This window comes from Quercus suber, unplaced genomic scaffold, assembly GCF_002906115.3.
Source record: "Quercus suber isolate HL8 unplaced genomic scaffold, Cork oak 2.0 scaffold_60, whole genome shotgun sequence".
NCBI classification, from domain to species: domain Eukaryota; kingdom Viridiplantae; phylum Streptophyta; class Magnoliopsida; order Fagales; family Fagaceae; genus Quercus; species Quercus suber.
Genome location: NW_027069525.1, coordinates 1,683,738 through 1,810,946, shown reverse-complemented (window position 1 = coordinate 1,810,946; position 127,209 = coordinate 1,683,738). Strand labels below are relative to the sequence as shown.

At 35.4% G+C, this 127,209-nt stretch overlaps 5 protein-coding genes, 1 long non-coding RNA gene and 1 pseudogene across 14 annotated transcripts; 1 reads left to right on the top strand and 6 right to left on the bottom strand.

Annotated features, from left to right (window-relative positions):
- Nucleotides 1-8,314: 8,314 nt before the first annotated feature.
- LOC112032183 (G-type lectin S-receptor-like serine/threonine-protein kinase RLK1) lies at nt 8,315-8,971 on the bottom strand. The gene has a single exon (XM_024064943.1). The coding sequence runs from the start codon at nt 8,969-8,971 to the stop codon at nt 8,315-8,317; it is 657 nt and encodes a 218-aa protein (XP_023920711.1).
- Nucleotides 8,972-38,483: 29,512 nt separating this feature from the next.
- On the top strand, nt 38,484-45,246 carry LOC111985170 (cyclic nucleotide-gated ion channel 1). Of its 3 annotated transcripts, none has more exons than XM_024016815.2 (9): nt 38,484-38,651; nt 39,505-39,573; nt 40,274-40,868; nt 41,614-41,826; nt 41,907-42,205; nt 42,642-42,753; nt 43,685-43,921; nt 44,013-44,401; nt 44,773-45,246. In XM_024016815.2, the coding sequence occupies exons 2-9, from the start codon at nt 39,545-39,547 to the stop codon at nt 45,011-45,013; spliced, it is 2,115 nt and encodes a 704-aa protein (XP_023872583.1). In that variant the 5' UTR covers nt 38,484-38,651; nt 39,505-39,544; the 3' UTR covers nt 45,014-45,246. The 3 variants fall into 3 exon arrangements, with proteins under 3 accessions (XP_023872583.1, XP_023872581.1, XP_023872582.1); XM_024016813.2 differs by having other exon boundaries at nt 39,488-39,573; XM_024016814.2 differs by having other exon boundaries at nt 39,455-39,573.
- A 4,493-nt stretch (nt 45,247-49,739) lies between these two features.
- LOC111985168 (uncharacterized) lies at nt 49,740-50,159 on the bottom strand. The gene has a single exon (XM_024016811.1). The coding sequence runs from the start codon at nt 50,157-50,159 to the stop codon at nt 49,740-49,742; it is 420 nt and encodes a 139-aa protein (XP_023872579.1).
- Nucleotides 50,160-61,707: 11,548 nt separating this feature from the next.
- LOC136067158 (uncharacterized) lies at nt 61,708-62,519 on the bottom strand. Its single transcript, XR_010628679.1, has 3 exons — nt 62,263-62,519; nt 61,933-62,037; nt 61,708-61,812 (listed from the first exon to the last, which is right to left on the bottom strand). It is a non-coding gene; the product is annotated as an uncharacterized LOC136067158 (long non-coding RNA).
- Nucleotides 62,520-63,922: 1,403 nt separating this feature from the next.
- Nucleotides 63,923-74,063, bottom strand: LOC112002036 (TMV resistance protein N). Of its 7 annotated transcripts, XM_065772554.1 has the most exons (11): nt 73,794-74,063; nt 73,326-73,407; nt 70,866-70,914; nt 70,481-70,676; nt 69,825-70,360; nt 68,261-69,359; nt 67,865-68,140; nt 66,573-67,763; nt 65,957-66,481; nt 65,449-65,578; nt 63,923-64,271 (listed from the first exon to the last, which is right to left on the bottom strand). In XM_065772554.1, the coding sequence occupies exons 5-10, from the start codon at nt 70,301-70,303 to the stop codon at nt 65,567-65,569; spliced, it is 3,582 nt and encodes a 1,193-aa protein (XP_065628626.1). In that variant the 5' UTR covers nt 70,304-70,360; nt 70,481-70,676; nt 70,866-70,914; nt 73,326-73,407; nt 73,794-74,063; the 3' UTR covers nt 63,923-64,271; nt 65,449-65,566. The 7 variants fall into 7 exon arrangements, with proteins under 7 accessions (XP_065628626.1, XP_065628625.1, XP_065628627.1 ...); XM_065772553.1 differs by lacking the exon at nt 70,866-70,914; XM_065772555.1 differs by lacking the exon at nt 70,866-70,914 and having other exon boundaries at nt 69,825-70,317.
- A 2,447-nt stretch (nt 74,064-76,510) lies between these two features.
- LOC136067144 (putative F-box protein PP2-B2) lies at nt 76,511-80,450 on the bottom strand (annotated as a pseudogene).
- Nucleotides 80,451-89,303: 8,853 nt separating this feature from the next.
- LOC112006383 (peroxisome biogenesis factor 10) lies at nt 89,304-94,888 on the bottom strand. The gene is made up of 12 exons (XM_024038664.2): nt 94,685-94,888; nt 94,239-94,487; nt 94,114-94,145; nt 93,874-93,963; nt 93,525-93,619; nt 93,195-93,402; nt 92,787-92,856; nt 92,631-92,709; nt 91,709-91,842; nt 90,679-90,773; nt 89,750-89,841; nt 89,304-89,627 (listed from the first exon to the last, which is right to left on the bottom strand). The coding sequence occupies exons 2-12, from the start codon at nt 94,426-94,428 to the stop codon at nt 89,525-89,527; spliced, it is 1,188 nt and encodes a 395-aa protein (XP_023894432.1). The 5' UTR covers nt 94,429-94,487; nt 94,685-94,888; the 3' UTR covers nt 89,304-89,524.
- Between the last annotated feature and the right edge of the window lie 32,321 nt (nt 94,889-127,209).

Sequence of the window (127,209 nt, the reverse complement as noted above, 5' to 3'; positions counted from 1 at the left end):
TAACTTGTAAAAGGTTTCCGTATATATCAAACATATGCAAATTTGCTGATCCAATATGCATGTGAGTAGAGAGCTGAAATTTAGCTTAAATAAAATGAGTTAATTTAACTTGAATCTGCCATGCACCATTCCACCAACTAGGGAATTAATCCTTTTATGGCTTTAATAAGAAGGATTAGCATTGTGTCTTATTATGTACGGAGAAATCAAAATCATGAAAAGGTTAGAAATTCTCTATCTTTCAAAAGACAAGAAGAATGGTTCGCTTTATCATTCACTTAATTGTCATATATGTAAAAAATGCTTTTCGGCCTAAGATAAGTAACATCGAAAAATTGAAACTATTACTCTAAATGAAACCTATATTAACCTATGAAAGTCCACCGTATCTTTATTTATTATTATTTTTGGAATTAATTTGGAACTAAGACTTATTTGTTGTTATTTAATTCTAACAAGTGATACGATTCTGAATGTGTTTTATTCAATTTTCAACACCCATCCCACCTTGATAATCCCAATTTATATAAGCTAGATTATTCATCCTTTAGATGTACAATTATTTTATTTTAATTATTTTATTACGTATATAACACTCAAAAGGTAAAAAAATATAGATACATATTACGCATAAACAATTGAGAGTCAGTCAACTCAATTGAAGTGAAATAGAAATAGAAAGACATTAATTGAAGTGATGAAAATCAGAAAAGGTTATAAAATACTGAATCCAAACAAAACAAGCAAGAAAGTTAACCTTAACTCCACAATCCACACACCAAATGCACCAATTGAGTTCGCCATAGTGGCCGATTCTTTTCCTTCTTTTTTTTAATAAATTTATTTTCTAAACTGAGAATAAGCTATCAATTATATATATAGTTTCATTCACTTTCTAATCAAACTTCAAATTCATCAGTAATCTATGATTCCCCACTCTCTGAACCCTAAAATATACATTCACATACATACACACATAAGAAATCTATGTATACAACCATTACCAAAACTAAACGACACATATTCAGGTTAACAAGTCTACTATTGATACTAAACAATCATAATGATAATGATTAACACAATAAACAACAAGATCTACAATTACTTAAAATTTCATAAGTAAGAAAACAAAACGAAAATATATAACATATATACCTTCCAAGGGGATTCGGTGGTTGAAAGCTGAAGAAAAAGAACCGGTGAAGCTGTGAAGTTGTGAAGGAGAACAGAGAGCAGAGAGGGCAGCCACGGTTTTGAGGGGAAGAGATATTAGAGGGGTTGGCTAGGGATTTGAGGGGAAAAGAGAGTAGAGGGTTGAGAGACATGATGCGGCTAAGGACCTAAGGTTTTGATTTTATAGTGTAGTTTGTAGAATCTGTATCTGTAGGAGAGGCTGGAGTTTTGAGGAGAAGAAGAAGAGTCGGAGGAGATAGAGTAATGACGTTGATGAAAATGAAGAGACACAAGGTTCAGCAGAGAGGCGTTAGGTCTGGTTTTGAGGAGAATAAATCATAGCTAAGCTTATATACCTAGGTTTTAAGGGTAAAATTTTAAAATTACCTTTATAAGCTAATCGGGTCAAACGGGTTCAATAGGTTGAACACAAATACGACCCGTTTAATAAACAGGTTAGTCGTGTCAACCCGAATTTGACCCGAACCCGTTTAGCCTCAACCCATGACCTGTTTATAAACGGGTTAGTCATGTCGGGTTCGCGGGTCATGTCGAATTTTGCCACCCCTAACATCAACAGACTCACCTAATGGATCAATTGTTAATTTTGCATTTGCAGCCATCGGTGTTCTAGCATGAGCAGCCTTGTCCAGTCCAAATCTTTTCACTAGATTTCTTGCATATTTAGCTTGATTGATGTAGATTCTTGACTTCGTTTGCTTTATCTGCAATCCCAAAAAGTAAGTCAGTTCACCAACCATACTCATTTCAAACATTGCCTTCATTTCATCTGCAAAAGAATGAGCAAAAGAATCATTAGTAGCACCAAAAACAATGTCATCAACATAAATTTGAGCTACAACAAAATCAGTCTTATCCTTTCTTATGAAGAGAGTTGTATCTGCAGATCCCATTTTGAATCCATGCTCAGTGAGATATGCAGTCAATCTGTCATACCAACCCCTAGGAACTTGTTTCAACCCATAGAGGGCTCTCTTCAATTTATAGACATCATCCGGTTTGTGAGGATCAATAAAGCCTTTAGGTTGTTCAACATATACTTCTTCTTGTAGCATCCCATTCAAGAAAGCACTCTTGACATTCATTTGATACAACTTGAAGTTTAGATGACTTGCTATGGCCAATAGTATTTGGATAGATTCTAACCTTGCTACTGGTGCAAAAGTCTCATCAAAATCAATTCCTTCCACTTGTGTGTATCCTTGGGCAAAAAGTCTTTATTTGTTTCTAATCACAGTGCCATGTTCATCTGACTTGTTCTTAAAGATCCATTTGGTTCCAATCACATTTACACTCTTTGGTCTAGGAACCAATTTCCACACATCATTCCGAATGAATTGATGAAGTTCTTCATGCATGGAATTTACCCAATCAGCATCTTGAAGTGCTTCATCTACCTTCTTCGGTTCAAATTGGGACCGATAGCATGAGTGAGTGATTACATTCAAGGCTTTTGATCTCAATCTCATGTTATCATTCAAACTACCCAATATATTTGTGGAAGGATTCAATCCCACTCTAGAGGATGGACCTTTAACTAGAGATGTTTGTTCAGATGGAGGACTGAGCTCACTTTGTACCTGTTGGGTGTCACGAACCGAAGTGGATGGTCCTGAACTTGATGGTACTGAAATTGTATCATTTAACAACAACAGCTCTTCCTCACTATGTTTCACCACATACTCAGCAGGAAGTGAATCATCAACTTCTAGAGACTTATCTTGAGCAGAAGCAGTGCTTTCTGAAAGTGTTTCTGAACACACTTCATCATTTATCACAACATTTGAAGATTCCATGACTGTTTTGGTTCTTAGATTGTACACTCTATAAGCTCTATTAGTGAAAGAATATCCTAGAAAATATCCTTTATCACTTTTTGTATCAAACTTTTCTAGGTTCTCTCTATCACGTAGAATGTAACAGTCATTGCCAAATATCCTGAAATATTTGATAACAGGCTTCTTCCCTCTCCAGAGTTCATAGGGAGTTTTCTTGGAGTCAGGTTTGAAATACATTCGGGTTGAGTGTATGGCAAGCAGTGTTGACAGCTTCTCCCCAGAAGGATTTGACAACTTTTTGTTATGTAGCATAACCCGTGCCATTTCCTGAACAACCCTGTTTTTCCTTTCCACAATCCCATTCTGTTGAGGTGTCTTGGGCGAAGAGAACTCTTGATGAGTGTCTTAATCATTGCAGAAAGTAGCCAGCTTGGTATTCTCAAATTCTCTTCCATGATCACTTCTGATTCTGGCTATCACAGTATCTTTCTCAATCTGCAATTTCTTGCACAGATGTATCATCTTCTCAGGAGCCTCAGCTTTATCTTTCAAAAGCATAACCCAAGTATATCTAGTAAAGTCATCCACAACAACTAGAATATACTTCTTTCCACCTAAACTCTGAACTCTAGCAGGACCCATGAGTTCAATGTGCAATAGCTCTAAAGGTCTTGAAGTTTGAACACTAGTCACAGACGGATGCTTGGATTTCACTTGTTTACCTATCTGACATGGTCCACAAATGCACTTATCTATCTTCTCAAACTTAGGTAAACCGATAATTGTCTCACATTTGGAAATCTTCTCTAACTGCTTATGACTGACATGTCCCAACCGTTGATGCCACAAATCAACTTGATCAATCTTTGTACTAAAGCACTTGTTGTTTACACTTGGTGTTATGTCATAACTGTTATCAGCTGTCCCTACACCAACACACATACAGTCACCTCCTCCATCAAGTATCTCACATTCATACTTGGTAAAAAGAACATTTAATCCATTGTCACAAATCTGACTTATGCTGAGTAAATTGGCCTTCAATCCATCAACATACCAAACATCTTCAAAAAATGGTAATCCTGGAATGTCTACAGCTCCAATGCCTCTGATCACAGATTTGCTTCCATCTCCAAAAGTGACTATCCCAATCTTTCCTTCAAATAGTGTTTTGAATAAACCTTTGTTTTCTGTCATATGCCTAGAACAACCACTATCCAAATACCAAAGGCAATAATCACGTGTCTTTAAGGCAGTTAAAGCACATACATAATTCTTATCACATATGATTATACCAAGATACTCAAGGAAGGATTTAACAAAAACAACAAGAGGCAAAGACAACAAGTAGACAAATTGATATATAAGCAAAAAGATTTTCCAAGAATCCATGACAACAGGAGTCAAGGATCAGCTCAAAGATCAAATGATCTACAACAAGAGAGCTACCTGCTCTGATACCACTTGAACGGTTTTTAGACCCCTTAACCCAACCAGATTAACCTAGTTAATTAGCCAAGTGATTAACTTAGTCAAATTATTCAAATTTAGGTTATCACAAACAAACAATCATATCAAGATATAAAGCAGCGGAAAAATAAATAACACAAGATATGATGACCCAGGAAACCACACGGTAAAAATCTGGAGAGGATTTAACCTAGCTATCCTCATGGTAAACTGAATCCACTATACAAAAGAATAGAAGTTCATACAAAAAGACTTACAAGCTCCCCGCTTGACTTCCTAATGCTACCTACCAGTAGAACTAACTGACACGACCATGTGCAAGCTCCGAATCCACGGACTCCTTCTTTCTTGGATTCTCCAATCAGCTACAAGCACCCACGCTTGTTACTCTTTAAGCTCCAATGACAGCAACTGAGTTGATCATCAAGATATTGAAATAATCTCTACTTTGAAAACCCTAAGTTTATGTGAAGGAAAACTCCTCAATGATCTCACAAGAGATTCACACAAACAGCAAAGTATGAACAACAATACACTCAGAACAACTCATAAAAATGTGGCTAGGGTTTTGCCTTATATACTTAGGGCAAAAACATAAAACCCTAAACGTTTAATGAGGTGGGGCTGAGTTAGAAAAATCTGCAGAAAAAATTTTTGCCCAATATTCGATCGATCAAGTCTTTCTTTTGATCGATCGAGCCAGGCCGAAATGCACCAATGCATCTGCAACCTCTCGATTCCAACTTTACATGAAAAACACAACTTTGAGCAAGCCTAAACAAGACTAAACAACCTGTTTTGATCATGGTTTGCCAACAATACAAATTAGAGTTCTAAATACATAAATTCCTAAATCTTTAAAACTTAACAGAATCATTTCAGGCATACTTCAAAGACAGGCAAGGGGTGGATACAAGGGTATATGACAGTGAAAACTAGCAATTTTTACATCAGCCCAAGTCATTTTAAAAAAGTGGAACAACTTGAAAGTATGTAATAGAAAACAAATAAGAAGACGATGTGGTTGAGTTCAAAACCTGAATTTTACTTTTACAGTTCAACTTTCGGTTGCTAAGAATTTTTTTTTCTCCCTTAAGTCACCATGCTTTGTACCTAACTATGTATATCATCTATTTACTTTCTTCATTTTTTCTCAATGTGAGATTCAATACTAAGATGTGCACTCAACAAATCTCCCCAAAACCCAATTGTTTTGTATTACTTTACCTGCAGAAGCACTTTGTGCTTCTAAAGTCCTCTGACATGTGCTGTCAAATTCTAAGTTTTACCCCAACAAATTTGGACCAGTTCTGAAGTATAAGGCAAGTTTCCTCAAATAACCAGCCTAAAGTTCAGTGAGGTTACTAAAAATGTGAATATGCCTATTTATTCAGACATTCCTTCTCTTTTCTTGCATTAGCTTAATTTTCTTATGAGTCTAAAAATGCACCAATAACTTACACCAATTTCTAATAAATCCATTTATTGGCAAATATTAGTGCAAGGCTACAGCTGATTATCCTTCAACAATTCACCTAGTCTCCATCACCTTTCAGTAGCAGGCTTAACAGTTTTTTTGAGAATGAGCAATACAGTTCAAAGGATATCAATTTATGAACAATATAAAAATTGTGGAAAAAACCTACCTTCTGTAGATTCTGAAATATATCTGGTAGCACGATATTTCTGGAAAAAGGAAGAAAGGACTTTGATTCAAAAATATTGGAAATGATAACTAATATACAAGAAACATCCATAGCTGGAAATGAACAATAAAACCTGCAAGTGACTTTTAACTTGCAAAATGGTTAATCCACTAGCATCCATGATCTTTAGGATTTCCTCTGGAGTTGCCTCTGGAATCATCCAACAAATAACTGATCAGTCAGTAATAATCATCTCTTTACCTTAAATATGTTATGTGAAACTTACTGTCTGCACCACCAAGACAATTTACACATTCAACAAATTAATTGTGAAGATCCTGAGTCCATCTAATGCGTGTTTTACTTGAGGCTGCAACTCTTGATAATACAGAACTACTATTTGTCATGGAGATTGGTTTTGGTAGTTGAGAACGGCGATGATTACAACCAACCTGTTACAAGAAAAGATATCTCCAATCAAATTTAACCCCTGCATAAAGCAAACTGTAATTCTCAACTGAATACAAAAGACAAAGGTATGCAAAAGATGAATGAACTCACTTTGTTGCACTGGTTTCCCTCAAAACTTATACAGTTTGGCCTCCATTTCAGGCTGCTATCTAGTTTGGCTGACTTCTGTGGAAGTTCAAAGAGATCACTTTTGAGAGTTTGATTGTTCTGGATGGGAACTTTCATAAATGATTCCAGATAATCTGATGATTGTAGATTCAGATTGTCCTGATCTTGTGACCAATTGTTAGAATATGGTTGACTTGATTGGACAACTAAATTATGGTTCTTCAGAAATTGAGAGCATGGAGATGAGCTATCGCTGTGACTGTGTGTTTGTGGTAAACACGTGCATTGTTCAGTTGTACTGAAGGCAGAAGTTGATCCTGTATAGCTAGATGTGATGCGTACTAGCAGTTTAAGATTAAGCTTGATTGAGACTCCCTCTAAGCCCTGCAAGTAGTAAAGTCCCATGTCTGAAGGTGGTTGTGAAGAAAGAGTTTCAAGAATACCTTTAGGTATGTTGAAAGAATCATCATTCAACAATTCATTGCTCCATTCTTGGACCTTGTTCTTCTTCATTTTAACTGAAGTGCAGATATTTAATATAAAACCTACGAGAAGAACTTCTATACCACCAGCTCAGAATTCAATTTGTTTGACAGTAAGGATTGCACTAACTAAATTGTGTTTCTATCATCTAGAACATAAGCAACAAGACTGTGGAAATGGCAACAAACTACAGTCTTTGTAGTCATTTACTTATAGAAAGGGGATTCTTTTTCTTTAGTTTCAACATAACTTTATCATTAACATTTGATTTCCTATACATTAAATGGGTTTCTGCATTTTTCCCTATGTAACTTGAAAACATTCACATGAAATGATTTAGAATTGCTTGAGAAGGTCAAAATCCCAAATTTGCTATGAAATTTGTCTTTTAAATGAAAACCATGGCACCTCCTCATACAACATGTAGGAATTTCATTTAGGATGTGCATTTTAATCTCTTTACATTTTCACGCATTTTCATGCATTTCAATATTACGTATGTATCTTAGGATAGGTTGCATTACTTCATTGTTTTTCATTTTCCTTTTATGTATTATTGACTAACAGTACTCTTTGTTGTAAATATTGAATGCATTGGATGTTATTTTACTGAATTTTCTAGGTTTGTGTGATGGAAAGATAGATTGTTTATATCTGGTCATTGTACCTCTAACACCTTTTCACTTCGGAACTTAGCTCTCGAGTTTGTCTAAGGAATGTAAATTAGGTTTTATTCAATGTAATTTCCTGCTTTCGATTTTTTTCATTAGATTGCAACAAGGACATGAAATTTGTATTTTCCTTTATATTGGATTGTATTTAGAACTAGAATCATGTATCGTTTCTTCTTTGTATTCCAAATCAACCAAACACAAGAAATCTTTAATCTGACAACAATCACGCAAAAAATATTATATAAACCAATAAAACAAAATCATTTTGAACAAGGAATCCAAGCTTACAAGTTATAACTAAGAAGGTGAATACATCAAAGGATAATATACATGAGACAAGAGAGCCTTATAGAAAAAATAAAACACAACGCAAGAGACAGGAAACCAACCACTATTGGCCATATTCTGATACCATAATACAAATAAGAAAAGGTATTTCACCAAACGTTGCAAATGGTCACAACTATGAGCAATGAAAACTCAAGATGACCTATTTTTTGAATGAAGGCGGAGAAGAAGTAAACAATGAAGGGCTTGGGGGCACGGAAACTTCAATCACTACCTCAAGCACTTGTGTGACCTTTTTCATTGAGGGCCTCAGTGAAGGATCTTCTTGAATACACCAAATCGCTACAATCACAAGCCTTTCTAGCCTCTTCATATCATTTCTTGCCTCTTCATCATTTTCTATCAACTTATCTAATTTTTTATCTTTGTAGCATTCATAAGCCCAATCTATCATTGCCTCCTCTTCTCCCAGTGCAAATGCAACACTAGACTTGCAACAAATAATCTCTAGTAACATCACACCAAAACTGTACACATCAACCTTAACCGAAATAGATGCTTTCCTAAACCATTCAGGTGCAAAGTACCCAATTGTCCCTCTTATTCCTGTCTGAGCTGCTCGAGTTTGCTCGGCCAACAAAAGCTTTGCTAATCCAAAATCAGCAATTCTTGGTGTAAAGTACTCGTCCAAGAGTATGTTTTGAGGCTTTATGTCGCAGTGGACAATCTGAGTACTGCACTCTTCATGTATCATTAGTAATGCTTTGCACTTCAATCCAGGATGAAGAAGAACAGCTCTCAAGTCCATCACTTGTGGGGTTCTCCTTTTTGGGGTGACTGTATAATTTGAATCCTCCATCAGCATCAATTCTAGCCATGTGGTAGAAAGATTCTTTGGAGCCTGGATCTTTCACAGTAAGGTTGTGGATGTTGGTCGGGATGTTTTTGTCTAGGATGTACAGGCGTCCATCCTCAGTAAAGTTCAACACTGATATCCATTGCATTGTCCCAGTGGCAAAATAAGGTCCTTTAATTTTTTCAGACAATAAATAATAAAGCACGAAATTGCCATCCCACTGTAACGCAACCTCAAAGCGCCCATCAGAATAATTTTTCTCAGATTAGTGAGACCTGAGTGTGGTATTCATGGGCAGTATTTGGCCAGGCAAAATTGTATCAGTAGGCTCCTTGAAGCTTTCCCATATAGAATTATACTGTTCATCTAAAATCACCAAGTTCCCATTATCCAGCATAACAAAGCAACTGGATTTGGAAGAACCATTCCTTTGAGGCTTCCATAACTCACTGTCTTGATCAGGGTCATTGAGAACAAACTCTTTGTTGCTAGACAGCTTCAGTACTGAACCTTGTGGTGCTGGTTTACTGCCATTTGCAGACCAAACTATAGTTGGATCTTTTGTTTTATTAAACCAAACTGCAAGCAAAAATTGATTCTCTTTCTCTCTACTTTCAAAAGGATGGAATCCAAAGGCAAATTCACCTAAATGGGACTGGATAAATGGACCAATTCCTGGCTGTGCAACAAAAGGTGATATCGGCATTTTATCACAGTCATCTTTGGTATAGGCACTGAAAACAGTGGGAAGGAGAGGAAGAAGTAGAAGTAGAAGCAAGAGACAACAACAATGAGGAAGTGTTGAAGTAGCCATTGCAATGGTTATGTATGGCTTATGGGTTAATGAGTTAGAAAGAACCCATGACAGCGTTTATATAGAAGAAAATGTCTAAGTAGTAGTTCCAAGTCTCACTATCAATTTTCATGGTCTGTCTTTTTCAGATGTGTAGCATGAATATTTCAACAATTCAACTGGTGGAAATATCCGTATTAATGTGAGTACGATTAGACATGTATCCAACTTTTGAATTCCTTTAATTAATAGCTTATTAAGAATTTAATAAAAAAAAGAATCTAGAATCTTAGAAACGTGACATTCTAAATTTATAATATTTGTTCCCTTTCAAAAGATAAAATTATAAGGAAAAGGTTTTGCTGCAATTAGTTGGGCTCTTGGACATATGTTGCTTTTTTTTTTTGGCTGCCACATAACTCATTGTGCAGCAATTATTGCATACTAGTATGCAGTAAAACCTTTCTCAAACTATAATATTTGTTCTAAACCAAGAAATTGATATTTGAAGAGGAAAGAATTACTAGTCTTTTAGTTTTTGTTTTGAATTGAAAATTATTATATGTACTTAAAACATTAATTTATTTTAAAGTAAGAGTAGTTAAAGTATTCCTATTAGAATAATGTTAGAAATATAAACTATTTTATAAAAAATTTTACAAACTGCTGATGTGGGTGAGTGATTATTGGTAAATGAAAAAGTGATATTAATTGTGGGTCTATATGAAAACTAATAAAATGTTGGCTACATCAACATTTTGTAAAAATGTTGTAAAATAGTATGTAGCTTTATAATTACTCATTATATTATATCAAATCTTAGATTTTCAAAATGGCAATTGCACACGGTTTACTAATTTTTTTTTTTTAATGCATTTATGGCACGTCACTTTTATTTCTTTGTCTTGGGAAATTATTGTGTACTTCCAAAGTACCATAAATACGTACTTTCTCCTCTCACATGAATGGTGAGTCCCACTAATTAAATTCATGATGAGACCCACCATTTATGTGAGAGGGGAGTACGTATTTATGGTACTTCGAGAGTACCTAATAATTTCCCTTTGTCTTAACAATGAGTAATTCTTAGATACTTCCGGAGTACAAAAAATGATGTTCCCACCTCTTACATTCATGAGAAAAAACAATATTTATTCATGTTTCGAGAGTACCAAGAATTTTCCCTTACGAATTACCACCATTTTTGTAATTTCAGTGTCCTTAAATGCATTTCCAACAGAAAAAGAAAAGATTAGTTTTAGGGTCCGTTTGGTTGGAGGAGTGGAAAAGTTGAAGGATAGAAAATTAATAGGAGGATGGAAAAGTGGGAGGATATAAAAAATTTAGTTTTTCCTCACGTGCGTTTGGTTGGAGGGGTGGAAAAGTGGGAGGGTGGAGAACTTTTTTGTTTGGTTGAAAAGAAAAGTGGGAGGATAGAAAATGTAGTTTATATAAATTGACTATTTTACTCTTGTTACATAATATGTAAGAAATAGATTTATTTATACTTATTAAATAATATAAAATTTACCATATTATACATATAAATTTTTATTATTAANTATTAAATAATATAAAATTTACCACATCATACATATAAATTTTTATTATTATAATGTAAAAATTACAATAGTGTACATATAAATTTAATTGGGCAAAAGATTTTATAACCAGGGTTATTCCAATATTCACTATTCAACCAGTGAATATAACGTGGGCAACAAATAAACTAAACAATTTAACTAGGCAAAACTTATAAATCAAAACTTGCACTAATAATTTAATTGGGCAACTAGGCAAATCAACTTGCACTAAAACTTGTATAAATCAAAACTTGCACTAATAATTTAACTGGGCAATTGGGCAACAAAAACGTGGGCAGCAAAAACGTGGTTAGCAAATTCACACTCATTAAATAAGATGAATAAAGTGAAGGGTATATGAGATGAATAAGCTAAGCAATTTAAGTGGGCAAAACTTATAGACCAAAACTTGTGCTAATAATTTAATTGGGCAACTGACCAAATCAACTTACACTAAAACTTGCACTGATTTGTATAAATCAAAACTCGTACTAATAATTTGACTAGGCAATTGGGTAACAAAAACGTGGGCAGCAAAAACGTGGTTAACAAATTTACACTCATTAAATAAGAAAAATAAAGTGAGGGGTAGGTGAGATGAATAAAGTGAGGGAATTTGTGTAAAGTATATCATTCAGTACTTTTTCCTCTCTATTTTCCTCTCAAATTGGGAGGATAAAAAAATGTGGGCTCCCGTCGGAAAAATTTTCCTCCCCATTTTTTGTCTTTTTTGTTTTCTCTCCTGAACTAAATAATGAAAAATGCCATTTTCCACAATATTTTTCTCTCCTTATTTTTCATCTTTCATGTTTTCATCCCAACCAAACATACCCTAACTGTCATATACATAAGATACAGTATTACATTTATTTTTTAAAAAAAAAAAAAAGACAAAAAAGAAGAATGATTCAAATATTTATTTATTTATATATAAGATATAATTCTACTTTAGCTTAATAGATTGGTTGAAATATTGTCAATTGAAATAAAGGCACTTAGGAGATAGGCCAAGCGTTAGATTCAAATAAAGGCTCACTATCAATTTCATTCTTCCCCCAAAAATCTAATATATATATATATATATATAGATATATATATATATATAAAGGCACTGTGTCCATGAGGTGGTTCACAGGCTCACATCATGTTATCTTTTCTACTCGAGCTCGCTAAACCGGATCTTTGATCTTGCTTCTTATCTAAATGTCACATTCTATTCTTGTGAATGGTGCTTTAGAATATTCAAGAATATTTAACAAAGTCAGGGACATCCTTCAAACAGTAAACACAAAATTTTTAAGTTCCCTTTTTCGCACAATTTTTTTTTTTTTTTGGTTAGGTTTGATAGATGGTTTTGCAAATTTTATTATTATCTGTTTATTTGAATACTGATTATTGTTGAAAACTGAAAATATTGTAATAAAATAATTTTTAAATATGTGAATAATGCAGTGAAATCCACTTTTAAAGTTAATTTTGTCAAATTTCATACTTGTGGGTCTCATGAACTGTGCACGAAACCCACAAAAATGAAAGAGGGACCCAAAACTAAAGGCTTAAAGCAATCCAAACATACACTATATATGTAAAAACTATGTCCTATAAGAGAACATTAGGCTCAATGCACTTTTAGTTGGTCAAGTCAAATTTATCCCAAAAATCCATTTTTTATGATTTTATCTAAAAGACAAAGTTTAGTTACAAAATTAGTTATAACTTAAAACTACAAACTTACTTAATAAAATAAATATTACTACATATTTTGAAAATTTAACAGTTAAATTACATATTCTTTACGCTCTTAATACACATGTCAAATTTTGTGCCAATCGGATATTATTTACTATATGATCAATAAGTTTGTATTATATGCATAATTTTAAATTACAAAAACTTGCAATTTAAAAAATTTATTGATGACATAGCTGTGGGGCCCGTGGGCCTGATAGCCTCAGCCCATCGGGTAGTAGGCTCAAGGCCCACGCCGAGGAAGACTGATCATTCAAGGCTAAATTAGGGAAAGCCTCTTTTTCGGATCCACGCCGAGGACCTCCTCATCCTCGGCATGCCAAGGATAATTTTGGGAAAGGCCAGGCCCAGAGCAAGCTGTCACTCTCACACTTAATGCATCCACCTAACCCCTCTGGCCGCATTAATGGGGATATAACCCCTTAGCAGGACAACGTTGATCAGAGTGAACCACTTGAGTACTGATAAGGCCTCTGATGGGATGGACGGCTAGAAGAAAGGCAAATGGATGATTAACAGATGGAAGAACGAGATAGGACAATGGAGACTATATAAGAAAAGCGAGTAAAGTAAGATAAGGGGGGGGGGGGGAAAGGGGAGAAGAAAAAGGGCTCCTCGGCCCGTGGCCGAGGAGCATCCCCCCAGTTGTAAACAAGTTCTAAGTATTTTTTAATAAAAGAAGAGAGTTCATGCTTGGTGAATGACGGCCAGCGCCTAAACCTTCAATCCACTCTCTACAAATTTATTGTTTGGGCTTGTTGGGCTAAAAACTCATTCATACTCTGGGTCAAATCCAAATTGAGTCCCTACAATTGGCGCCGTCTGTGGGGAGGATTAGTGCTCTGGCCGGCGCACCGGGCGATTGTTCTAAGTGGTCGTTTTACAGTAGGTTGGCGAAGTAAAAAAAAAAAAAAAAAATAGAAGATTTGACAGCAAAAAAAAAAAAAAAAAAAAATTTGATATTATTTCATAAATAGAAAAAGTACAAATTACAATCAGAGGCTCAGACAGGCGTGTTTTACAAACAAATTTACAAGCTAATCCTACCAGCTAGTTCTACAATCAGAGGCCTAGGTGGACTCGCCCTAAAAAACTAGCCAGAGGGAAGTGTCAAGCCATGCTTTTATTGGCATCAAGAGAATGGGAGAGCTTGACACTAAAAGCAGGGAAGGGGGAGGGCCAGCTTGTTTCAAGGCCACCAACAACTCCTTTCTAGGAGCGGCGGAGCTTGAATAGAGAGAGGAGCAGATGCAGGGGCTCCGGGACACCCTCCCCCGTGATGTTCCCTTGATTCTCTCCAATCTTCACGAGTGTTGGCCGTTGGAGACGGCAACACTCGAGCACCGCCCATGACATGAATTCGCACGCCTTCTTCGTCGGGGGTGCGCTCCGAGGAGAGACGTTAGGTACTTCAACGACATCCCTCCGGGCCACCTTGTATGGCGCCATCGGGGTTACGCCTAGTTTCTGCCGCGCTGGAAGCCCAGTGGGGGCTGCGGCCATAATGGCTCTTGGCACGGATGTCCTCACACCCGCCCAAAGCCGCCTCATATTTGCCAGCTCCAATCACAATTCCGGCGGGGTTGTTAAAGGGACTTGGGGAGTTGAAAGGGTATGTTCTTTCTGTTTGTGTTGGGAGGTTCATGAATTATGGAGAAACCTTCCCCCCACCTTATATAGGGGATGAGGGTTGGTGAGAATTAATTCATGCAGAATTCAAAAAGAGAGTTATCAGCAGGTCTAATAATGAAGTTACCAAATTCCAAGGAGGCCGTAGACCGTTGGACTCGTGTTAATTCACGAGGACATTAATGAAGGCGCGTTTCGCGCACCGAAGCGTCAAGCGCGGAACACGAACGGACAAAGGATGCTTCATAAATTAAAAAGATGGGGGCTCGAGCTGGAGGCGAGATCAACGCCACGTGTAAAGATCATAATCCGACCCAAGGAGGAATCATTTCCAGTAAAGCGGTCCGAGGACAAACCCCTATTTACAGAAAAGTAGAAATACTAGACAGAACCAAGGTATTGCATGGTCCTCGGACTCAAACCTATGGGGAAACTAGATACTTACAGAAAAATAGAAATACTAGACAGAACCAAGGTATTGCATGGTCCTCGGACTCAAACCTATGGGGAAACTAGATACTTACAGAAAAATAGAAGTGGTAGACAGAACCAAGGCATTACATGGTTCTCGGACCCAAGCCTATGGTAAAACTATTCACACCATTATACCTGGGTACTAGACAGAACCAAGGTATTGCATGGTCCTCGGACTCAAACCTATGGAGAAACTAGATACTTATAGAAAAATAGAAGTGGTAGACAAAACTAAGGCATTGCATGGTCCTCGGACCCAAGCCTATGGTAAAACTATTCACACCATTATACCTGGGTACTAGACAGAACCAAGGTATTGCATGGTCCTCGGACTCAAACCTATGGGGAAACTAGATACTTATAGAAAAATAGAAATACTAGACAGAACCAAGGTATTGCATGGTCCTCGGACTCAAACCTATGGGGAAACTAGATACTTACAGAAAAATAGAAATACTAGACAGAACTAAGGTATTGCATGGTCCTCGGACTCAAACCTATGGGGAAACTAGATACTTACAGAAAAATAGAAGTGGTAGACAGAACCAAGGCATTGCATGGTCCTAGGACCCAAGCCTATGGTAAAACTATTCACACCATTATACCTGGGTACTAGACAGAACTAAAGTATTGCATGGTCCTCGGACTCAAACCTATGGGGAAACTAGATACTTACAGAAAAATAGAAGTGGTAGACAGAACCAAGGCATTGCATGGTCCTCGGACCCAAGCCTATGGTAAAACTATTCATACCATTATACCTGGGTACTAGACAGAACCAAAGTATTGCATGGTCCTCGAACTCAAACCTATGGGGAAACTAGATACTTACAGAAAAATAGAAATACTAGACAGAACCAATGTATTGCATAGTCCTCGGACTCAAACCTATGGGAAAACTAGATACTTACAGAAAAATAGAAATACTAGACAGAACCAAGGTATTGCATGGTCTTCGGACTCAAACCTATGGGGAAACTAGATACTTATAGAAAAATAGAAATACTAGACAGAACCAAGGTATTGCATGGTCCTCGGACTCAAACCTATGGGGAAACTAGATACTTACAGAAAAATAGAAATACTAGACAGAACCAAGGTATTGCACGGTCCTCGGACTCAAACCTATGGGGAAACTAGATACTTACAGAAAAATAGAAGTACTAGACAGAACCAAGGTATTGCACGGTCCTCGGACTCAAACCTATGGGGAAACTAGATACTTACAGAAAAATAGAAGTACTAGACAAAACTAAGGTATTGCACGGTCCTCGGACTCGAACCTATGGAGAAAATAACTATCTGGAGAAAAACCAAAGCGTTACCTAGAATCAAGCTATAATACGGTCTTTAGATTTATATTTGAAGGATAACAGATGATCTCATGAAACTAACGCCAGAATAGAATACGAATATTGAGCAGAATATTAGAGTAAAGCAAGTAAAAGAAAATATCTGTAGTTGGAAGCAAAGTATTAAGCATTCAGTTCAAACAGAAAGTATACAATTTCCTTACAACGCCACCGAGGTAAGAAACAAAATGAAATAAAAGAGGAAATAAACAGAATTATCCTATGTCGTATACCAGTCTCCCCAACTCAGTATGCAAATTAATTCGATAAGCAAATCAAAAGGCTTTAGCCAAGGCCTAAGGACTTTGTCTCGAAGGATCCGTAGGAGGCCTCGCCATATCTTGTGGTATTTCCTGACCCTCGGTTCTAACTCCCCCTAACGTTCTCTGGGGTTCAACCTCCTTGGGGGGTTGGTCAACTGAAGATATATCCTCGGCTGTCTTATTGTGGCTCTCAGTCGCTGGTAATGCGGACCCCTCCTCGGGAGCAGCAGGGGCAGTCTCGCGAATTGCAATAGGGTAATATACCCTGTCCTCCCTCCTAAGGTCAGATGAGGCATCAACCCCTGCTTGGTTGAGGGCTTCATGCCAGGTCTGAGAACAGTAATGCCTGCACACTGCAGGAACTTGAGCCTGAAGGGTGGCTTCAGTCTTAGCCACCCCATCTGCAAAAGCCTCCTCCTCCGCCTGTTCCACAGAGCGCTCAGCGTCTATTTTTGCAAATACCACCTCATCTTTGGCTCTCAAAGTCTCGTCCCTGGCATACTCGGCAATACCTTTCTCATGGATTGCCTCGGTCAACTTTTTCCTCAGGTAGGAAATGTCCCCTTTGGCAGTCTGTAGTTGGCCCTCAACGTCTTGCAAGCGATTGGTTTGATCCTCAGCTTGCTTCCTAGCCACGGCTAGGTCGGAAGCAGCAGTGTCCTTGGCCTTTGTCATCTCCTCCAGATCTTCGGTCGCCTTTTTTAGGTCGGCCTCAGATCTCTTGAGGGTACTAGCAGCTTTCAAGAACTTGTCACGCTCTTGCGCTAAGGCACTGCTCTGGCCATCGACCTCCTCATCTAACCTGAAAAGAGCCTGAATAGCCTACCAATAAAAACAAGTAACTTTGTAAAGAGAAATGAGAGTACTAAGCGACAAAATTCGAATAAAGTAAATCGGTACCAAAGGACCCACCATGCCTAGATATTTCTTAAGGTCAAGGACAACCTCTGACCCACTCATATTTCTTAGCTCGGCCATGTCAGTGGGAAGAAGAAGAGATCTCTCCAGGGCATCGGCTACGAGAGCCCCCTCAGCTCCTTGAGAGTCCCGTATTGATTCGTTATCCATCAGGGGCTGATCACGGAGCATGGCAGCAGGCAGCCAGGCTTGAGCCTCGGACTGCTGATGGTCTTCCTACCTTTCCGTTGACCACCGAGCTTCAGTTGCTTTGGAGGCCTGCGAAGTCCACCCTCCTCAGGCGGGGAATGGGATTTGCTCCCATCCGTTGGCTCCTTACTCTTGGAAAGTCTCTTCCTTTTTGGATTATGAGAATTGGTCTGAGGGTTTGATACTGTGGGGACAGAGGATGACCTGGTTTGCACAATTAAAATCTGGGGCGCAGGTGTTGTGGGCTGGGGCTGCGACTCTTCCGGTGCACCCTTCTTGGAGCCGCCTTCAAGCAGGTCAAGAAGATTGGTTTGGGGTTGTCTTTTTAAACCCATCTCAGCCTGAGTACCAACTCTTAGGGACCGGAGATCGGCTTCGGACAGATGAGGGTCTCCTAGGTCATCAGAGGGATCCTCGGACTAATCAGCTAAGTTGAACACACTATACTCGTCCTCAGAAGAGCTCAGTTCAACTACCTCTCTTGCCTTCTTAGATAGTTCTTCCTCGGCCATCGTTATTTGTTGGGATGAGGAGGGACCTGCTAGCGGAATGCCTTCAGGTATGTGAGACCCCTCGGAAAATGCAAAATCGTCCTCCACCACGGTAATCTGCGTAAGCCGAGGGTCACGAGCTCTAATTACGTGCTTTGAGACTGGGAATGATTTCTGAGCTGGATCACATCCGAGAATTTTGTGAGCAGCTCTAACCTGGTTATCAGTTTCGTTCAGGAAAAGTTCTGACCTAAGAACGGTTTCTAAATCCGCTTTGTTAACCAGGTGGAAATGACGTGCAAAGGCGTGCGGATCTGCGAAAAGAAAAGTGAAACTCCTGTGGTTAATCAATCAAATCGAATATACAGTTATAAAAGTAAAAATACTGAAACCTAGATTGTCTCTTACTTCAGATACCCTACCTGGCTCCCCCTCTACTGTTGGGCAATGAAAACCGTCGTGCCACTCCCCCGACACTATGAGGAAATCTTGGGTCAACCCCTTATTGGAATCAGGAAGACACTGGATGAGACGAACCCTATCGTCCCTTGTCTTCATATAGTACGTCTTACCCCTCAGGTGATGAAGGTTGTAGCACCAGTTCACATCGTGGTGAGTCAGTCTCAGCCCCATTTTCTTATTCAAGGTATCTACACACCCTAATATCCTAAATACATTCATGGCACACTGGGTAGGAGCCAGGCGGAAATGCCTAAGGTAATTGAGAGTCACTGGTCTCATAGGGATTCTCATCCCTCCCTCTACGAAAGCGACTATCGGGATCACGACTTCACCCTCTCTCCTCTTAATGTACCACTCCCCTTCTTCACAGTACTTCAAACTCACATTATTGGGTATCCCATAGTCAACAATGAATTTGTTCATCATCTCGTCGGACTCAACCAACTTCTTAAACTTACCCATCCCCTAAGGACGACTAAAGATTCCAGAAGAAGAAAAGAAGGGATAGAATCAAGGAAAATTTGGGATCACTAGAAGAAGAAGACTTACAGAAATATGACGATTCTCTTCAGGTAGTGTGCAAGTTGAACCAGATTCAAATCATACGCATCAATGGTTGTAAGCGCAAAAATGAGGAAACCAGGCGGTTCAAACAGGTACTTATACTCCCCCTTAGGTTCCCCAAATGTAACCGCCTACCCATAAAAGCAGGAGATCTCCACCGAACAATTACCATCACACCGTTGAAAGTGAAAAATGTGGTGCCGCCAAAATTTAACGTGGGCACACATTAAGTCTTGAAACGCCAAAAACGCACATAGGACAGTCGAAAAGTCACCAGCATTAGCACGAACCGAAGCGGGGCAATTCGTCTAGAGGGCCCGCAGGTATCAAAACCCTCCTCCCTGTCCGAGGGAACGTGCAACAGGGTTTTGAGGGGCTATTGTGGGGCCCGTGGACCTGATTGCCTCAGCCCATCGTGTAGTAAGCCCAAGGCCCACGCCGAGGAAGACTGATCATTCAAGGCTAAATTAGGGAAAGCCTCTTTTTCGGATCCACGCCGAGGACCTCCTCATCCTCGACATGCCAAGGATAATTTTGGGAAAGGCCAGGCCCAGAGCAAGCTGTCACCCTTACACTTAATGCATCCACCTAACCCCTCTGGCCGCATTAATGAGGATATAACCCCTTAGTAGGGCAACGTTGATCAGAGTGAACCACTTGAGTACTGATAAGGCCTCTGATGGGATGGACAGCCAGAAGAAAGGCAAATGGATGATTAACAGATGGAAGAACGAGATAGGACAATGGAGACTATATAAGAAAAGCGAGTAAAGTAAGATAAGGGGGGGGGGAAAGGGGAGAAGAAAAAGGGCTCCTCGGCCACGGGCTGAGGAGCATCCCCCCAGTTGTAAACAAGTTCTAAGTATTTTTTAATAAAAGAAGAGAGTTCATGCTTGGTGAATGACGGCCAGCGCCTAAACCTTCAATCCACTCTCTACAAATTTATTGTTTGGGCTTGTTGGGCTAAAAACTCATTCATACTCTCGGTCAAATCCAAATTGAGTCCCTACAATAGCTATTGATCTTTAATTTCTTTGAAATTTTGTAAGCATAAAAGATATAAAAAGAATATGTAATCTAATGATAGATTTGTCAAAATTTACCTCTAATAAAAAGATATTGAGTAAGATTGTAGCCTACGATTACAACTAATTTTGTAATTAAATTATGGACAAAATTTAGATAAAAAATTGGTTGTAACCTTAAGCTACAAACTCACTCAATATCTTTTTATTGGAGGTGAATTTTGACAAATCTACCATTGAATTGCATCTTTTTTTTTTTATATCCTCCATGTTTGCAAAATTTCAAGAAAATGAAAGATCAATAAGTATGTTATTAATAAAATTTTAAATTGTAAGTTTTTGTAATTTAAAATTATGCATAAAATATAAATTTATAAATTATATAGTAAATAATATCCGATTGATACAAAATTTGACATGTGTATTAAGAGCGTAAATAACATACAATTCAACGGTTAGCTTTTCAAAATATGCATAAATATTTTTTTTACTAAGTGAGTTTATGGTCTAAGGTTACAATAAATTTTATAGTTAAATTTTGTTTAGGATTTAGTTTATTATGGTGCAAAGAAGAGATAACACATATTGTAAAAATATTTTGTTAGGGTGGATTAACTTAAAACTTTTTAAAAAGCGACACATGAGAACAAAATTAGGGTGGATTAACTTAAAACTTTCTTGAGCTTCTTTCTTTTATTATGTATAAATAACTTCTTCTTTTTTTTCCTTTTTTTTTTTTTTATTTTTTTTTTATGCATGCTGAAGAGAATTTATTTCAGTGAGGAATTATATAACATCCTTGACATGACTCTCACAAAAATTTTATTACTATTAAAAAAATCACATGATATAAGTATAGAATTATAGAATTTTAGAAGTGCATTGATAATTCCATAATTTTGTCTTAGATGTGATCATACATCTGAATGGACTATTTAATATTAATCCCCAAGGGTTTAATTATGGATCAATTGACATTTCTGTGACCTTCTAAATAAAGTGGAGAAGGTTCAAGTTCAACCTTATGTAAAAATTTGGAGATTGTTGTCTATGCTGTTAGAGATATATTAGCTCATTAGCATAAGCTCAAGTCTAATTCTACTTTGTGTGCAAGCCAATTCTTCTACTTTACTAGAAGCCTATTAGTCTAGGATTTAGTTTATTATATATAACTATGTTAGAGTTCATTATAACACATATTTTGTACTACACTTGTCTATATATATTTAAAAGTAGAAGCGTAACATTTATTATTACTATACTCCTGTTGAGCCACATCAGCGGTTACATCGTTTACCTATTTTTCATTTCTTTTCACTACTTCCAACCAAAGCTTCTCTTTTTACTACTCTTAACCTTAATGTCACTCTTGATCTAACTCTTCTTCTTCCTTTTATTTTGACTCTTCTTATCCCTATTCTACTACTATAAATTTGACATTCTCTATCTCATTCTATACATATTCTCTCACATGAAAAGTGTTATTACTCTTTTTCTCTCTCATGTTTTATTTTTGTGTGAATTTTTTTTTATTTTTTGTATCTCTACTTTAGATTGATGTATTTATGCGCTCTTTATAATTTTACTTTGGGTTGCAATTTGGTTTTGGGTTTTTAAGTTATTATCGTTTTTTCTTTTCTATAATCGTTAAATGTTATTTTATTGCATATAAATATAGTTTACAAGAATATTGTAGGGACACGATTTATAGTTCAAGCCCAAAAGATGTGGGATGTGAGCCCAATGAGCCCAATACAATGAATTTGTAGAGAGTGGGTGAAAAAACTGGGCTATTTGCGAATTGAACAACGGCTAATAAGAATTTAAAAGATGAATAAGCACAAAAATACACTTAAAATTCGATTAGATTGGTATCCGAGGAGATGAACCATGAATTGAACTATTGTTCCTAAAAGCTAATACAATCCTTAGTCCTCTAGTAATCCTTCTTCTCTCCTCTTTTTCTATATTTTCCGATCCCCCTCTTATAAGAGGTCTTTTACATTATATAGTTTCCTTTCAGACCATATTGATCGTCTACTTGTTAATCATCAAAACTTTCACTTAATTAAGTACATGTCCCATCGAACATCTTCTTTGGTTCTTTATGAATGGTGGTAGCTAAGACTGTACTGTTCAGGGTTCTTCTTCACATAAATGCAGTCAGAAAAGTTGCTGCAGTGCATTTAATACGGTAGTAGCAGCATTTGCTTATAGATATTTTTGTATTCTTATCACATTTGTATGTGCCTGAAGTTTATTCTTATTGTTGGAACCTCCTGGAAGGTCACCTAAATTGCCCAAGTACTTGCTTGACCGATATTCATCGTATCCAAGAAGGATACACTCCTCGGACTATATTCCTTCATCCTTTCCTTATGTGATTCTCCACTCTGGGGCCTCTCCCAACCATTTACTCCTCCTCGGACATACCCACATTCTCAAATAGGGCCCAAGGCCCAATATGCAAACTTGGGCTTTTATCCCCACAAATATAATATTACTTTATTATATACCATGGCTTGGATAATTTGGTGTTTGACTCATGACTATATTTTTTATTTGATACTTCTTTTTCTCATTTTATTTTGTATTTCTCTCCTGGAAAAGGTGATCTCTCTCTCTCTCTCTCTCTCTCTCTCTCTCTATATATATATATATATATATTCTTTTTTGCAACTTTATTAATAAACAGTAATACTTATTAAAATACACATAAAAAATTTAACAAATAAAATATTATAAGTACTTTTAATTAATATTTACAATTTTTTTATACCTAAAAATTCTAGTGTTACAAAATATTTCACAATTTTTTTGCCAAAAGCAAAGTTTAAATTGTCTTTTTTCTAAATAAATAAAAAAAAGTTTGAATAGTCAAAACTCAACAACTCTGTTAGTGTTGGCCATCTTGTGCACTGTGCAGTAATATCTACAGTGTACCATACCTGCTGAATGAGTACCAAAAGCTGATGGCATTTCGGATTTAATTTTTTATATTGGTGCCCTTTTCTTAGCTACATTGTTGTGGCTGTAGTCTATGGCCGGAGTTATCTTTTTATACAGGTGGCCTTTTTCCTTAGCTACATGTGTTGTAGCTTCAGTCTATGGCCAGCTTTTTGTAGCTGGCCTTGGAACTTTATAAGTTTTCTGACCGTTTTATCCAAAAAAAAAAAGGCATAAACTCTCTATTCATTGTACCATTACTGGGAAAAATACAAATGACTAGTGCCACTTCACGGGCTAAAATATCTAACATCTGAAACATTTAGTCATTTTTAATTCAAAAATTAAAAGTTTTCCTCTTTTCCAATGCAAGTCACGTGAAGGGGTTTGGAAATATAAAAAAGAATTCAAAACAAACAAAAACGAAGAGAAGGGTGAGAAACTCAGAAACCACAGCAGTGGAGACGGAAAGAAGAAAGGGAAGAAGGAGAAAAAGAAGAAAGAAGAAGAAATAGAAGCAGAAGACGAAAATGAAGGCCGGGACTGGCTATCTATGCTGGGTTGCTAGCTTACTACTTCAACTTCGCACAGCCTCTACTCTGTCATCTTCTTCTTCTCCGTTTGTTTTTTTTCCCTCACAAATCTTTTGGTTCCAGATCTGAAAAATGTCCAAAGTATGCCGGCCAAATCTTTAATTTCAGCTGGTATTTGCTGAAAAAAAAAGGGAACCGTGAGAACCGCGAGGACCGTTTACGGTTCTCAGAATCGTGAGGTCCGACCGCGGTTTGCACGGGTCCTTGCTTTTTCCTCAAAAGGCGGTTTTTGAAGCTAAAAGAACCGCAAAACTGAGCGGTTCGAGGTTTTTCCGGTCGGACCGTACGGTCCGGTCCGGATTTCAAAACCATGGTGATCATACATCTGAATGGACTATTTAATATTAATCCCCAAGGGTTTAATTATGGATCAATTGACATTTCTGTGTCCTTCTAAATAAAGTGGAGAAGGTTCAAGTTCAACCTTATGTAAAAATTTGGAGATTGTAGTCTATGCTGTTAGAGATATATCAGCTCATTAGCATAAGCTCAAGTCTAATTCTACTTTGTGTGCAAGCCAAGTCTTCTACTTTACTAGAAGCCTATTAGTCTAGGATTTAGTTTATTATATATACCTATGTTAGAGTTCATTATAACACATATTTTGTACTACACTTATCTATATATATTTAAAAGTAGAAGCGTAACATTTATTATTACTATACTCCTGTTGAGCCACATCAGCGGTTACATCATCTACCTATTTTTCATTTCTTTTCACTACTTCCAACCAAAGCTTCTCTTTTACCTTTTCATCTATTTACTACTCTTAACCTTAATGTCACTCTTGATCTAACTCTTCTTCTTCCTTTTATTTTGACTCTTCTTATCCCTATTCTACTACTATAAATATGACATTCTCTATCCCATTCTATACATATTCTCTCACATGAAAAGTGTTATTACTCTTTTTCTCTCTCATGTTTTATTTTTGTGTGAATTTTTTTATTTTTGTATCTCTACTTTAGATTGATGTATTTATGCGCTCTTTATAATTTTACTTTGGGTTGCAATTTGGTTTTGGGTTTTTAAGTTATTATCGTTTTTTCTTTTCTATAATCATTAAATGTTATTTTATTGCATATAAATATAGTTTACAAGAATATTGTAGGGACACGATTTATAGCTCAAGCCCAAAAGATGTGGGATGTGAGCCTAATGAGCCCAATACAATGAATTTGTAGAGAGTGGGTGAAAAAGCTGGGCTATTTGTGAATTGAACAACGGCTAATAAGAATTTAAAAGATGAATAAGCATAAAAATACACTTAAAATTCGATTAGATTGGTATCCGAGGAGATGAACCATGAATTGAACTATTGTTCCTAAAAGCTAATACAATCCTTAGTCCTCCAGTAATCCTTCTTCTCTCCTCTTTTTCTATATTTTTCGATCCCCCTCTTATAAGAGGTCTTTTACATTATATAGTTTCCTTTCAAACCATATTGATCGTCCACTTGTTAATCATCAAAACTTTCACTTAAGTACATGTCCCATCGAACATCTTCTTTGGTTCTCTATGAATGGTGGTAGCTAAGACTGCACTGTTCAGGGTTTTTTTTTTCACATAAATGCAGCCAGAAAAGTTGCTGTAGTGCATTTAATGCGGTGGTAGCAGCTTTTGCTTATAGATATTTATGTATTCTTATCACATTTGTATGTGCCTGAAGTTTATTCTTATTGTTGGAACCTCTTGGAAGGTCACCTAAATTGCCCAAGTACTTGCTTGACCGATATTCATCGTATCCGAGAAGGATACACTCCTCGGACTATATTCCTTCATCCTTTCCTTATGTGATTCTCCACTGAAAGTTCAAAATGAGTATGAAATACCCTTGAACGTTTAGACCCCAAATTACAAAAATACCAATTCAAGTTTTATATCAAATAATTAATGTGCGGAACATGATAACAAGCTTATAACAGAATTGATAAACAATCTAGGCCAAATATAAACACATCCACAGCAATAAATATAAGGCAAAGATAAAGGGAAGGAAGATGCAAACACACGGACAGCACACGATGTGTTATCGAAGAGGAAACTGAAGTCCTCGGCGTAAAACTTCTCCGCCGCCCTCCAAGCGGACAATAATCCACTAGAAAATATAGTTGGGATACATGAACAGCAATAAACCCTCCAAGCCTAATCTACCCAGGTACCTAAGCCCTCCAAGCTTCTTGCTTCAACGAGGTTACGCCGAACCTTTTTCTTCTCTAGCTTACCGGATTCCGCTATAGCCCATAGCATCAACCAATATGAATTGGTCCCTTCCTAACTGATTCCCAAAGCACCAAATAAACCTTCTCACAGATATGGGTATGGTGAGAAAGGGATTTGGTCAATAGCCTCTCAAGGATTTATCAATGGAGAGGAAGAGAGTAGAGGAATTTGTAGAGACTCTAAGGTAAAGATTTGGGATGAGGCAATTTTATTTTTCTCTAGGGTTTCTCTCACAAAAATTCTCTCTGGAAGCTCTCTTTAAATGATGGGTATAAGGATGTATATATAGTAGGGTGAGAAGGGAATGCAAAACGTCAGTTTTTGCCAAACAGGGCAAGTTGGCGACTTGGTTTCGTGGCTTGTCCAAGTCGCGAGTTCAAGTCGCGACGTAATAACCTGGCCAGTCTGGAACTTTTGTTCTGTAGCGTGACAGCTGGTGCGACCCTTCAGCTTCCCAATGTGCCTCTCACATGCCAGCTTTTGGCGGCTTGCCAGTCGCGATCCACCCGCGAGCCCTAGCCGCGAACCTCTGTTTTTCTTGCACACTCTTGAGCTTTTCTTCACAACTTCTCACACACTACCCTTACAATTTTTTCACCTAAATACAGGGTTGCTAAGTGCTAAATTACAAGCAAATTGGTCACAGAATAAAGCCAATTAAATGGTTGATTAAGTTCAACCTTACAATCTCCCCCTTTAGCTATTCCATGACAAAACCCTACAACAGACTCTAGACTTAAACGTGAGTTGGGAACAGTTGGAAAACTCACTCACACCTAACTCTAGATTCTGTAAAGCTCTTGAACATATGAATAAGTAACTCCTGAAACACAATAACATAGCAATATCATTGTATGCAGAAAACTTAATATGCATATGGAGCAAAATAAGCATGATCAAGCAAAAATGAACATAAGCATAAAAGCAATAATTCATGGCAAGATCAACACCAGTAGTCACTTAAGCAAAAGTGATTACTATGTTCATTCACATAAGGAATGAACATCCAGACATGCAAAAATGATAAACTCAATTGAAGAGTATCATTTGCAAGTCCAACACTCAACCAATGCATAGAAACATATATGCATCTAGGAACAATCCTACACGGGCACAAGAGTGTTGTACTTAAGATAATGCAAGGCATTAACAAGTACCAAAGCACAAAGCACAAAGGCTGCATATGCAAAGTTTTGCAAATACATGGCACAAACCATAAAAACCTACAAATGTGCATAAAAACAAGAAACAACCCTCAAAGCTTACAACAGCAACAATGGGTACAAACCGAACCATACAAAATATAAATTACTTCCCTTATCATATCACTTCCCCTATTATGAATCATAGGAGCTGTGATGAACTTGGAACATATATACTTGTAACCTGAAATACTTGCACAAAACACATTAGACCCTCAGGGTAAAGCAAGTAATAAATGGACAAGTATAATGTAACAAATAAATTGCGATCAAGTAAACATGATGTGAAACATGTGAGCAACTTGACCAAACACCAAATACCAAAACAAAGTTTTCTTATTAGCTCAATGTCTTTTCCCCCTTGGTATATGCATCTCCCTTATGGAATATCTCTCCCTCTACGAATGTGCACAAGAAATGGAATTTCTCCCCCTAAGAATGTGCACAAGAGTCATATAGAAATGAAAAAACTTTCCGGTATACTACTCTAGAGTATACTCTCCCCCTTTTTGACACGAATAGACAAAGGGGTCAAGGAGAAAAGAGGGCAAGAGATGAAGGTATGAATAATGATAATTATGCATGAGGTGTGCAATGATGCATGTGGGGTGCAATAATGCATGAGGAAATGAAACTCAAACCTAAGATGAAACAAAATGCTACAAAGCATACAGTAAACATGACATGCTAGGATGAAGAAACATGGTATAAACCAATGCATGACAAGGGTAACAAGGTGTGTGCAAGAGGTGGCAAAGTGCAATGCATGACTAATGCATGGAGAATGCATATGTGGGGTAAGGTGTGTTAAAAACACAACCAATGAACCAAACATGTTCCTAATGAGAAAACATGAGAAACCCCAAAGTCTGATACTCATTAGAGTCCAAACAAGTGAGAAAATGTCTAAGAGACATTTTATCAAATACCTAGCATGCACACTGTGAATAACAATGTGAAACAATGTATGAACATCATGAAATCTATCCTTAATACATGCTGTTTTTGCCACAAGGGGTCAACAACCAAAGAAAATCAACAAAAGAAACCAATCCCATCTAAAAATTTGACAAACATAAAGTTTTCCCAACCCCTATGATGAAAATCCCAACCAAGAGCACAAAAACTCTCCAAAACATAGTCTAAGGATCAAAATTAATGAAAATAGTTCATAATTACCTTAGAGATGTTAATGGAATGAAATACCATTCAAATTAATTGGGTTTTGATGTAGAAATATTGAAAGAGTGGTTTAAAAGAGGATGGGAGAGGTTAAAAACAAGTTTCAGACGAAAAGCCCTTTAAAAAGCTGTTTCTGGGCATTTCGCAACTGGGCGAGTTGCGAAGTGAGTTGCGAGTGAGTCGCCAAAACTTCTGGATGAACTCGCGACTGGGCTCGCGACTGGGCAAGTCGCCAAAACGAGTCGCCAAAACTCGTGATTGTAACTCGCGACTGGTCAAGTCGCCAAAATGAGTCGCCAAAACTCGCGACTGGTCAAATCGCCAAAACGAGTCGCCAAAAATTCTGACACTTGTTTTTCAACACAAAACATGCTTAAACACTGTAAAACAATGTAAGCATTAAACAAGAACACAAATAGTGATAAAAATTACTTCCAAATACATATAAAATGATCAAAAATCTTTTTGGATTGATCCATATAAAGTTGAGCTCACACACTTCACATTTAAACAAGTACAATCGAACAAATGAATAAGGCATTCATTGAACATTAGGCATGTGTGTTGTGTGTGTGTATCAAGTGTGGAATAGTCCTTAGTCTAGAATGAAACTTCAATGATCAATTCAATCAAGTCATACACAACTAGTACTATGACAAGTGGTCTATCTCAATTATAGAAACATGCATATATAACATCCCACAAGAACTGATGTAGAACAGACAGCACATGCCTTCCTTGAACAGCAGGGGCGCAGGAAGTCACAACGCAAGATCAAAGGGGGGTGCCAGTAGGGGGCATCGGGGTAACAGTGTCGGAATTGCATGAAATTTGGCAGGTTGAAGGGAAACGACGTTCTGATCCAGATTCATGAAATGCCATGAACGTCGCCAAAATTTAGGCGAATTCCTTCATTAAGGCCCCGATAACAGCGTTTTTGCTATTTATAGTAATATTTGTTTTTCCTTAATAACTTTTAGTTTAAAAGTCAGAATAAGGTCCCGTCTGTTTTGGGACGACCCTTAAGGTCAGTAGTTTATGATTCTGCAGTTAACTCAATTTTGCCATTTTTGGTAAAATTCGGTAATTTTGTCCCCTAATCGCTTAATTAGCGCGAATTAGGGTTTTAAAACGTTTTTCCCTAGTATTTATATGTTTTGTAGCCGTCAGAGGCAAAATAGACTATTATCAATAAACACAGACAATTTGTCAATTTTCTCTTCTGGTGGATTCCAGTTTTATCTTCTTGTGGATTCAGGGAAACCCCTCGTGGATTCGAGGTTTACTACCAGGAACTAACAGTTTAGTTTCTGTTCCATCAAGAGAGCATCGTGTGTGCTCTTCTTCAAGCTTCCGCAACATCAAGAACTTGATAATAATTCTTTGAAACTTTTCATTTGGCTCCATATTCAACATATCATTTGCCATTTTTGAGCAAAGAAAATCTCATTGTGAGATAGATGCTTGAAATTTTTGATATTTCAATTTGATGAACAAGCCTTTGGCTTTTTGAGCATCATACAATTTCATAAAAAGTCGCTTTCCCTTTTTCCTAGTCAAATACTAGTATATGCGACGGCTTTTGCAGCTCATTATCTCTTTTCATTTTGAGATTTACATTTGTTGAGCTCTTTAAGCAAAAAAAATAAAGAGTGGGAAGATATATAGGCACAAGTCTATGCATGTATCAAAACCAACATGACTATTGACTAATCATTCATGACAAGCTTGAAAATCGATTTACAACAATCACACAAAGATGTCAAGATTTTTCCCACAAAGATATAATTGCATAAAGAACAAGCTAAGTTCGTAAATGCATAAGGCTATTTGTACGAAGGTACAAGGCAAAACTTACATGTGATATGTGCTCAAATATATACGATCAAACTTTTTGAATTTTTTTTCACTTTTTATGTGGTTTTGAATTTTTACTCACACAAAACAAAAACATAAAAGTAAGATAAAAAAAAAAACAATGCATATGAATAAATGCAAGATGCACAAAATGCATGAAGATATAACATGCAATGCATGAGGGGTCCCACAAAGATCAAAAGAATTAGATTAAGGACCAAAAGAGCAAAAGCTCAACCATAAGAACCCTTCCTCATCCAAACAGAACGATTGTTTGGAATGAGTGTCTCAAGAGAAGTGAGACGAGGGTTGGAAGAATGAGAACCGGAGATGCACATAGTCAAGGAGTTAAGAGCATTAAACATTTTCTTAATCAATATGCTCTTTTCACTCAAAACCGGTTTACCCTTTTTAGAATAACTTCCAAGAAGTTCAAGTTTCTCTTTTCTTTTGAGAGCATGAAACTTAGAGCAATGAGGTCTTAGATGACCAAAGGCACCACAATGGTGACAAACACTGTGTTTAGGTCTACTAGGCTTTTTGGGAAGGGATCTAGCAATATGGTTTTGTTCTCTCTTCAACTTATAACATTGAGGTCTTATATGACTAATCACACCACAATGGTGGCAAGTTGGAACAAACTTAGATCCATCTAAAATCTTAGATTGAGACCTAAATGGAGGCTTTGACTTAACAACCTTTCTCTCCACCTTTTGATTTCTTTTATGTGGAGGAATGTACACCGATTTGTCCTTTGGGGTAGAACACACAATAGGCACAAAATCGGGTATCACAACATGATTGCAACAAATAATTTCATCCCTTTTAACAATAGGTTCAACAATCAAACACTTGGCATGCATCTTAAGAGATTCATTTTCACATTTTAGCTCATCAACAAGTTTGTTAGACAAAATAAGTTTAGCATCCAAGTCCATATTCAAACATTCAAACTCTTTTAGCTTTTCAACAGAATTTTCAGCAAGTTTCTTATATTTTTCAACCAATTTATTGGATTCATTGAGCTTAGCAATCAAATCATCCTTTTCACAAAATAACTTGTTCAAATCCTTATTAAACTTTTTAGCCTTCTTCTTCAAGAGTTTGATGTTAGGAATATCAACAACATCCAAAAATTAATGTAACATAGCATCACAATTATGAGGATTATCACTCATGGAGGCATTTTCACAAACACGTGACATGCTACATTTATCATCAACCAAAATATACAAAGAGGCATACAGTGCAACATCCATGGTAAATAACACAAGGGGTCAAGGATCACACTTAGGTATTTAAACCACAACAAGTGCACCCGCTCTGATACCAATTGAAAGTTCAAAATGGGTATGAAATACCCTTAAACGTTTAGACCCCAAATTACAAAAATACCAATTCAAGCTTTATATCAAACAATTAATGTGCGGAACATGATAACAAGCTTATAACAGAATTGATAAACAATCTAGGCCAAATATAAACACACCCACAACAGTAAATATAAGGTAAAGATAAAAGGAAGGAAGATGCAAACACACGAATAACACACGATGTGTTATTGAAGAGGAAACCGAAGTCCTCGGCGTAAAACCTCTCCGCCGCCCTCCAAGCGGTCAATAATTCACTAGAAAATATAGTTGGGATACATGAACAGCAATAGACCCTCCAAGCCTAATCTACCCAGGTACCTAAGCCCTCCAAGTTTCTTACTCCAACGAGGTTGCGCCGAACCTTTTTCTTCTCTAACTTACCGGATTCCGCTATAGCCCATAGCATCAACCAATATGAATTGGTCCCTTCCTAACTGCTTCCCAAAGCACCAAATAAACCTTCTCACAGATATGGGTATGGTGAGAAAAGGATTTGGTCAATAACCTCTCAAGGATTTATCAATGGAGAGGAAGAGAGTAGAGGAATTTGTAGAGACTCTAAGGTAAAGATTGGGAATGAGGCAATCTTGTTTTTCTCTAGGGTTTCTCTCACAAAAATTCTCTTTGGAAGCTCTCTTTAAATGATGGGTATAAGGGTGTATATATAGTAGGGTGAGAAGGGAATGCAAAACGTCAGTTTTTGGCAAACAGGGCAAGTTGGCGACTTGGTCTCCCGGCTTGTCCAAGTTGCAAGTTCAAGTCGCGACGTAACAGCCTGGCCAGTCTGGAACTTTTGTCCTGTAGCGTGACAGCTGGCGCGACTCTTCAGCTTCCCAGTGTGCCTCTCATGTGACAGCTTTTGGTGGCTTGCTAGTCGCGATCCACCCGCAAGCCCTAGCCGCGAACCTCTGTTTTTCTTGCACACTCTTGAGTTTTTCTTCACAACTTCTCACACATTACCCTTACAATTTTCCCACCTAAATACAGGGGTTCTAAGTGCTAAATTACAAGCAAATTGGTCACGGAATAAAGCCAATTAAATGGTTGATTAAGTTCAACCTTACATCCACTCTGGGGCCTCTCCCAACCATTTTCTCCTCCCCGGACATACCCATATTCTCAAATAGGGCCCAAAGCCCAATATACAAACTTGAGCTTTTATCCCCACAAATATAATATTACTTTATTATATACCATGGCTTGGATAATTTGGTGTTTGACTCATAATTATATTTTTTTATTTGATACTTCTTTTTCTCATTTTATTTTGTATTTCTCTCCTGGAAAAGGTGATCTCTCTCTCTCTCTCTCTCTCTCTCTCTCTCTCTCTCTCTCTCTATATATATATATATTTTTTTTTTTTTGAAATAATACTTAGTTATTTTGGAAGTGAGATTTTGAATTTATATCAAAATACAATGTTGGCTATGCATTTGTATGTGTCTATCAACTATTAAAATTAAACCGCCTAAGATGAATATGTATAGACAATATTTTTATTTTTATTTTTCATAGATTTATTATTTAGTTATAACATCAAAATTAAAGTAAATGGATATGTAAAATTAAAACTGTCCAAGAAGAATTTGTAAATCCAATATATTTATATATTTAATATTTTCTAAAAAATAAAAGTTAAAAATAAATACTAAAAAGAATAATGATGTGGCCAATGATGTAACAAATGAGAAGGCTCAACAAGAGTGTAGTAACAAAAATGCAATATGAAGATCCAGTTAAAGACAATAAAATCTTAATAAATAAAAGTGTATGTAATAATTAAAAAAAAATTAGATCATATTCTCTTTATGTTATACTGATTATTTTCTTTCATTTCGATAGATGAAGTGTTCAATTATAGACATAAAGTCTACTTTTTTCCTACATATTATTTTAAATATTAAATTTATAATATGGTGTAGTCACTTAGGAATGTTTAAGAAATATGTAGTTCCAATTTCATATATCTATATTAGTAAACAAAATTGTTAGGTTCTAAAAGTTTAGAACAATTGGTAAATTGTGAGCACAATCTTGTCTAAATATAGATTCCTAAGTCTATAGGTTTGATTAAACAATGCTCAAGGTGATCCAAGTCAAGATCCAAGAACAAGCAAGCTGCATAAAAGAGAATTATCAATTTGCCTGGTTCGATTGATCGAAAGACAGGCTCGACGTATCTGCAGAATTTTAATTAAGCCCAAATAGCAATTATATCAAATTAAGAATTAGGGTTTCAAATTTACTTCTTCTAGTATATAAAGGAAACTCTAAGCACCTTTTTATAAGACTTTTCAAAGAGAGAAGAGTGTGCCTTTTTTGTATCTATGGTTTTGTACCCAAAAAGCTCTATCTAATGTCTTCTACCGGTGTTATTCCTTGAAGAATCTTAAGATCCGGTATTGTAGAAGTTGTTGCCTTTTCTAGTCATCAAAGGTGCTGATAATCTAAACCTTCAAGGGTGGTCTTGGAGTCACAAACAGGAGAGTTTGTGCTTTCTCTCACAAGTGTGGTTGCCTGTGTTGCAAAGGCTAAAGAAACAAGTAGTTTGTGGACTTAGATCTGTCACATGGTTGTGGTAAGTGTGGTTGCTTGTGTTGCAAAGGCCAAGGAAAGAAGTAGTCCGTGGACTTGGAGCTGTCACATGGTCGTAGTAGTAAGTTTTCTACTCGAGTTAGTAATAGGATGTTAGTGGTCTAAGTTGCTATTGTAAAATTTCAATTCTTTCATAGTGGATCTGTTTTACATTGACAATAGTTAGGTTAAATTCTCCTCAGGTTTTTTACCAGTTTGGTTTTCATGAGTTATCATATCGTTGTGCTCTTTATTTTCCGTACTATTTTAATGATATGATTTATTTGTGTTAACCTAGATCTGAATAATTTACCTAAGTTAATTACTTGGCTAAATAATTAGGTTAATCTGTTTGTGTTTAAAGGGTCTAAAAACCTACAAAAACTCAATCAATAGTTCAAAACTACTCCTACGATAAGAAAAATTATTAATATAATAATATCTTTTAAAGAGAATGAAAATTTTGAATAATATATTTGAAACTCAAATAGTTTAGTTGTAGGAAAAACAAATTAGGAAAATATAACACATGATAACATAATTTATCAAAATATGGACCGCCTAAAAAATGAATAATATCAATCAAATAAATCCAAATAATAAAATGAAGATATATTTTTTGAAACAAATAAATAAAAAATAATTTTAAAAATTGTTTAAATTTTTGAGAGAACAAAGTATTTCCACAAAATTTAAAGAACAAATTTATATATTATACTAGGGGCGGAGCGGGGCCGGGGGGCAAATGCCCCTCTGACTCCTAAAATATCCTTGCATATGTAGTGTACTATAATTAATCCCCAACATAGAGGAAAAAAGAAAAAAAGGACACCCACTCGAAAGTGACCCAAGAGAAAGAAAGGACACCCAATTGAAAGTGACCCGGGAAAAAGAAGTTATTCTCAAAAACCAAACCATGTACCCTTTTCACCAATTTCACTATTCTTATAAGCAGTTTTTTGTCTTTCTTGCACCTATGTTACTATTTTTTTTTTTATGTAATATTATTATTTTCACCATTTTCACTGTGATACCTTTCACAGCATTTTATTATTGAGTGATGCTAAAAATATTACAAATTTTACTACTTGTATTTTACAAATTGACATTTCACCAATCACAAAAAAGAATTTTAAACATATATTCATTATATTGTTTAAGTAACACTAATAACATTTTTACCACATTAGTTTGTAAAATTTGTAGTAGCTATGACTATGAATTGGTTATTTTTGTTTATTTATTTTAATACTATGAAATATATTCATATTTTCGTACAATTGTTTATTTATTATGTTATTATTATTGATTAATATTTTTTAGATTAATTTTACTTTTTATATATATATTTTTAAAAATTTGCCCCCTCTAGACTAAAATCTTGGCTCCGCCACTATATTATACCATAACTAAAATATAATTATCTATTTTCTTGAATAGTGTGGGTTTGCAAGTAGTATATATAATAAAGATGTAGCGTACCATGTAACCTTCATGTTCTCGGTATTTCTAATTTATGCTTTCCTCTTTCGCATCTATTCAAGCATATTCAACATGCAATACATCATAGCTAATATTTAACATATTCATTATTATTTTGGAAGTAAGTACTAACATATGCATTAAGATTGGAAAATTTTGTAACATCAGATCGACTCCATAAATCCAAAAAGAGGAAAAGAGCTATGTAAGAGTACTTGTAGCAGTGGAGCTAAAAAGCTATATAGCTATTTTAGCTCCACCAAAACACAAAAATCATCCATACAGCAGTGGAGCTAAAACTATTTTTTTTTAGCTTCATTGTGACAGTGCATATCTAAAGATAGATGTGCACTATAGCTCAAAGGTTAAAAAAAAAAAAAAAAAAATTGTGTTCACACTATGGTTAGAATATATATATATATATATATATTTTCCTTTCTCCTCCTTCCTCATTTCTACCCATTGCTCCTCTCTCCCCTCAATCGGTCCTCACACTTTCATTTCTTCTTGTTGCAAGCTTCAATTCCTCCACTCGCCGCCAACCCAAGCCCCTGCCCAACATCGACAACACTGATCAACTGTCCCAAGCCACCAATTAGCGTCGGTGGGTGGCTAGGTTCGTCGTCATTGGTGGAATGTGTGCTGTGGTAGGTCAGTGTGGTTCGTGAGTGGGTTGCTGGGTTCAAAATGGTGCTTGTGTGGGTGGGTTTGTGGGTAGATCGGTGTGTTCGTGGTGGTGGCTCAGGTGGGTTTCATGGTGGTGGGTGTGGGTGTTGCCAGGTGGGTCTGGCGGGTGTGAGCTTGGTTGAATTTTTTTTTCTTTGTTGTGGGCTATGGTGGTGGTGGTTGTGGTTATGTGTGTGGTTGTGATGTTTATAATAGATATATTATTTTATTGTAGTAGATATCTTATTTTATTGTAATGTTTATATTATTTTATTGTGTTGAAAGTTAAAATAGATCCACTGCTGCAGCATGTGTGTAAGTAAAATAGATAAAATAACTTTTTATAGTACTAAGTAGCTAAATTTTTAACTCCACTGTTATGGATGTTCTAAGAAGAAGAAAGAGTAAGATTAGCAAACAAATAGATGTGGTTTCAGAAAAAATCTAATGTACAACCAATTGATGTGTTTAGCACTTGTCCAGATCAAAAAGAGACCCGCCCCCTGTTTTCCCTATAGAATCGGGCGTCTGGTCTTGTTTCTAAGACAATGATGTAAGTGTTACTTCTCTTATGCTTTGTACAATTCCCTTTTATACTATACTATTACAGTAAATTTGGACAGCTTGCTATCGACTTCATTTATTTACTATCTTTAATTCTTTCTCCTCATAAATAATATCTCTTTCTCTCTCTTTTCCTTTATGGTCTGAAAATGTTTGTACACTGCAAAAAAGGTAAGAAAAGTTTTGGACTAGCTTTTGTAAGTGTTCCTTTAATAAATGTACAGTTTGGTAAAGATAAATAGAATAAAGGATAATATTAAAAAAAAAAAAAAAGGGTATAATTAAAAAATTAATTAAAATAAATATAAAGATCTATATTTCAAATATATTTTTTATGTCATAAATTTTATAATGCAAATAAAATATATTAAATTCTTTATTTATTTATTTTAGAATATATTAGATTCTAAGAAAACATAATTATGCAAATAAAAAATTATTAAATTCAAAACATAATTGGCAACTCAATATTTTCTTTTTTGGCGTGACTTCTATTCAGTGTTCTATTTTTAAATATGTTTCATAATTGCAACAGTGCACTGAAAGGACAAAGTCACACTCTACTTTTTGTATGCCCATTTAAATAGTCAACCATCTGTGAATTAAAAAAAACAAAAAAGACTACAGGAGTGGGGGGACATTGTTTTGTCCGCCCATTAAAAAATGGGTTAAATAAAAGTACAAGTCCTCATCAAATTTAAGAAGTGCTTGACTGCAGGCATGAGTGGTTGACAGTGAAAGCAAGTAACCAAGCAGTCCGTGCAGTACATCATCAACAAAGAATTGAAGAAGACTCTAGAAGCAAAAATGCAGATACAGCATCGGTTAAAACGCACAGAGAGAGAGAGAGAGCGAGAAAGCAAGCGAGATATAGAAGAAGAAGAAGAAGAAGAAGATGGCGGTGCCATCTCAAATCTGATAGTCTCACGGTGGGTGGTTGAAGTTGAAGGCTTGAAACTTCAACAATGGCTATAAACTTGTGAGCTGTAAGCACAAAAAACAAAAAAAAAAAAAAAACCTCTAACGGTCTGACCGGTGAGAACGTTTTCAAAACCGGGAGGTTCAACGCAGCTCTTACGGTTCACTGACTTTTAAGCCAATTACAAGGTTAAAAGAACCGCTTTAATGAATGGTTCCCGATTAATCCGGTTAGACTGTGCAGTCCGGTCTGAATTCACAGTAAATTTGAATTTTAAAATTGATATATATATATTACTACTGCCAAGGTTGCTGCATCTCGTTAATGTTTCTATACTTTTAGTAAAATAATAATATAATAATAATAAAAGTACCAAGCCGTGTGATGTCAAAAAGACAAAATTTGTAAAGTTAACTTTGGTTTTTACTTTTAGCCCATTTAAACGTCATTCATTCACATTTATTAGACTATCAGAGGCGGACAAAACAAGAAAAGTATACATAGAAGAGAGAACATTTATGCTGGGACAAAGGTGAAGAAGAAGCGGTGGCAGCAGAAACTGGCAGTGGATGATCGGCGCCGGGTTAGTGACTGGAGGATGACAGTGCAGGTGATTAATATAGGGCTTTTTTTTGGTACCGTCTGAATTTCAATTTTCGGCCAGAATGTCCGATTTTCGCCGGTACAATCGGTATAGTACGGTACTGCCCTGTATTTAAAATGGTACGATACAAGCATGTTTTTATACCGGTTGGGTGACCGGTAAGAGAAATACCAGCCGGTATGGTACAGTATTAACTTCCCTACATTATTCTACGGCCTCAATATAGGAAATCTTTTGCTAATATAGTCTCCAACGTTTTAATCGAATTATCAACAACAATTATTGTACTTTCTCCCAAAAAAAAAAATTTATTGTATAATTTTTCCGTTTGGCTTTACTTTTTTTTTATATTTTAAGCATTTTCAAGTGAGACTGCTCCAGTAACGTGGGAACACAGGAAATTATAAACAACGACGCATTATAGTCAATTTATAGTCCACTCCCGACTGAAAAAAATGAGAAAATTATTAAATGCTCTTGAAAGTTCTATAAATGTATATTTTCTCCTTTCTTCTGCATGAACGGTTCTATTATAAATTTAATTAATGGAGCTATCAATTATATGAGATGAGAAAATACACTGTAAAAATACAACATAATTTCCTAAAAAAAGGGGGTTGGGTTGTATTACGTGGAAAGTGATTCAAGGCACGTTACACGTTTAAAGTTTTTACTTGTTGACTGACTGCATGGATTGACTAGACGATGCTCAATGATTGACAGCAGTCCCATATCAGACTTGTTACTCTTTTAACTTATCTCTCGGATTTTACATTCTGGGTTTTCATTTTCATTGAAAATAATTTCAGATTTGAACTCGTACTTCTTTACTGTAAATAAAGTGTGTCCAAGATCACAGGTCTGTCTCTTCATGTTGGAAATTTAATTGGGTGAAGGAAATGGATTCCAAGCGACTTAAAATTTTCAGGTTAGTTTGCTTAAGCCTGAATTTGGGCAGTTCCTACTTCTGTTGCCTTTATTTCTAGTACACAATTTTGTCAGCATGTCTTTGTTTCTTTCTTGGAGTACTGTATGTGCGGGTCACAAATACTATCATGCAACAATTTGAATAGTCGGATTGAGTGAAACTATCTTAAAATATCCTAATGGAGGAATCTAATGTTATAATATCAGTTTATCGTTTAAAGGCATTCTAGCTTAGAAAGTAAAGAGGCCAGAATTGGTAATTGGAAGTGTTGCAAAAAGCTGAATTACTGAATAAACATCAGTTGTTCTCTCTTCTGTTGCCTTTATTTCTAGTACACAATTTTGTCAGCATGTCTTTGTTTCTTTCTTGGAGTACTGTATGTGCGGGTCACAAATACTATCATGCAACAATTTGAATAGTCGGATTGAGTGAAACTATCTTAAAATATCCTAATGGAGGAATCTAATGTTATAATATCAGTTTATCGTTTAAAGGCATTCTAGCTTAGAAAGTAAAGAGGCCAGAATTGGTAATTGGAAGTGTTGCAAAAAGCTGAATTACTGAATAAACATCAGTTGTTCTCTGAAATTCTGTTTTAGTGCAGAATTCCATAGTTAGGGGCCATTCAGATGTGTCAGTTGATATTGTGCTACTTACACTTGCTTTATGCTGCTTTAATCTATACGTTGTGTTCATCCAGGTTTAACGATCGGAGTACAGAACAATCTTTGAGTTCTGGGCAGAAATCTGACTTTGAACATCCAAGAAGCTTTAGGACAACAGTTGGCAGAGTTTTGGAGAGGCTTCGGGGAAGATTCGATAGGGGTTCTGAGAGGATTAAAAGCTTCAAAAAACTGAAAAGCATCCCTTATGTAGGTGATCAGCCAAAAAAAGTGCCAGCTCCTACTCCTAAGAAGACAATTCTTGATCCTCAGGGTCAATTTCTTCAAACTTGGAACAAAGTATTTGTGCTCTCTTGTGTGATATCTGTGGCTGTGGACCCTGTGTTCTTTTATATCCCAGTGATCCAGGAGAACCATAATAAGGACAAGAATGAAGATTACAAATGCCTTGATGCGGACGAAAAACTAGCAACAATTGCTTGTGTTCTTCGTTCACTCTTTGATGCCTTTTATGTACTTCATATAATCTTTCAGTTCCGTACTGGGTTTATTGCCCCTTCTTCTCAAGTCTTCGGAAGGGGTGAGACGATTACCGATCCAGTGGCTATAGCAAAAAGATACTTATCCACATACTTCCTCATTGACATTCTGTCAATTCTTCCATTGCCACAGGTATGCAGGACATTTCATGAAATCTTATTTAGCGCATTTTGATGTAGCTTTTTACTGAAAGCTTATTGGTTGAAAAATGGTTAAAGTATAGTAAAAATGAGATTTTAAGAAGTTGTATATAGGCAAAGAAACTAAAAAGTGAATAGAGAAAGCTCTTACCAAACAGACACACATCTTTGTGCGTTCATAACAGCATTCAGTTCAAACCCCACTGCAGTCATAGGTTCACAATTTTATAGTAACAGACTTGCTTCCATACTTGTTACTTTGCAATTAGTCGAGGAAGTGATTATAATCATTCATTTCATTTGGCTTCCATTTTTGCTGCCGTTAATCCAGTTAAGGAAATAATGGAAACTAGTCTCTCAAGGGAGAATTACCACAGTATGAGTACCATATTTATGCCTTTACAATTATGCGTGTGGAGAGATTAAGGTTAGATTTTACATGCCCCGACAAATATTATTATTATTCATTTATTGTAATTTGATAGATAGGTCCTAGAAGTCTATTGAAAACATTAAAAAATGTCAATTAAGCTATAAGACTTTTGACAATATTTGGCAATAACTAGTTCAAAGTGATACTTTGGACTCACAAAAACACATAATGCCTCTAGCAAACTATATGTAAAAGTAAACAATGCCTTATGCTGAAGTTGTGTCAAATTGCTTGATTTAAAAGAATCAACTGTGTAAGGGAATGTCAGTTTTACAGTGATGGATGTGTTCTGCTTCCTTTTCAGGTGGTAGTTTGTGTTATCATTTTCACTAAAAAAACCAAAGCTCCATCAATCATGAAGCAAATGTTGAAGCTCGTAATCTTCTCACAATATGTACCTAGACTCTCTCGGCTCTATCCACTATACATGGAAGTAACAAGAGCCTCAGGGATACTGACTCAGACAGCATGGGCTGGAGCTGCTTATAATCTTTTTCTCTATATGTTAGCCAGTCACGTAAGTTGATTTTGAATTATTAGCAATATTAATTTCAAAGATTTTATGATGAGCACAAATAAATGTGACAAATTAAGCAGGTAGTTGGAGCTTTTTGGTACTTGTTTGCCATTGAACGAGAGGGTGCATGCTGGGAAGAGCACTGTCATGATTATATCGAATGTGGAGGTAATCTTCCCTGTGGTCAAGGCCTCTGTAAAAGATTAAGAAAATGTCTAAATGAGACCTGTCGTTATACCAAACCTGAAGATATTGAAAATGCAACGGACTTCAACTTTGGAATATTTACTGACATTCTCAAGTCTGGACTGGTACTACATACAGCAGATTTTAAAGCGAAATTGTCTTACTGCTTTTGGTGGGCTTTTCGTAATCTTGGGTAAGTAAATATATAGAATCCTCCATATATATATAAAATTTAATTGTTATAACAAGAGAGGATAAAAGATTTGAACCCTAATGGTAGGCAGCTTTCCAGCCTATTTCTATATGTTCATTTTGATAAAAGAGACCACAACAATACCAATTGAATTACAAGACTCTTGGCAATATTTAGTCTCTTTAATTTTTTTTTCTTTTTTTCATGAAAAGGTGTCTACTCCCTTAACTCAATTGCATCACCTCAAATATTATTTCAAATGTCATCTGCATAGGTTTTAATTTCCAAGAGTGAATGTTTTCCTATTAAATTTTGGTTACCTATGTTCCTATATAGAAATCAAGGCTTGTCAACTTATAACAAGATCTAACACATTGTGAGTTACAGTTTAGGAGCTAAAGGCATTTCTATATTGAATCATTTTGTTTTTTCTCAGTTGTGCTGGCCAAAACCTTGAAACAAGCACTTATATTGGGGAGATAGTATTTGCTGTCGCAATATCCACCTTTGGGTTGGTTTTATTCTCGTTACTTATTGGCAATATGCAGGTGACTCTCTGATTCTTATCAGTTCTCTTTCTAACCTAATGTTTTAGCAATATGAGATTATTATGTAAATAGATATTGTTTGAGTCAGTCTGACTTTTTGTTTTGGTTTTCTTGTTTTTTTGTTTTTTCCTTTTTTATACAACATAGAAATTTTAGTGACATGCCAGCATAAATAATAATAATAATAATAATAATAATAATAATAACAAAAATAACAATAAAAAAGTTCACATAAGTGTTTAGTGCTTGTTCAACTCAGTTTACAACCGAACCTAAAGTCCTACACACAACTACCAGACATTCAAAAATGAGTCTTTCTGTTCTCTGGTGGTTTCAGGTATTCCGTTATGAAAGAGCAAATTCAGGGGGCTTTGGCAACCCGGGTTATTATGCCTTGAGCCTCCATGGTCTCTATTTGAACCATTGCCTTTTGAAATCCCCCCTCCTTTGCTTGGTATAGGTCTTCTCCAACTGCTGCTATTGTGCCATGGACTGTGTTGTAGACCTGTAATGAATGGCATACTTCAAAAACTGGTCTCCCATATCTACTCTTTGCCTGATATGCTATGCCTCCCCTGTTTGTGTTTTTGCTATTATGTCCCCCCCCCCTTCCCCTCTGGTGCGGCCTCCCAACAGCTGGTATTAATTGTAAATACTCTGATTTGTCATTGTAGAGCTGTGTAAGTCATCCCAGCCATTGTTATCTCCTTCTCCTTCCTTTGATTGAAAGCCATATAGCATAATATGCTAATTTATCCAATAAACATGCAAACATTATTGTATTAATTTCTCTCTGGTGTATTTATTCTTAAAGATCTACTGTTCTATTTTAGCTTCAATTGAAATTTGATGTTGGTCTGTTCTCACTAACTCTATCCACAGATAGTCATAAGATTCGATTAACAAAAGTGCTATATTATGAATGTTACAGAGATATCTGCAATCCACAACAATGAGAGTAGAAGAAATGAGGGTGAAAAGGACTGATGCAGAGCGGTGGATGTCCCACCGTATGCTCCCTGAGGAATTAAGGGTACGAGTTAGACGATACCAACAGTATAAATGGCAACTAACCAGAGGTGTTGAGGAAGAGAATCTACTTCAAAGCCTTCCTAAGGACCTTCGAAGGGACATAACACGCCATCTTTGCTTAAGTCTTCTCAAGAGTGTGAGAATTTTTCTTTTGATTTTTTTTTTTCCATACATCTTTTTGTCCAACTTCTAGCTATTGTGTTCATTAAATCAATTTTATCTTTTAGGTGCCAATGTTTGAAAAAATGGATAGTCAACTGTTTGATGCACTTTGTGATCGTCTCAAACCAGTTCTTCACACAGAGAAGAGCTGCATTATCCTTGAGGGGGATCCAGTGGATGAGATGCTCTTTATCATGCGAGGAAACCTGACCACTATCACTACTAATGCTGGAGAAAAAGGTAACGCTGGTGATTTGAAGGCCGGTGACTTTTGTGGAGAAGAACTTTTTGCATGGGCCTTGAATCCCCGCTCCTCTACCAGTCTTCCCATTTCAACAAGAACAGTAATAGCTCAGACAGAGGTTGAAGCCTTTGCGCTAAGGGCTGCTGATTTGAAGTTTGTGGCCTCTCAGTTTCGGCGTCTTCATAGCAAGCAGTTCCAGCATATTTTCAGGCAAGTCTTTAAGCTAAGCTTATCAACATTTTGGATGATTATTGTCAACATACTCCAAAGTGAGGCTATACAAAAAAAAATATATATTGTTCAGAAATTGTACAAAAAGATGTGGTCATCAATTCTTCGTTAATTTTAAATCGAAATACCATGGTTAACTTATCAAAATCTACAATGCCTGCTGCATTGCATTTCTAAACAAAAAATTTAAAAAAGAATATGATATCTTTTCCTTGGTTTGTGATACTCTTTCATTATTAGAATTGAATATTCATAGTGACTTTGAAGAAAAATTACATTAGAACTCTGATTACCTTTATTTTTCCAAGTGGAATGATCCCCAAGTGTAATTGTGCAATGATGACTTTTAGGTTCTACTCCTTACAATGGAAAACGTGGGCAGCTCGTCGAATCCAAGCAGTTTGGCGCAGGTACCAAGAGAGAAAGCTTTATAAGTCGTTGCATGAAGCAGAAGACAGATTGCAATATGGTGTGACAGATGAAGCTGGGACCTCAAAGGTTGAACACAATGGTGGTGAAGGCAAAGCACCAAAAAGGTTGCTACTACTGCCACAGAAGCCTGATGAACCCAATTTCATTGGTGAAGATTAATAGAAGTATGGTGTTTCAAGTGATTATTATGTAAGTTTTGTTTTAATAAACAAGGTTCACATGCAATAGGTTTCTGTGTAGAGCATATGTAACATGTAATTAAACTTCAGACATTGTTTCTTTCACTGTGTGTCACTGAGAAGCTTCAATCACATACATGAGGAATGTCTTGTGATAAGCTTTTTTCGTATAATTCCTTCTTCAACCAAAGCAAGGAAGACATTTTCATGCCACTATGTGCCTAGCTCCTATTAAATACAACATTATTTAGTGGTGCAAGTCAAAAAGGAATAAAATAAAATTTTATTTTTAAACACGGTCCACTCACAGAACAAGTAGCAAATTAACATTAATTGATCTCATAAACCATGCTTACAAAATAAATATGATATCTGGATGATATAAAGTATTGGAATATGAAGAAAATAAATGAGAAGCAAGAACCAAATCAAGTAGTGCAGCCACAAAATCAGGAGTGTGATTGTTAATTCTTTGGCGAGATTGGTGCGAGTGCAAGGATTCAAATCGAAGTCAGTGTGACTTCAGACTCAAATTTAAAGGAAATGGGCAAAAACGATCGTATCGGGCTGGATAGGCAATCTAAGAGATGGGTTAATGGGTTCAGTCCCAGACGTGGAGGCCCAATTGCAATTTTCGATTTTTGTTATACCCAAAATAATGGAAATTGGATTTAGCTTTTAACTGTCATGACTCTTGCTTCTTTTTTTTGTGTGTGTGTGTGTGTTGATAATTCAATAGTTTCCCGTGAGAGCATTTGAGATCAAGATATTTCTATTGAAAATAGCGGAAAGTATCAAACTCATTATTAAACTTGGGAAAATGGGGGTTTGATCTTGATGAATTTGAATATAGTGGCAAAGTTTAACTTTGAGGTATAGCTTATCTCCGGTACTTTTTTAAAATAAATTTTTTTTTGTAGAGATTATAACTAAATTTCTTTCTGTCACATCACATACTAACTAAATAAAATGTAGAGATTATAACTCACTACCACCTACTATTGTATATTTAAAATAAAAAGACATGTCTAGTTAAAAAAGTACTAGAAGTAAGCCAAACTCAAATTTTGAATGACTAAAATTCTCTTTATTCTAATCCAAATTCAATGCTATTTAAGGGGATATTAGAACTAGGTAGTAGTATAGCCAAGTCAACACTGTAGTGACCCGAAAGGGGGTCTTGCAATCCATGGAATCCCACATCGCCTAGGGAAGCACATGAAAATGTGTTTATAAGGAATGATCTCCCTTCAATGTGTAGAGGCCTTTTCCCTAGCGCAACCTGGGGAAGAACAAAACCGTTAGGGGTATGGGTTCCAAAGCGGACAATATCTACACAGTTAGGGCGGGGTCGTTACAGATGGTATCAGAGCCATGCCCTAGCCGGAAGTGTGGGTCCCACACACGAGGACGCGTGTGCTCGTAAGGGGGGTGGATTGTAGTGACCCGAAAGGGGGTCTTGCAATCCATGGAATCCCACATCGCCTAGGGAAGCACATGAAAATGTGTTTATAAGGAATGATCTCCCTTCAATGTGTAGAGGCCTTTTCCCTAGCGCAACCTGGGGAAGAACAAAACCGTTCCAAAGCGGACAATATCTACACAGTTAGGGCGGGGTCGTTACAGATGGTATCAGAGCCATGCCCTAGCCGGAAGTGTGGGTCCCACACACGAGGACGCGTGTGCTCGTAAGGGGGGTGGATTGTAGTGACCCGAAAGGGGGTCTTGCAATCCATGGAATCCCACATCGCCTAGGGAAGCACATGAAAATGTGTTTATAAGGAATGATCTCCCTTCAATGTGTAGAGGCCTTTTCCCTAGCGCAACCTGGGGAAGAACAAAACCGTGAGGGGTATGGGTCCCAAAGCGGACAATATCTACACAGTTAGGGCGGGGTCGTTACAAACACCACTAGAGGAAAACAAGCAATTGAATTTTTTGCTATGCGGGTGTTTTTTCCCCGGATCAAACAGGTACAATTTATATTTATTCTATTTTTCATATATATTATTGTTTATAATAGTTTTTCAGTTTTTTTTTTTCAATTTAAGGTACACTTAAATGACTTTTTTTAATTTCATATTCTGCTTTCAATCAACAATCATATCTTTCTCTTGCTTAGATTTTTTGCTTTATTGGTATTGATAATCTTATTCTTTTGCTGAATTCAATTTTAAATTTGATTGAAGGCTGAACTTGTAAATACCCCATTTTGCGTCTCACATTTAACCCCACTTGCATTACATTGCATATTATCACCATTTAACGTCTCCAAGGCAAGACTGTAATTTTGATAATTTGATCTCCAAATACTTCATATAAAAAAATCTTAAGGTCATAACAATCAAAATGATAGTTCATGAGCATTAATCGGACCACCAGATTAGAAGATATCAAAGAAATAAGGTTTAATAGTAAAGGAAACTTGTGTGAAACTGATCTCAACCATAGATGATTATGATCTCTTAATTCTAATTGGTCTATTTTTAGTATAATTTAAATTAAATGACGAGTTATATTCCTATTGGCTGTGTCGATACCTCGCGGTTGTCGACCACCCAGAAACAGCGACGCGCACGCCCCTCCCTAGAGGGTGGTGCACGGGCTCGGGTGTGTGCTCTCCTCTGACTAATGATTCATTTTTAAATTGTTAGGAGTTTGTGAAATCACCACTAATCATTAGGTTTTTGCTAAGGTGTGATTGGTCACCTGATTCTGTTTGATTTTATTACCTATCCTAGGTTATGAAAAATTGGTTTTTTTCTAATCTAAGTAGATCATAAAAAAAATCTTGATTCTTGGTTTAGAAGTCTGGTAATGGGTGGGAAAGGTGTTAAGCAATCCACAATGCCTGTCGTGAGACAGTCCTTTGTTTTGATAAACTCTTAATATTTGATCATAGGTAGATAAAAGCGAGTGATTAGAATTAGTTTTCATGGCTTTAAAGAAATGGGCTTTGAGGAATAAATTGGCCAATATAAAAGTTTAAGGAATGTTTTGGCCAATGGTTGAAAGTTTAGGGGGTATATGGAAATTTTTCCCTAGTGTATAGAGGAACATTACTTACTTGGAGGATAATTGGGAAGAAGATAATTTCTAGAAGCATATGTCAAGTGTTAAGTGTCACCCCAAGGATGTTGCTAATGAATTGATGTGCAAAAGGCCTGAAGTGATTGGCAAAAAAAAGCCACAAAGAAAAACAATAGTATACTTTCCAATATCATTCTTTTTTCAAGAAGTGTTGTTGAGGTCTAAAAAGTTACAATGCTACACCAAGGCCCAAAATGACACAGTAAATTGAACTCCAAAGAAAAAAATAAAAGGCTTGAGCTCACAATAAGGAAAAAAAGATTTAAAGCTTAAGACCCACGAATGGATAGGCCTTAGGGCCCAAGAAATGAAGGGAAGAAAGAAGAAAGCTCAGCCTGCCAAGGTCAGAAAATTACTAGGGAATCCAGTGATAAGAACTGGGCCGGGATACCCAGGGATTGCCAGGAGCTCGGGATCCTCGGGACGTGCAGCAAAGATAGGATGAGATTAAGACAACTCAAAACGAGTGCCAAGAAACACAAGAAATGAAGGACAGATACGTCCTTATCAGCCACCCAATGATGCAGAAAGGAATCAGAAAGCTTGGAGACTAACAATTCATGAACAAAGAATTGGTACTTTGGGGAACCCAGAAAGAAGAACCATGAAGGGAAGTAGCTGGGAGAACTTTCAACCTGACAGGGATGGAATTGGCTCACTCTGGAAAAATGACAAAAGGAAAGGCAGCCAAAAAGTTGAGTCTGAAAAAGGTGAGAAAACATTGAAGGAAGAGAGATTAGAGGTTTGCTCTCTAGGGACGCCCTAGAATGGAAAGTCAGCAAGAGGCTTTTTGGGGAGAAAGCATCAAAAGAAGAAAATTATGAGAAACAAGGAAGGAGCCAACCACCAAAGTTGCTGGCACAACATTGGCTTTGGAACCCAGGGGAGCAAAGGAGGGGAATCAGTGATATCTCGGAACCCTAGGATGACACTATAAAAGGGGAAGCATCTAACAGTGAAGGGGCATTCAGCAACAGTGAATCAGAATAGAATTATTGAGAAAACTCAATCAAAAAACTCAAAAGAAAGTAGTAAAAGAAAGGAAAATATTGCCCGGTATCCTCAAAATAGCCATTATAGAACATACTTGGATTCAAACTTTGCAAGCCTTAAGGGCTTAGAGAGCCACTAAGTCTGTAATTTTTGAGCTTATTTGAACCTTGTAACACGTCTTAGTGAGCACATTGTAATACACAATTAAGAAAAGTAATGAAATATCTCACATTATTTTAAGGATCCTTAACAATTATTATGTGTCTTTTGTTTACACATTGTTCCTTTACTGTTTCTTATTGTTCCATGCATATATTTCTTGCTTATTAGTATGTATGTATTGTAGGATTCTTGCTCTGTGCACCACTTGGTTCGTAATCAGCCCATTTAGCTGCGGTGAACTAAGCCCAGTCCCTTAAAACAACAACTAAAAGGCCTAGGGTCCTTGCTTCTACTTGGGCCTAGACTTTGTCCAAAAAAGGACCCTTCAAGTCTTGCAGAACAGCTGAGGAAGAGAGGATCCGCTACCTTTTAACCTTCAAGTCCTGCAAAACCTTATGAGCACGAGCTAAAGCCTCCTTAGCAGCAGAAATTTCAACATCTAGATTCCTGGAAGCATGTCTCTAGAATAGCATGTGGGCCAGGGAATGCAAATGCTCCAGCAAGAAGGATAGATTGAATTTTGCTTCAATGAGATCCTGCACCACTCCCCTCCATTCCAAAAGCTTTTCTTTAGTTAAGGAGTCAAGAGAGGAATCCCTCAAAGAGATCAACACAGCACATAACAACTCCATCAAAATGTTGCCTAGAAATACACCTCCCTTGAACTCACTGGTGAAGTCTCCATGGGCCTTGAACAACCCTTCCAATAATGGCAAATCCTCCACAAGCACAGAGAAGCGTAGGAAGGTACCAAAGGGAGGCCCAAAGCGATGAAAATGGCTTGCAGGGAGGTTGTTGAACTCCAGGAGATTAAAGTGGGCCAGGAAAGCCAGGAGCCCTAAGCCAGAATCTGAAACAGTCACCTCCGGAACCTCCCCCATTGTTGTATCCCCACTCGTAGGAATTAAAGAGCTTTCAACCCTCTGGATGGTTTGGGGGGGTCCCTGCCTGAGATTCAGCAACCTGGACATCAAGAGCAGATCCCACAGCTACCTCAGGAACTACGAGCTCAGGACCCTTAACACTTGTATCAGCACCTGCAAAAGCAGACAAAATTCAAAAGGGGGAAAGAACAAAGGAAGAAATGTAAAGTGGGAAAGGAAAAGAATGCTAAAAGGGAAACCAGTATCAGCTTCCTGTAGCTGAGCTTCCTCCTTCTGCCCCTCTGATTTCCTGGAAGACTCTGTGAAAGAACACAAAGTATGTTGAAGAAAGGGTGAGGAAACTTTGGCAAAATGGCTAAAGGAAGGGAAGGATACTGAGGGCTTCGCCATAGAAGGAAAAGGAAAAGGGAGAAGTATGAAAAAAAAGGGGAAGAGGGAGAAGTACAGTGAGGGTGAACAACACGCACCTTTAGAGCCTTCTGACTCCAAGGAAGAGGTGGCCTTAGAGGCAGATTGAACACTGGCTTGACCTAAAAGGGGAAGAGAAAAAATGAGAACTCTCAGAAGGAAAAGATAAAAGAAATAAGATTAAGCATATTTATAAAGGGTGGATGAAACTCACTTGCTTGTATGGATGGAGACACGCCTCCCAAGGACTTTTTGCTTAACGCAGGCTCAATCATGGGCTTAAGTGACACTGTTTTGGCGGGATTGAGACTCTGCACGGGCTGGGGATCTTGGAAAATAGGAGGCTGAGAAGATTCAGGGTCCTGAGCAACTAGGGGAACAGAAGACAGAATGGGTTAAAAGGAAAAGATAAAAGAAATAAGATTAAGCGTATTTATAAAGGGCGGATGAAACTCACCTGCTTGTATGGATGGAGACAAGGCCCCTAAGGACTTTTTGCTTAACGTAGGCTCAATCATGGGCTCAAGTGACACTATTTTGGTGGGACTGAGACTCTGCATGGGCTGGGGATCTTGGAAAATAGGAGGCTGAGAAGCGTTAGGGTCCTGAGCAACCAGGGCAACAGAAAACATAATGGGCTGGACATCTTGCATTGGTTGCTCAACCTTTTTAGTCACACCACCACTAGGGGGCTCCTCTTCCATGCCTGGGGGAACGGTAGAGGGAGCCGTAATCACTTCTTTCATCAGAGTCCCACCAATCGTGGGAGGAGGTACCTCAACCTACAAAAGGAAAAGAAAAGCAAGTGGTTGAACATCACAAAACGCATAAGTATACAGCACTGGAAAAGAATAGAAGTAGATAGAAAAAAGGCACAAACATAAGAGGGCCATACCACATCATCGCCAGATGACTGGCTCTTGCCTTTCTTGGGGTCTAACTTGCATTTAGATTGCCAAAAAAAAAAGAGCATTCATTAGTTGAAAGAGAAAGGGAGAGACACAGTAACAACAATAAACTACTGTAAAATAAAAGAAAAAAGAAGGAAAGAGGCCTTGCCCTTTTCTCTCTCTCTACAGATTCTCCAATGGTCTCTTGTTTACTACGGGTTTGCCTAAAGGGTCCTAAAGGAGACTGGGGTATAAAATCAAAGGACCCTGAAGAACCCTGGACTGAAGAACTCACAGGAACCTGAGAGAGAGAAGACTCTATGTTGTGAAATTTTAAAATACTCGCAAGTGTACGAACCGTACTGAAGTATAGTTTGACAAGAACGAGGTCGAACCCACAGGGACTTGAATGAACGTAGGAAAATTAATCAAATCTTAACTAAATTAATCTTAATATAGTTTAATAAAAATTGCTTGTTTTAAAATTAAATAAACTGAGCAAATAATAAAATCAAGCAAATAGTTAAACTAAACAAAAGATATAAAGCAATAAAAAGATGTAAACAATCAAGGGAAAGGAATTAAGGTTTTGGAATCCGTCTTGTAAGTCATATCAGCATATATTTATGATCATTAATTTTTCCCAACCACTACATGATAATCTAGAAATCAATCTTGCTATCATGGAAAATATCATCATTAAAACTTATGTTTAAAAATCTTAAGCATGTTCTTCTTCGCTTCTTAAGTATAAAACCAAATTATCAATTGTATCCGTAGCCAAATAAATCACAAGATATATCCAATTCTAAAAATCAAATCATAAATTGTATCCATTGACAGACAAATCACAAACAATATCCAATTTTATAATCAAGAATTAATAAACCAAGTCTTCAATTAATTAAGATAAATCCTAAATCATGAGAAAAACATGATTGAACTCATATCTAGAATCCCATCTTAGTCAATTGATATGAAGTAAGAACAATTTAAATCATTAAAGAACAACTATTGTGGGAAAAATCAAATCACATAAATATTACTGATAATTCTTAACAAGGTTTCATCCTCAACCCTAATTATAAATTTAGCTACTCATAGTAATTGAAAGAAAACACAAAAATAAAATACTAAACATTAAACTATAAAAATAATTAAAATTAACTGTCATGGAAAAGGTAGCCGCACTCTCTATGTTCAGCCCCCAGCCCTAGCACTGGCCTCAGCCCCCTGAATTTTGCCCTAAAGATCCTTTAAATAGGTTAAGGAATCCTATTACAAGTTGAATTCCCGTTTGGAGAAAATCCCAGATTTTTAGGCTTCATTTAACCGACTATTTTGGCCCATTTAGCATCAGAATTCGGACTTTTGGTAACTAAAAAATTGTAGGCCTTTAAGTTAACTTTCCAGACCAACTTGAATCATCTCGATTGGACATCTGAGCCGAAAGTTATGCTGAAAATACTAACTGATGTGCATGCTGGAATTCTAATCCGAATTGGACTTGGATTTGGTGCAAATTTCCTTTGATTCCTTACTCCAATTGGACTTAAATTTAATTCGGTTGGTCTTCTTTAACTTCATCATGGACCTTGTAAAAGTAAAGTCCATTAGCTTTCTTCTTTTCACAAATCCACTTATTTAATTCCATTCTCCTACAAAAGACAAATTCATGCAATAAGATTCAATTAAGCACAAAGTTGATTATTCAACATTATTCCAAAACCAAATATAAAATGCATGAATTAACTCAAAATAAATATGATAATGCTTTCTAACAATGATATAAATATGCAAAATTAAGCTATTATCAATGCACATCACTCTACCTTAGTCTTCACTCGACTCCTTGGAATTAAGGGATGACCAACTTCTTTTCCAATTGTAAGGGGGCTTACTCTCTCGGGTTCCTCAGAAATTACTAACTGTTTCTGGGATCTAACAATCTTCCTCTTCTTAGTCTCAGTACCCTCAACACTTTCTTCAAGCTCAGCTCTTTTAACCTTTTCCTGTTTGATCTTTTTCTTTGTACCTTTGCCTATGGGAGTGGCAGCACCAATTGCCTCTACTACCCCTCTCTTAATTGGCACACTAGAAGAGATACCAACAATAAGGTCACACCTTGACCAAGTCTCTAGAAAATCTTGCGTATAACACACCTAACCACCCCTAAAAGTATGCCACTCCACAAATCCTGTTTTGCTACTTATGGCAGTAGATACAATACTAGTAGTAGGGAGGGACATGCATCTGTTGGAGGTAGGAGCAGAGAGAATATTAAGATCAGGGACCCTCCCAATCTTGCCAAAACCAATGTAGTCAGAGAAGGACTTCTGGACTCTTCTCTAGTAACCAGTAAAGCCACTGGAAGCAAAGACTCCTCTCTGGGAGTTGGGCACAACAAATTGAGAACTCCTCTACGACCAACAAGAAAAGACTTGAACCCTTAGGAACAGATCAAGAAGGAAGAGAATGTACTATATCTTTAAACACTGGTGGGATGTCCTGATTAAAGCCAAATTGCCGGAGTACCTGGTGTGCTGAGTAGTGGGTGTACTTGGGACCACTTGGGGAGGGCATTGGAAGCCATGAGGGATTGATACAAGCCAAGTAGGCCAAACTGCCTTCATCACCAAGAAGTAGGTCAAAGGTATTCCTTGGAGAGTTGAGAAAAGAAGCCAATAGAAAATAACAGATGAACCCGGGACTGAACTCTCGGGGAGAACGCCAACTCAAGTGCCTTGCTTGATCAAATAACTCAACCAAATTAAGGCCGCCACCTGTAGAACTACCACACAGACCCTTTAACATTAAAAGATCCCTGGAACTTATCTTTTATAAATTTCAAATTTCTACACTTTGCCAGAGTAACAGAAGAGCGGTCCCACATAAATACCTGGAGAATGGCACAATGAAGAGACGAAGTGATAACATAGCAAGAATCGCCCTCGACTTCATCTCTAGGGAGCAGATCCAATTGGGAGTAAACATGGCCTAAGAACATGGGGGTTAGGGGATACTGAGCACCCTGGGCCAGTCTAATTGCTAAAGGGAAGAAAACATACTTAACCCCATACCTGGGGAACTCACTAAATAAGAACTTACTGAGCCAGAGCCAGGAACCCAGCTCGCCTAACTGCCTTGTCCTTCTCTCACGAAAGGTTAATGACCCACTTGCCTATTCTGGCTGGTTTCCTACTAGGAGAAGCAGTACGCCCGCCAAAATGATCGAATAGTTTGTCTTCCACTTCGAGATCCTCATCGGAAAGATTGATGTTGAAAGGATTCTTATCTCCAAACACCGGAAGGAGGAAGTTATTGACCATATCCTCCAAGGTGATAGTAAGTTCACCAACAGAAAAGAAGAAGGTATGAAGAAAAGGGCACCAACGGTGTACCAAGTGTCTGAGACCCTTGGCGTCTCTAAAACCTTCAAGGTTCCTGGAAATTGCCACTGGTTTCAAGATCCTGGCGCGCTCCAGACAACCAACAAATTCCCCATCAGAAAGTTCCCTGTCCACCCAAATGGGCCAACCGGTGATCTTCCCAGGAACGAAGTCAAAGAAAATAGGAACTGCCTCTCGAGATCCTCTCTTAATTTAGAGATATAAAATCTCTCTTGGATTTAGAACTTGGGCAGAACTAGCAAAACCAGACTGACTGGAGAACACTCAGGTGTGAGGGGAAGGAGGTGCCTCACCGTGAGACACCAGAGGAAAAAACAGGCTAGAGGTGTACTAGAGGTCCCGTAAAGGGAAAGCTGGGTGCTCCGTGACCCTCTGTGATTTGCCCTATGCAGACCCAGAAGAACTCTCACCCTCAGAAGGACTGGGATTACGCTCCTTCCTTTTTCGTGAGAAAGAAGAAGCCATAGAACAATAAGTGTATTGGGAAGTAAGGAAATCAAAAGAATGAAGAACACAGAAGAAGAAAACAGAGAAACAGAATAATTGGAAAGAAGAAGATAAGCTTTGGAATAGAAGACTTTGGAAAGTGAAAAGAAAATATGAAGTGACTGCAATTATGGTGTAAAGAACAGTTGAAGAAGACGATGTGTGGAAAGGCATGCCAATTGCCAAAATTTAATTTTAAAAGAGGAGAGTTATTGACAGTTATTAATGGGAGTTACGGGGAATGTAAGAAGTGGGTGGGAAGTTTTCACTTCAGCATTCAATTGCCACGTTCCGTGCAAAGGGGTGGAGTTTCAAAAAAAAGAAAGAAGTGTGACACGCAAGGAAAACCAGGATACCCTAAAGTAGCAGGAAAGACAAGACCTTGAAGGAAGAAGAAAGGGGACCCTGAGGTTAATTAAAATAGTGAAAAAGGAATTCCTACGGAAATTAAAGGTTCTAGTCTACTCACGCGTGGGCTGCAGGAAACCCACGAGCTCGGGGGACTAAATGTTGAAGTCTAAAAAGTTACAATGCTGCACCAAGGCCCAAAATGGCACAGTAAATTGAACTCTATAGAAAAAATAAAAGGCTTAAGCTCACAATAAGGAAAAAAAGATTTAAAGCCTAAGACCCACGAATGGATAGGCCTTAGGGCCCAGGAAACGAAAGGAAGAAGGAAGAAAGCTCAACCCACCAAGGTTAGAAAATTACTAGGGAATCTAGTGATAAAAACTGGGCCGAGATACCCAGGGACTGCCAAGAGCTTGGGATCCTCGGGACGTGCAGCAAAGATAGGATGAGATTAAGACAGCTCAAAAGGAGTGCCAAGAAACACATTTAACGAAGGACAGATATGTCCTTATCAGCCACCCAATGATGCAGAAAGGACTCAGAAAGCTTGGAGACTAACAATTCATGAACAAAGAGTTGATACCTTGGGGAACCCAGAAAGAAGAACCATTAAGGGAAGTAGCTAGGAGAACTTTCAAACTGACAGGGATGGAATTGGCTCACTCTGGAAAAATGACAAAAGGAAAGGCAGCCAAAAAGCTGATTCTGAAAAAGGTGAGAAAACCTTGAAGGAAGAGAGATTAGAGGTTAACTCTCTAGGAACGCCCCAGAATGGAAAGTCAGCAAGAGGCTTTTTGGGGAGAAAGCACCAAAAGAAGAAAATTATGAGAAACAAGGAAAGAGCTAGCCACCAAAGTTACTGGCACAACATTGGCTCTAGTACCCTGGGGAGCAAAGGAGAAGCATCTAACAGTGAAGGGGCATTCAGCAACAGTGAATCAGAATAGAATCATTGAGAAAACTCAATCAAAAAACTCAATGAAAGTAGTAAAAGAAAGGAAAATATCACCCGATATCCTCAAAACAGCCACTATAGAACATACTTGGATTTAAAGGAATTCAAACTTTGCAAGTCTTAGGGGCTTAGAGAGCCATCTAAGTCTGTAATTTTTGAGCTTATTTGAACCTTGTAACACATCTTAGTGAGCACATTTTAATACACAATTAAGAAAAGTAATGAAATATCTCACATTGTTTTAAGGACCTTTAACAATTATTCTGTGTCTTTTGTTTACACATTGTTCATTTACTGTTTCTTGCTTGTTAGTATGTATGCATTGTAGGACTCTTACTTTGTGCACCACTTGGTTCGAATTAGCCCATTTAGCTACGGTGAACCAAGCTCAGTCTCTTAAAACAACAACTAAAAGGCCTAGGGTCCTTGCTTCTACTTGGGCTTGGACTTTGTCCAAAAAAGGACCCTCACAAGTGTTATGTACAGAACATTGTCATAATAAATCATAAGTAGTTAGTTATTATTGATTTTAATTTGAACCTACTACTGAAACTACTTTTTTGCCTCACTAACACAGCTCATAATAAACTACCACTTAAGTTTATTGGTAGTCAGTTGTTATTGGATTTTTAAGTTTTTTGAAAATATCATAGACAGAGCATTTCTCTTCGTTCTTTTAGCATTTATGAGCTCTTTGTATTTTGTTGTATTTTTTTACACAATTCTATTTTTTGGAGTTTAAGTTACTAGTTGTTGTGCTTTTCTTTCTCTGTTGCTTGCATGTATACTTGGTAACCTTAGTTATCACGGTTCAATATATTCTTCTATGCCACATTCTCACATTCTCTCTGTCTTAAGAATGAGTGCTACAAGAGTTATTGCTCTATGCATACATGTCTATTAGATTCAAAATCTGTCTGCCAACTTGTCAAATAGCTAATGGATTTTTTTTTTTAATTAAAATTTCATTTAGAGTATTATTATTGATGCTCTAAATTGGGTTAGATCAACTTGGGAAAACAATCTTCCTATGGCTTGACCACTGACACCCAGTTGGAACACTTCTGCTTAAATTTGGAAATATATAGGATTATATATGATGCAAGAATCTATGAGGCATTGGTGGATTTAGTCTTAAAAAATAGAACTTGGTTTAGTCATACTCCAAAGCCAATAAGTCTTGTAGATCCAAAGTAAAGGATAAGGCTATATTGACCAAAACTAAGTCAGGTTGCTTCTCTTGTGTAGCCACATATACAGAGCTTTATATGCTTTAGGGAGGTCCTAGACTGTTTGCTGTGTGTTATATCTGATTCATCAAATATTGGGCAGGGATGGGTGATTGGTCTTCTGTTCGTTTAAAGTCTTATATAATAAATTGAAACTTAGATTGATTGTTTTATTCTCTATAGCCACAAGCTATACCATAATCTAAAACTTTGAGTTTAATTGGAAATTAAATGAAACATCCATTTTTATTTGTATACTAAAATAATGTTGCATAAAGCATCTAAATTTCTAAACTAACATGGCATCTTTGATACATTCCCTTCCTATAAAAACTTTTAGGAATTGAATTGATTATTAGTACAAACACATAATCACACATTACAGTAGTAGAATCCAGAACAGTAAATGAAGATGACTCCAACACTTGAAGAGAAAGAAAATCATGATTCCTACACCAGAAGAGAAAGAAAATCATCCATTGATCATTTCAACATGGGATATTAAACTAGCTTGAAATTAAGATCACGACTCCTAATCCCTTGCATAATCCAAGCATTATTAAGGACATTTAATCTCTTCTAGTTGTTCCAAGCCTCTACAATTCACAAAAAAGTTCGTTAGCTCACCATTTTATACCTTGATAACATAAAAAACAATAACTATTACATGGTTACAAGGCTGTGGATATTAATAAGATGACAATTTCTATTTAGCAATTTGACCACGAGTGAGAAATGAAAATCTAATTTTAAAATTAGCTATGACAATCTACTCAAGATTAATAAAAAGGGAAATATAAAATCTCCATGCTTTTTTAAAAGTAGTATTTGAGAATTGAATGAAATCAACGTAAATGACTAGGACACACTACTTAGAGTAACCTTATAGTAATTAAAATGAAATGCCTCTTACTTGAGCTCTACTTGGTCTACCTCTGTGAATCCCCAAACCAACAAAATTACTTTTTATCAATTGTAGTTCCTTAATGACTTTCTCCATATAGATTCTCTCTTTTGGAGATTCAAGTGAACATTAGATTCCAATGTTAAGGATTGAGAGTAAGCATTTTTGCATATCCACATCAATATGCCAAAAGTTCTTAGTATTATTAGCTTCTTCTACTTCAATTTCATTGTCATTATCGTCTTCTTTTGTTGCCATCATTGCTGCAGTTGCTACACCTATTTCTTCAACTTCTCTTGGCAAAAGCATTGGGTCGACAACTTGAATGAGCCTTTTCGATAAGGACATCTTAACAAAGTTATGGAGATTGAGACCATCTTTAAATATATCATCAGTGGGTCTCTTTCCTGTAAATATTTCCAACACAAGAACTCCATAACTATATACATCCTCCTCAATTGATGCTTCACCGCCCATGGCATACTCTACAACTCATGGAATGGAGAGAAATTAAGCAATATTCTATCTATTACAAAAATATGGATTTAGGGTTTACAGGATGCAAAGTCAAGAAAATAAAACAAATCTATATTAAAAAAACAGTGACATATGCTTTTACTTTTGAAATTAAAGGAAACAGTAATAACTTTATCCCGCGGGTACAAATCACTTTTCCCCCTCCTGTTGATTTATTTTGATTAAGAAAATATATTTGTACAAAGAAGGTACAAATTTTAGTCAAAGAATATCTAATTTAACATTTCTCAAAGTTTAAATCATATTTGAATGTTATTTTTGAATTAAAATTTGCAGTTTTATAAAAAAAAAAAAATTAAATTAATTACGTTCTTGCATGGCACAAATGTGAATGTGTTTTAACTTCTAAAAGGAAATCAAATACTAAGCAAGAGTTACTTAGCAAATAAATAAATAAAAATTACTAAGTGAGAGTATATGTTAATACGCTAATTATGTGTACACCCAAGCAAATATGTTGATGATACAAAAATTATTTTTGTGGCATAAGAGATCCTTCCTTCCCCTTCTAAATTATTTTTGAGACCGTAGCAATATTTCTTTTTATATAAGTGCCTAATGTTTTGTCTAATAATAAAGAGTCCTCATAGGAACACAAAAATTCTCAACAATTTCCCAACATTATTAAATTACTTTATTACCTCACTTACACATGGGTCATTAAAAAAAATTAAAGTCATATTTGTTATGGGTCCATGCAATAGCAGAGCAAAATAAATTTATGGTCAGCAAATGATGAGGGTAGCAAATAAATTAACATGTGTCCGTTACTTGCATTAATGGTAAAATAACAATTGTGGAGCAACTGAATAGCAAGTTGATTCATTTTCTTGACTGTAGTTTCATTTCTCAGTCTATCAGCAAAATATATAACTTTTAAAATAGCTAAGGGATGCTCTTATCAAGACATTTCAACAGCTTCCAAATCTGTGCCTTTGAAGGCTCAACCAAGTTTTTCTCTGTCAAATTTTGTTACTCATCTGTCAAGTTTTTCTCTGTTCAAGAAGCATAGCATTAAAACACGCAGAAAGTATTTGTGTTCCAGCAAAGGAAAATGTGTGAATTTTATTTATTGATTTTTTTATGTTTCAGCATCTGACAAATATTAATGCTAGAACCTAAAGGGAAAATCTAGAGTACATTAGAATCAACAAAACAACGAACTGGTAGAATTGTTACAATCTTTATCCCATTAGTTTCATTTCTCAATCTATCAGAAAAATATCTTATTCTTAAAAAAAGTAATGCATGCATTTATCAAGACATTTCTTCAGCTTCCAAATCTGCACCTTTGAAAGCTCCATCAAGTTTTTCTCTGTCAAAATTTGGTTACTCATTCCTCTACTCTCTTGACCCAAAAGAATGAAAGTGTCAGAGAGAGAAGTGTAGAGAGAACGTGTAAGCATATCAAACTGATCCTCTTACCCCATCTTAGTCTTCCAAATTAATTGTAAGTTAACAATTGCCAAAGATAAGACATTATATTATGTAATTTTTCCGAGTTAAATTAACATTAATGACCAAAATATTACTAAATATTAGGAGAGGCACGTACAAACCTATAGAAGGAATTCTTCCAAATCTGCACCTTTGAAAGCTCTGTCAAGTTTGCTGAGTTTCACATATGTGGAAAATGATGCAAAAGATTTGACTCCAGATATTAATGGCCTTTTAAACGAACTATATTCGTGAATACATCTCTGAAGTGGACTCAGTTAAAGTCAAGTTTAAGGTAAGTACTCGATTTCCTTCAAAGACAATACACTGAAACAACCCATAAGTAATGTTGCATTGAATTGTTAAATTCCAAAAGAACTTCAAAATAAAGAGCACCAGATGATGCAAAGAAGATTTTTTTTTTTTTTTTTTTTTGAAAAGATGCAGCGGATCACTTAAAACTTGATATGCTTCCCCTAATACCTATAAACATCATAAATGATGAATGAACTTGGACTTTTAAAAATAATCTTTAGCGTGGTTTTAATATTGTGAACAATGTTATAAGAATGGAAAAAAAAATAAAAAATGAAGTAATAGATGACAGTGTAGGACACTTTGCATCAAGCATATGAACATTTAATTCTACTTTAAATAACATCTAAATTTGTAAGCAACTTTTGGAGTTCCATTGAAGCAAATTTATTATAAATTATCTATGAAGATAGTTGGTTGGCCAATTGAATAAAAATCTAACAAAAGCATTGTTTGCTAAGTAAATGTTCAATTCCTCAATTCACTCTATAATAATATTAAATCAATCACAAGATCCAATCAATACAGGGAAAATACAAGATCAATTAAGTAGAGGATAGAGTGGGAACCTGTAGGTAGATCACTTTTGGAAATATAAAACCACAAAAAAAAAAAAAAAAAAATCAAACGACAATGAGTAGCTCCTTTCTCATTAAAAAATAGTAATAAGCAATATACCAGTCAACACGAACTCAGCAATATACCAATCTTTGCTGAGTTACTGTTATCTATCAAATCATAAAAGAAAAAAAAAACATTTGAGAGGATCAAATCATAAAAGAAAAAAAAAATTTGAGAAGAAATTAACATGGTCAAATTACATAGGTTCTGAACATATTTATCATCACCTCCATATTTGTTCTCAGTCATGGATAAAAGCAATCCGATTTCTTTTCTGCACCATGCTTTCCTCCTCTAGCTTCAATTTTTTACCAAGAACAAATGCACTTCATCTGCCATGTACAATACCCAACAATAAGTAGAAAATTTTCACAAGATAAGACCCAATAAAAAAACTCAAAATGAACAAACCCAAAAGAGGTAGAGCTCCAATTAAAAAACCCACCAATAAAAAATTCAACACCCTAAGAAAAACGATTTAGAAAGTAAAAGGGGAAAAAAAAAAATCAAGCAAAAGAACAAAGCATAAAAGAAACTGGGAATTAGAGATACCTCACCTCAATCATCCAAGTTCTGTCAAGATTTATATACAATGAGGAGAGTAAGACAGGAAGGAAGGGAGACAGAAAGGTTGTCGTTAGAAGGGAGAGAGGCTAACGTGAAATAAGTGTGAAACCGTAGAACAAAAGGTAGGGAAGGGGAAGGAACTAAATGTGCGTGAGAAAGAGGTGGGGAAGGGGAAGGAACAAAATATGAAACGGTGAAACTGAAACAGAACGTGGGAGAGAGGAATGAAAGTTGTAACCGTGAAAATAGAGTTTCAGAAAGGGTTTTGGTTGAAAAGGCTTTGGGTTTGGGCTTTAAGTGAAGATAGGGCTGTAAAATATTTTATATTTATTAGTATTTTAAAATTGTCAAAAACTATTTTAAAATCTATATAAAAGATGATGGAAATGACATGGCTGCTAATGTAGCTCAACGTGAGCGCAGCAACATTAAATTCTACGCTTCAGCTTTTAGTATTATATAGATTAGATGATTTCGTAAATTATTTCTCTTATAATCATTGTGATTACATAGGCACCATTAACTCCATCATTGTCTCAAGTATCAAATGATGCAGCTGTTTGTCAGGTAAAATGTAAAAGTTGCTTTAAGTGCATGAACTTGTTAGCTTTGTGTGATGTATATTCATGTTTTAAGTGACTATCTAGAAACTTTTGAATTGGTGGATTTGAAATCTGTTTTTCTTATTGATTTGTATTATGAAGTTTTTGTTGAAGTGGCTTTATGGGTAAGATTTAAGTAGGTCTTGGCTGCCAGTCAAGTAGTTGATGGGTTGGGATATTGTAATGGCTTGGCTGTGTGTTGTCTTGTTGACTAGTGATTTGGGTTGGCTCTTTGATGGTTGACAGTGATGGATGATTTGGGTGTGACTGGCTATTAATCGTCTCTTGGCTATGCATACCTGGCAATGGGTGATTTGGGTTTTGGCTTGGCTTGTGGTGAGTGACTTTATTAAAAGGTCATTCTTGACTGGCCTTTTGTGTGAGTTCCACCTGTAACAATTTGGTGAGTGATTTATTATATTTTTGGTTGAGGCAAGTTTGGTTTTGGTCTCTCAAATTTAAAATATTTAGTTTTAATTCTTACTCACCAAATGAATACTGGTCAAGTAAAAAATAAATCCATGTGTTTATATCTTCTCTACTCACTAAATGAATAAACTTATTTGTTTATATATATACACAGGGAAATGAAGTTAGGTTCAATTATGGACCAACTCCATGTGTTGAAAATACAAATGCTTGCTTGCAAACACAACACTTTTTTGGTATGTAAAAAACTAATAAATGGTAAGTTCAATTATAGTGAAATTTTCTCATGTTTGTTTAAGTTTAAAATGTAACTTGATTTTTTTGACATATTTTTAGGATAATATTGATTTTGCAGTATGATGGATAACATTTTTTGGACAGTTTGTTTGATAGTATATTGCATAGTGGACATGGTAGCATATTGCACAGTAGACAGCATTTTTGGACAACTTTGCCTTAGACAGTTTCTTGGACAGCAAATCTGACTATCTAGACAACTGATTGCACATGTAGCAATTTTTTTGGATAATTTTTTGTAACTAAAGAAGTTAGTCAATAAACCTATGACTAAAAGTTAGAGAAAACTGAACATAATACCAAAATCGGGCTGGTGGTTGGATAAGAGAAAGAAATATCATTAGTTTACTCATCAACCAAATGTACTGTTTAAACAAATTTTGTATCTATGATAGAAAAAGGATGAAGATGCTTTACTGAAGGCCCTATTACATTCATTAATAACGATGGAATTGGAAGAACAATCTCTGTATCATGCTCTAAATACAATCAAATCAATAATTAAATAACTTGGCAAACAACTACAATGCTGAAGCCACATGAATAAACAGAACGCAAAACTAAAATCTCTAAAAGGGAGACAAGTAGAGGTCTCATGAACAAAGCCAGGTTCACAGTAGGTTGAGTAGGCTTCATGGTAGGGGTTTGGGCTGCTTGGCTTCTATGTCATCCTGCAGTATTAAAAAACAAATTTCAATTAGTACAATAAACATAGAATTTTTATTTCTATTTTTTTTTTTTTTTTGTTACAATCATTACAGTCAATAATAAAATCACCAAATTTTGGAATAGCTCAAGACCAAGCAATAGAATTTCCAGTTTAAGTCACAGAAAAAAAAAAACTCCTAAAATTGCTCAAAAGGTAACAACAACAACAACAACAACAACAACAACCACAAGAAGCAAGGCAATAACAAAAATCAAAGCAAAGGGAAAAAACATCAAGAAGATTAATACACTCACCCATTGCAACTTTTTTACACTAATACATGCAAAGCCCATCCAACCACCATTCATTGGTTTCAAATCCAAACAAAAGCTATAACCATTACACCAAGGACACGCACAGGCTCACCATCAAACAGAAATTCAATCATAGCATATTCAGCCATTATAGAACCAATTTAAATCCAAAAAGACTAAGATTAAAGAACCAGTTTCATTATAGAAATTATAATTAACAAACTTCATGGCTAATGATCTGCATTTGTAGCAGTTTCTGGGGATGCCAAGAAAATTAAAAATCTGAAAAAGTAAATTTTGTATAATTAAGAATTTGCTACCCATTTAGTTTCTTCTATATCTAAGGAGTGACACTTGATATGAATCATTCAACACAATAAAGCATGCCTTTTTAACAACACATCTACAAGAAGTCTTTAAATTCAATTTTATATAATTAACTCCAAATGAAAATATGTGCTGCCAAAAATTTCCTGTGAAAGCCTTTCAATGTATTGAACATTCATGCTTTGGTTAAATAGCTCATAAAGGTTCAAACTTTCATCATTAGGAACCTAATAATAAGCCCACTGAATACAAAGGATTCAAGCATTTTTAAACAATCGACAAAAATGCAAGCAATATAAGACTTGATTTCAATTCCTAAGCTAAAAACCCAAAAAAGAGAAAACAGAATTAAGTTCAGCCCCAATGAGAAAAAGAGTTTGACCTTTGAATATTTTCAATATCCATGGCAGTTTTCATCAAGCATAATAAAGCTATGTAATATCTACACTAAATTCCTCCAGAGTCCTTAAGTTGAGTAGCCACAATCACTATTTTTGGAAGATGTACAGTTCTAATCTACACTAAACGCGAATGAATTACACATGTATTAGCAATTACCCTCTGCATTTCAGCTTTCGAGACAAAGGAATGAGCAACATCTCCAAACTGTCGTTCAACACTTCCGTCATTGCAGCCATGATTGCCTCCGCTTGTTTCGACAGCACACGCTGTGCTTCTAAGCCCCCCACTTAAATGGCAAAACCATAAATAAGTCACTCACAATCGAAAATTCCAAAACTCTCACGAATAAAATTGAAAGAGAAATGAAAATACCAGAGCCAAAGTATCGACGAGAAATGTGCGCCTGATTTGGCTATATGAAACCCAAAAGGTAATGCTAAGGTACAACTAGCACAATACAATGATTTTATTTTATTTTTTAAAATGCGAGGAAGGGAAATACAAAAAGAAAAAATCTCTATTATATACCTAGGACAAATTAAATTTGTTATCATGCTAAAATAATTCAAAACCCACACTTTCATTTCATTGGATTCCCTCCCCAAAATAAAGAGAACATCAAGACTTGTAAATTCTAATAGGAAGAAGAATGATGATGACTTACAGGCAAAAATTTGCTTATCTTTCGAGGTAGTTCGTCAATTGAATAGCCTTCTCCAAAAGGCCCAGCCCCATCATTAATAATATCATAATGAATCCCGACTTTCTTCACCTCCAAGTTATTTGAAGTACTTATTCTAATCTCAATTTTATTGGATCCATTCCCATCAATTTGACGAAAATTTTCTCCCCACTGGGAGTTGAAATAGCGAGGAGACAAAAAGAGCCACCAAAGGTGATGGAAACTAACTCTACCATAGTTTGCCCTAAAAGAAGAGCGTATTGGTGATGCGCTTTCAAATCCATTGAGTTTAATCCAACATGTAAGTTGAAAATCTTTAGAAGCCTCTGCGACTGATAAACAAATGCACAACTCAATTCCCATCAGTTCATGACGCCCATAAGGCACTTGTACCTTCAATTCATGACTTACAGATTCATGTTCAAACCATTTTGGAAAGCAAACTTCAGGAAAGTAAAATTGAGGAATAATAATGTCAAAGATGTCTGGTAGTTTACCACTTTGCCCCTGAAATATACAAAGCATAATTAATGTTTAGATTTTTTTTTTTTTTTTTTTTTGAGAAAATAATGTTTAGAACATAGAGAGGGAGAGATACCTGACGCATGTTACCGCTACTTCCAATATATCTACACAATCTGAAGCAGTTAACACACTGGAAATTCAAATGGGAGTGATCTGACCTAAAAGTATAAAATTGCAGTTCTGGCAATCTCATCAGTGAGGTACAATTGTTTGCAATTACTGAATCAATAGTTGACGGAACATTTTCCAATGACCAAAGCTTCTTGCAACCCTCCAAATGGAGTCTTCGAAGATTAGACAGTTGAGACATGCTTTCAGGGAGGGAAACAAAATCGTTTCCACTTAGATTTAAGTATTCCAAAGAGGACAAGCAGCCAATGTCATTGGGGATTGACAGAAGAGAGCAGTCACTAAGATGCAAATATGTTAAAGATTGAAGACCTGATAAGGAAGGCAATAATAAATCTAGGATCATCAAATGCGATGTTTTGGGATTCACAAGACTTGCTGAAATTAATGAAGGAAATACTAAGCCTAGCAGCTCAAGACTTGTTGGCAGGGAATAAGATTTAGATGATTTCCATCTACAGATATATAGATGTTTGAGATTTTTAAGAAGGGCAATGGAAGAAGGAACATCTCTTATGGCTGTCCAACACAAATTAAGCAACTCCAAACCTTTTACATTTCCTATGTTCTTTGGCAAGTTACAAAATTTTAAGCATCCAAAAAGATCAAGAGACTTAAGCAACTTCAAATTACAAATGGTGTTAGGAAGGCTCACAAGATTCTCGCAATATCTTAGAGTTAATGAAGTAAGGTCAGTCAAACGTTCAATTGATGAAGGCAGCTCTTCTATATTTGCTTTGCTCAAATCAAGTATCTCTAGGCCTTTGATTATCCACAGGTTCTCTGGCAAGTTTTTAATTAGATCCACAATAGCAGTGCGATCCAGAGATAGCTCTTGTAAGAATTTTGGGTTTGCCACAAATTTTGGAATTGTCTTGAGTTTTGGGCAATTAGAAATTTCAAGAGTCACAAGAGACTCCATTCCAAGCTTGCTTGGAAGACGAATTAGTCTTTCACAATCTTGTAAATTAAGATAAATAAGTTTTTTAAGAATTCTAATAGATGGGTGAAACTCGCGTAAATTTGTACACCTTACAAGAACCAATTTCTCAAGATTTGGGACCCTAGTGAAGTCTGGAGTTATAAACATGTCCAGGGAGTCGGTCAAGTCAATGAACTTCAACTTGTCAAAATTCTGTTAGAAGAAAAAATATTGTTACAATAATTAGCTTCTTGGTGTACATTTATTGTAATTTTAAAGAAAAGTTTTAAGAGGATACTTAATAACACACTTACCTTTATTCCGGTCCAAAGTTGTTGAATTTTGCTTTGTTGCAAACAAAGTTGAACAAGCTCATCTAGCTGAAAACTTGATGGCAAAGATTTTGAAGGATACGAACTCCAATCAAGAATTCTTAAATCTTTAGGAAGGTGTGTGGGGACATAGAGAGTGCCATAAATTCTAAGAAATTTAAGATTATCCATCTTTAAAAAGGCCTCAGGGTTCCAACATCCATCTTGTTGTTCATTACAAGTACTCACAATATCCATGGCTTTAAGTGCTTCTGTCCCCTAATAATCAAGAAGGAATTGGTAAATTGCAAAAATAATTATTAGCATAACTATTCAACTTCCAAATTTGTTAAACATGAAGGTAGGGAATGAGCTCAAATTTTCTAAATAACTTCTTACCTTATTTTTTTTTAACACTTTGTTAATGTCCTCATAATTCCATAATCTACTTCGTTTCCCAGGATCATCAAGGCACTCTTGACAAACTATGTTCTTGCCCATTTCTTGAAGTAAATCATGCATCCACACTACATCATTATCCATAATTTTCAAGAGAGACTTATCAGTGAGTTCTTTCAATCCAATAACAGGGTAAAAGCCCAAAATATCTAGTATTTCTAATACATAATCTTTCTTCTGATTATTAAAATAGCATGCAATATGCAAGAATATTTCCTTCTGTGATTTTTGGAGTCCATTAAAGCTTATTTCAAGTACTAGGAGAATTGCTTCGTCATTAAATTCTTGGAGTCTCTCTAATGCATTTGTCCATTCAACAATACTTTTTCCACACAAAAAGGAACCCAAAACCTCAAGAGCTAAAGGAAGGCCACTAGCATAATTCAAAAAATGATTAGACAACTCTCTATAATCATCAAGGTCATGCTCTTTTTCCAAAGCTTTCAAGCAAAGAAGTTGAAGAGCATCTTCATCATTCAATCCTTTAACTTCATATATTTCATTTACTCGATGTGCTTTAAGCACATGCGAATCTCTTGTTGTTATGATAATTCTACTACCCGAACCAAACCAATTATGCTTCCCTGCTAACATTCTTAACTGTTTCACTTTATGTACATCATCAAGAACAAGAAGAACTCTTTTACGACATAACCTATTCTTGATCTTGAGAACTCCATCACACTCCTCTTCAATTTCCAAATTCTTTTCCATCAAAACTTTTTTAATAATTTCCTTTTGTAGTGAAACACAACCATTTTTTTCAAACTTTTCCCTAACATCCTCAATAAAACCACGAGCTTCAAATTCTTTAGAAACCATGTGATAAACAACTCTAGCAAGAGTTGTCTTACCGATCCCTCCCATCCCCCAAATCCCTATAAAGAGGACATCTTTTGAACCTAGAGCTAAACATGACTCCAATTCTACTAGTCGAGAATATATCCCTACTAGGTCCTCAGTAATATATGGGAATGCATCATATTTCAAGTTGATCGATATCCAACCCACGATTTCTTGGATATCTTGTGACTCAGGCCTGCAATGAAAAAAATAGAATGTGTTGATTGAAACAAAAAAGTGAACATTGATCCGCATACAATGAAACATGTATATAAATCTGCTTAAGTTTCCATATATAGTTATATATAAATCTGCCACATTTGTACTATACCTCAAAAGAACTAGTCACACTTGAGGCTCGTTATATTTATTAATAAAGTTCATATTTACCCAATATATGCTCAATGTGGGACTCATCACACACCCACAATCAAACAAATTGAGGCATCACAATTTCCCTCACTTAAATCCCTAACGTCCTTGTTAGGACCCCAATTGGTGGGATAATGTCTCTGAACCCATATGAGGTTATTGGGCCGGCTCTTATACCAATATATACCCGATATGAGACTTATCACACACCCACACAACAATCACAATCAATTAAATTAGGGCATTGCAAAATGAAAATAAAAAATAAAAAAAAGTTTAGATAAATTACCTAGTATCCTTTAAATGCCATCCGGCGAGGTTGCCCACTTGACTCAAAGCATCTCTCCATTTATCCACCTTTGTTTTTTCCTCATTCTCTTCATGTTTAACAAATGCCTGCGCAAAAGTTTCCATTTGTTTCCGTACATCAGATGGCTCCACATAGTAAAAAACAGGCAAAACTATCATTCCAATGTCTTCCTTGCAAGCAATGATTTTTGCAAGTTCATCTAAGCACCAAGGCGAAGATGCATAGTCTTTTGAGAGAATGACAACAGCAAACCTCGACTCTTCTATCGCTTTCAACAACTCTAGTGAAATGGGTTTTCCTCTCTCAAGTTTCTCATCGTCTCTAAAAGTGTTAATGCCTTTCACTATCAAAGCATTATATAGATGATCCATAAAATTGTTGCGGGTGTCCTCTCCCCTAAAACTGATGAAGACATCATATTTCCGTTGGACAGTAGAAGATGACGAGGCCTTTTCCATGCCAATTGAAGCCACTGCAAAATGCTCCACTACTAAATATTGAATCACGATATAGATCTACATACCAAAAAAAAAAAAAAAAAAACAAAACTGAACAAATGAAAAGAAATAAACTAGTGAAGAAAAATTGATGCAACATTTTGGTTTCCTCCGTCCATCAGATTGGTTAAACCTTACCTTTCTTTTATATAAAAAAATAAAAATAAAAATTATGAGATGAGAAAGCCCAGTTGAACTGAAGGTTCACAAAGTTAAGCAAATAAACTCAGTCCCGACAAATGTACATCACACACTCTGCTACTCGCTGTGTCGAAGCCAGCCACACCTTCCATTAACGCCGTTGAGGTCTCACCGTTCGTTATATTTTCTGAAACTAAATAATTATATCTCTGAATTTGTAGTTGAGAAAGTACCATACACAATATAATTAAATTGAAAAACTAATATATAAATAGATCTGTATGCAAAATTTATAAAAACCAAAAAACGAATAATAATCAACTAGAAATTTAGAACCAAAAAAACGATTAAAAAATAAATAAATTAGGGAAGAAGAAATTACTTGATCCCCAACCAGACCTGCGTAGTTTTGAAAATGCGTCGAATCCAATCTGAAATTTTGCAAATGAAGAGAGAGAGAGGACTGAGGAGAGAATTTAGAGAGGACCTAGAAATTTGGAAGTGATGAAATTTCAGTGCTCCTTTTAGGAAATATTACAAGAAACTTCCTAAACGATGAGTAGATCTTGAGAGGCCGAAAGGGTACCGTGAGAATGGAAGAAAGTGAGAGAAGGAAGAAAAAGATCTGGTCAGGTCTGTGAAGAAGGTAAGGAGATGAGAACGAAGAGTTGAAAAGTAAAAAGACATCAAAAACTGTGAAGGCCGAATGTGAAAGTACAAAAAAATAAATTAAAGAAATGGATAAGAGCCTTCTAGGAAAGTTCATAGTTTAGTTCACGTAATGCCCCATCTACTACAACTAGTACAATCTTTTTTGTTATTTTTTCCGGGGAAAAACAAAAAACAAAAGGGTAAGGAGGCTGACAATCCTTTTTTTTATGGGAGGGGCTGACAATCCTAAGACCATAGAAGTATCTTACTCCGCATTAGTCATCTGTATCTAGTATTCATTTTATAATTTCAGTCTATAATTCCTCTAGTTAAATAATGTATTATAAACTTAGTTTAAAATATTATATTATTATTTTTGTGTGTGTTCTAATAAATATTACTATTTATTCAAAAAAAAAGTTTGGAACCTTGCTCGGTTGTAAGGTGATCACGGTAAGCCATAACTTCCTAGTTTCACAGGGAACACTAATAAATCTTAAGCTGCTGAGGGAGATAACCCAATGGAGTAATACAATCTTCTTTATTTGATTATTTTTTAAATAAACAATCTCGTTTCAACTGCACTAATAAATTATATAAAGTTTGAATTTTTTTAATCACCAATCTCATAATTGTATCACTTATAAGGAGTTTATTTTTATACTCCTAAAATAATTCATTTAAATATTTTATGTATATATATTTAGTGCATAATTTCGGAATAGCACACCAATACTAGAATATTCTTTTCTCAAATTTCTCATAGCCAATCCAAAAAAACATGCGAAATAGAATTCAAAACTTCACTTTATATTGCTTTTTTACTTTTTTTTTGTTGCTTCCAAGTTAATAGTTTGTTTATATATTTGTTAAAAAAATTAATTATTAAAATAAAGTTAAAAAATTCATACAATTGTCTTTTAAGAACTGAGATTTTTTTAAAAAAATTTAAAAAAATCATTTTTAATTTTAACATTAGAACAAATGAATAATCTTAAACCTTCATAACTTCTCTCTCTTACATTAAGAGTGCAATTGCATAGTTCAGGTGCTCATATATATTGATATTGTGCATGTGCCTAGTATTAGTAATACGACTGCGTCTTTGCATGATTAATATAATAAATAATGTCAGCTCAAAAAAACAAAAAACATAAATATTGTTAGTTTTATGTATTAACTACTTAAATTAACTTTAAAAGTCTAAATTATAAATTCTTTGCCATTTGCATTGCAAACTATTAATACTTTAAAGTTTAAACTAACTTCTTAAAATTTTTTTTGAAGCAACTAACTTCTTAAATTTAATGGAGAATGTACTTTTTTTGGCCTCACTTTATTTTTAACAGTTTTTTATCTTATGAGAATCTATTTTTAATTGTGAATAAGACCCAATTCACAAGCATTGTTAAAAACATAAAATTAACATGGCTATTACAATTTTTAAGTCTAAAATCTTTCTACTTTGATAGTGGTGACGTTGAGGCAATTCTACATGTTCCCCTAACTTGTTATTAGGGCCGGCTCCAGACATTTTGGAACCTAAGGCGACAATTAAAATGAGGTATATTTTTATATTTTATGTATTAATTAAATTAATATTTATTTAATATTTTTATATTATAATATATTTCATTTAAATATATTTGTCTTACCTTATGAGCTACAAATTGTAAATTAAATTTTTGTATTTAAGTTCTTCTAATATTTGTTTTTCAATCGATAATATTTGTAGGAATACAATTCGGCATGTCATTATTATTTTCATTTCCTTCTAATTGAATATCATTATAGTGAATTTGTTCATTTGTGACATTTTCATCATTATTTTCATTTACTTCTAAATTCTTTTAAAGTTTATTATCAAGATTTGTTGTATTGCAAAATTGAACATCATTGTTATCTTCTAAATATTTTTGGTGAATTTCTTGCTCATTTATAATATTTTTATCTAAATTTTATGTTGTATTTTATTTATTACTAATAAAAAATTTTTCATTGATCATTTTTCAGACTCAATTTTTTTATAAAAAAAAAATTCATATTCAAATGCAAATTTGTTAATAGACATTTCTAATAAAACAATATTTACAAATAAAATATACACTATCGATAATATATTTATAATGACTGAAATAAAAATTAAAAAAAAAATAAAAAATAAAAACTTTCAAATGTAAAGTAATAGAACCTGATGTGTATATAAAAAAGTACTATCGTCACTCTAGTTTCATCGATCAATAATAAGAATATAGCGATCTCAAGTTCTCAACCTGCATATATATAAAAACGCAAGATCAAAAAAAAAAGAAAAAAAAAAATCCAAGGCCACCAGATGAACGAGTACGACTCCACCCACAGCCACATAAGTCTTCTTTTCCTTTCCTTTTTTTTTTTTTTTTTTTGGAGAATCAGAGCCACATAAGTCTTATTTGATAAGACTCCACCCACCCAAAAAAAAAACAGATCATATTGTCTATAACCCAAAAAAAAAAAAAGACTCCCCAAGACCGGCCCTACGCCCCCAGCCAGAGATAATACTCCACCCACAAGTCTTATTAGATCAGACTATAAAACTCCACCCGCAATACAAAACCACGGCACCATCTCCATCTGCAGAGGAAAAATCATATAAGAAAGTGAGAGAATAGAACCATACCTCAGAGAGCACAGAGTTTAGAGGTGATCGCTGATCAGATTGGAGGTAGCATGAGCCACCAATAGAAGGATTTAAGAGTAGGACCAGTTGAGAGAAAGAACGAGAGAGGCGGAGAGCAAGAGCTGAGAGAGAGAGAGACAGAGAGACAGACAGAGAGCAAGAGTGAGAAATGGCCTTATTTATGAGAAATTCGATGTTTAAGCGGTGATGTAGGAAATTTACAAAGAAACTTCATTCGGCAAGATTCAAAGAAAAAGAATGAGTTATAAGTGGTCGACCCCATGTCCATGTGACTAGCAAATTCAAAATGAGGACAGAGCGTAAATTCATGGAGGTGACTAGCAAAAGACGTGATAACTCTATTGTTACAAAAATGGTGGGGGCATTGAATACGTGCGTGTCATAATGTTAAATGGTGCGGGGAAAAGTTGTCAACTTTATTTCTGGAAAAGTTGTTAACTTTATTTCTGGCAAGTTTCTGCCCTTCTTTTTTGGATTATATCTGGTGCAATACCCACCGGTGCAATTTTCTATTTTCACTCACAAATTTTTTTCACTTTTCACATTTTTAAATTTCACTTCTTACTTTTTTGAATCAATAATTAAGGTTACTTTTACAACTATCAATCTTAATCATTTAAAAAAAATTGCATCAAGAGCAATATCCCACCTGATCTCAATCCGTCTTGGTCAGTCTTCACGCGTAACTTGACTTATGGCGTTTGTTTTCGCGTTGGAAATTTCATGTAGAAAACCTCAACTGTTGTCTACTTTCTCTAGTTTCTTTGTTGAAAGGTCTTGGTTCTCCACAGTTTATGATTGATTGATTTCTGGAGCTATACTATTTGATATCTGCTCCTTTGCTACTATGTGCTTTCAGTTGTATAGACTTATTAATTAAATCTCATTCATCCAAAAAAAAATGAAAAAGGAAAACTGCTCCGATGACTTGTGTGAACGTAAAGTAAAACGGCTTGAATATTTTTATTCCAAAGTGTGTAGCCTTGGTGGTGCATCATGGTCCTAAAAAATTCCAGAGTTAAGCAAGTACGGAGTCAAGTCTTGGAGTTAGGAGAGCGGTTTTATTGTTAGCTAGATATGGTGGCTTCAGTTTTCAACTCTACTGCTTAACCGGCAAAGGTTTATTATTATTATTATGTGTGTAGAGTGTGTCTTTTGTTGGTAAGGACATTATTTTGTTTAAAATTTTTTAAAGGGTTAAGTTGTTTGTTTTTGGTAAAATTGATTGATTAGTCTAAAAAAAAAAAAAATAGCTTTGCTATCGCCAATCGGTAATTTTTGTTGTTAGGCTAATATTTTGGGTTTGTATATATATATATATATTTTAGATTTATAAATTTTTTTATGGACTTTAGAATGAGGAAAATATTAGATCTACAAATTTTTGTTGTGATTAGTGATTATTAGTAAATAAAAAAGTGATATAAGTGGTGGACCCAGATGCAAATCTATAAGAATTTGCTACCTCAATAGTCTGTAAAAATTTTGTAAAAAAATTTTGTAATTATAGCATTTCTCTTATAATGATTAATAAGTGGGACAAAATGTAATTTTATTGAACAAAGTGACTAAATTTAGTACCTAAATATATAGTTATATAATTATATTATTTTTTAAAAAAAAATAGGGGGGCCATTGCCCCTGCTAGCCCATGAATGGCTCCGTCCATGTCCATGAGGTTAGATCAGGCAAATGGGTTTTCGAATCATGCCCTTATCAAATAGTACATAGCCGGTTTTGTTAGGTGCAGTGGTTGAATCCATTAGTTTAACAATGTTTCTTTGATGGGAAATGGGTTAATGAGAATTTATAAGGGAAATTAATTTTTGCTCACTTGTGGTTTGCCTAAAAAATATTTTGTCTACCTGTGTTTTAAAAATTGACACTTTACCTACTTGATGTTAGTTCCGTTTGTCTCCCGTTATCCACCTCAATTAAAAATAGAGGTAAATTTGTATTTTTGTTACCCTTTTATTTCTTTCTCCTCTTAAAACATAAAAAACTAAATATTCAAGAGAAAAAATATCTAAAAGCTAGGTTTTGTAAAAATTAAAACCTAATTTTTACATCTTTTCATGTATCAACTTTTAAATCTTCTATTTTAACCCATTAAAAAAAATGTTTTACCAAACAAATATTTAATAGGTAAATAAAGAAAAATCAAATGTTAACACACATATAATGGAACAAATAAAATGTAAAAATCCATAAATTTGTAGAGAACACTAAACGTAATGTAATTAGTATTCATTTTGATAAGTAAAAACATAAATCACCCAGAATTTTAATCAATGGTTACTATGGTTTTACTGGTAAGCTTGTAGTTTTAGATGAAAATTTAGTCAATAACACAATATAATTTTGACAGTACATCAATGCCACTTAGGTCCGTTTGGATTGAACTTATTGTTGCTGAAATTGAAAACTAAAAACTGAAAATACTGTAGTAAAATAATTTTAAAATGTGCAAATAGTACCGTGGGACCCATTTTTAATATTTTTAAATGCATGAACAGTAACACTACAGTACTGCTACAGTAAAAATTGTTCCCTGCATAGTACATCCATGTGATTGTACTATTCATGCGCAGGGAAGGAAAAAAAAAAAAAATGAAAACGCAGGCTGAGAGACGTGGACGCCCAGCCCAAACGCTCACTTAATATATTTTTTTGATAGGGATAAACCACAAATTTTATTAACCTGTTGTAGGCCTGATCTCGATCCCTTCAACCTTGAGGGCAATATTCCACTCACCATCTGCTATCCCATAATTAAGTTTAATCTGCAGTTCATCATCTTCTCCTCCCTCATTGAAAAACTCACCCAACTCAATCTCTAACCATCCATCTTTTCTCGACTTGGCTTCACAGCAGGCAGGCCAAAACAAACAGTTCGTTCATAAACTTCACCTCCTCCAGTAGTTCCAACTGAAGCCTTCAAAGGAATGTCATCAAATTTACGGGCTCTCCTCAACTTGAACACAAGGTAAGCAGTATAGTTTGTTTTCAGAGACAACATGGAAGTACTCATCTTGCCACAGATTTCAAACCAACACACATCTAAATCTAATAGTTATCAATTGTCTAATTTATTATTTTCTTATTGTTATCAATTTTCTTTCTGTTATTAAATATTTGTTTGTTAAAACAGAAGATTTGAAAGTTGATAAATGAAAAGAAGATGTAAAAGTTAGGTTTTAATTTTTATAAAACCTAGCTTTTAGATCTTCTTTTCCCTTGAATTTTTAGATTTTAATATTTTGAGAGGAGAAAGATTTAAAAAGGTAACAAAAATACAAATAGATAATATTAACACTTTTTCATTGAAAATTTATTCAATAGATAATATTATCTACTCAAACTTGAATAGTATATTCTACCATAAGTTTTAAAGTTCTTTTATGGACGTAATAAAATTTCACAATATATTTACAAATTAGGTGTCAACCGATCATAAGCCAAAATAATAATAATAATAATAATAATTATTATTATTATTATTATTATTATTATTATATATTTTTTAGATTTTAGATTTATAAATTTTTTTACGGACTTTAGAAAGAGGAAAATATTAGATCTACAAATTTTTGTTGTGATTAGTGGTTATTAGTAAATAAAAAAATAATATAAGTGGTGGACCCAGATGCAAATTAGTAAGAACTTGCTACCTCAATAGTTCGTAAAAATATTGTAAAAAAAAAATTGTAATTATAGCATTTCTCTTATAATGATTAATAAGTGGGACAAAATGTAATTTTATTGAACGAAGTAACTAAGATTAGTACCTAAATATATAGTTATATAATTATATTATTTTTTTAAAAAAATAAGGTGGCCATTGCCCCCGCTAGCCCATGAATGGCTCCGTCCATGTCCATGAGGTTAGATCAGGCAAATGGGTTTTCGAATCATGCCCTTATCAAATAGTACATAGCCGGTTTTGTTAGGTGTAGTGGTTGAATCCATTAGTTTAACAATGTTTCTTTGATGGGAAATGGGTTAATGAGAATTTATTGGGGAAATTACTTTTTGCTCACCTGTGATTTGCCTGAAAAATACTTTGTCTACTTGTGTTTTAAAAATTGACACTTTATCCACCTGAAATTAATTTCGTTTGTCTCTCTGTTAAAAATAGAGGTAAATTTGTATTTTTGTTACCCTTTTATGTCTTTCTCCTCTTAAAACATAAAAAACTAAATTTTCAAGAGAAAAAAGATCTAAAAGCTAGGTTTTGTAAAAATTAAAACCTAATTTTTACATCTTTTCATGTATCAACTTTTAAATCTTCTATTTTAACCCATTAAAAAAAAAATGTTTTAGCAAACAAATATTTAATAGGTAAATAAAGAAAAATCAAATGTTAACACACATATAATGGAACAAATAAAATGTAAAAATCCATAAATTTGTAGAGAACACTAAACGTAATGTAATTAGTATTCATTTTGATAAGTAAAAACATAAATCACCCAGAATTTTAATCAATGGTTAGTATGGTTTTACTGGTAAGCTTGTAGTTTTAGATGAAAATTTAGTCAATAAAGCAAAATATTAACACAATATAATTTTGACAGTACATCAATGCCACTTAGTATATTTTTTTGATAGGGATAAACCACAAATTTTATTAACCTGTCGTAGGCCTGATCTCGATCCCTTCAACCTTGAGGACATGAATGAGGGCAGTATTCCATTCACCATCTTCTATCCCATAAGTTTAATCTGCAGTTCAACATCTTCTCCTCCCTCATTGAAAAACTCACCCAACTCAATCTCTAACCATCCATCTTTTCTCGACTCGGCTTCACAGCAGGCAGGCCCAAACAAACAGTTCGTTCATAAACTTCACCTCCTCCTGTAGTTCCAACTGAAGCCTTCAAAGGAATGTCATCAAATTTACGGGCTCTCCCCAACTTGAACACAAGGTAAGCAGTATAGTTTGTTTTCGGAGACAGCATGGAAGTACTCATCTTGCCACAGATTTCAAACCAACACACATCTAAATCTAATAGTTATCAATTGTCTAATTTATTATTTTCTTATTGTTATCAATTGTCTTTCTGTTATTAAATATTTGTTTGCTAACACTTTTTTTAATGTGTTAAAATAGAAGATCTAAAAGTTGATAAATGAAAAGAAGATATAAAAGTTAGATTTTAATTTTTATAAAACCTAGCTTTTAGATCTTTTTTTCCCTTGAATTTTTAGTTTTTAATGTTTTGAGAGGAGAGAGATATAAAAAAGTAACAAAAATATAAATTACCCTTATTTTTAACAGAGATGGGTAATGGGAAACAAACAGAACTAACCTCAGGTGGGTAAAATGTCAATTTTTAAACTACAAGTAGGTAAAGTATTTTTCAAGCAAACCACTTGATCCTCATTATATTTCCTTCAATTTTTCATTGAAAATGTATTCAATAGATAATATTATCTACTCAAACTTGAATATTATATTCTACCACAAGTTTTAAAGTTCTTTTATGGACGTAATAAAATTTCACAATATATTTACAAATTCGGTGTCAACCGATCATAAGCCAAAATAATAATAATAATAATAATAATTATTATTATTATTATTATTATTATTCAACACAACTCTAAACAAGGATATTGTGAAAATATTATAAGATTTTTATTATGTTCTTAAACTTCCTCTCAAATTTATTAGGACTCAAAGTTATGAAATAATATAAACAATTTCACCAATCTAGCTCATTTAATTAATGAGGGTTATTTAGGACCTTGGGCAATGTATGAATCAACCACCACCCTTTTTACTATTTATATGGCTACAAAATTCAAATTGAGATAAGGTTAACTAATGTATTGCACTGTGTGTAGTTGCTCTTAATGGCTAAAATTGAGAAATGAAAAAAAATTCCCTTTCTTTCTTATTAATCATTGCTGACAAACCTTCCCCACACAACAAGAACAGATATGGGGAGATTGGGTCCCCTTGACGAAGGCCCCTTGATGGAATGATCTCACCTTTCGGCTCTCCATTGATTAGGATCGAACAAGTCACAGAGGTTACGCACATCATAATGAGAGATATCCACCTTTCCCCAAAGCCCATTTTCTTCATCATTGATTCAAGATATGTCCACTCATCTCTATCGTATGGCTTATCATATCTAGTTTTGTTGCCATTAGACCTTCCTTTCCCTTCCTTTTTTGATCAATAGAGTGCACGGTTTCAAAGGCTACAATCACATTATCTGTTATCAATCTATCTGGAACAAATGCACTTTGGGCTTTATTTATGACACCATGGAGAACTTTCTTCAATCTGTTAGCAAGGACTTTTGACATGATTTTATAAATCACGTTACATAAACTGATAGGGCGATATTCCATTATCCTTCGGGGGTTTTTTGTCTTGGGAATTAGGCATATATGTGTTTTGTTAATTTCTTTTGGCATAATCCCCAAGTTAAGGGCCAGCAGTACACAATTCGTAATAGAGGGACCAACAATATCCCAATAAGTTTGGTAAAAGATAGGGGGCATACCATCCGGACTCGGTGCCTTGGTAGGGTGCATCTGCTTGAGGGCATTCCACACTTCCTCTATCTTGAAATCCTTTTGGAGCTCCTCATTCATCTTAGGTGACACCATTTCTTCCATGGCATTCTAGCTTTCATCAAAATTGGACGGTTGATTAGAGCTGAATATGGACTTGAAATAATCTAGGATTATTTTCTCTATTGTCTCTGTATCTTCATGCCAAGTGTCTGTATCATCTATCAGTCCCCCAATTCTATTCTTTCATAGTCTTTGGCTAGCTGTAGTATGGAAAATTTGGCGACCATTCTATCCAAGCGGATAAGAGTGCGTTGTTCGCCAAATCTACCATTACACTAGGTGAACTTCGGCCCTACGAACCTTGAATCTAATAGGCCGCATCTACTAAGTGCTTCTCTAAACGCATCCATTTGTTCAACATCTCTATCCTTCCAACCCAACTTCTCATTAGGATGAATAATCTCATTAAAGTCTCCACAAACCAACCACAACAAACTACATTGTGCATTAAGTGTTTCCAGTAATTGCCAAGAAATGTACCTTTTTCCAGTGTCGAGGTGCCCGTAAAAGCCAGTTACTCTCCAAGGACCTCCGTTGCCTTCCCTGTGAACAACCACATCAATGTGGGGGTGAGAGCAGCTCATGAATTTGATATCCGTTCCCTCCCTCCACAGTAACGCCAATCCACCGCTCCTGCCATCACTAGGAACAATGATCCCTTAGGTGAAGCCCAATTTGTTTTGAAAACCTTTCATCCTTTCTGTACTTGCTTTCGTTTCTACTAGAAATACCACTACGGGGTTTTCCTGTTTCACCACTTCAGTGAGAGTGAAAAAACTTAGCAAGGCCACCAAACTTAGTAATTTACAAATGATGGAACCACTTTCAACAATATTTGTATAGTTATGTAGTTCCAACTAAAACAATTGTGTATACTTTTAGTCTTCCAAAAACACACATCTACAAGTAGTTAAACGTTCTTCTTGGGTAGTTTTAACTTTTCATATAATTTTACCTTTACATATTCATCTATTTTAATTTAGATTTTTTTTTTTCAAAAAAAAAAAAAACTTTAATTTAGATATTTATAAGTAAACAATGAAATAATGATTCATGAATAATAAATAAATTATCTATGCATATATATCTTGTGCAGTTCTAACTTTACATATAATTTTGTCTTTATATATTCATCTACTTTAATTTAGATGTTTATACTTAATAATGAAATCTATACACAAGGTAATTAAAACAATCATATTTCTACAATTTAAAAAGTCACAATTTCTTTTTTCAAAAAAAAGGGCCTTTTACATTTCCTTGGAATTATTTTTTAAATTTTGTTTATAAAACCTTTGACATACCACTAACCTAAGTACTTCATACATTAAAAAAAAATTAAGGCTCATTGTTACTTTTGTTAATATATTATAGATATTGTAGGGATAAGAGCCCAAAATCATATATTGGGCCTTGGGCTTTGTCCGAGGACGTTAACAGGTCCGAGAAGGGATAAATAGTTATGAGGGACTCCAATTTAGAGTCTCATAAATAAGAAATGAATGGAAGACGGTTCGAGGAGGAATTCCTTGTCGGGCATTAGAGATATCGCTCAAATGTGTATTCCAATGATGAAAGTAACCTTTATAAAAGCCCCAGTGATAGAGACATGTCTCATGAACATACGAGAAGGAGGAGAACCTAAAAATATCTAAGGAAAAACTGCTATCACCGTATTGAATGTACTACAGTTACTTTTCTGACCGCATTTATGTGGAAAAGACCTCTGAACAGTGCTGCCTTGGCTACCACAACTCACAAAAAGTCAAAGAGGGGACACTCAAGTAAGGGCTCAAATGATCAACAAGTGTAGGATTAGGCTAGTCCAAGGGGAACTATATAATGAAAGAGATCTTCCATGAGGAGGGAATAGGAAAAATAGAGAGAGAATACTATAGCAATCAAAGTTATACTTGTANAAAAAAAAAAAAAAAAAAAAATCAATCTCAACAATTGAATAACAAATTTATAAAAAGTAAAAAAGTGAATTAAAATTTAAAAATTAAAAGTGAAGAAGTAAAACAATATTGTGAAAGGAATTGTATATAATTGCATATAGTTTTTATACAAGTTGTAAAGAGTTCTACATATAGTCAAGAACTTTGAAGCTAATGATACCTTTGTAGTTATTAACAAAAAATGTTTAGGATTTAAATACCTTTCTCCCCAATGTAATCATTAATTATTGGATTATCAAAAGAAATATTATTTATAAATTTATTATTACCAAACATTACAACAAGAAAAATTGTCCAATTGACTTTTTTTGAATGATGGAGATTGAAAATTAAAAGTTCACTTCTATTCTTAATCTTTGGATAATTTTTTTTTTTTTTATAGCTTTTAGACTTTTATCTCTTAGTTAAAAGATACAATTGCACAAATTAAATCTTATAAAAACACGTCCTCTTAAACTCCGACTTTTAAAAACCAAAATTGAAGAACAATATAATATAAGTCAATTGTTAGGCCTTAAGTCCAACTAATTGCAGTTTTGAACTATAATGGCAATTGTTGGGCTATCTTCTGTTTATGTTAATGTAAATTTTTGTTAATTGGAGACTTGTATCTTTGTGTCCATGCCAAATGTGTAAGGCCAACTCTTATCTGGAACAAATGCACTTTGGGCTTTATTTATGACACCATGGAGAACTTTCTTCAATCTGTTAGCAAGGACTTTTGACATGATTTTATAAATCACGTTACATAAACTGATAGGGCGATATTCCATTATCCTTCGGGGGTTTTTTGTCTTGGGAATTAGGCATATATGTGTTTTGTTAATTTCTTTTGGCATAATCCCCAAGTTAAGGGCCAGCAGTACACAATTCGTAATAGAGGGACCAACAATATCCCAATAAGTTTGGTAAAAGATAGGGGGCATACCATCCGGACTCGGTGCCTTGGTAGGGTGCATCTGCTTGAGGGCATTCCACACTTCCTCTATCTTGAAATCCTTTTGGAGCTCCTCATTCATCTTAGGTGACACCATTTCTTCCATGGCATTCTAGCTTTCATCAAAATTGGACGGTTGATTAGAGCTGAATATGGACTTGAAATAATCTAGGATTATTTTCTCTATTGTCTCTGTATCTTCATGCCAAGTGTCTGTATCATCTATCAGTCCCCCAATTCTATTCTTTCATAGTCTTTGGCTAGCTGTAGTATGGAAAATTTGGCGACCATTCTATCCAAGCGGATAAGAGTGCGTTGTTCGCCAAATCTACCATTACACTAGGTGAACTTCGGCCCTACGAACCTTGAATCTAATAGGCCGCATCTACTAAGTGCTTCTCTAAACGCATCCATTTGTTCAACATCTCTATCCTTCCAACCCAACTTCTCATTAGGATGAATAATCTCATTAAAGTCTCCACAAACCAACCACAACAAACTACATTGTGCATTAAGTGTTTCCAGTAATTGCCAAGAAATGTACCTTTTTCCAGTGTCGAGGTGCCCGTAAAAGCCAGTTACTCTCCAAGGACCTCCGTTGCCTTCCCTGTGAACAACCACATCAATGTGGGGGTGAGAGCAGCTCATGAATTTGATATCCGTTCCCTCCCTCCACAGTAACGCCAATCCACCGCTCCTGCCATCACTAGGAACAATGATCCCTTAGGTGAAGCCCAATTTGTTTTGAAAACCTTTCATCCTTTCTGTACTTGCTTTCGTTTCTACTAGAAATACCACTACGGGGTTTTCCTGTTTCACCACTTCAGTGAGAGTGAAAAAACTTAGCAAGGCCACCAAACTTAGTAATTTACAAATGATGGAACCACTTTCAACAATATTTGTATAGTTATGTAGTTCCAACTAAAACAATTGTGTATACTTTTAGTCTTCCAAAAACACACATCTACAAGTAGTTAAACGTTCTTCTTGGGTAGTTTTAACTTTTCATATAATTTTACCTTTACATATTCATCTATTTTAATTTAGATTTTTTTTTTTCAAAAAAAAAAAAAACTTTAATTTAGATATTTATAAGTAAACAATGAAATAATGATTCATGAATAATAAATAAATTATCTATGCATATATATCTTGTGCAGTTCTAACTTTACATATAATTTTGTCTTTATATATTCATCTACTTTAATTTAGATGTTTATACTTAATAATGAAATCTATACACAAGGTAATTAAAACAATCATATTTCTACAATTTAAAAAGTCACAATTTCTTTTTTCAAAAAAAAGGGCCTTTTACATTTCCTTGGAATTATTTTTTAAATTTTGTTTATAAAACCTTTGACATACCACTAACCTAAGTACTTCATACATTAAAAAAAAATTAAGGCTCATTGTTACTTTTGTTAATATATTATAGATATTGTAGGGATAAGAGCCCAAAATCATATATTGGGCCTTGGGCTTTGTCCGAGGACGTTAACAGGTCCGAGAAGGGATAAATAGTTATGAGGGACTCCAATTTAGAGTCTCATAAATAAGAAATGAATGGAAGACGGTTCGAGGAGGAATTCCTTGTCGGGCATTAGAGATATCGCTCAAATGTGTATTCCAATGATGAAAGTAACCTTTATAAAAGCCCCAGTGATAGAGACATGTCTCATGAACATACGAGAAGGAGGAGAACCTAAAAATATCTAAGGAAAAACTGCTATCACCGTATTGAATGTACTACAGTTACTTTTCTGACCGCATTTATGTGGAAAAGACCTCTGAACAGTGCTGCCTTGGCTACCACAACTCACAAAAAGTCAAAGAGGGGACACTCAAGTAAGGGCTCAAATGATCAACAAGTGTAGGATTAGGCTAGTCCAAGGGGAACTATATAATGAAAGAGATCTTCCATGAGGAGGGAATAGGAAAAATAGAGAGAGAATACTATAGCAATCAAAGTTATACTTGTAATTAATTCAATTGGTTTATATGGAAAGTTACCTCCTCGAACAATGAAATTCAGCCTGTTCTATGTTCCTTGTTCATGCTTAATCATTTCTTGAATCCATACTGGTCGTTGTCAAATTCATTAGGGTCCACTTCTTTGACTCACTCTTTACAAATTTATTTTACTAGGCTCATTGGGCCAACGTCTCTTACCTTTTAGGTTTGGGTGCCAAAATGTGTCCTTACAAATATCTTAATTAATTGAGACCAAACTAGAGAAATGTCTTTCATATTTCCTTGAAAATTAAGAAGGAAAAAAAAAAACAAAAGAAAAAAAAAATTTGACATACCACTAATGTAACTACATCTATAACTATTTAAGCCATCCATGATATCTATTCTTATTGATAACCATAAAATTTACAACTAGCAAGGGAACATACAGAGTAATAAAGAATAAATGAAGGAAGAAAAAAATAAATGAAATCAAACGTCAATTAATAACCGTTATTTGGAAAATAAAAAGGTGGTTAAGAGGAGTAAGAAATAAAATAGAGATAGTTATACAGAGGACATTGAAAACTTTATAGTACAATAAAATCAACAATTAAATATAATAATACAAAATTTAAACTCAAAACTAATCAAACTCTAACTAGCGAAATTATTTATATATATATATATATATATATATATAATCATAATCTTCATACACCATGACTTAAAAAAAATTTAATGAATAGTTTTACCTCTTATTTAATGTCTATGTTATGCAAATCATCAACCAATAAACATATGATAATGGTAAAAAATGTTATAGACAAGATTATGAAAAATATGATAAAACAATAAATAAATAAATAAACTCTTTATAAAATCTAGGGACTAAAATAGTATTTTATCTAAAAAATTATCAAGCGCAATGCGTGGATTTGCGACTAGAATATAATAAAAGTTAGGCTTAGACGCCGTGGTTATGCCATGTGACTTCACTAAATTGCATAAATTTTATTAAATTTTTAGATTTTTAAAGAGCTAAAAAGGAATAGTATACTACCAGAACTTTAAAAAAATATTATATAGTAAGCGTAAAATAAAAACTACTTCATGTAAGATTGTAGTTAAATTAATATTAGATTAATTAGGATTCTAATTCATTCATATCTCAAATTCAAAAATTAAGACTCTAATTCATTCTTATCTCTAATTCATTGTTATCATAAAGTAAGTGTATCTCTTTAAAAAAAAAAAAAAAAAAAACATACTGCTTCCCATAAGTTTTTTTTTTTTATTAACTTTAACGTAAAAATAATAATAATAATAATAAATCTAATAACAATCTAGCTAATAATGTTAACTATTTTTTTGGGAGAAAGTATTTTAAAAACAAAATTAATATTTAATTAACCTAAACATCCTAATTAGGTAACTTCAAGGAGTTTAGAGTATTTGATTTTTACTTGGACTCCATTTCTAGGTGAAATATGTATATATATACACCGCTAGTTGGTGTAGTTTTTCATTCTCCAACTTATTGTACAGTTTTTTTTATTTAGGCTTCCATTTTTCTACCTACAATCATGAAGTTATGTATTTTTTACTCTAATTTTTTATTATAATCAATTAAATATGTTTTATGTATTTGTTTCCTTTTGTTTAAACTAATTTCCTTATGTTTTTCTTTTTTTGAGGGGGTAATTTCCTTATATTTGATCTAATTCATATGTTAATGGTTTGATTCAATTTAATTAGTTGGTTGTCCAATATATATGTAAGTGGTCGTAGTAAATTCCAATCATAGACTATTAAATTTACATACAATTTTGCAATCTATATGGTACTTTGTTTTTTTAACTTTGTTTAATTTTCTTCTTATTTTTTTTTTCCAGGTTTGTCAAAAAAGATTTCAAGCATCCTAAGAAAGGATTGTAATCTAGATGTACAAATTTCCAATTTTTTTTTTTAATTAGAACAAAAGTTTTATTCCTCAAATAGTTCTATCTTTAAAAAGTGGCCAATTTCTTGTTACTTTGTCTAAAGATTTTAATCATTAATATTATTCATTAGATATAATATATTGTAGATTCATTAGATATAAAATTCATATGCCAATAGTTTGATACATGTAACTACAAATGATATTATAGCACAATTGGTATGTTAGAAGATAATTTTGTATTAAGGTGCTATCATTTTATATTTGATGGTTGTTATACCAATGCAATTTATTCCTTTTGTTATAATAATTACTTATTTGGCTATAATAATTGTAGGGACAATGGGCCCAAAAATATATATGTTGGGCCTTGGGCTTGGCCAAGGAGGCTCAGGGGTTCGAAAACAGATCAACAGTCAAGAAGATGTAAAACTTTGAACTTCACGAGTAAACTATGACTGTGAAAGATGGGAGAAGTATGCTGAGGAAGAGTATTTCCTCAGTTAACGAGATGGAGGTCAGAAAGTGTGTTTTGTCATCCAAGGTAACGTTACAGGAAATTCTATTGATGAGAATATGCTTTGTAAACATACAGGACAAATGGGAGCTAGGAAATATCTAAGGGAAAACTGTTACCACCGCATTAAATGTTCTGCAGCTAACTCTCTAGCTAAATTAATGAGGAAATATTACTTAAATAATAGTTTTCAGCCTTACAACTACTTTCCGGAGACTTGAGGAAGGTGTTGATGTGACAAGGATCAACACCAACAATCTAACCTACACGTGGAGGGCAGAGATCAAGGCAAAGGGAGAGTATAAAATAGGAAAGAGGCAATGAGAGAAGGGGATCGAGAAATTAAGAGAAAAATACTGTAGCAATCAAAAATTGAACTTGTAATCAAACTTGAGAGAAATATATAAGAACTGACCTCCTCGGACTGTGCCAATGACGATTTTCTTTAAAATAAACCAGTCTATCTTCATTGTCTTATCATCTGAATCCCCTTTACTTGTTATCTAATTCATTAAAGCCCAGTTTTTCAACCCACTCATTACAAATTCATTGTATTGGGATTAAGGATAACATTAAAATAGATGGCTACAAGTTGAAATTTTGAACGGTTGGAAAACTATTTTTCTCATTATTTTCTAACAATCATAATTGGAAAAACTTAATACACACTATATTCTATCACTAGCAAATTGGCTCATAATATGAGTAGACGAAAATTTTAATATTAAAAGAATGTGTTATGTGTAGTATAACTTGCCCTACCCTCCTAAAAAGTTACTATGGCTTTTGAGTGAAGTTGTAGAGTGTTTTTATATTAGAACTCCTTTCTCTTTCCCTTGTGTGTTTGTTTGTTTCTAAAAAAAAGGATAATTGTCTCGCATTACTTAAAAAAATGTGTTATGTTGTATAGCTTACTCCATCATAATAAGCTTGGGCGTGCTAATGTTAAGTTTACTGGAGTTGGAAATTTGTTGGACAGGATTAAAACCATTAGCATTCCTTATGAACTAGTGTGGGAAATCTGTTAGGAAAATAGGGTCTAGGTAATAATATATGGGGAATTTTAAAAAAAAAATTATATTGTCCACCGAGCACACAGCTGAAGGAAAGAAACTATACAACCTAAGTAGGCATTCGAGGCTTTAAAATGAACACGAATTTAGCCAAATTTACAGACAGTATGTTCTTTTTCCTTTCCTTTAATATTCTTTTCACTCTCAGGTTGAAAGTTGAAACACCAATGATGAACATGATTGCCAATGGAGCAGTCGCTCCTCCATTTGTGACCCATCACAATGATCTGAACATGAAACTGTTCATGTGCATTGCACCTGAGCTCTATGTTAAAGAACTCGTTGTTGGTGAACTTAAACCGTGTTTATGAGATAGGAAAGAAATTCAGAAATGAGGGTGTTGATTTGACAAATAATCTAAGTTCACCACCTGTGATATGGCTTTTGCAGCATGCCATCTTCTATAAAGAACAAGAAGGTGAAATATTTTCTCCATTTCGAATCTCTTGCTAAATATGGGAGTAATGTTATAATCGTTGCGGGGAATTGATTCCATTGATTTTTGCTGCTAGAGATTGAAAAAAATACCTGAAACTTGATAAAAGATACAACTAAAATCACCATTGTCAATAATCCCTTATTCATAGATTAATAAATAATGGCCTTGCCATCCTCTGAATGACCCAAGGGGAAAAATTATTTACAATTTGATTTCTTTTCCATTTCTTTTCTATATATTAAAGGAAGCCTCTCTTTATTCATTCTTTAGGGCTGTGCAATAGACCATAATCACATGCTAGAAGTCTGAATGATATAAACAAACCAGGCTTGAATGAGTTATGGGATTGCGACAAAGAGGGCACTCAGGCTTTTCATTGCACCACTCCATAATGCAGTTCCTACAAGAAAGTGAAACAAAATAATAGAGTGAGAAAAAGGAAGAAGAGGGATGGCAAGGAAAAAAAAAAAAAGGAGGGGTCCAGCAGAGTACATGAATTTTTACAATCGAAAGAAACAGTACCAGCAAAATATGTGGCCACAAGATGTGGCTGTTGGATATTGGCGATTACTCAGGCAGAGTGTACATTTGCTAATTCCACTAGTCGTTTGAGACTGGAAAAGACACAGAAGTTACAAAATGCAGTTAGACATACATAAGCTGTTAGGAAAAGGTCACAAGAAAACAGGAAATTCCCATCATACTAACCAGTTAGATGTTTGATGTTGAAGTTGTGATATTAGAGTGAGGTGAACCCCTAGCTCTCTTTTTTTTTTTCCTCCCTATTTCTTTACTCACTGACTTATAATTTTTAATGAGTAATATGCCCAAATTTTCTGCTTTTATGTTGGTGGAATCATCAGGAATAACCGCTAAATTAATACACAATGAGTTCAAAATTCACTACAAGGGCCAACATTTGAAGATTTTGTACGTTTAAGTTTTGTGATGATTATATATGCTTAGGCACCCCATGAGGCCACTCTTTAACAGTAGGACTTATCCACTTATCCAAGTGTCAATATATGAGTGCACTGCAAAAGCATTGAATTCAATTTCTATAAACCAGTAATCATGTTGTCTGCATTATAATTAATAGCGAAGCACTTTGGCTAATGAGCTCTATAGTTAAAATCGCATCTCCTCTTGGATGGATGAGTATACCAAAAAAATAAGTGAAGCACTTCAACCATATTCACCCTTGGAATGCTCCTGCAAAGGGAATCACATTAAATTCTGGTGCTGTGCTTTGATATTACTTTTGGATGTTCTTGCTTTATATCTTTGTTATTGAAGTTAAGAGAGCCAGGCCCTGAAATTAATGAGCATCACAGAAGAATTGTATACCTACCTCGGAGACTTTAATTTTGTATCTCCCCTAAACTAACCACCCCCACTGTCCTTATAAAAAAAAAAAAAAACCCTTCAATGTGAAGGCTGGAAATAGATACCTCCGAAGTTGAGTAAGAATCAGACAACCAACTTCCTCTACTATTATCTGTGGATATCAAATTGCCTTCCTCATTCAAAACAGGCAAACCTTGTCCTGCAAACCCAATAATGGAAGAGAGAAATTAAATATAGTAAACTGCATGGCAGCACAATTCGTCAAAATAGTAATAGACATGCCAAAAGAGTTGCCACATGGAACTAGTAATGAAAAGGATTGGATCTAATTCATCTTCATCAAGAACTACTATTATTTAAATAATAAAATGACAAAATTTGGCTACAAACTTAATTATAACCAATGTCTACAACTCCTACTAAAAAAATTAATATTACTATATATTTTGAAAATCTAACCGTTAGATTGCGTGTTCTTTTATGTTCTTAATATGCATTACAAATTTTGTGCTAATTGGATGTTAATAACTATTTGACCCATAAACTTATTTTTTATATATAATTTTTTACTACAAAAATTTGAAATTTAAACATTTGATTGATAATATAATTACTAACCTTTGATTTTCAAAAAGATTTGTATGCATGGAGGATATAAGAAGAAACTATAATCCAATGGTGAATTTCTCAAAATTCGCATCCAATAGAAAAAATATATTGAGTGGAGTTGTAACCATTGGTTACAACCAAGTTTGTAGATAAACTTTGTCTTGTTTAAAATAATACTCAAAAAAAAAAAGCTGTCTCATCAGAAATTTTCAGGTGCTCCAACAGAATCTTGCTAAATTTATAAAGTTGATATCTCTCGTTCAATCTAGTGGTTAAACTAACATATGGCCCGTGATATATACATAAATAAATACCTATCTAATATATACACACTTTTCTTTCTTTCTTTCTTTTTTGCCAATGTGCATATATAATGCCTATACATTATGTATGCATGTATAGCTAACAACTTCAATATACATGTATAACAAGATATAGCTAGTGTATGATCCAACAAAACTAATAGACTACAAAGAAGGTTAGTGGATAAAGCTACTAGCACTACCAAAAAAAAAAAAAAACCACCTGCTGTGTTTTGACGGCTCCCAAAGGAAGTATGATGGACTGAACTTGCAATAGAGGATAAATTGCTACGTCGCAATCTTTCAGCAGCAATGACACATAGCTGAATCAGTAGGAAAACTCCTATTATTTGGTATCTGCAAGGAAGCCAATTGGAAGGGTAAATATTTTAGATTAGCAAGATCTCATATGACTAAAGGTTAACGACAATCAAATTTCTTATAATTTTTATCATGATAAGTAAGTTTAGTATCAAGGAGAGGGAGAAGGGAGATTCAAACTAGTGACCTTTTTTGGTGAGGTGTGGTCTCAAACCATTTGAGGTTAAAGATATTAAATTTCTTTGCAACAGACAAGGTGATAGTGATAAAAAAAATGCTGCACTAAAATGTACAAGAGAAATCACCCGAGAAAACCAAAAGCACCCCACCCCCCCTCCCCCCTTCCAAATAAAACTGAATCTCTCCTTACAGTTTTCTCTCGTACTAAACAATTGAAAAACCATAATCTCCCCACCCTTTTCGTTCCTCTATTTCTTATAACTATATATAAAAAAGGAGATAAAAAAAAAAAAAAAAAAAAAAAAAAAAAAACTTACCATTGATTCCCACATGATATCAAAAGTTCAGTCTAGCACTTATTTATTTATTTTGGGATAAGTAAATAAGGATTTTATTGAAACAGACTACTTCATGTGCATGGAAATTCCAGACATAACAATGCATTTAAAAAACCAAGACATATTGAAGTTCCTATGTGAACTGGGATTGAGAAGGAAGAAAATAAAAAACAAAAGACAAAAGTTTAGAAAGCAAACATCAAACTAAGGGTCAAGTTCATCATGTCATTGAATTCAGATTTAAAAAGCTCCTTTTTTTCTTTTTTCTTTTTTTACTTGTCAAAAAAAAGATTTAAAAGCTCATACCTGGGCCTTTGATTTGATGGTTTTCCAATGAACACATAACGAATGCCTGCAGCACGTTTTGATATATGATAATAGAGGCCTGGAGAGAGAAAATTTTGAATCAGTAAAATTTTGAATTTCTACTCCCTTAAATAAACTCTGAAAGACAGGAATAACCTTCAAAGTAGAAGAACATTAGGTTAGCACGAAGAACCAATTGCAAAAATTCTCGAGCTATAGGGAGCACCTGGACATATAAATCTTAAATAAGAAAAGCAGTTCACCATGTGCTCTAACACCCAATTAAAGGAAGCTAAATTGAATACAAAGCACTAAAACTGAGAGGGAATTAGAAGAGAGGGGAGAGGGGAGGGAATGGACATTGTTCCATGGAAAAAAAATAATATAAAAGGAACAATCTCATCATATACCTTGTAGACATGGGTTTTCTTTAATAATAAATAAAAAATAAAAGTTGTAATTCAATTAAACTACATATAAAAACATGACTTAGTTTCAAAAGGTTATATCATATTTTCATATATTAAGGCTGGAGTTAGCAAGATGCCTAAATAACAACTATACCGTAGGCCATCTCTGAACTGCATGCAACCACAATCCATTGAATTTCTCTTTCAACCTTATCAGAGAAACAGACACCCCTGATGTGGAGGAGGGTGGAAGATTAGTCACAGTGGAAGATTGAACATGACTGCTTCCTGAAGCATCGTTGTTGTAGGGCTCATCAGACTGTGAATCAGCCAGGACAATGCCACGGGAAACTATTCTAGAACTGTGAAAACAGGAAATTCGGCACTTTCTATGAGTAAAATTTCAATGCAGGCTCAAACTTAATAACAATTACAAAAACATTATGTGTAAGAAATAGAAATCAAAGAGATGGAACTGTTGAACCTAATCCGTTCTGCAATATAAGGAACTGCTGTCTGGTAGACAATGAAAAGAGCACGTCTTGCTGGGTTTGGAGGAATTCCATAAGGTCCTGCAACCTGTTAAAACAACTATTAACCAATCGAAAATAGAACAAGTAGTAACATATCAACCACATGGCATCAATGCACTCAGTATGAAGTAAAAACTAAATAAATAACAGTAGAAGATTTAGACAATTGACCTATTAATCATGATCATATAACAAGGTTCATGACATCCAAATATGGTTGTATCCAACTAAGTGTGTGTTTGTGTGTAACTTAAACATCAAAATTTATGAATATGAAGAAAGCAAATAATGGGTAGAAACCTGAGTGATGTCACAGTATTCCTCTCCCAATGTTTGTTGCCCTGAACCAGTGGTTAACACATAATAAAGCATCTGCCCCAAAAGTTTTGTCTGCAAAATAAGAAAAACCGGAAATACAATATAACAACTAATATGTTGTCCACAATGCATAATAACAAAAATTATTTTCTTAGTTGTAAAAATCGTTTTAGAGAACTTGTGAATTTTGAAATGAAAAGCTTTGAGAGTTGAAAATCTAACCTCCCTCTGATAAGCTACAGCAACCCTTGTACCTAAACCAGAGAATTGAAATAAGATAAAAAGGTGAAAAATTGCAAGGAGTGGAAGGAATTCAGGGAAACATATAATAAAGAAACGATACGAACCAAAGAGGTGGCGGAAAGCATCGCGACAAGCATCATAGACGAAGGAGGCATACTGGTCGTCCTTCTCGGCAGCTCTCATTATCTCAGGCTGTGCTGCCAGTGGGAATCTTCGTGGTAAGGAAGCCTCGCTACTACTCGTGCTCGTGCTCGTGCTCTCTCCGCCTGACAAATCACCCCTTCCCAACCCCATCTCTCAAATTCAACTTACCGGTATTTGGAACCAGCAATTATTTTCTGAATCTCTGAAAACTGAAAAGAAAGAAGGGTTTCTTGGGAAATAAAATTTTCTTACAGACACCAAAGCAAACAGTTGGCGCGCAGAAAATTAAAGTTGGAAAGATAGGATGGGTTGATAGCTGAGAGTGAGAGTAGTGGGATTTGATTAACGAAATGGGGTTTCGGAAAAATGGAAAATTGTGAAACAGGTAGAGCATGTGAAATAGAACCTGTTTTGTTTGAGAGGATGTTTGTGAGTTGTGACAGCTAACTTGGCATTGCGCTCCGACAAACAACTCTCACTGCGACTCTCGTTTTGCCTAAACTCTCTCTGACCATCGACCGTCACACAAGGCACATCAATTTTTTTTTTTTTTTTTGAACTCCGTGTCCGTGACAGGATTTGGATCCGGTGTAATAATCACTGTGCAAAACTTAGATACAGGATTTGCAGGGGGAATGGGCAGACTAACAACGCAAATGCGAAGTATATAGTAAGTTAGGCAAAGTTGTGAAGAATTAAGAAAAATAGTATCTCGAGTTTTAGAAACTCGAGATCTATTTTAAAACTCGAGTCTTAAAGACTCGCTTCGCGAGTGTTGTTGGACTGAAAATGCCACATGGATCTCGAGTTTTTGAAAATCGAGTTCCATGCAAAAAAAAAATTTATTTTGATCACCCCTATAGTGGCGTTTTTGAGTCCTATGGTGACGTTTTAAAGCCCTATAGCGGCGTTTTCCTGCAAAATTTTTTTATAAGTGTTCATACCAGGTTCTGGGAGACCTATAGTGGCGTTTTTAAGCCCTATAGTGACATTTTTAAGCCCTATAGTAGCGTTTTCCTGCAAAAATTTTTTATAACTCCATTTTTAAGCCCTATAGTGACGTTTTTAAGCTCTATAGCGGCGTTTATGGAACTCGAGTCTTTAAAACTCGATTTCCACGTGGATTTTTTTCCACATCACACTTATCCGCTCACAAATCGAGGCTTAAAAACTCGATTTTTATCTTGGAACTCGAGTTTTAGATACTCGAGATGCTACTTTTCTACATTCTTTTAAAACGTGACACTTAACTAAATTTTTTAATATTTGTTGTTATTTAGAAAAAAAATTCGGATTTGCAATTGGTTCTTCTAACTATTAACCTTTTTTTTTTTTTAAGCAAAATTTAAATACAGCACTTGGTTGCGGTATGGTTAAATAAATAGAGTCCCTAAGTATACAAAGTATACTTAATTGGAAACCTAATGTATAAATACAGTCCCTAAGTATATAAATACAGTCACTATAGTTATGTGTTTTGAATTTAATTGGAAACCTAATGTACTATATATTTTAGTATTACCCTAAAACTATCAAGTTTTGATAAGACAACTTTTATTCTTTTACACAACCAAATGAGTGTTTGATAATTCATAACCAAGAAGTTTAAGAACACTTTTTTTTTTTCCACAACTATTGAGGTGTTATATTTGTAATTGGTCAATCAAATTTGGATTTTTTTTTTCTGTTTTTTAATACTTGAATTGTTGTATTATTATGCTATGAGAAGTTTTTGTAATTTTGAAACTTTTTTTTTATGAGTTTTAGTTTAATGTATGATTTAATTTAACTAAAATTTAAATTAATTATATTTAAAAAAAAAAATTTAAGTGGCTGGGTGGGAGTGGCTACCCAAGAGTGCCCACTAAGACATGACGAGTTTCCTATTCCCCACCCTATTCCCATCTTGTTGTCATTCCTGAATTTCAATGCCTATTAGCCCAATGTAAATTCTTAGCTTCATACTACTTAGTGTTACTTCAAAGACACTTTCAAATCCTCTCAATGATTTGAGTATAACACATAGAAATCCAAATAATTGTGCATTCAGTGTTGTTATGCTTTTCATTTTGCAATTTTATATGTGGTGTTGTGATGTCCCTAAGAGGTTTTCCCACCCAATACTTGGGGTTTTTCTCTTTGTGTACTATGACTATGATTTTTTGTGGTTGTGTCCGTTTTTATGTTTATTCATGCATGCATGTTAAAGTCAATTGGCTAATTACTAAAACAATTGGGCTTAAATTTAGTAACTAGCATGTAATCTTTTGTATATAGGTATGAGATACATTTACAAATAAGCATAACTAAATGTATATTAAAAGTTTGTAAAGTTTACACAATATATATATATATATATATATAATATTTGTATATTTGAAAATATAAAACTGATACTTAAAAAATAAATATAGTAATATATATATATATATATATATAATATTTGTATATTTGAAAATATAAAACTGATACTTAAAAAATAAATATAGGTTTCCCTTAAAAAAATATAGGTTTAATTGAAACAAATAAAAAAATAATTTAAATTGTTATCTATGAAATTTTCAAATTTAGTTTGTCCAACCACCATTTGTATAATAATAATACTTAAAGAAAAATATATATTGATAGCAAGTGCTACTAAGTTTCTATTGTGCTAAAGTTTAGTTTACATTGATTTAGGTTTGGCCTAGATGGGAATGAACACTAAGTCTAATATAAATATAAATTCCATTTTAGTTATTTATTTATTTATTTTTAATTTTTACTAATTCTCATTGCCAACAATTACATCAATGCCCTATCAAAGTCAGATTAAACATTTTTTTTTACTCTTTAGCTTTTGTACTAATAACACATTTTGCACAAATATTTAAAAATTAAACAAGGCATGTGATGCAAAATTAGACTTCAATTGAAAATTTAATTGGATTCCACCCATAGAACTATAGAGGTGTGCATGTGAGATATTCTTGCTTAGGTGAATGAGGATTGTTATTATTGTAGTTTTCTTGATTTCTATGTTAGTGTTAATGCATCATTAATTTTGGCATAAAGCCAATGACCTTATAGCTGAATTGGCACATCCCTATGCACAAAGTGCTTGGGGGTCCAGTGTAGGGAATATGTGTAGGCTGTGCTGTTTTGGGTTTGTTTAGCAATGAGAGTTGCTTAGAACATCTAGTAGGTGGTTAGACACCTCTACGAGAACACTAAGTTCCAAGTGTCAAACTAACACTGATTACATCTAATACAAGTAACCAACTCATTAACAAGACTAACTAATTTAGATAAGAATGACTGTCATATAAGCTAATTGCCTTAAGGCTTTTGTTTGGACTCAAAAATAGTTGTAACTAATGTTCTCAACAGCTAAGACTACTAGCTAGAACTCAAACAAAGACATCTTAAAACAGCTTAAAAAATGCTCTTGCATCATGATGCCCTTCTTAGAAAACACTTGGCCTCAAGTGCTTTTGGCCTCCTTTGGGTCGTGGTAAGGAGTTATGGGTTCCTGTTTTGGTCAGTACCTAGGCCCAAGTGATAACGGGAATTCTGGGCCTCCAAAAAGTTATATATATATATATATATTTTGGTGGACTAAACTTGGTTCATTGCAGCTATATTGGGCTGATTACGAACTAATTTATGCACAAAACATAGGCCTTATAACACATACATATTTATACATGCAAACATATACATATTGTAAAATAAGTGGTTAAGGAACAGTAAATGATTATTTAAAAGGTGCAAATAAGGACATCTGGGATCCTTAGAAAATAGAGTGATATGTTCATTACATTGAATTTTTAGTACATTAGACCTTATTTTTCACTGGGATATGTCATGAGGTTCAAATAAGTTCAAAAGTCACAGACTTAGATAGCTCTTTGTAGGCTTTCAAGACTTGTGAGGTTTGAATCCCCTTGAATCTAAGTGTATCCTCAAGCACTTATCACAAGATCCCTCACAATGTTTCTCTCTTTTCTCTGTTTTCTTGAGGTTTAGTGACTCTCTCTAATGCTTCTTTTGCTCTAATTAATTGTTGCTGAATGAGTTATGTTGATGGCTTGACCCCCCCCCCCTTTTTATAGTACATTCCTAGGGTTTTTGGTGTGCTATTGATTCCCTTCACTTATGGCCCTAGGTACCAGAACCAATGTTGTGTCAGCAACATTAGTAGCTGGTCCTTTCCTCATTTTTTCACTATATTCTTCTTTTGAGGTTTCCTCCTAAAAAGTTCCCAACTAACCTTCCTCTTTTTAGGGGGTCTTGGGGGCTAATTTTTAATTCCATTTTCCAAAGATTCTAGAAAGACTTTTCAAATCCCCTTTTTGGTTTTCTCACCCTTTGTCTTTTTTCTTCAAATAGTCAGATTCCTCCTTGTTAGACAAAATGACTTCTTGCTCTTCTCGAGGTACCACACTTCCCTTCATCAGGTGCTGGTTCCTAAGTCATCATCTATTTTCAAAGCCTTTTCTTCTGAGTTGTAGGTGGTTGATGGAACACATCTTTTTTCGACTCTTGTGTCCATGAGCATGCTTCCCTGAGGCTGATTTTTTCTACATTTTCCAAGGATTCCCCTCTTTAGTTTTGGCAGCTCCAAGGTATCCTGGTCCAGTCTTTTTCTGGGCTCCTTGGGAACTCTTCTCACAAAGGCTGGGCAAACTTCCTCTGCTTTTTCTTCCTTCTCTAAGGTCCAAGGCTTACCCATTCATGAGCTTGGGCTTCATTTTACCCATTTCATATGGGCTTTGGCTCACGGATTGGGTCTATCTTGTCTTTGAGGGCCCATTAGTTTTGGATTTCAATACTTGTAATATTTTGAACCTCAACAGGAGTAAGGTGCAACACATTGAAAATATTGGAGATAGACAAGTGGGAAGGTAGCTCAATCCCATAGGCATTATGATTGATTCTTTTCAAAACCCTACAAGGACCATACTTCCTTTGTTTCAACTTAGCATACTGTCTTTCTAGTCTTCTATCTTTAGAAATCAACACCCAAACTATCTCCAACCTCAAAAACCACATGTTTCCTTCTAGTCTTCTATCAGGTGTGGGTTCCTAAGTCATCATCTATTTTCAAAGCCTTTTCTTCTGAGTTGTAGGTGGTTGATGGAACATGTCTTTTTTCATCTCTTGTGTCCATGAGCATGCTTCCCTGAGCTGTCTAACTCCCCAGCATTTTTTTTTTTTTTTTGCATTTTCCAATGATTCCCTTCTCTAGTTTTGGCAGCTCCAAGGTATCCTGGTCTAGTCTCTTTCTGGACTCCTTGGGAACTTTTCTCACAAAGGCTAGGTCAAACTTCCTTTGCTTTTTCTTCCTTCTCTAAGGTCCAAGGCTTACCCATTCATGAGCTTGGGCTTCATTTTACCCATTTCATATGGGCTTTGGCACACGGATTGGGCCTTTCTTATCTTTGAGGGCCTATTAGTTTTAGATTTCAATACTTGTAATATTTTGAACTTCAACAGGAGTAAGGTGCAACACATTGAAAATATTGGAGATAGACAAGTGGGAAGGTAGTTCAATCTCATAAGCATTATGATTGATTCTCTTCAAAACCCTACAAGGACCATACTTCCTTTGTTTCAACTTAGCATATTGTCCTTCTAGTCTTCTACCTTTAGAAATCAACACCCAAATTGTCTCAAACCTCAAAAACCACATGTTTCCTTCTAGTCTTCTATCAGGTGTTGGTTCCTAAGTCATCATCTATTTTCAAAGCCTTTTCTTCTGAGTTGCAGGCGGTTGATGGAACATGTCTTTTTTCGTCTCTTGTGTCCATGAGCATGCTTCCCTGCGCTGTCTAACTCCCCAGCTGATTTTTTCATGCACTTCCCAAGGATTTCCCTCTCTGGTTTTGGCAACTCCAAGGTATCCTAGTCCAGTCTCTTTCTAGGCTCCTTGGGAACTCTTCTCATAAAGGCTGGGTCAAACTTTCTCTGATTTTTCTTCCTTCTCTAAGCTCCAAGGCATACCCATTCATGAGCTTGGGCTTTATTTTACCTATTTCATATGGGCTTTGGCTTATGGATTTGACATTTCTTGTCTTTGAGGGCCCATTAGTTTTGGATTTCAATACTTGTAATATTTTGAACCTCAATAGGAGTAAGGTGCAACGCATTGAAAATATTAGAGATAGACAAGTGGGAAGGTAGCTCAATCTCATAGGCATTATGATTGATTCTCTTCAAAACCCTACAAGGACCATACTTCCTTTGTTTCAACTTAGCATACTATCCTTCTAGTCTTCTATCTTTAGAAATCAACACCCAATCTGTTTCCAACCTCAAAAACCACATGTTTCTTTCTAGTCTTCTATCAGGTGCTGGTTCCTAAGTCATCATCTATTTTCAAAGCCTTTTCTTCTAAGTTGTAGGTGGTTGATGGAACATGTCTTTTTTTGTCTCTTGTGTCCATGAGCATGCCTCCCTGAGGCTGATTTTTTCTGCATTTTCCAAAGATTCCCCTCTCTAGTTTTGGCAACTTCAAGGTATCCTGGTCCAGTCTCTTTCTGGGCTCCTTAGGAACCCTTCTCACAAAGGCTAGGACAAACTTTCTCTGCTTTTTCTTCCTACTCTAAGGTCCAAGGCTTACCCATTCATGAGTTTGGGCTTCATTTTACCCTTTTCAATGGGCTTTGGCGCACGGATTGGGCCTTTCTTGTCTTTGAGGGCTTATTAGTTTTGGATTTCAATACTTGTAATATTTTGAACATCAACAGGAGTAAGGTGCAACACATTGAAAATATTGGAGATAGACAATTGGGAAGGTAGCTTAATCTTATAAGCATTATGATTGATTCTCTTCAAAACCCTACAAGGACCATACTTCCTTTGTTTCAACTTAGTATACTGTCCTTCTAGTATTCTATCTTTAGAAATCAACACCTAAACTGTCTCCAACCTCAAAGACCACATGTTTCCTTCTAGTCTTCTATCAAGTGCTGGTTCCTAAGTCATCATCTATTTTCAAAGCCTTTTCTTCTGAGTTGTAGGCGGTTGATGGAACACGTCTTTTTTCGCCTCTTGTGTACATGAGCATGCTTCCTTGAGGCTGATTTTTTCTGCATTTTCCAAGGATTCCCCTCTCTAGTTTTGGCAGCTCCAAGGTATCCTGGTCTAGTCTTTTTTTGGGCTCCTTAGGAACTCTTCTCACAAAGGCTAGGTTAAACTTCCTCTGCTTTTTCTTCCTTCTCTAAGGTCCAAGGCTTACCTATTCATTTGCTTGGGCTTCATTTTACCCATTTCATATGGGCTTTGGCTCACGGATTGGGCCTTTCTTATCTTTGAGGGCCCATTAGTTTTGGATTTCAATACTTGTAATATTTTGAACCTCAACAGGAGTAAGGTGCAACACATTGAAAATATTGGAGATAGATAAGTGGGAAGGCAGCTCAATCTCATAGGCATTATGATTGATTCTTTTCAAAACCCTACAAGGACCATACTTCCTTTGTTTCAACTTAGCATACTGTCCTTCTAGTCTTCTATCTTTAGAAATCAATACCGAAAATGTCTCCAACCTCAAAAACCACATGGTTCCTTCCAGTCTTCTATCAGGTGCTGGTTCCTAAGTCATCATCTATTTTCAAAGCCTTTTCTTCTGAGTTGTAGGCTGTTGATGAAACATGTCTTTTTTCGTCTCTTGTGTCCATGAGCATGCTTCCCTAAGCTGTCTAACTTCCCAGCTGATTTTTTCATGCACTTCCCAAGGATTCTCCTCTTTGGTTTTGGCACCTCCAAGGTATCTTGGTCCAGTCTCTTTCTGGGCTCCTTGGGAACTCTTCTCACAAAGGCTGGGTCAAACTTCCTCTGCTTTTTCTTCCTACTCTAAGGTCCAAGGCTTACCTATTTATGAGATTGGGCTTCATTTTACCCATTTCATATGGGCTTTGGCTCACGGATTGGGCCTTTCTTGTCTTTGAGGGCCCATTAGTTTTGGATTTCAATACTTGTAATCTTTTGAACCTCAACAGGAGTAAGGTGCAACACATTGAAAATATTGGAGATAGACAAGTGGGAAGGTAGCTCAATCTCATAAGCATTATGATTGATTCTCTTCAAAACCCTACAAGGACCATACTTCCTTTGTTTCAACTTAGCATATTGTCCTTTTAGTATTCTATCTTTAGAAATCAACACCCAAACTGTCTCCAACCTCAAAAACCACATGTTTCCTATGTAAGTCAGTAGTTGCTTTGTACTTCGCATTGGTTGCTTCTAACTTGATCTTCGCTTGTTGATGAACTTGCTGCATAACATCTGTCATATCGTTAGCTTTTGGATGAACTCTCTTGTGCATTGGTAAAGCTACCAAGTTAGTCACACTACTAGGATTGTTGCCATACACAATTTCAAAAGGGCTATAATTTGAACTTTTATTGATAGAACTATAGAAAGCAAATTTTATTATGGGCAGAATCCCTTCCCACTGTTTAGGAGAGTTCCCAACTAGGCATTAGAATGAGTCCAAATCTTCTATCCCATCAATTATGCTCCACTTCATGCTCCACCAATAAAATTTGGACAACTAATATCTCTCATTAAATGAGAGAACTCTGACTTTAACACTCACGTTACTGACGTTAACGTTAAAATCCCTTTCTTTTTTTTTTCTTCCGCAGCTTTTAATTCTTCCCTCTGTTCCGGCTTTTGGTTTCTTTTTTCTCTCTTCTCCATGTGGTTTGTCTCTTGCCGCAGCTTTTGGTATTGATCTAAACTCTTCCCCTATTTTGTCTCATTGCATTGCTTTCTCCCAAAGTCAGAGTTCGGTTGTTGCTTTTGTTTTTGTATGCCACAGAGGTCCTTTTGTCCTATAGGTGCAGATTTGTTTCAACTTTTGAGAGTCCTGCTGCAACAAGCAACCTTCAAGATTTTTAACGTATTATTCAGTCACAGTAAGTTCTCTCCTTTTGGTTTAGTGTAAATAAAGTTTTTTTTTTTTTAAATTTATTTTAGGATTTATAATATCTTTCTTTCTTATGTACACTTGTGTGAGTTTGTGTCTAAAGTGTGTGTGTGTATATATATATATATATGTTGTTTATTAAAAAAAAAATAACTATGTTGTTTTTGTTTTGTATTAAGGTTATGAGTGATAGCAATTATCATACTAAGACTGATAGTCAATCGGTTCGGAAATTGAATTTTGAAGATGAGGATTCACCACTTGTGACAGTTGAACAACTAGAACCAATATCAATAGATAGCAATGATAAAATTCATGCTAATGTAGAAGAAGAAGTGATTCCGAAATTAGGAATTGAGTTTGAGACTGAGCAAGATGCGTATGATTTCTATAATAGTTATGCGCGTGTAGTTGGATTTAGTATTAGGCGAAGTAAGGGCCACAAGGGTGATAAAGATGGTTCACATAAATGGTTAGATAGAGTTTTTTGTTGCTCTTGCGAGGGTATACGAGGGAATGACAAAAGAGATGATAATGTGAAATGCCATCGTCTAGAAACAAGATGTGGTTGCAGAGCAGAGATGAAAATTAGTTGTAGATATAGTGAAAAATATTGTGTGGTAAAATTTGTGTCAAAGCACACACATGTCTTAGCTTCTCCTCGTAAGCGTATATTCCTTAGATCTCAAAGGTCTATTAATCCAGCCCAAGCTGTTGAGGCTGAATTAGCAGATAGTTCTGGAATTGCACCAAGAGCAAGTGTAAGACTAATGGCCAGAAGGGTAGGTGGACTTGACAATCTTGGCTTCATTCCTGAAGATTATAATAATTATTTGCGTACAAGACGAACAGAAGAGATGAAAAGCGGGGATACAGGAGGCTTACTTGAATATCTTCAAAGAATGCAATCTGAAGACCTTAATTTTTCTTATGCAATTCAGGTTGACCTTGATGATCTAATTACAAATATTTTTTGGGCAAATGGTAGAATGAAGTTGGATTATGAATATTTTGGGGATGTAGTGTGCTTTGATACAACTTACAAAAAAAATAAAGAAGGTAGGCCGTTTGCATTGTTTGTTGGTGTAAATCATCATAAACAAACTATCATATTTGGTGCTGCATTGTTATATGATGAAACATCTGAGACTTTCATGTGGTTGTTTGATTCTTTTTAGAAAGCAATGTTTGGTAAAAAACCACAGACTATCCTCACAGACCAAGATGCTGCAATGGCAAAGGCATTAGCTTCACAATGGCCAGAAACACTTCATCGTTTATGTGTTTGGCATATGTACCAGAATGCAGCTAAGAATCTCAAAGAAGAGTTTGGAAGGTACAGTACTTTTGCAGCAGATTTTAGTAGTTGTGTATATGACCATGACTATGAAGATGATTTTTTAGATGCATGGGATAATATGCTTGATAAATATGATTTAAAGAGTAACAGTTGGTTGCAAAGACAATTTGAGTTAAGGGAGAAATGGGCTTTGGTGTATGGGAGGAAAACATTTTGTGCTGATATGTCTACTACTCAGAGAAGTGAGAGTATGAACAGTCAAATTAAAAGGTACATAACTTATAATTATGACTTGTTGCGTTTCTTTCATCACTTTCAAGGTTGGTATGAGTAGACGTTTTGAAGAGTTGAGAGCAGATTTTAAAGCAACTCAAAGTAAACCATCATTAGAATATCTAGTAGAAATAATGAAGCATGCAGCAAGTGTTTATACTCCTGCAGTATTTAAGTTGTTTAATCGTGAATTATGGCTCACTTGGGATTGCGAATTGCATAAGGAGGGTGAGGTTGGATCTGTGGTAAAATATAAAGTTATTTCTCCTCGTAAATCTTGCCAACACATTGTTCAATTTGATTTATTGGCTTCTCAAGTGATGTGCAGTTGTAATAAATTTGAGTTTGTTGGAATTTTATGTGCCCATGCCTTAAAAGTGTTATCTCTTCAAAATTGTAAAAGGGTGCCAAATCAGTATATTTTAAAAAGGTGGACAAAAGATGCAAAGGTTGGTTCTGCAATGAAAAATTATATGCATGTAGGATCACATGACCAAAATGCAAATGTGGGAAGTCGTTATAAGGTGTTGCTCAAATTGTATTCTAATTTGGCAGCAAGAGCTGCACTGACTAATGAGACTTTTCGTATTTCTTTGGATGCTCATGAAAGTACTTTGAACAAAGTAGAGGCAAATTTGAAAAATTTATCAATTGAAGAATCTACTGTTGGGAGCACTCATTTCAAATCAAAAGCTCAACAAGCTAATGATAATGTGCAACCTACTAATTGTGAAGGAAATAAAATTAAAGGAATTAAGCTTAAAGGGAGACAAGCATGTGTAGGGACATCTCGTAGAATAAAGGGTGCATTAGAGAAAGCTACAAGAAAGAGAAAACGTCAAACTAAGGCATCCTCTCATATCCAACAGCTCACACCGGTATGAAATTTTTTTGTGTTTTGTTACTTTGTGCTTACGATTTGTTAGACAATAGTATGTACTAATTCTCTAAATTATTTATATGATTTTCATTGTGAAATGTATCAGGAAGATAACATGGCAAATTTAAATACAACTGGCTTTACTGATATGCTAAACTTGACACAGGTAATTAAATGAAAGTTTATTTATTGATTTATTTTTTGCTTTTATTTTTATTTGTTTCATTCTGAAATGTATCAGGAAGATAGCATGGCAAATTTAAATACACCTGGCTTTACTGATATGCTGAACTTGACACAGGTAATTAAATGAAAGTTTATTTATTAATTTATTTTTTGCTTTTGTTTTTATTTGTTTCATTGTTAAATGTATCAGGAAGATAGCATGACAAATTTAAATACACCTGGCTTTACTGATATGTTGAACTTGATACAGGTAATTAGATGAAAGTTGATTTAATTATTAATTTTTTGCTTTGATTTTATTGATTTCTGATTTGTTATACATTGATATGTAGGCACAATTACCCAAAGTGGGAAATCAAAGAAATTATGAAGATGTTGAATAACAAGATAGAATTGAAGATAGAAGTGTGATTGCTTGTAGGAATTTATCAACCACGCTCCAAGTCCATAGAGATCATGCATTGAGATATTAACTTAATTTTGCAATTTTTTTTTTTTATCTTTTACTATGGTTTTCCAGATGTGTCTTTTAGTTAGATCTTGTTAGCAAAAAGGCTAGTTGGGGGAGGAGCATCGTTTTTTGTTTGTTTGTAGGCCTAAAACTTCTGCTTCCTTTAAAAATTATCTTCCTTGAACTTCTGTATTTGTGGCACTTGCCTAATTTTGTTCATGGAGTCCTATTTTAATTGTAATGACAAAGTTCTTGACTCTAGAGTCAATTGAAAGTCATAATCCATATAGAGAAAATACTGGTGGATTTTAAATTTCATATATGAGATCCTATTAGCCTAGCATGATAGTACAATTGTAACTAGCCTCACTTGACAAGGTTACTCCTTGCCTATGGATTAGCCTCTTCTTGATAGCTCCAAGCAATGGTCTAAGCACAGTGTCTAGCCAAGCAACACAACTGACAGCACGGTTAGCTTTGAGAAGCAAAACCCATGTCACTTGCTTTGCATTCTTGCCTCTACTTTTCTCTACAGGCCTGAAGGCGGAGTCTGGACCATCAATCTCCATAACTGAGAAATTTGGGTTCTCCATTGTGACTACCACTGAGTTTCCTTTGCAGGCATCTTTTGCCCACTAGTTAGAAAAGTCCAATCTTTGAGCCATTAAAGTTTGGAACTTGGAACCTCAAACTGAAAAAGTAACACAAAAATTAAGAACCTTCAAAGAATTTTTTTTTTTTTCAGAATCTAGATCTCAAAATTGAGAAATGAGCAAAATCCTTTTGAGAAACCAGCTAAGAATATCGAAGAAAAGCTAAAAGGAATTCACTTTCAAGGCTATGCATTAATTCCAAACACACATAATGTGAGAAAGTAAAAAGAAGAAAAAAAAAAAAAAACAAGAAGGAGAAGGAGAAGGAGGTCCTGGGAGGTGAGTGCTTGTTCAGTTCTATGTAATTGTAATTGTACTCTCACAAACTCAAAAGCCACTCTCACTCACTCTTAAACATGGGAAAAGCCACATCATGAGGGAAGGTATCTATCTGCAGCTGTAAGAGTCCCTTGAAACCATGAGGGGTATTTGTCAAGCAATCCAGACAACAAAAGCACAGCCTCCCAAATAACTTCCTCAAAAATTTTAACTATTCTTAATTTTTGGTGTATAATTTCCAGCTTTTAGAATCTAACTTTTGTACTTTAAAATGGCATGAAGGTTTTTTTTTCCCTTTAATACTATGAGTTTCAGTGCAATGTTTGGTGACAAGGTTTTTTAAGCAATCAAATGACAATTCAAGGGATATGAACTACTTCAATTGGTATGATAATGTTTCTGTTTTTGCAGAATAGGTCCGATTCTCTGTTTTGTTTTCTGCATAAATTGTTTTCCTGCATAATGTTTCTGTTTCTGCAGAATTGGTATGATTCCCCTGTTTTTTTTTGCTGTAGAAACTATTTTTCCTGCATATAATGTTTTGTTCCTGCATGCAGAATAGGTCTGGTTTCATCTCCAAAAAAACAAAAAAATCTATTGAGACATATCCAACCTTATCTCAATTGAAACACAAACCAAAACATATCAGTCCAAGCATTCTTAGCAGATATCCATTAATCCAGTTAGTCCTTATCAAATAGAGTTTGATAAAATAATGAAATCTGGAATTTAAATCAAATGTTATCCGTATATTTAAATAAATTGTAATCTCTACAATAAGATATATACAAGAGAGCTCCTATGGAGGACCTTCCCGACCCAGTCACTCATTTAAGAATTTCAACAAACATGTAGAATACAAAATCCATCAACCCCAATTATTTACTGACTACAACCTTTACATCATCCAAAATCGTTTTTCTTTCCTCATGTTTCAAAAAGGAACAAAAATCAAACACCATTATCACCACAGACAAGTTACTTTGTAGAAACCAATAGAAGCAGATGAACACTGGAAGATGAAGTGAGGATGAAGATGAACACTTGAGACGTCAACCACATAGAGAAAAAAAAAAAAAAAAAAAAAACCTTTAAAGCCTTGAAGTTTGCTTGTTGCAGCAGGACTCTCAAAAGTTGAAACAAATTTGCACCTATAGGACAAAAGGACCTCTGTGGCATACAAAAACAAAAGCAACAGCCGAACTCTGACTTTGGGAGAAAGGAATACAATGAGACAAAATAGGGGAAGAGTCCAGATCAATACCAAAAGCTACGGCAAGAGACAAACCACATGGAGAAGAGAAAAAAAAGAAACCAAAAGTCGGAACAGAGGGAAGAATTAACAGCTGCGGAATAAAAAAAAAAAAGAAAAAAAAAGAAAGGGATTTTAACGTTAACGTCAGTAACGGTGAGCGTTAAAATCAGAGTTCTCTCATTTAATGAGAGATATTAGTTGTTCAAATTTTATTAGTAGAGCATGAAGTGGAGCATAATTGATGGGACAGAAGATTTGGACTCCATTAGAATAGGTTCCCTAAACTTCGATTCACCACTTCTGCCTGCCCATCTATTTGAAGATGAAAAGTTGTGCTATAGTCAAGGCTGGTTCCCACTCTCTTCCACAATGTCCTCCAAAAATGGCCGAGGAACTTAGTGTCCTTATCTGAAACAATGGAATGGAGTAGCCCATGCAACTTGTAAACATCCCTAAGAAGAGATCAGTCACATGTGAAGCATCATTTGATTTTCTACAAGGGATAAAATGAGTCATCTGGCTAAATCTGTCAACTACATACGACAAAAATACCATCTGCCCTTCTTGTGGTTGGAAGCAACCCTAATACAAAATCCATGCTTATGCACTCCAATGGCTTGGTAGGCACTGGCAAAGGAAGATAGATGCCTGAATTAGTGGCTATCCCCTTGGATTTTTAACAAACCAAGCACCTTTGAACTAGTTTAGACATATCTGCCTCTATACCTTTCCAGAAGTACTTATGTTGCATCAAAGATAAAGTCATATCCCTCCCACCCTTGATTATGCACTTCAAGCAGCAATTGATCCCTTAATAAAAAAATTAGGAACACAAAGTTGCACTCCTTTGAATAGAAAGCCTTCCTTCTCATAGAAACCAAGATAGGCTGCATAGTTGCCTTGCTTGATTGCAGCTAAAATAGGTTACAGCTTGTTGTCACCCATGTAATATTCCTTGAACACATCAAAGCCAGGTACCACAGCTTGCATATGGCAAAGCAACACTTGTCAGTATTAAGTGCCTTTTATGTAGACTTAGCTGGTTATGCAGGTGCTTAAGTGCCTCATGATCAATATTTAGAATAAATTCTTTATGGGAAAGATAGTAATTTCAATGCGTGATAGCTTGAACTATAGCATAGAACTTTAAATTGTAAGTACAATAGTTTAATTTAGCACCACCAAGTTTCTCACTAAAAAAGGCTATAAGCTTACTTTTCCTGACTAAGAACTTCCCCAATACCATGGATTGAAGCATCTGTATCCAGCTTAAAAGTCTTCTCAAAATCTGAGACTTGCAAAATAGGTGCTATAGTGAGAGCCTTCTTGAGTGCTACAAAACTACCATTGGCTTGAACTGACCATACTAGGTTCTTTTGCTTCAAACAATCAGTCAAAGGTGCTACTATTGAACTAAAATTCTGGATAAATCTTCTATAAAAAGTGGCTAAGCCATGAAAGTTTCATACTTCACTGACTGATTTGGGAATTGGGCACTCAAGAATGGCTTGCACTTTAGAAGAATCCATTTTGATACCTTTTGCAGAAACGACATACCCCAAAAATCCCTCCTGATCTATTGCAAAAGTACATTTCTTTGTGTTTGCATAGAATTTATACTCTCTTAACAACTCAAACACTCTTCTAAGATGCTCAACATGATCATTCAAGCTTTTAGAATACACTAAAATGTCATAAAAATAAAACACTGTACAAACTCCTAACACAGGCTCTACTACCAAAGTAGTGTAGGGAATGAGTGTAGACTGAATTGTTTTGGGTTTGTTTAGCAATGATAATTGCTTAGAACAATTAGTAGGTGGTTATGCACCTCTACAAGAACATTAAGTTCCAAAGAAAAGCACACAAAGACTTAAAATCACTAAGGGTGCATTTGTTTCGGTGGTAAAGGAAATCTAGAAAATATTTTACACCCTTGAGGGTGTTTGGATGCACATGAAAATTCGGTCAAACTGAAAACTAATTTCAGTTGACCGTAAAATAGGCACCCCAACTCAGTAAAATCATTTCCATACCTATTTTACCTTCAAATGATTTCCAACCTCACTCAGAACTTAACAACTCAAAGAGAGAGAGAGAGAGAGAGAGTCTCTCTCTCTCTCTCTCTCTCTCTCTCTCTCTCCACCAAAGGAATCAGATCGTCGTGCAAGCTTTGGTCGCCATGCAAGTTTCGTCCATCATCCACCATTCGCCGTGCAAGCTCAGTCCACCATCTGTCATCTGTCGTGCAAGCTGCGTCCACCGTCCTTGTTCTCTTCCTCCATCGTTCTCTCTATTTTCCTCTGACCAACCATGGCCGAATCTTCAAGCATGTCATCGATGTACAACCCACCACCAACCCTCGTCGTCGCTGCTGCCTTTAGATCGAACCACCAATCTCGTTGCCCAAAACCCCAAGCTCGATACCAATCTTGACAACCGATCTGGCCGCCACCACCAATCATCGATCTGGCCGCTACTGATCACCAGCCCACTCCATTCCACACCCAAACCCACCCGATCTGGCTGCCGCCGTCCTTCATCCACTCCGATCCTCTCTTTCCCTTGTTCTCTCTCTTTCCCCCAATCTCTCTTCCCTGATCTGATGAGTTTGTGAATAAAAAGTGTTTTTATTTTGATTTGTGGTTGTGCTAAGCTTATATTTTGAAATTTTTTGTTATAAAATTTGTTTGGGTGCTGAGAAAATGGTTGGAAAAATGTGAAAATTTTGTAGGAAAATAGTATTTTCAGAATGTTACCAAACACCAGAAATTGTTTTCTAAAATAATTTTTAAAATGCAATCAAACACTTGAATATATTTTCCTTTCCTGAAAATAACATTTCTAAAAAATATTTATTTTCTGGAAAATATTTTACATGAACCAAACACAGCCTAATTCTCAAAAAAATGGTTACAAAATGAGAGTACAAGAGTACTTATACAATCTGTTTTATAACTAACAACCATTAGTATCTTGCCAAGTGTCGAACTAACATTGGTTACATCTAATACAAGTAAGTAACTCATCAACAAGACTAACTAATTTAGATAAGAATGACTACCATAGAAGCTAATTGCCATAAGACTCTCTTGTTTAGACACAAAGATAGTTGTGAATAACTGTTCTTAATAGCTAAGGCTACTAGCTAGAACTCAAACAAAGACATCTTAAAACAACTTAGAAGATGCTCTTGCATCAGGGTTTAGGGGGGAGAAGGTATTTGGATTGCATTGAAATCCAATAAGTGAGTGTTTGGATTGTACTGAAAACAGGGGCGTTTGGTGTTTTTTCCTTGGGTCCCATGCACTGTGTGGGGGTGCTTTTTTTCTTAGCACGTAGGCCAAAGGATCCCGGGCCAAATACTTATGGTTTGGTGGACTGGGCTTGGTTCATCTCAGCTAAATGGATTGTCTACAAACCAAGTGGTACACAGAGCAAGGATCTTACAACACGCATATACTAGCAAGCAAGAATATATGTACTGAACAATAAGGAAAACAGCAAAGGAAAACAATGTAAATAAGAAATACGCAAATAACTGTTAAGGATCCTCAGACCTATGTAAAATATTTCATAATTTTTCTTAATTATGGATTACAATGTGCTTACTAAGACGTGTTACAAGGTCCAAATGAACTTAAAAATTACAGACTTAGATGGCTATTGAAGCCTCCAATACTTGCAAAGTTTGAATCTCTTTGAATCCGAGTATATTCTATAGTGGCTGTGTTGGGATACCGGAGATTTACTACTTTTTCTAAGTTTTGACAGAGTTTTCTCAATGATTTTGTTATAATTTACTACTGTCGAATCGCCCCTTCAATGCTAGTTGCCTTCCCCTTTTATAGTGTCATGGTAGGATTCCAGGGTACCACTAATTTCTCTCTTTTACTCCTTAGGTATCAAAGCTCGTGCTATGCTAGTTACTCAGAGGGCTGGTCCTTTCATTATTCCTCATAATTTTCTCCTTTTGGTGCTGTCTCCCTAAAAGTCCCTCGTTGACTTTCCATTATGAGTTGCCCTTAGGTAGTTGACCTCAACCTTTTTTGGCTCCTCAATTTTTCAGCTTTTGGCTGTCCATTTTCTTGTCATTTTTCCTAAGTGGTCGAAATCCTTTCTTGCTGGATTGAAGGTTTCTCCAGCCACTTCCCCTTATAGTTGTTCCTTCTGGATTCCCTGAAGTACCACCCCCTTTGTTCACGAATGACTACTTCACGCCTTTTGATTTCTTACTGTATCACTGGGTGCTTGAGAAGGACATATCTGTCCTTCTTTCCTTGCGCTTTTTTGGTACTTCCCTTGAGCTATCTCAATCCCACCTTAGCTGTGCTGCGCGTCCTAGGGATCTCGAGCCTTTGGCAGCTTCTAGGGATCCCGGCCTAGCCTTTTTTGCTAGACTTCCTTCGATCCCTTGATCTTGGTAGGCTAAGCTTTTCCTTTCGTGGGCTTCAAATCTTTTGGGCTTACCATCCTTTTTCTTTGTGGTGAATTCATCCCTTTTATGATTACTTGTCATGGGGTTGGCCCATTGTGTTATTTCTTTAGGCCTTGGTTTCATGATTTTTTTTTTACCTCAACACATTGTTCATGAGACTTGTAAGTACAAAATTCAGCAAATTTTTCTTTAAAACTGGGTACTATGGCACTATTCACACATTTAAAAATTATTTTGCTACATTGTTTTCAACAATAAGTTTTCAATTTTTAATAATAAGTGGTATTCAAACAGACCTTAAGTATGAGATATGTAAACAAAAAATAACTAAACCACTAACAATGGTGGGTTAGTTACATGTCTCTCATTTATTGGATTTTAATACGGATGACGTTGTATCATTTGATACAAAATACTTTTTCACAGGGAGGAAAGAGTTGAAGTTACGGTGTTAGCAACATATTGTAATTATTTCTAAAAAAAATTAGTTTAAAAAATTTAAAAATTGAATGAAACACATGCACAAAATTATATTCAAATTTGAAATCAAATTTGCTTTATATACACACACACACACACACACATGCTTGCACACTATTAGCTTAAAACTGACACACACACACTCTCTCTCTCTCTCTCTCTCTCTCTCTCTCTCTCTCTCTCTCTCTCTCTCTCTCTCTCTCTCTCTCTCTCTCTCTCTCTCTCTCTCTCTCTCTCTCTCTCTCTCTCAATACCCATTAACCATTGTAATTGATGATTCAACAATTTGTATGACGTATCTATGTAATAAAATTTGTAATATTTCTATAATTACTCAATTTATTAGATCCTTTTAAAAGTGGAGGAAAAAAAAAGTACAACTCACTTTTTTTTTTAAAGCTCACTTATGATAGGTTTAAGTGGCCTAGGCTTAAGGCCTGTCGTGTATCTCACACCTCTCTCACATTTATGATGAGTAGATCTAAAAGGAGTATCATGTTACTATACCTTGGGAGCGCCTAATAATTTTGCAAAGCATAAATATGATGGGTGCTATTGGAGTGATACCCTTTCCTAAGGAAAATTATTAAATGCTCCAAGGGTACTATAAATATGTACTATTATGTGAAATCCACTATTATATGAGAGAAGAAAATATACATTTATGATACTCTAAGAGTATTCTATAATTACTCAATTTTTAATGTTGACATAATTTATTGGTGAATTCAACTACTTGGTTGAATTAAAATTTTTTTTTTGATAGGCAGTTGAATTTAATTGATAAAGTAATGATTAGTTTTAAAGAAATTATAGTATATCTTGATTACTATTTATATATATGTATGTATGCATATATGATAATCACTATTTTTTGCAAATATAGTAATGAGTGTAGTACATATTAGGAAGATGGTAAAATACAGTAAGTATCGTTAAGGTTTGAGCTAATATCATATAGATCAAAAGCATTTCAAAAGTGATTAAGTTGGCATCTAAATCCAATTTAGTCTCTAAATAGTTACTCATCTTTATTTTTGTCACGATAATTAAAGATTAAGTTGGCATTTTGAACCGCTTTACATTAGCTTTTACCCCTTTTGTTTTTGTTTTTGTTTTTGTTTTTTTTTTTTTGAGAAGGGCATTAGCTTTTACCTAGAGAAAAAGAAAAAGAAAAAGAAAAAGAGAAAGGCAGTGGTATCACATATGTAGGGTAGGGTAGGGTATGATTGATTTTTGGTTTTAAAGATTTAAATAAAATAATAATTTGGGATTGGGATTTGGATGGCTCATCAATTGTACGGCTACAACCCTTCGTCTTCTTCTTCTTCCACTTCTTCAGTCTACGGAGCTGCCGCCACTACGACGTCGTCTTCCCGTTCTCTAAACTCCGACCAATACGTACCGAGCTCGATCCGATACTACTCCTCCTCCTCCGCTGCTAAATACTCGACCTCCGCAGCCATGTACGACGGCGGCTTCCACTACTCCACCTCCTCCTCCACTCCCAATGCGACGTCGCATTTGGCCTCCCAATCTTCTTGGTCCGATGCCTCCGACGCCCTCGCCGCCCTCAAACGCTCCTCCGATGGTTAGCCCTACACTCTCTCTCTCTCAACATAATCGTCTCCTCCTTTGTTATTGAGAGAATGTACTACTCAATTCAATCATGCTGTTTCGATTAGGTTTTGCAGAGCTTGATTTAATTTAATTTAATTCATTATGCATTTTTCATATCTATGTGTGTAGTGCTTCTCTGTTTATGTAATTTTTGTTTTGGAAATATTAATAAATGTGATTAATTGGTGGTGGATTTCAATTGCTTAATAATAAATGTCTGGAATTGCTTATTGTTGACATTTCAATTTGTATTCTCATTAGCATTACTCCTCGTTTGAGTTTAGAATGAACGCGATTTGTATTCTCATTAGCTACCACTGCTCTTGTTTTCCTTTTTCTGTGTTTTGGGTTAGTAGTTTAGATCACTTTTATGTGGGAAATTACCAGACAGCATTTCCTACGCAACAACGTTTATTGATACCTGCGTGTGCATTCTAAAAGTGCGTTGAGTGAGAAAAATATATTATTACGCTTGCTAGTGCAGCTTAAAGCAAGCTTAGGTGTTACCCTTGTGGGTTTCATGCAATTTGCCGCATGAGACGATTACTGAAAAGAAAATAAAAGCTTATGATAAGGGAAGTGTTTATGCTTGAGTTTTTCGTACCAACTTGTAACCCAATCAGACTATGGGTTGTCATGACTCATGAATCTTAAAATTAAGTTTCCAAGTAAGCAAATACCTTTGAGGAGCCTAAAAATCAAGTCAATCTGTGACTGCAATCTATTCAGAAATCACCAGAACATTTGCTGGAAAGTTTTTTTCAAGTCATTATTAGTAGCAACAGTACTAATGTGGTGGTTGCATTATTTATCATGGGTGTTAAATGACACAGTAAGATCAGGAAATGGTCTTTTCTTTTAGTTATAGTTTGGTTATGTAGATTTCTTTTTTTGAAAGTTTTCTTGCTCCTAATCATATGTGGAAGATTATTAAATTTTATTTTTTGGGTGTGATGTATCAAGTGCATGACCTCTTCGTAGAAAAGTGACTAAAGGAATGTTTTCAAGGAGATATTGGGTGCTTGCCTAATATTACCTGGGCATAAGAGTTCCAAGTCTTTAAAATTTTTTTTGTAACATTGGCACTCAGGTTTATAACAGGGTGGATTGAAAGAATCTGTCTTTCACTTAACTGTGTGGCATGGCCTCTAACTTGGCTGATTGATTGCTGCTTTATATAGGAACTTATGCCAATAATGTTATGTTTATTTTCATAATTTTGTAGTTAATAAATTTCAGTATTTGCTTTTATGAAATCATCTCACCCTATTTTAACTTGTAGTTATCTTATGATTAAAAAATAAAAATAAAAAGTGTATGATCTTACTAGATAGATCCAATATTTTCAGATGTCTATTGAACTACATAGAAATGGCTGTTTAAAGCCAGTAATATGATGCCTAATTTTGCATTTAATTCCTTTTATTTTTGCTACAAAATTTATTCTATGTAAGCTTACTAGTAAATGTATGTTCTTATTACCAAATTAGCTTTTAAGCCATACTTATTATATAGTAACATATATGTTTCCTGTGGTTTTCTTGTATATACTTGTCTACTACGCACTATAGTGCTCTACCATCAGACTGTTTTGGGTGCCCATAACACAATTGGGCAAACTGAAGCTTGGTATTCTACAAACTCTTTAGCCAAGCGCCCTAGATTCGACAGTGCAAGCAATTTGCCTATATATCCACAGAGGCCAGGAGAGAAGGATTGTGCCCACTATATGCTCACAAGAACCTGTAAATTTGGAGATAGCTGCAGGTTTGACCATCCTATTTGGGTTCCCGAGGGTGGAATCCCAGATTGGAAAGAGGTGACAATTTTTTGCTATCTTCTATGCCTATATTGATGTTATTTTATTGGAATACCAATATAAACACTATCATACAATATTAGTAGTAGTAGTACAGTTGCTTAGTAAATTATATGTTCTCATAAACTATATTTTAATGTATGAGTGAATTAATGGTGTAAACTATGCCTTACCAAGAATTATATGGTTTTACCTGGATGCATGGATAAACATTATTATGAGACTAATTTGCTTATATTTTGAATTTCCGGTTATTTTTTTTATTTAATTATTTTAAATTGGTATTCAATAGCTTTTATGATTATCATTTGCATCTTTGGTATACTTTCTTTTTATGATAATCAAGTGTAACTTATAGCCAGTGATCTTTAGCTCAAATGACATCTCCTTGCCTTGTAAGAGCAAGGTGGAGGGTGAGGTTGTAAGCTCAGGACCCATTGGGTGTAACTTACAGATGATAATAAATAAAACCTCATCTTTTGTATCTATAATGTAATTTTGCTTTCCTACAATTCCAATATTTTGTATACAATGCTGTTATAGAGGCCACTGGACATGCAACCAGTAAACTGGCATGGCATCAGAGTTGGGCTTGAAAAAAAAAAAATTAAAATTTTATATACACGTTTTCTCTTGCCCCCCTCCCCATTAAAGGAAAAAAAAAAAAATCCTATTTTCTATATAGCAATAATTATATTAAATCTTATAAATTCATAACTTAAGTTTACTAGTTTTTCTCTTTTCTATTTTTTTGGTTCTCTATTTTGAACAATTGGCTGTAACTATAAGTAGATAATATCTCACTTCAGTGAGTTGGTTTTACTGATTTGATCATCAAATACTAGATGGTCCCCAAGCTACTTGGAAGAAAGAGGGGTATATGTTTTGCGTAACTTTTCTCCAGTCAGCATTGTTTCTCTTGTTTGATAATTTGTGTTTTTCTATTAAATGGAAGGTTTGAAGTTACTTTTTACTTGATTATGTTTTATTTTATTTTATTTTTATAATTAATTGAAGAAGTGGGTCAAGAAGTTCAAAATGCCCTAGATTGTCTGCAAGATTTCCTCCAACTAGTTGGAATTATGGTATATATATATATTTTTTTTTTTTTTTTTGGTGGACTAAACTTGGTTCATTGCAGCTATATTGGGTTGATTACGAACTAATTAATGCACAAAACATGGGCCTTATAACACATACACATTTATACATGCAAACATATACATATTGTAAAATAAGTGGTTAAGGAACAGTAAATGATTATTTAAAAGGTGCAAATAAGGACATTTGGGATCCTTAGAAAATAGAGTGATATGTTCATTACATTGAATTTTTAGTACATTAGACCTTATTTTTCATTGGGATATGTCATGAGGTTCAAATAAGTTCAAAAGTCACAGACTTAGATAGCTCTTTGTAGGCTTTCAAGACTTGTGAGGTTTGAATCCCCTTGAATCTAAGTGTATCCTCAAGCACTTATCACAAGATCCCTTACAATGTCTCTCTCTTTTCTCTGTTTTCTTGAGGTTTGGTGACTCTCTCTAATGCTTCTTTTGCTCTGATTAATTGTTGCTGAATGAGTAATGCTGATGGCTTGACCCCCCCCCCCCCTTTTTTATAGTACATTCCTAGGGTTTTTGGTGTGCTATTGATTCCCTTCACTTACTGCCCTAGGTACCAAAACCAATGTTGTGTTAGCAACATTGGTGGCTGGTCTTTTCCTCATTTTTTCACTATATTCTTCTTTTGAGGTTTCCTCCCAAAAAGTCCCCAACTAACCTTCCTCTTTTTAAGGGGTCTTGGGGGCTAATTTTTAATTCCCTTTTCCAAAGATTCTAGAGAGACTTTTCAAAACCCATTTTTGATTGTCTCACCCTTTGTCTTTTTTCTTCAAATAGTCAAATTCCTCCTTGTTAGACTAAATGACTTCTTTCTCTTCTCGAGGTACCACACTTCCCTTCATCAGGTGCTGGTTCCTAAGTCATCATCTATTTTCAAAGTCTTTTCTTCTAAGTTGTAGGCGGTTGATGGAACACATCTTTTTTCGACTCTTGTGTCCATGAGCATGCTTCCCTGAGGCTGATTTTTTCTACATTTTTCAAGGATTCCCCTCTCTAGTTTTGGCAGCTCCAAGGTATCCTGGTCCAGTCTCTTTCTGGGCTCCTTGGGAACTCTTCTCACAAAGACTGGGCAAACTTCCTCTGCTTTTTCTTCCTTCTCTAAGGTCCAAGGCTTACCCATTCATGAGCTTGGGCTTCATTTTACCCATTTTCATATGGGCTTTGGCTCACGGATTGGGCCTTTCTTGTCTTTAAGGGCCCATTAGTTTTGGATTTCAATAATTGTAATATTTTGAACCTCAACAGGAGTAAGGTGCAACACATTGAAAATATTGGAGATAGACAAGTGCGAAGGTAGCTCAATCCCATAGGCATTATAATTGATTCTCTTCAAAACCCTACAAGGACCATACTTCCTTTATTTCAACTTAGCAAACTGTCCTTCTAGTATTCTATCTTTAGAAATCAACACCCAAACTATCTCCAACCTCAAAAACCACATGTTTCCTTCTAGTATTCTATCAGGTGCGGGTTCCTAAGTCATCATCTATTTTCAAAGCCTTTTCTTCTGAGTTGTAGGTGGTTGATGGAACATGTCTTTTTTCGGCTCTTGTGTCCATGAGCATGCTTCCCTGAGCTGTCTAACTCCCTAGCTAATTTTTTTTTGCATTTTCCAAGGATTCCTCTCTAGTTTTGGCAGCTCCAAGGTATCCTAATCCAGTCTCTTTCTGGACTCCTTGGGAACTTTTCTCACAAAGGCTCTGTCAAACTTCCTTTGCTTTTTCTTCTTTCTCTAAGGTCCAAGGCTTATCCATTCATGAGCTTGGGCTTCATTTTACCCATTTCATATGGGCTTTGGCACACGAATTGGGCCTTTCTTGTCTTTGAAGGCCCATTAGTTTTAGATTTCAATACTTGTAATGCTTTGAACCTCAACAGGAGTAAGGTGCAACACATTGAAAATATTGGAGATAGACAAGTGGGAAGGTAGCTCAATCTCATAGGCATTATGATTGATTTTCTTCAAAACCCTACAAGGACCATACTTCTTTTGTTTCAACTTAGCATATTGTCCTTCTAGTCTTCTACCTTTAGAAATCAACACCCAAATTGTCTCAAACCTCAAAAACCACATGTTTCCTTCTAGTCTTCTATTAGGTGCTGGTTCCTAAGTCATCATCTATTTTCAAAGTCTTTTCTTCTGAGTTGCAGGCGGTTGATGGAACATGTCTTTTTTCGTCTCTTATGTCCATGAGCATGCTTCCCTGCGCAGTCTAACTCCCCAGCTGATTTTTTCATGCACTTCCCAAGGATTTCCCTCTCTGGTTTTGGCAACTCCAAGGTATCCTAGTCTAGTCTCTTTCTAGGCTCCTTGGGAACTCTTCTCATAAAGGCTGGGTCAAACTTCCTTTGATTTTTCTTCCTTCTCTGAGCTCCAAGGCATACCCATTCATGAGCTTGGGCTTTATTTTACCCATTTCATATGGGCTTTGGCTCACGGATTTGACCTTTCTTGTCTTTGAGGGCCCATTAGTTTTGGATTTCAATACTTGTAATATTTTGAACCTCAACAGGAGTAAGGTGCAACGCATTGAAAATATTAGAGATAAACAAGTGGGAAGGTAGCTCAATCTCATAGGCATTATGATTGATTCTCTTCAAAACCCTACAAGGACCACACTTCCTTTGTTTCAACTTAGCATACTATCCTTCTAGTCTTCTATCTTTAGAAATCAACACCCAATCTGTCTCCAACCTCAAAAACCACATGTTTCTTTCTAGTCTTCTATCAGGTGCTGGTTCCTAAGTCATCATTTATTTTCAAAGCCTTTTCTTTTGAGTTGTAGGCGGTTGATGGAACACGTCTTTTTTTGTCTCTTGTGTCTATGAGCATGCTTCCCTGAGGCTGATTTTTTCTACATTTTCCAAAGATTCCCTTCTCTAGTTTTGGTAGCTCCAAGATATCCTGGTCCAGTCTCTTTCTGGGCTCCTTGGGAAACCTTCTCGCAAAGGCTAGGACAAACTTCCTCTGCTTTTTCTTCCTACTCTAAGGTCCAAGGCTTACCCATTCATGAGTTTGGACTTCATTTTACCTATTTCAATGGGCTTTGGCTCACGGATTGGGCCTTTCTTGTCTTTAAGGGCCTATTAGTTTTGGATTTCAATAATTGTAATATTTTGAACATCAACAGGACTAAGGTGCAACACATTGAAAATATTGGAGATAGACAAGTGGGAAGGTAGCTCAATCTTATAAGCATTATGATTGATTCTCTTCAAAACCCTACAAGGACCATACTTCCTTTGTTTCAACTTAGCATACTGTCCTTCTAGTATTCTATCTTTAGAAATCAACACCCAAATTGTCTCCAACCTCAAAAACCACATGTTTCCTTCTAGTCTTCTATCAGGTGCTGGTTCCTAAGTCATTATCTATTTTCAAAGCCTTTTCTTCTAAGTTGTAGGCGGTTGATGGAACACGTCTTTTTTCGTCTCTTGTGTCCATGAGCATGCTTCCCTGAGGCTGATTTTTTCTTCATTTTCCAAGGATTCCCCTCTCTAGTTTTGGCAGCTCCAAGGTATCCTGGTCCAGTCTTTTTTTGGGCTCCTTGGGAACTCTTCTCACAAAGGCTGGGTCAAACTTCCTCTGCTTTTTCTTCCTTCCCTAAGGTCCAAGGCTTACCTATTCATTTGCTTGGGCTTCATTTTACCCATTTCATATGGGCTTTGGCTCACGGATTGGGCCTTTCTTGTCTTTGAGGGCCCATTAGTTTTGGATTTCAATACTTGTAATATTTTGAACCTCAACAGGAGTAAGGTGCAACACATTGAAAATATTGGAGATAGACAAGTGGGAAGGTAGCTCAATCTCATAGGCATTATGATTGATTCTCTTCAAAACCCTACAAGGACCATACTTCCTTTGTTTCAACTTAGCGTACTGTCCTTCTAGTCTTCTATCTTTAGAAATCAACACCCAAACTGTCTCCAACCTCAAAAACCACATGGTTCCTTCTAGTCTTCTATCAGGTGCTGGTTCCTAAGTCATCATCTATTTTCAAAGCCTTTTCTTCTAAGTTGTAGGTGGTTAATGAAACATGTCTTTTTTCATCTCTTGTGTCCATGAGCATGCTTCCCTAAGTTGTCTAACTTCCCAGCTGATTTTTTTCATGCATTTCCCAAGGATTCCCCTCTTTGGTTTTGGCACCTCCAAGGTATCCTGGTCCAGTCTCTTTCTAGGCTCCTTGGGAACTCTTCTCACAAAGGCTGGGTCAAACTTCCTCTGCTTTTTCTTCCTACTCTAAGGTCCAAGGCTTACCTATTTATGAGCTTGGGCTTCATTTTACCCATTTCATATGGGCTTTGGCTCACGGATTGGGCCTTTCTTGTCTTTGAGGGCCCATTAGTTTTGGATTTCAATACTTGTAATCTTTTGAACCTCAACAGGAGTAAGGTGCAACACATTGAAAATATTGGAAATAGACAAGTGGGAAGGTAGCTCAATCTCATAAGCATTATGGTTGATTCTCTTCAAAACCCTACAAGGACCATACTTCCTTTGTTTCAACTTAGCATACTGTCCTTCTAGTATTCTATCTTTAGAAATCAACACCCAAACTGTCTCCAACCTCAAAAACCACATGTTTCCTATGTAAGTCAGCAGTTGCTTTATACTTCGCATTGGTTGCTTCTAACTTGATCTTCACTTGTTGATGAACTTGCTGCATAACATCTACCATATCGTTAGCTTTTGGATGAACTCTCTTGGGCATTGGTAAAGCTACCAAGTCAGTCACACTACTAGGATTGTTGTCATACACAATTTCAAAAGGGCTATAATTTGAACTTCTATTGATAGAACTATAGGAAGCAAATTTTATTATAGGCAAAATCCCTTCCCACTGTTTAGGAGAGTCCCCAACTAGGCATTAGAAAAGGTTCCCTAAAATTCGATTCACCACTTTTGCCTGCCCATCTGTTTGAAGATGAAAAGTTGTGCTATAGTCAAGGCTGGTTCCCACTCTCTTCCATAATGTCCTCCAAAAATGGCCGAGGAACTTAGTGTCCTTATCTAAAACAATGGAATGGAGTAGCCCATGCAACTTGTAAACATCCCTAAGAAGAGATCAGTCACATGTGAAGCATTATTTGATTTTCTACAAGGGATAAAATGACTCATCTGGCTAAATCTGTCAACTACATACAACAAAAATACTATTTGCCCTTCTTGTGGTTGGAAGCAACCCTAATACAAAATCCATACTTATGCACTCCCATGGCTTGGTAGGCACTGGCAAAGGAAGATAGATGCCTGAATTAGTGGATGTCCTCTTGGATTTTTAACAAACCAAGCACCTTTGAACCAATTTAGACATATCTGCCTCTATGCCTTTCCAGAAGTACTTATGTTGCATCAAAGATAAAGTCATATCCCTCCCACCCTTGATTATGCACTTCAAGCAGCAATTGATCCCTTAATAAAAAATTAGGAACACAAAGTTGCACTCCTTTGAATAGAAAGCCTTCCTTCTCATAGAAACCAAGATAGGTTGCATAGTTGCCTTGCTTGATTGCAGCTAAAATAGGTTACAGCTTGTTGTCACTCATGCAATATTCCTTGAACACATCAAAGCCAGGTACCACAGCTTGCATATGGCAAAGCAAGACTTGTCAATATTAAGTGCCTTTCATGTAGACTTAGCTGGTTATGCAAGTGCTTAAGTGCCTCATGATCAATATTAAGAATAAATTCTTTATGGAAAAGATAGTAATTTCAATGCTTGATAGCTTGAACTATAGCATAGAACTTTAAATTGTAAGTACAATAGTTTAATTTAGCACCACCAAGTTTCTCACTAAAGAAGGCTATAAGCTTACTTTTCCTGACTAAGAACTTCCCCAATACCATGGATTGAAGCATCTGTATCCAGCTTAAAAGTCTTCTCAAAATCTGGGACTTGCAAAATAGGTGCTATAGTGAGAGCCTTCTTGAATGCTACAAAACTACCATTGGCTTGAACTGACCATACTAGGTTCTTTTGCTTCAAAGAATCAATCAAAGGTGCTACTATTGAACTGAAATTCTGGATAAATCTTCTATAAAAGGTGACTAAGCCATGAAAGTTTCATACTTCATTGATTAATTTGGGAATTGGGCACTCAAGAATGGCTTGCACTTTAGAAGAATCCATTTTGATACCTTTTGCATAAACGACATACCCCAAAAATCCCTCCTAATCTATTGCAAAAGTACATTTCTTTGTGTTTGCATAGAATCTATACTCTCTTTACAACTCAAACACTCTTCTAAGATGCTCAACATGATCATTCAAGCTTTTAGAATACACTAAAATGTCATAAAAATAAAACACTGTACAAACTCCTAACACAGGCTCTACTACCAAAGTAGTGTAGGGAATGAGTGTAGACTGAATTGTTTTGGGTTTGTTTAGCAATGATAATTGCTTAGAACACTTAGTAGGTGGTTATGCACCTCTACAAGAACACTAAGTTCCAAAGAAAAGCACACAAAGACTTAAAATCACTAAGGGTGCATTTGTTTCGATGGTAAAGGAAATCCAGAAAATATTTTACACCCTTGAGGGTGTTTGGATGTGCATGAAAATTTGGTCAAACTGAAAACCAATTTCAGTTGACCATAAAATAGGCACCCCAACTCAGTAAAATCATTTCCATACCTATTTTACCTTTAAATGATTTCCAGCCTCACTTAGAACTTAACAACTCAAAGAGAGAGAGAGAGAGAGCACCAAAGGAATCAGATCGCCGTGCAAGCTTTGGTCACCGTGCAAGCTTCGTCCATCATCCGCCGTTCGCCGTGCAAGCTCAATCCACCATCTGCCATCTGCCGTGCAAGCTGCGTCCACCGTCCCTGTTCTCTTCCTCCATCGTTCTCTCTATTTTCCTCTGAACAACCATGGCCGAATCTTCAAGCATGTCACCGATCTACAACCCACCACCCAACCCCGTCATCGCTACCGCCTTTAGATCAAACCACCAATCTCGTCGCCCAAAACCCCAAGCTCGATACCAATCTTGACAACCAATCTGGACACCACCACCACCAATCGTCGATCTGGCCGCTACTAATCACCAGCCCACTCCACTCCACACCCAAACCCACTCGATCTGGCTGCCGTCGTCCTTCATCCACTCCGATCCTCTCTTTCCCTTGTTCTCTCTCTTTCCCCCAATCTTTCTTTCTTGATCTGACGAGTTTGTGAATAAAAAGTGTTTTTATTTTGATTTGAGGTTGTGTTAAGCTTATATTTTGAATTTTTTTGTTATAAAATTTGTTTGGGTGCTGAGAAAATGGCTATTGAAGCCTCCAAGACTTGCAAAGTTTGAATCTCTTTGAATTCGAGTATATTCTATAGTGGCTGTGTTGGGATACCAGAGATTATTTCTCTTTCTTTTTACTACTTTTTCTAAGTTTTGACAGAGTTTTCTCAAAGATTTTGTTATGATTCACTACTGTCAAATCGCCCTTCAATGCTAGCTACCTTCCCCTTTTATAGTGTTATGGTAGGATTCCAGGGTACCACTAATTTCTCTCTTTTACTCCCCTAGGTATCAAAGCTCGTGCTATGCTAGTTACTCAGAGGGCTGGTCCTTTCATTATTCCTCATAATTTTCTCCTTTTGGTGCTATCTCCCTGAAAGTCCTTCGTTGACTTTCCATTATGAGTTGCCCTTAGGTAGCTGACCTCAACCATTTTTGGCTCCTCAATTTTTCAGCTTTTGGCTGTCCATTTTCTTGTCATTTTTCCTAAGTGGTTGAAGTCCTTTCTTGCTGGATTGAAGGTTTCTCCAGCCACTTCCCCTTATAGTTGTTCCTTCTGGATTCCCTGAAGTACCACCCCCTTTGTCACGAATGACTACTTCATGCCTTTTGATTTCTTACTATATCACTGGGTGCTTGAGAAGGACATATTTGTCCTTCTTTCCTTGCGCTTTTTTGGTACTTCCCTTGAGCTATCTCAATCCCACCTTAGCTGTGCTGTGCGTCCTAGGGATCTCGAGCCTTTGGCAGCTTCTAAGGATCCCGGCCTAGCCTTTTCTGCTGGACTTCCTTCGATCCCTTGATCTTGGCAAGCTAAGCTTTTCCTTTTGTGGGCTTTAAATCTTTTGGGCTTACCATCCTTTTTCTTTGTGGTGAATTCATCCCTTTTATGATTACTTGTCATGGGGTTGGCCCATTGTGTTATTTCTTTAGGCCTTGGTTTCATGATTTTTTTTTACCTCAACACACTGTTCACAAGACTTGTAAGTACAAAATTCAGCAAATTTTTCTTTAAAACTGGGTACTATGGCACTATTCACACATTTAAAAATTATTTTGCTACATTATTTTCAACAATAAGTTTTCAATTTTTAACAATAAGTGTACAGACCCCAAGTGTGAGATATGTAAACAAAAAATAACTAAACCACTAACAATGGTGGGTTAGTTACATGTCTCTCATTTATTGGATTTTGATATGGATGACATTGTATCATTTGATACAAAATACTTTTTCACAGGGAGGAAAGAGTTAAAGTTACGGTGTTAGTAACATATTGTAATTATCTCTAAAAAAAATTAGTTTAAACAATTTAAAAATTGAATGAAACACATGCACAAAATTATATTCAAATTTGAAATCAAATTTGCTTTATATATATATATACACACACACACATGCTTGCACACTATTAGCTTAAAACTCACACACTCTCTCTCTCTCTCTCTCTCTCAATACCCATTAACCATTGTAATTGATGATTTAACAATTTGTATGACGTATCTATGTAATAAAATTTGTAATATTTCTATGATTACTCAATTTATTAGATCCTTTTAAAAGTGGAGGAAAAAAATGTACAACTCAAAATTTTTTTTAAAGCTCACTTATGATAGGTTTAAGTGGCCTAGGCTTAAGGCCTGTCGTGTATCTCACACCTCTCTCACATTTATGATGAGTAGATCTAAAAGGAGTATCATGTTACTATACCTTGGGAGCGCCTAATAATTTTGCAAAGCATAAATATGATGGGTGCTATTGGAGTGATACCCTTTCCTAAGGAAAATTATTAAATGCTCCAAGGGTGCTATAAATATATACTATTATGTGAAATCCACTATTATATGAGAGAAGAAAATATGCATTTATGATACTCTAGGAGTATTCTATAATTACTCAAGTTTTAATGCCGTCATAATTTATTAGTGAATTCAACTACTTGGTTGAATTAATTTTTTTTTTTTTTTGATAGGCAGTTGAATTTAATTGATAAAGTAATGATTAGTTTTAAAGAAA

Bases quoted from the DNA above. Each gene is read 5' to 3' on its own strand.
- LOC112032183 (XM_024064943.1), bottom strand. From the start codon at position 8,971: ATGGAGGATTCAAATTATACAGTCACCCCAAAAAGGAGAACCCCACAA.
- LOC111985170 (XM_024016813.2), top strand. The intron at 43,922-44,012 runs GTGAGAATTTTT...TTTATCTTTTAG, and splicing joins GCTTAAGTCTTCTCAAGAGT to GTGCCAATGTTTGAAAAAAT. The intron at 44,402-44,772 runs GCAAGTCTTTAA...GATGACTTTTAG, and splicing joins CAGTTCCAGCATATTTTCAG to GTTCTACTCCTTACAATGGA.
- LOC111985168 (XM_024016811.1), bottom strand. From the start codon at position 50,159: ATGGGGGAGGTTCCGGAGGTGACTGTTTCAGATTCTGGCTTAGGGCTC.
- LOC112002036 (XM_065772554.1), bottom strand. From the start codon at position 70,303: ATGGAAAAGGCCTCGTCATCTTCTACTGTCCAACGGAAATATGATGTC. The intron at 68,141-68,260 runs GTAAGAAGTTAT...CTTGATTATTAG, and splicing joins AAGTGTTAAAAAAAAATAAG to GGGACAGAAGCACTTAAAGC. The intron at 66,482-66,572 runs GTATCTCTCCCT...TGTATATTTCAG, and splicing joins GTAGCGGTAACATGCGTCAG to GGGCAAAGTGGTAAACTACC.
- LOC112006383 (XM_024038664.2), bottom strand. From the start codon at position 94,428: ATGGGGTTGGGAAGGGGTGATTTGTCAGGCGGAGAGAGCACGAGCACG. The intron at 94,146-94,238 runs GTTCGTATCGTT...TCTCTGGTTTAG, and splicing joins TGCTTTCCGCCACCTCTTTG to GTACAAGGGTTGCTGTAGCT. The intron at 92,857-93,194 runs GTATAGTTGTTA...TTATATGTCCAG, and splicing joins CAGTTCAGAGATGGCCTACG to GTGCTCCCTATAGCTCGAGA.